This window comes from Opisthocomus hoazin, chromosome 6 (genome assembly GCF_030867145.1).
Source record: "Opisthocomus hoazin isolate bOpiHoa1 chromosome 6, bOpiHoa1.hap1, whole genome shotgun sequence".
In the NCBI taxonomy this organism is placed as follows: Eukaryota; Metazoa; Chordata; class Aves; order Opisthocomiformes; family Opisthocomidae; genus Opisthocomus; species Opisthocomus hoazin.
The window spans coordinates 129,603-273,781 of record NC_134419.1 but is presented as its reverse complement, the minus strand read 5'-3'; the positions used below and the strand labels follow the sequence as shown (position 1 = coordinate 273,781).

Here is a 144,179-nt window from a genome sequence, read left to right as displayed (position 1 = left end):
CCGGGGGCGGGGGGAAGGGCCCGCGGGGCTGCCTCGGCCGCGCTCCGCCGTCGGGGGAGAGGGGCCGGGCCGGGGAGACGCCCGAAAGCCGCTGCCAGGCCAGGCCGGGGGGGGGACATTCAGGGGACAGCGGGGCCCCGCTCTGCCGCCGCGCCACGACCAGGGTCTGGCGACCGCTCTGCCCTGAGCTGCGGAGCAGCCAGAGAAAAACAGCCAAGGCTCCTCGCCCCGCTGCGGCGGCGGCGGTTGGGGACATTTGGACTAAATCCGCGGGGGTTCTATTCGGGGCTGGATCGGGTATAGCGCTGGACAAGCGAGTGACTGGCTGGGGACGTCCCGAATTTACCGGAGCTCGGTACGGCCGCTCGTTCAGCCACCGTCCTGCAGAATCGGGCCCCGAGGTTTAGAACAGCGATTATGGCTTTTAGAGGGAGAAGAACGTGGGGCTTCTCCTTTCGTACAGCTTCCGAAAAGGAGAATTCCTTTTTATCAAACTTATCGTATTTGTAAGCGTACGGGCAGTTCTCTCGGTTTGCTTCACTGAGGCTCTGCAACATGTCTTGCATCTATCATCAGGCGGAGCTGAAACAAAGAGAGGGGGGAAAGATGGAAACGTAACGACAAGTTTAATTAAGAACACCTGGCTAGTTAAGTACGTGCAGAACAGCAGACATCCCCGTTATTTACCTCACCTGCGGCGGACAAGCTGTTGCCTTATTCTCCTGAAATGTCCCGAGAACACCAACAGTATTTGGTTTAAGGGAACTCTACGGGCAAGGTCTGTAACCGTGGAAAAAGCGTAACCTGCGGCCCCCCTCCGCTGAGAGCGATTTTCTGGTTCTCCGCGGAGCTGCGGGCAGCCGGCACCCTCTGTCCGCGCCGCGGCCGAGGGCGGTGGCGTTAATTAGCAACATCCGCGGTCTTTCAAGCTTGGTGTCAGGGCTGGAGTCGCGCTGCGGCCCCCGCGCAGCCCAGATGCTCCTCTTTTAGCTTAATGAGAGAGGTTTTATCGCGGGGTCTCGGGCAGGAGGGGAAGCAGCAAGGCGGGTTTGGGAGCTGTGAGTCTGAGCTACGGGAGCGCGCTGGGGCTGCGGGTGTCAGCAGCGCGGAAAAGCCTTTCCCGTTGGCGCGTGCTCTCGCGCTCCGTCGGGTTTGCCGTCTCGGATGTAACTCGAATCTCTGTTTGGACTGGGGCGGCAGGGGGAAGCTGTGGCAAACGAAGATGACAAATTGGGGGGGATCCTCTGTTTTTTTCGTTGCTGGGTTTTTTGTTGTTATTGTTGCTGCTGGAGGTGTCCCTCCCCCCCCCCCCCCCCCCCCGCACCAAATGCGGCGCGGGCTCGCCGGCGGGATGGCGGCCCCGCCAAGCTCGGAAGGCGGGCTCTGCGCGGGAGGTGAGGCCAGCGAGGCAGGTCTCCGCGCCGCGAGGCCCACCCACTCCAAAACAAAACTTTTCTCCTGCAGGCGCCGAGCGCAGAGACCGAGCGGGGTCCCAGAGCCGCCGCGCCCCGCCGCCGGGCTGGCATGCGGTAGGGCAGGGCCATGTACTGGAAGAGCGACCCGATGTTCGTCTGCAGGCTGGAGGACAAGGACCTGCCCGCGCTCGGCGGCCCCGCGGAGAAGGTGTGCAGGGCGGCGGGAGCGGAGCGGGCGGGGGGCGGCGCGGGGCCGGGGCGGCGGCCGCTCCCCCGGCTCGGCGGCCCCGGGCGCGGCCTCTCCGCTCGGCCCCGCGGAGACCCGCCGGCTCCCGCCGCGACGCTTCCCGGCGGGGCCCCGCAGGTGTCGGCGGGCCGGGCCGGTGCGGGGATACCGGGCGCTGACCGCGCTCTCCCCGCAGGCGAGCCCCGCAGTGGCCGGCGAGGACTCCCGCCCTTCCTCCGCCGCCCCGTCGCCCGCCTCCTCGCCGCGGTCCATGGCCTCGGGCGCCGGCAAGTGCGTGTGCAGCAGCTGCGGGCTGGAGATCGTGGACAAGTACCTGCTGAAGGTAGGAGCCCCCGGCGCGGGGCTGGCGGCGGGACCGGCTCCCGGGCGCGGGGCCCGGCCGGCCCGCACGGCGCCGACATTTGGCTCGATTTCGCGACAGTCACGTCGTCGCCGCCCGCCCCTGTGCGCGGGGGAGAGCGCGGCGGGGGGCCGCGGGCCCGGGGCAGGCTGCCCCCGGGCGCGGCCCGCTCCCCCGCCGCCCGGAACGGCGTGCCCTCGGCGGCGGCGCAGCGGAGCCGCTGCGGAAGCGTTCGGAGGAGGCTGCCTGCGTGCGTGTCCGCGGGATGGGGACTCGGAGCGGAGCCGGACCGCTGCTGGGGCGCCGGGCGACTCAAGGGCTGTGTCTTCTCGACGTGCTGGGGGAGAGAGCGGGGGGTAAAACGGGCGGTTCGGAGCGCGGGTGACCTCCCGGCTGAGCTTTGTGCTCCCGGTTAAGCGGTGGCGCTGGGACTCGTTTGGTATTAACTGAAATAAATCTTCTCGTGCGATCTCATGAATCCCTAAGCAAAAAGCACCTATTGGGAAACGTGGAAATAAGTTATTCCCGTAAAAGCTGGTCCAGTAACGCCTGTGAAGGAAACAGGCTGTGTGATTGCAGAGTAATTTTGCTAGCCTTAGCACTCAGGACGGAGTAAGATCATTTAAAAACAAACCCATATGACTTCAAACGCAAAGTGTTAATGCGTTTGGGAGGCGGGCTGTTTTTCTGCCTTCGGTATTTCAGCCATTAAAATTATCCTGGATCAGAGTTTTGCCCTCTCTTCTTTCAAAAGTGAGATTAGACAATCGTGCTAGAAATCACTTCATTCCATTTGATGCAGCCTTAAATAAAGCCATCGTACATCCTGCAAAGTAAAAGTCGGCGACACCGCTGGAAACATGTCGGTGGTGGTGTTAGACTGTTTGCTTAGCTCCCAGCCGGGTAAGGAGGTCAGGACAGCGTGTGTGCCGCGTTGGTGTTCGCTTGGTGCGGGGTGGGTGCGGTGGCAGCTGCCGTACGCCATTTGTTCGGGTGGATCGCAGCCGCCGTTGCGACAGGCTGGGCTTGCACACTGGCAGCGCAGTAGGACTGGGAGCAGAGCTGACCTGAGCTCTGCTCCAGTACCTGTTGGTGGCTTGCTTACTGATCATTGCTGTTTCCTGTCAGAACGACTGGGATAATGTGGCTTGGAGCAAAAGACCTCTAGCTGATTTAGCCTTCAAGTTAAATTGGCTGCTACTGCTTCCTACAGATGCAGAGGGAGAAAGGAATCTGTGCTGGTAAACTGCTATCTTGCTGATCACCAGCAGTACGTCTTCCAGCTTCAGCCCTGTAAATCAGTAAGTGAGAATGCAGATGGGAGACATCAGATGGGATGCCTGCCCGAGCTGTTGATGTCCTGGTCTGTGGAGGAGCGCTTGCCCCGAAGCTGAGCTCTGCATGGCGGGGATGCCAGCTCTGGCTTTGCAGAGCGGTGTGCCAGCAGCCTGGCTCCTCCGGCCTGCGCCGGGCTCCCAGTGTGGGGCTCGCCTGGGGAGCCTTCGCATGGGGCGACGGCTCAGGAGGCTCCATCCGGCCCGAGCGCTGCTGCCCTGCATGTCTGCCTGCAGCGCGGCTGCTCTGAGAAATGCTTGGGAGGATCAGTTTGGTGACAGCTGTAGTCAACAGTTTCGCATTACATCGTGGTGTAAATTTGTCAGTGTATGGGAAGATGGCTGCCAACAAGGATAATAGTTGGGAGAGTGTTGCGCAACTGCAAACTGTGATGTTATAACCTGAAGAATGACTGAAACGGGCGATTCCAGCAGGAGTGTTGGAGTCAATGCCTCATTTTCTCTGTGGTTTGTCTGGCAATGTTCTGATGAAAGGCACATCCTGGATTATCTCAGATCTGCTGCTTTGCCATAGGCAATATATGGGCTCTTTGGTATGAGATGAGAAATTGGCTCAGAAAATATATGTTAAAAAAAAAAGGAAATTTAAACTTAGTCATTGGTTTACAGAATTCCTCCTGTGCAGCAAGGGATTATCCACAGGGTTATTACTTAATTTTTATGGTCACTGGGAGTCTTGTGTTTTCAGATTCTTTAAGTTATTTAGCTGATGTGTGATGCACAATGTCTGCACAACAAAGAGTTCTCTTTATAGGAATGAAGAAATGAAAATATTTCCTCTCAGTTTATTTGCCCCAAAATTATACATGAGTTTTCAAAACTGGTGATTTCTGCTGCTTTCTATGACTCTGTCTAGTTTCACTATGGATATTACATGTTAAAGAATCATTGAATTTGCTGTTAAAACAACTGCTGTTCTTTTGAAACTCTCATTCACTAGTTTTGCTACAGAAACCTGGCAAAGGAAGATGTGATTCATGGTGTGGTTCTATTTGACAGAGTTGGTTTTTTTTTTCTTCAATACTCGCACTTTAAAATTTCAAATCACTTTGGAAAGTTTGTTCTTTGTTAGGCAGGACTTTTTACAGACAGGGAAATAAAAGTATGTAAGCTAGCTGCCTTCTCAAGGTCATGTGAGGCCAAAACTTGCTATGCTACAAAAACAGAACTGGGCACAAAATATCTGCATGGAACTTGAATCTCTTGCTTCCTTTTCTGGTGCTTGTAATTACAAAACTGTGAAAGCTAATTTTGCAGACCCCCATCAAATGAATTAACCCTTAATATGCATGCAGCTCTATAGGAAAACTGTTCTGCCTTGAAGACCATTTTTCCGTGAATTATGGTACATGTACTTTTTGGCTTCCTTTGGATGGAAAAAATAGTTTTTGTAAATATAAAATGTAATATTGGTAGCGCAGACGTTGAGGGGTATTCTTCTTCTGTGTTTTTGCAGGTAAACGACCTCTGCTGGCATGTGCGCTGTCTCTCATGCAGTGTTTGCAGAACTTCTCTAGGAAGGCATACCAGCTGTTACATCAAAGATAAAGATATCTTCTGCAAACTTGATTATTTCAGGTATATTATACAGGAATACCATTTTATTAGGTAACAAGTTACCCTTGGTTGTTACTTTTCACTTAAGCTGCAATTAAAATGCACATTGAGGCTCTTCGTTTTTTATTCGCTAGGTTTATTTTCAGTAGCTAAACTCTGACATTTCTTGTAGTAAGGGACTTGGGAAACCCCAAGTGTCTCTAATGTAACTGAGTCTCCCCCTCTATTGTTATGCATAACTACAGCATTTACATAATAATTTACTTCTGTATGCACAGGGAAAAAAACCCAAACAAACCTGCGTCGGAGTCCCTGCCACAGAAAGGTTGTAAAGCTGTCGTATGTGCAAAGAATCATCCGTAGGTAATGCCAATGGAGAATACAGGGTAGAGTTGAGATGATACTGAGTTGATATTCTCCAGACTTAGGGTATCGCATGGAACTACAAAAACAACCCAGAATAATTCCCGTGATCTTTAAAACAAGCTTTCAGCAGTTATGCTTTGCTGTGATCATTTGATTTAGAACATGAAGCATTCTTCAAGATTAAGATCCAGTCCTGTAAAGAATAATATTATGTATTCCTGCTGGCATTGAAAGTACTTATGGTACAAAATCTTCGTTCCAGAAAGCAGCGAAAAATTTTGCTGTTAATTTTGGTGTGATCGCTAGTACTTCCCCAGACCAAACGATTTATGGCATTCCCACCTGTGTAGTGAATGGATTATGTCCAGCTAGTCAGTTTTGACACTGAAGGAGAGGGAAGAGGGCAGGCTGAATACTGTGAACTTCTGGAAAACCAAAATTTTGTGGGACTTAAAAAAACCAAGAACTTGTGAGTCTGTGAAGATTTTCAGGACAAATTCTTATCTACATAATCAACACATCTTGGTGGCTTCTTTCCTCTTCAAAGAGAAATACTCTACCGTAGTAAGGTAAATGCAGATATTTGAATTTCTTTTGGAACATAATGTGATGGTGATTAAGGAAATAACTATGAAGATACAGGTTTTCCCCCTTTTTCTGCTGAAGGGGACTGAATGATTAGTGAAGGATGATGTAGCTAAATATAATAGTTCAGACTACCACTAGAGTAATGTGAAATAATTTGAATAATGGGGGGAATTTTGAATGCAAAGTCAGCTGTTTCTATCTCCCACTCATAGCTTTTTGAGGAGTAATTATCTTTGTAAAAGGAAAGATGAAGAGTTGAGAATTCATGTAGCTGTTAAGATGTTTCAATTTTACTCTTTGCCTTATGAAAACATTAACTTCTGTAGTTCAGTAGTGGTCTTGCTTTAAGCTATCTGATGCAAACTTGCTGATTTTGTTTTCAATAAAAACACAAATTATGCTGTCCCTTTGTCCCTTGTGGTCAGCCTACTTGCTGCGGGTCGCAGGCGTGCTGCCCCGTCGCCGTTGCCTCTAACCCTCCCGGAGTCACCCGTTTGTCCAAGACAGCCGGTGTCTGTGCTGTCACCCTCCTGTTGCCTTTGTGTTTGCAGGCGGTACGGCACCCGCTGCTCCCGCTGTGGGAGGCACATTCATTCTACTGACTGGGTCCGAAGGGCTAAAGGAAATGTGTACCACTTGGCATGCTTTGCGTGCTTCTCCTGCAAAAGACAGCTTTCTACCGGAGAGGAGTTTGCGCTGGTTGAGGAGAAAGTCCTTTGTAGAGTACATTACGACTGCATGTTGGACAATCTGAAAAGAGAAGTTGAAAATGGTAACATACTGCTTTTGTTAAGAACTATGTTTGTGGTTTAGTTTTAATTAAATTGTTGGCTTTTACTTCATCTTCCTTATTAAGAGGTAATTACCTAGCTTTACTAAGGCTGGAAGCACAGGTTCTTGAATTAAAATAATGTGCAAATTATTTGATTTTTTTTGAGTTTGTATAACTTGTTTGCTGTCCTAAGGAGAAGAAAGGAAGAACATATCTAGTTACTAAAATATCATGCTGGATCTATTCCTTCCCTCACTTTCAAGGGAGTCATTTGGGGTGTAATGGGTAATAGTGCCAGATCAATTTAACTTTGAATAGAACATGGCTTTTTATAAAGCTGAAATTCAGCTGGCCAACTACTGATGGTTATTGTTGGAAGCCAGTCTGACTTAGGAATAACATTGTTTTGAATGTTTAGCAGACGGTGTTGTTTTCTTTTTAATGCTTCAGGTAATGGGATTAGTGTGGAAGGAGCATTACTAACAGAACAAGATGTTAATCATCCAAAACCAGCAAAAAGAGCTCGGACCAGCTTCACAGCAGATCAACTCCAGGTAGAGGCAGTGCTAAAAACTTGCATAGTTCAGGTTTATGCAGGACATAGGTGCTGAACCGATAGGAAATTGGATGCATGTGGGGGGAAAGAAAAAGCTTGCATGCTTTAAACTGTTTCATAAACTATCAAGACACAGCATGTTTCTGGAATTATTTGTTAGCTTCAGCAGTTTAATATGAAATAGTTACTCTTCAAGCTTTTTATTTCCCTGGGGGCAGCTAGTAATTCTGCAGAGTGGAAACAAAAAGGTTGTTCTGTTTTGATTGCTCGATGAAATCTTTTTAATCAGGCGTTTACATCACTACACATAATAAAGACAAAATATTTTTAGAATTATGTAATGTGAAGAGTTGTACTAAAGATATGGGTACTGTATATAGCTTGAAGACATTAACAGGATGGAAGTTTAAATTTTGTTATAATGCACAATAAGGGCTGCAAAAGATTGTGTTCTCAAAACAGGTAGGTATCACGGGTTCCTGTTTACATTCACATGAACACAGGTTGATTCCCATCAACGACTGTTTCTTGTTTTGCTTTGGCTTATAGAGAAAATGAGGAATAGTTGCATGCTTATTTCTTGATTGCCCTTTTTCCCTCCTACAACGGTTTTCCTCAATACTTGCTTTTTAGAATCATATGTTATAGTCTTGGCTATAATTCTGTACACCAGGAAGAGAGACTATCACCAAGGACTCACCTTTGCTTTCCTTCCTTCTCTTCTTCCCCTTCTCCTAGCCCATCCAAAGTGCTGCATGTGCTGACTTCCTCAAAGTCTCTTTGAGCTTTGCCTGTTAAAAATACGACAAAGTCAGTATAGTCTTGTTGTTGTATTCCAAGGCCTTGCTTCAGTATTTAATGCTGCACATTTAAGGGAAAACCCCCACTTTTTCGTAGAGCTGGGTGGAGTGAAATACAGGGAAGCACATTTGAAGTACTTGGCAATTCTCATACTGCACAATTTGTTCTTGAACATGCATTATTCATAGAATCACAGACTGGTTTGTGTTGGAAAGGACCTTAAGGATCATCCAGTTCCACCCCTCTGCCATGGGCAGGGACCTCTTCCACCAGCCCAGGGTGCTCCAAGCCCTGTCCAACCTGGCCTTGAACCCTGTCAGGGAGGGGGCAGCCACAGCTTCTTTGGGCAGCCTGGGCCAGGGCTTCACTACCCGCAGAGTGAAGAATTCAATAAATACTGAAATATTTCTTTCTCATATCCCTTTATACTAGCTCAGCCACTTGTCATATTCCTTTCCGAGGTCAGGACTAAGGGAAGTGGGGGCTATGAGGTCTGGAGGTACCAAATGGAAACCCCTTCTGTGTAGGGTCAAGCCTGTGCTGAAGTGGGAGGGAGGAGGATTGCTGGCACCTGCTCTTCTTTCAAGGCTTCTTGTCTTGTTGCTACCTTGGCAAGAATTCACTCTGGACTGCCTCAAATATGAGTTATTTCACCCTCCGGATCACCGCTTCACTTAAATTAGCTTGCCAGGGAAAAACACCATGACCAGGGCCAGCTCCCCATGAAAGGGGCAGTGGTGAGACCAGATTTAGAGGTTTCAGCCTGTAGTGGGAAGGAAGCTGCAGCTTTCTACCTAATCCTAGCTGTGCATCCCTACTTTCAGTTTATAATGTGTCTTTGAATTTCTGGCCACACATGGCCACTACACCGTTTGTTTTCTGCTGTCTCAGTCTGAGTTCTGTTTTGTTGGCCTGTCTTCTTGTTCGTGGTGAAAGCAGTTGAGAAAAATTTAAGTTCAGGTGTAGTAACACATGTGAGGCATTTAAGCAGTGCTATACAACATGGCATGTGGCTGTTCAAAGTTTGTGTTTCTATTTCAGACGTGATTCGAGACCAGAGTGTGTTGTTAATACAAAACAAGCATGTTAGCAATGATTTCACAAGGGCACAGGGCAAGGGCTCTGGACATCAAACTTCTGTGAAAGAGAACTTTCTTTTCCAGCAGTAGCTGAACAGGTGATAGGCCCAGACATCAGGGTAGGAACTGTATTCAGGGCTTCTTCCCATTTGTTCTCAGTGAAACTTCCACATTCCCCCCTCTTCTTAATTTAAATAGATTGTAACCTATTTCAGCAGGTGTTTGAGATCTTAGGGCCTGTTGTTTAATGACACTCACTATATGCTCAGTGCATCTGTCTCCGTACCTGTCCTTGATGCTGGGATAAGACTTTACTTCCAGCAAGAGAAGCATCAGAGGCATAAGTGACTGTCAGAATGTAGTAACACACCTCGTGAAGTACTTGTTCGAAAGGATGCCTGCACTTTTTGACGTTTTTATATGAAACAGTAGGAAAGTAAATAGTTTCAACGTTTCTGAATGTGGAGAGAGGTAATCTGAATCTTCAAAGATGAATCCTGGCAAAATTTGCAGATCATCAAGGGGCAAAATCCAGAGATGAGAAACTGTAGTTTACTAAGTTGCTGGAGATACCCTGCAGAAATCCATGAAGCCTTACTTCCTTAAATAAGGTAAACTCTTACAGGCTCTAAAAGTGTTCAGGATGCAGGCCATGTTGACATCCACTTCCTCAAAAAAATGTAATTCATGTCCTAATGACAAGCATTCACTTCAATTTTCTGTAAAAAGATGTGCAACCAAACAATTACATAGTGCAGGTCAGCCAAGGCAAAGCCTCTGTGTTCCTCAGGTCAATTAACGGTAGACAAGGCACAGAGTGCTTCCCAGTTGCCTGCATCCTCCCTGCTGCTGAAAAGAGGGTTAAGTTGCTCCGTATAATACAAGATGCAGATACTGATTGACAAACTCGGAGAGGTGGATCAAAGTTCATTCCTTTCTTATGCTGCGCGCGGTGCTCTGCTGCTATAGATGTTTATCAAGTGTGTTTGAACTGCTTCGCAGTGAATTATCTCCCACTGTCCTTTTAACGCAATCGTAACATAGCACCTCCTCCATTTTTTACTGCTGCCAAGCAGAATTCATTTCTTTCATTTCTGGTAAATGTCTCATCTCAGTTAAGCATAATAAGGGGGTTGTATTTTGGCTTTGGAGGATTTTTTTTTTTTTTTTATTTCCTTAATGTATTGGGGACTCCCTGTGGACAGGTGATTACAAGAGTTTCCTAAAAACAGGAAAGGAGTGGGACCATGGTATGAGAGGAGTCTCTAATGCTGCTCTCAGGGCTGCGCACAAAAAACTGCAAACTCTTGTCTTGCCTTTTCAGGTTATGCAAGCACAGTTTGCTCAGGACAACAATCCAGATGCACAAACACTTCAGAAACTGGCAGAAAGAACAGGCTTGAGCAGGCGTGTTATACAGGTAACTGTGCTTAGTTACTTGACTAACAAAGTCTAGTATTCATCCACTGGAAATGCTTAGTGACAATTTTCTCCATGTAGTTATTCTAAGACATAAAAAGATCTAATCTGGCAGTTATAACTTCAGACAACATCCTTAGTCAGGAATAGATCTAGAACAAAAATGTTAATTTGGAAAATTTGCTATACTCCTCTTGCACTTTGTGTGGAGAATTAACAATCTTCCAGGAAGAAACCTCTCAGCCTAAGTAGCATAGAAATGGCCACTGAGCTCCTCTAAATATAAATTTCTGACTTCAACAGTATGTTTGTAAGACCTGCACTCTTTTTGAAAATGGCTTGTGGTATGACACATTAGGAGTAAGTCAATATCTAGTCATCTGTTTATAGGGCAGAGTTAAAATATATACCCATGCCATCCAAAACCAAGAGAAACACAAACTCAGAATCATTGCTGGAAGATGCTCTCAGCAAACATTATATGCATGCACTTTTTATACATAAATATGACTTTTTATATAACATAAATTATACCTGTATATGCTTATATAAATAAAAATAAGATTGCAGTTCCCTTAGCTCATTCTAGCCTCGAAGACTGACAGATTTTCTATAGAAACAAGGTATTTGGCAGCTGCGATCAAGCCCAAAAGCCGAAGCTTGTGCACTTCTCAATGTGAAAAGGAAAATGGATATGCTGTTAAAAGCCTGCTTCACTGTCAGCAGTATTCAGGCATGGGGACGGCTGTGTCCCACTCATTCCGTGTCCAGGGGCAGCAGTCCAAGCAGCGGTGCGGACGTCTGCCCCTGGAGCTGTGCAGCCCCTTGCAGTGCCTGCCCTTGGGCTGCGGGTCACTGCCGAAGCTTTCCTGACCTGATCACGCCTGTTAGAGGCACCAGGTAGGCTTAGAAGGAACGCTCCTTTTGGACTGTCAGTGTTATGTTAAAGGCCAAATTAACTAATGGCATTCAGATGAAGTTAGAAATCCAAGGTTTTTATTATGCTAATATTGAAACAGAATGCAATCTATCAACATCATGTAAATTTTACCCCCTTTTCAGGTGTGGTTTCAAAATTGCAGAGCACGCCATAAGAAACATGTTAGTCCTAATCATTCATCTACTGCTCCTGTCACAGCAGTTCAGCCCTCCAGGCTGTCTCCACCCATGTTAGAAGAAATGGCATACTCTGCGTACGTACCCCAGGATGGGACTATGCTAACTGCTCTACACAGCTATATGGATGGTAGGTGTAACAACTTTGTATACTCAAGTAAAATCATCATTGACTGTAGCAAGAACAGTTTACCAAGTACCGATTAAAGAAACTTAATGGATTTCTAATTCTAGTATTCTTTATAGACTATCTTAATGTTGTACTTGCTACCTACACCTCATTAAGAATTGTGCCTCTTCATGCAGTAGCCCTTCGCTGTAAGAGCATAGCTGAAGATCTGGGGTATGAAGACCACTTTTTCTGCTTCCTCCAAACTATGAATACTAGTAATAAGAAATCAAACACTTTTTTTAAACGCCCGTGTCATGTTTCTAATAATATGTAATTTTAATGAAAATAGATTACCCACCTGCTTCCTGACTCTTACCCCAAGGATTGTAGGTATGCTCAACCCAGCTGAAGACTTAAGCTTCCCTCCTGCTAACACACAGTGGGGGAAGCTTAGTGGTCAAAACCATTTCACCAGTCATTGCATGTCTTATGACCTTGCAAGTCAACAACTTTGGCTCATATTTGTGATTAGGAGAGACTATGAAGGTTTTGGGAGAGCTAGACTCTGAGCTGCATATGTGGCCTCAGCTTACTCTTCTCCAAAGGAGTGGTGTAAGGTGGGCTGTGGGTGGAGGAGTGCGGATGCTGGGCTAGGGAAATGAGAGCATGCTGCAGTGGTTGGGGCCAGAGAACTGTTACCACCCAATGGGATTTACTAGCTTATAGCCTTTTTCTACCTCTGATGAAGTTGACCAGTAAATATTTCTGTTTTTGTAGCTCATTCACCTACAGCTCTTGGACTCCAGCCTTTGCTACCCCATTCAATGACACAACTGCCAATAAGTCACACCTAATTCCTTTCTGTCAGGGATATAAGCTATTAAGGATGTAACCTTAAGTCAATTATTGTGTATTAAAAAATATCATTGGAAAGATATTAATGTTAACTTTTTATTTAACATCTGAAGCATTTTCAAGATCATTTTTGCTGCCCAGGTATGTAAGTATATTTAGCCTGCCAGACACTTTTATGGATTCTGCATAAATAACAATTACATTGTTTACAAGCCTTATTAAACACTTTTTTGTATTGTCTGGAAGTAGTTCACTCTAGTTATGTGTGTGTTAATTTATTTGTCATCAAAAGAGCACTTTGCCTAAAAGAAAGGACTGACAATTGTGCAAAATGTTTACAATTCTTTGTGAAATTGTAGTTTATCATTAGTTTGTATCTGTAAGTTATTGCTGGAAGTATTACCTGTATTTGAGTTGTATACAGCCTATATGTTAAAGCTTATTTCTGTGAGTTTACAAAAATAAATTTTGGTTGGAAATATTTTCAAAATGAACTGAATAAAGTTTCTGCTGTAGCATGCTAAGCAAAAATGTTGCTGTCTTTGTCTGAACTGTGATCACTTGTGAAGCACTTAACTTGAATCTTCAATTTTAGGAAAAGGTCTGTGGTATACTTAGGTACACTACACCAAACTCAGGAGTGTTCCTATCTGTCTCAATTGATTTTAAAAATCCTTTACTGGGCTTAGCTGGGTCTTGAAATGCCCCAGATAGGTACTTCTGTAAAGTATATACAAAACAGCGCTGCTCCTGAGGGTGAGGGAGATGGGGATATATAGGATAGATTTTTTTAAACTGTGCTTTAAGTCAGCAAGTGGAGAACCTAAATTCACATCTGCTTTACCACTTAGAATTTTTACTACTTCAGCTTCTGGGGTTTTTTTTCAGTGGTTTTATCTTGTAATTTTGCTAAGCAGGATGGTAACTAATATGTGATACTTAAACCTGGTCTGCATTTTTAAAGTAAAATCTAGCTTACTATTTTAACTGACTTGTATCAAACTGCATATGAACAGATATTGGAATTCAGTCAAATGCACTGGAGTCTACGGTGTTTTAAACTGCTAATGTGCTAAGACTCAACTGCAAAGCATGTTTTGATACACTGATTTGATGGACAAAGGCTAGTGCATACTATCAATTCAACTGATTTTTGTCTTCACAGACTAGTTTCTTTCAAGGATTTAAGACGGGTAGATCCCATCTGCACACCTAAAATTTATTTGCATCAGAAGGAAACCATACTTTTGAAGGTGTGTGTGTGTCTATGTCCTTTTTTCTCTCCCAGCTATGAGTTAGTGTCTCTACTTTATGAAATTTCTTAACTGTCCTGGTCAAACCATTTCAATGTGGAAAAGGTAGTATTCTTCCTGCTACCATGGAAAGATGATGGCTTTTGAGAGCATAACTTTAATGGCAAGCTCTGAATTATTGAAGTTCCATACATTAAGTGTTGGCACTGTGTCAAGTGCTACTTAAAAGATGTCTGAGCTAATCTGGGTAGCAAAAGCAATCTGTTTGCGCTGGCAGAGTGATTTGTCTAGGCTAATATTATCCTGCCATGCTTTTTTCACAAAAAACTCTACAGACATGAGGTGTTGTGGAACTTGACTGACTTTACATTTTATTCTAACCTACATAACTTCTTAGTGAAATACTCTGGGTGGAATACTGAACTCAGTAGGTGGTTTTCAGTACCTAAGCTAGCTCCATGTATCTGCATGATATAAAACCACATGCATATCAGTAGACAAACTGGTTTTTGGTCGTTTGTTGAGTCCGATATGCAAGTAGGACAACCTTACTGCTGAAGTTTTACCAGTTAAACACCGAATAATGCTGACTGAGATCTTAACATAACTTGGGAATTTAAAATACTATTCAGTTGTCTTGTTTTAAAATGCAGCTTGACTTACATCAAGTCCCTTTAAGCAAAAGTAATTATTCACTCTAATTTGAAGGACTAAGAAGCTTCAGGTAGCGTAAAACAAAGTAAGTCTAAGCTTACTTATGAAACACCCCCTTCTGTTCAGTTCCAAAGTCAGTGCAGGATTAAAGGAAATGGGAGCAATTTTCCAATTTCCCTATGAAATTAGGAAGCAGGAGAATTCATCTTTTGTTACTGTGAATGCTTGAGCAGCTATTTGTAAGTGCAGCTGGAAAAATGTAGAGTTGAAAATAGAAAGCTCCATCAGAGAAGCTAGACTTCAGAGTCTTCCCTTTGAGAATGTCAGACCTGTGCCACTGGCCAGCTTCAGCTGTCTGCAGCTGGTGGTGGGCTGTGTGGGGCTGACAATGCATATGGAAAACTGAGGACGGTTTTAGCCTGCTGCTCTTGCCTGAAGCTGCTGTGTAGCCTGACTTTCAAGTCTGAATGTTTGTCATCTTCTACTGGTTGTGTACTGGTGCGCATTTGGGACTTTGCTGCTGAGCTTTTCTGACTCTGGAGCCATCCTTGCCGCTTCTTGCTCTTTAAAAGGGTAACTTGGATATTGCCATGCTGAAGAAATTCATGGGATCTCCTTACAGCAAGAGCATGCAGCTCTAGCTACAGCAGGAACATGCAGTATGCTGAACTGATGACGTTTAGACTGCACAGGTTCAATTCAGAACAGAAATGTCTGAAATTAGCATATGAAATAAATTGTTCCTAATATCTTGCATAAAAGTGACCTGTCTTGAATAGAGGACAATACAGAGCTCTGCCTAATGCTTGACTATGTGGATGCTTTTGCAGAGAGCTGTATTTGTGATATAGTCTCTCTATCCTGAAGTGTTTAGCCTACGAGGTAGGATGATCATATGGCACTTGCTAATAGTTTCAATGCAACCTATCTTAAGAAATCCAAAATGGAACTAATGATGCAAAACACGTTTCGCATCTAGAGGTTTTCAAAAGAAGAAATATCACTAAAAAAGTTAGTTGTGTCTCAAAATTACTGTGATAAGACTGGATATCAACTTCCACTCCTTTTGCCCTTCCTTCCCTGACCTGTCTAACCAATGCAAGTTGGGGCTGACTCACACATTATTGTGTGCTGGAACACGTAACTACACTGCAAAACAAAACTTAAAATTTACTATATTCAACCTGCTGTAGGAGGAGGGAGAAATGTAGATGAAAAATATCCTTCTAATGCAAACTTCACAGAATCTCTAAAAGATGTCTGTTTTTTATTAGAAGTTGGTAGTATTTCAGTTTGCAGAGTAAAGAAATAGTCTATTGCTATAGCATCTTCAAGATCTTTCAGAAATATTTCAAGCTCTGCAATTAAATCAAATACTGGAATCTAGATGTTTTGCAATTCCAGTTATTCACCAGAAATACAGGTTTGTGTTCATATAAAGATAAATCTGAAACGTGCTCAGGCATTCTTTAGTCTGCTTTTCACCCCAAGGCACAATGAAATATCTTAGCTACGGGTAGTGGAAATGTTTGGCTAATCTGTTCTTAAATGTCTCCAACAGTAGAAAATTTTACAGACCAACAGAAAATCTGGCACTTTCGAGGGGGAGGGGGGAATTCCAACAAAAGAAAACACCCAGTCTTCTCCCTGCTACACAAATTCAATTCATAGAATTTTTTCATAACAAGTTATATTTTTTAACAGTCTTAATTTTTTCCATGCTGTTTTCTTTGTCCATCTTATTGAAGCATGAAACTCTGTTTCAGCCAGGCCCTTACTGATGCTCAGCAGGGGGATTAGGGCATGTAAGTTGCTCATTGCTGTGTGTTCCAGGATGGTGACTGCTTTTTCTTCTAGTAACACTGCCCTCCACATTCTGTTTGTGACCAGCTGTTATCTTGTCTCCTGTTTACCATTCTCCATAGATTATTGCAACCTAGGTAAGCAGCTTCTATTTTACCATACTGAAATTCACCCTGCTTCTTTCTTACTGTTTCTCAAAGTTTTCAAAATAATTTTGAATTCCTGTTCTGAGCCTCCCCAGTACTGCCTCTTTTGTGTTGTCAAAAATTCACTAAGAATCTCTTTATTCTGTCACCCAGGTAATCAATGAACATACTGACTAGTCCTCCATTTTTCAAACAGGAGAATGCATTATGTGTACTGCTTACGTCTACTTATTTTCCAACTTTTCTATCCTAGGTTATTGCCCTACCTTGCTTATGTCAGACTGTGATGTACAACTTCTTGACTACCCACACAGCCGTCACTTTTGCAAAAAGGAAGTTGAGCTGATTTGACAGTCTCATTGTTTGTATTCTTGTTATTGCTGGTATGGTTAAGATTTTAAAATTTTTGAATAAAATTATCAGACTGAATTATTGGATTCTGTGGCTTTCCTCTGCTCATTTCTTGGGCTCTAGGCACTGCATCAATTCTTCTTTTGGTGTCTCTCAAAAATAAGAGTTAATGGTTTGGAGAGGTTGCTGTCTGGCTTGACTGTCCTAGGACAAAATGCAGCAGGCCCAAGCTACCCAAAAACATTTCGCTTGAAATCATCTAGAGAGCTTGCTCTTGCTGGCCCTGGTACTAACTATACTAGTGACTTGTTCATAGATTTCTTTTTATGTTTGCTTGGGGTTATTTGGTCAAAACTGATACAGGTGAAGGTCTACTTTGGCCTTCTGGTATTCACTGGCTACAGTTTTGACTCTGCATAACAGATCAGTGCTAGCCTTACCCTTGATAAGATTTATTTAAAAATGTACACAATGCTGTTTTCTTTACCTTTGCCTACATTTATTAATGATGCCTGATTTTGAGAGTTGGCTTTTTGGCCAGAAGTTGATGCTGGTTTTTGTATTTGCATTATAGTATCCATAACTACTTTCTGCATCCTTTCTACGATTACATCTGAAGTTGAGGAGCTGCTTGAAGTTTAGGCAAGTTGATCTTATTACACCTCCACCTTTCCTTTATCCATTCATTTTTGTAAGTGTAGATAACTGTTATGAATAGTTTTCATTTATGAAGAAACCGATGATTCTTGTCTTCCCCCCGCCCATGAAATTTTACAGCTCAGCTCTGGATTTGTGGGATGCCTTCTTGAACCCTGTATTTTCATCTTGCAATACACTGCTCCATAGGACATGCAAAGTTAGTGATGTTATAAGGATGGGTAGTCAAATAAATGTAAGAGGAATAGTGTCTTCATAAAAGACGCTGTTTCCAGAAATATTTTGACACACACATCTGTGCTTTTGTCTCCCTTTTCCTAGTCCTTTTATTTTTAAATTAAATTGCACTTAAAATCATTACAGGTTCAAAAGTCACAATATTCTCTGACAGATAAAACTGATTCTGTCCTTAATTCAGAATGACAGATGGTTTATGATGTCAGCATATATTATTAAAGTCACAAGCCGCCTGCTTTTTGTACAACCGCACGTGTAACCTGCTGTAAGAGCTGAGCTGATTATCCCCATTCTCTGGTGTGCTAGTGACACGACTACCAAACTAGAAGTTCAGGGAAAGCCACCACTCTGCTTGCCCTGTGCACGGCTAGGTGGTGGCCTGCTGCCCACAGCCCTGCCAACGCCAGCTAAGGGTTTACTTGATTCCATACTGCTGAGTTCACCCATGGCTTTCATCATTACAGTAACACACACTGAAACTCCAAATATCCAGCTACTCCATACATATGTCCTAGACAACTATCTGGGAAAAGTGTGTGCGCCTGCAGCAGGAAAAATCTTGCAAGTTCAAAAATTGAACTTCTATCAATTTAATTCTGTGTGTTACTGTTGTTGCTAGTTAACTTTAAACTCCTGCTCATTCTACAATTTAAAATTAAGCAACTAGACTTGTCATACAAGTCACTAACAGCATGACAACCAAACTTTTTCAAAAAATGAAAACAATTTATTCTTTAAACTAAATGAAGAGCAGAAAAAGCCCTAAATTGGTTTAGTTAATTTCTGAAAATCCAAGCTGTGTGTGGATGAGTCTCAGAATAGGGACAGAGAAAGACAGTACAAGATTAATAACAAAACACAAACTGCCTCCAAGTTGTTAATAAATAGATATACACTGAAGTATATGTTTGCACATTTTAACTCTCCTATTTCCTTTTAAAATAAAATGAATAGCTACTGACAACACACCAATCTTAATTTTCTTCTACGTGTTCTTTGGTAGAACATGAAAGATCAAGATGCTGTAGTGGGTGTCTGCTGCACTAGTGTGTACTTTTAACTGGCTTTGATACACAGTAGTGGAATGCAATTCTAAAATGAATTTGTGAGACTGACCTTCTGTCATCTTATGTAGCTATCTTGGTTTCAAGCAGAATATTTTTTTCCTTTAAGTTATAAGAGGATGCCTTTTCAGTTATAGGTAAGGTTGTAACTAATGCTCACCCCATCACGAAATGCTGAGTCCAAAACACGTTCTGAGCAGGGTAACGTTCATGCAGCCTGTCTGTTCCTGGAGGTCGAAAGAAATGGGAATACTGCAGGTGTGTGCTTTCATCAACTACTTAAATTTGAAAAAGCAGGTATGTTTGGGATTATGTCACTTAGAACAATAAAATCTCAAAGTCTGGAGGTCTTCATTTGTTGTAAGACCACCACTTTAAAATTGTTTACAGATTTTTCCAGTAAGTCTGGTAGTAATAACTGCAATACAGATGTAACATAGCTATTTTTCTCTCCTGTGGGAAAGAGTATTATTGTAGACTGATATGCTGTATAAACTGAAGTTAAAGACTTACTGAATCATTCTTAGTTCTTCCATATATGCTAAAACAACTCCCTATCAAATGTTTTCTGCATTCTATTTTAAAGAAATTACGCATCACGAGTAGTGTCCAAGAGAAAAATAAATCTTAATTCTTATCTGCAGTCCTGGCATCCATCATTATCCCCAGCTGGTTTATTATCAACACTTCATCATTCTCATTCTCTTTAAGGACGGTGTTTTAATATTCCACACTTGATCCCGATTTAGGCAAACTTAAACTCTCAGAATCAAATGGCTTTAAATTTGATCTTCTATGAAATGGATGCCACGGAAGGGGGGAGGGGGAAGAAAAGGAAAAAAGAACCTCTTAGCAGAGGAGGTTTTTCAATGTGTAAAATTTTCCTGGGGTATACCAAACTCACCTGTTACAACTGCATCCTCTTTCCTCTTCAATGGCGCTCCCTCCTTCACTTTCCCCTTCTCCAGCAACCCTTGAGAGGAGCAAAATGAGTACTCACAAGGAAGCAGCCAAAATAAATATATTTCTTCATCTCTGAAAATCAGCAGTTTCAGCCAACATTTCTATTAACAAAATATAACATGGTTCATCATAGTAGCAAAGGTCTGCAAGAGTTACATGTTTACAATTTTGAACTCTTCCCTTTCTATTTTCCTGGTACTGAGGGCAGCAACTTCTGCACTGGTTGTATTTATCCCAAGTTATACAGAAATTCTATTGAATGCATTTCTGATAATTGACAGACTCCCCAAGACATGTGCCTCTTACGGAGTTGGAGCAACAATAAAAACACAAAACTGAAAATCACCGCACATACGAAAAAGTATTTGTTTAAGTAGTGCTGTTTTCTGTTTTGTTTATTTGAAAACTATCCAAATCTTTGATGATTTAGATCATCTTCTGGTTTGACACAGTATGGCTGTAGTTGGTGAAACCTTGAATAGAATACAAGTTAAGTTATGAACAAAATACATTACATGGTATGTGACAAAGCAAACTCCTTTGACTTCTGTTTTCTGATACAGGACTAGCAGAATTTGATCCCTGCTTATTTCTAGATCTAGAAAGTGGTACAGTGCTTTCTCTCAGTTTCTGGAGGAGTGTCTAGACCCAAACATTTATTTTAAATTTCTGTTTTCAATTAGTTTCAAAACCTGCACTTCACGCAGAAGAGATCCTTCAATGGCAAGCAGAAGAGCTGAACTTGTTTATCACTGTGTCCTCTGACCAACTAGCAGCTGAGGAGCGTGCTTCGATACTTCTAGAGGCAAGAGTCTGTTGATACCATCCGACACGGTTGTTCTGTAACCAATAGTCCAGCAGTAGTCACTCTTCGCTTGACGTGGATGAATGCCAGTAGTAATGCAGAATGACACTCTTTAGCCTCTCAACAGGTCTCTTGCAGAAAGATTCTTCTGTAGTTGATTTAGCTTTTTCAGTATCTTTGTCTAAATGTAACTGTAAATGTTTTCACTATATTCGCTGGTTATGACACACGTGACCTGAATACCTTGCTTCTGGACTGCTAAGAATGTGTTCTCGTGTAATAAGTTGAAGCACCAAGGCTTGCAGTCGCACAGAAAACTTCTCAAGAGATGATGGTTCCGCCTCCTCCCTGAGCAATTCAGCCAGCAGCTGTGGGACACCAACTACCCTGCTGCGATAAGACATCTTGGATAAAGCATGCAGCTCAACATCAGATTCTCCTAAGTAACAGCAAAGCTAAGAGGCAGCTAATTCTGTATTGCATTGCTGTGCTGCAGCATTCAGCCCATTTAGTGTTGGAAAATTATTGTGGTAACCTAGAATATGAGGTGACTATAGACAATACAAATCCCAACTTTTTCAGAGCTAAAAATGTAAACTTTCCTGGATGAAGATGTTGTTGTTGTTCCATAGTTAATGCTTAGTCTATCTAACAGGAAAATAATTCACCTTCTCCTCCACAGACAGAATAAAGTGTAAGGCAAAAAAGCATGATTATGTTGATACGTATTACAGGTACTTTCACATTGTTCTGTTGTTTCTTAGACCAGTTTGAATGCCTGTGTAGTCACCTTTCCTCTTTACCTAGACATGGTTTTTTTCTAAGTCTGTATTTTGCTAGTTCAGTGGGGAGATTAAGAAGGTATGTGGTGTCTTTGCTGTTTCAGAAAAGTGTTGAATATACCCTCCTGACACTTTGCTCAGTTCTCCCATGCTGCTTAAGGGCCTTGTTGCAAAACCACAAAAGTCCAAGATACCAGACAGAGTATTCATGAAAGGAAGTAACTGTCTTTCTGAACTGAGGCTTAGACTCTCAGGGCTCAATTCTTTGTTCTAAGCTGCTTCAATAATGTCCATACAGTTTCTAAGCATTTTACAAATATGGCTCTGTGTGTAAGGACATGATCCAGAAATGCAGTACATGCTCTTCCCCAAAGATGCATAAAGGAGATCACGTATTTGTTAAACTGTCTGGGCGTCCATCCCAGCCATACAGCTCCCGTGGAGTAGTATGGGCGGTAAAGGTCAGGAGGTTTCAAGTGTAAACTTTCCCTAGAACCAAAAATCCATTCTTGTCTATTCAGAACATACTGGATTTGAGGAATAAGATGTCTGGAAGTTATGTTTTTTTCTAGTAGTTTAAGTCTGTGCAGCATATCCTGTATTTTCCAAACATATTCTCCTGAGATGAAAAATATGACAGCGATTTTAGAATCAGTGCTGACTCCTAACCTGCTGACTTGCTGTCATCAAATGAGGTGACACAACATAAGTCTTCTGAGGTCTAACATCTTTATTCTCACCAGGCCGCTGGTGCAACACGATCCCTTCACACAGACTGTTGATCCCTCCCTTCTTGTTAATTTACTACTCACGCAAGAAAGAGAGCAAAAAAACCCCCGCCAAAACTCCATACAAAATCTAATTTAAACACTGCCCTATAAAGACTTACCTTTTCCCGATGCTGTTCAGTTTCTTTCTCATTTTTTAGTAATAGAAATGTGCAGAAGGTTTTGGTGACTTCTGTGCTTGCAAAAAAGCAACTTCTGGGAACATGCTTTTAAAGCATCCAGTACAACAAGGATGTCATGCTACCTGCTCCAGCACAGCTGCACTCCCATGATGATTGCTTTTATGTCAATGTATAATGTTCTTATGTGGGAGCAATTATTAAGATGACAAAAAGCTACCCAAACATGCCACTGCTATAAGAGGGTATTTACATCTTCAGAAGGGACTGCACCAGGATGTCTTGGCAAACACATATTGAACAGGCTAAAATCTATCTGGGAAAAAAAAATAGCTCAGACCAGTTCTTTAGAGTGTGCTCACTTCATATATTACCTATAGCTGTGAAGCCCTTAAGTTAAAGAATAATGAGGCAAGCCTTTGGTTGAAACAGTTGAAGTTTGATGTGTGATGTAAGACACGTCAGCTTTACAGTATTTAATCATTACCACAATTAGCAGCACTGTATTTTACAGGTGGAGTAACCAAAAACAAAGTCAAACGTTTGACTCTCCATCTGTCATTGGTCTCCCAGCGCTCATCTTTTCTCTTCTACTCCCTCTAATTTCTGGTTTTCCCCACACAAGTAAGCATACAGCAAATCAACAGTAGTCCTGGGAAAAGACCTCACAACTTCCTTTCCTGCCTGCACATTGCACATTCCTCTCTTCACACAACTCTCCCTGGACTTCTTCCCCACTCCTCTCACACAGCTTTTCCCTGTTGGGTACGCACATGACTATGTATCAGCTCTCTGTTGGACATTGCTGTCTTGTGGGTTTTTCTGTTGCGGGTTCTTTTTTCTTAAAGCCCTCCCACATCTCAACAGGAACCAATCTCCCCCCCCGCCCCTGAATGATATCTAACAGCTGCCATCACAAACTGCACCGATATTATTTCCCAAGTTGACCTCATGGGAGCAAGCTGTCTCCTGCTCCAAACCTCCTACAAACACAGTTTATTACCAAAATATGGGAAACCTAGAGCAAGTAACAGTACACCAGTATATAAAAAAGTTACACATTTTCTTATTTTAAAATTAAGACATTGCGTTTGAAAGACAGCTACTCCATTAAAAAAAGTCACATAAGGAAATGTTTGAATTTTTTTTATGTGAGTTAGCTGGTCATCTAAGAACGCTCACCACAAAAATATCATTTAAATAGGATATAAACTGTAATTTGCTGAACACAGGAACAACTAACAGCCACCTTTTTTACTATTTTCAGAAATAATCAGAAATACTAGCATTCCTATGACATCAATAGAGGCACTTACCCAAAATACGATTTTAAGACCTCAAAAAATTGTGTGTATGTATGTTACGCATAGTTAAATTCATAGAAATATTAACTTTCAATATCCATTTTAATCTTCAGCATCTCTGCAGGAATTTGTACAGGTGCCTTTGCAGTGGACTGAAATGCTAAGACATACTCCACAGGGTATGTTCAAACATGCAGTTACCAGTTTCTTGTCATGACATCAGTTCAGAAAGAGTTGCCACTGCTGGACACCAAGAGCCACTAATATTAAACTCACAAAGACAATATCTACTTTTTTAAGCTTCAGTGACCCACAACCACTACATCTGAGTATTACAGTATGATTTGTTAAACTGTTTTGGACTTCTGTTAGTATTCTCACAAAATAACCCACTTGTGAGCTTAATCACACCAGTATGATGATACTATTTAAGTACTCAGTATTTCTGTAAGAAACTGGAACTTAAAAAAAAGAAGTAAAATAAAAACAAATTACAAAAAAAAAACCACCCCAAAACTTTTGACATTAGCATTTGGAGCAAATTAAGCATGCAACCTTCTCCTGAGACTACTTCAATTCTTTTCCAACCCTGGGCTCTTTCAGACTGCAAAATTAAAATAGATCACCCGCAGAGCCCAGCCAAACCAACAGAAATGAGAACTTGGGACTTGATGAAATGAAAGTTGATTCAAGACAGGAAATTGAGTTGGTCAGATGTGTTGAAAATTATGGCAACCAGAAACTACGTTACGAAGCTCTATATGAAACAATCCCTTCCTTTCCCTCTCCAAGCCATCCGCAGATACGTGGATTTGCAAAGTGGCATGCCAGTTCTCAGAAGAAAATGCACCAACGGCAATGTTCATCTCCTAAGTCAAACTGCAAAGATGTCACAGGCAGTACACATCAAACACCAGCCAAGACAAAAGCAGAAACATTTTCATCCCATATTTATGACCAGGGTCTGTTTCATTATAACAGGTCAGTTACGCTATCATTTCCTTCTTCAGCAGAAATTTCAGTCAGCCCACACCACTGCTGACTGCACTGCTATTCTGTGCCAGCATAACTGCAGCACAGCGATGACTAACAGTGCCAGTGCGGAAAGCAAGGCAGCCTCTTCGCCCCTTTCCCTGGGCAGCAGGCACCAATGCCGGGGAGGAGAGCCCCCGAGTAGCATTCAGAGAGATAGGTGCTTCCCGCAACAAACCTGTCATCGACTGAAAATGAGTAGCCATGCTGCGTCCCATCAAGCAGTGACACAGGTCACTTGCATGGTACATTGTTCCCCTCGGGTAACCAGAAAGAACAAACCTTGTAAAAGCAGTAGGATCCCTAGAAAAGACTGGAGATCAGACTGCTGGTACATGAGAGAAAACTCAGGCTAGGTTTTGAATTCATCTGGATGTGGATTAAAGTTTATATGGCATGCAGCCAGTGTTAGATTTAAATGTAATATGAATGGCAAGAAAACCATGTGAGACATAAAACACATCAGTCTGAAAACACATTTAAAAGGAGGCAAGAAAGCAATTTTGTTAGTAAGCCTGAAATTTTCTGAAGGAGGACAATATAACTAATAGCTGCAGTCAGTTCCAACAGACCATGTGTGCTAACAGGAGATACTGATATAGTTTTAAAAAAAAATCCAGATTTAGTTAAAATAACTACATACCTATGAGACACATAGTAAAGGTCCTCTATGCTCCAAAATCCCCTTATAATAACTTTTATGTTACAAATGTATCTTCCAGCATCTGGGTACACTATGATAGATTCTGCAAGTAGACCCTGGTCATCATCACCTGAATTTAAACCATGACAGCATGCTTTAACATACATAGTGCTTTACTATTATTGTTATTTATTGCCATGGTCAGAACTGAGCTTTACAGTGATGCTTTACAGAACAAAAAGCATGCAGGCTTTGTCTTCCAAATTTGCATCTGACCAAAAATTTAAAAAGAAAAAGAAAAAACGACTATGTTCTCATGAAGAACACTGCAGAACAGCAGTACCTTTTAGCTCTTCCAAGCAACTGTTCTGTACCAGGCTCGGACCTCTTCCTGTGTGGCATGCCTTCGGTCAGCCCAGCTGCTGAACTGAGCTCAGGGAACACCAGTACCCTTCTGAGGATCACTTTTACAGGTCACCTTTCACTGTTTGGCCTGAAATTGCGCACATCTAAATCTTCCGTGCTGAGCCGTTCCCCTCTCTGAATGTATTTGCATTGTCACAACTTCACTCTTCCAGCAGCTGTCACCCACCTGCCAAGGCACAGACAGCTCACGACTCCTGCTCAGCCCCACTGTGCTGTGCAATCACTGCTGCTCATGGGTGCGATGGCCACCGACCCATGGCACGGCTGGCTGGACAGCACAAACCCACCAACATCCCCACCAAAACCTGCAGCGTACAACCCTGAGAAACAGTATGCTACGGTGTAAGCCTAATACACTGCTCATTTCCCCTCAAATGATACGTGCTGCAACTATGAATTTAAAGCTTCTGTGTACTCTGTGAGGTCAAACATGCCTATTTGCTCTTCAGCCACTCAATCCCGAACACACAGCCATAGTTTCTCCATTGAAGCATTTGCAGCTAAGGCCTTGTCCCACCACCATTGCCTCTCTGCCCAAGATGGCAGCAACGCCCAGCTGGCCACAACTCAGCATCACAGCTTTTTGTGCCAATTCAAAAACTTTGAGGTTTCATTGCAGTGATTGCTGCAGGCCAGAAGCATCCTCACACATGGCTCCTCAGGCAGGGAATGACTCACAGTGCCTACCTTCTCAGCTGTTCACCTCCAGCCCAAATTCCCCCCTTGTCCTGCCTCCAAGTAACTGCTCCAGCGCTGCCTCTGCTGAAATCCATCCTCATCTCTGAAAAGCTTTTGCATTGGTTTTAGTTGTTTTTGGGCTTTGCCCCTGTCAGCCAGAAAGATGAAGTCCCGCAGGCAGAGGTCCTGCCCCATCTCCCCCGCCTGTCGCAGCGGGCCGAACGGGGCCGCTGGCCTGCCGCAGTTCCGTGCCCGGGTTCAACAAGCACAGCACCGCTTCCCGCCAGAGTTGGGGAAGCCACGCCCACCCGCGGTGGGCCGTGAGAGGTTTGCTGACCTCGCAGACAGACAGGGGGACAGCACGACGTCCAGCGTATCTCCTCAAACCAAGGAGAGACTCCCGCTGAACGAAACGGCACGAATCAGCTGGCTTGGAACACATCTTGCCTGGTATCGGATCACAGAGCACGTTCAGCCAAAAAGCCCTTCTGTTACCGTTACGTGGTTCACAAAATTTGAATAAAAAACGTTAACAAGGCCGTAACGCCTTTCCAGTTAACGCTGCCAGCCTGCCTCCACCACGCGCGGCAGCACGCGCCCCTCCTGCCGCAGGACCCGTTCCGCCCTCTACCCGTGCGCCCGCCACCCGCGAGGCCGGCCCGCCGCTGCGCTCGCGGCCCTACCGCCCCCTCCCTGCGACAGCCGCGCGCCCCGCCCCGCCCCGCGCCGCCCGGCGCCGCGCCCCGCCCTCGGCTCCAGACCGGCCGCCGCACGCGCACACACAGACACACACGCACGGAGACACAGACACATAGACGCTGAGAGACACACAGACAGACGCACAGGGTGCGTTTTGTATCGAAACCTTTATTAGAACAATCCCCAAGAGCTGTAAAACAGTGGAGTAACAACCAAGCGCAGCAATAACCTCTCCAGTTACCACAGACACTCGGACAGCACGCGCCTGTTTCTGCACAGCAGAAGCACATAGGTTTTAGAGCTTAGACTGGCATGCCCACGTTAGTTTGGTTTTGGCAAGATAATGGTATCACCTTAATAATGACATAAATGAAACAGCAACCTCCCTTCCATTTCTTAAACCTCAGAGAGCCTTTTTTGTAATTTCACAGCTTGTTATTTGGGACAAATATGTGTGGACTTCTTGTAGCACAGAGTAACAGACAGTTGCACTAGTGTTACTTAACCATGAAGAAACAGTTATCTTTCTAATTTGATTACAGCGCAGTACAAATTACGTATTACCTCAAAAATCATCACCTGTATCAAAAGTTTAAAAATCTAGAATAATTTATAAAACACTTCCAGAATAGCAAATCATCAGTCTTGAAATGGAGAATGAACTTTATGCTTACGAACACACAAACAGATGTGTTACAGTAATATACTACAGATTTGCTAGCTTTTTCCCTTCTGTTTTTTTGCAGCAAAAGCCCGGTTCTCTCCACAGTTACGCAGGTACAGTCTGCATGATCACTGTAACTGAAAGCAGAATAGGCCCTACTCAGAAGTTCTCTATACCGTAAATTAAAGCTATTAAAAAATCTACTACTAAAAATGGAAGAGTCTTGCATTGTTTTTATGCAGTTATTTGCAACACCACAACTGTCGCGTGTCTTCTCCTGGCCCACACAGCCTACTTGCATGACCCGACAACAGCAACATGGAAGTTGCACGCGCTGTATTATGCGGTTCAAACACATCCAACATCTTCTCTGCAATTCATTTTACATCAGTTACTTTGATAGAAAGAGAGCATTGTTTTTCCTATCTAGCCTCTTCTGTTTTGTAGTCTGCATGGTGTGAACAAACTCCAAAACGTAAGCCAGGTAAAACAACAGCCAGTAAGGCACTTTGTAGGAGGACAGAGCTGTCCAGGCAGAGCCATGGGTCGAAGGGAGACCTTCCACGCTGCCGAAAACAGCCAGTCGATTCTTCGCAAGCACTTCTCTGACAACCCATTCGTAGAAGAATACTTACTGACTGTCCCAGAACCAGCTGGACATTGCATCCGCCAAAATCTTTTTCCTGTTCTACAGAAGAACATGCAACAGTAAAGTATTTCATACTTTTAAATACTAATGTTTAAAAGACTATTCAGCACCCTTGGAACACCCAAGACTCAGCTGCTGAATACTACTTGGAAAAAAAAAAAACCTCAGCAGAAGAAATGATCCCATCTTTCCTGTTTCTGCGGTCACTTTTTTCTTTATCTTTTTTTTTTTTTTAAACAAAATTTGAAGGCTTGACATTAAAACTTTGGTATAAAATATGTAAATGAAAGCCAGCCATTAGTCTGTCCTAGGGAGACACAACGAACCCCAGCAGAACCAAACCAAACATGGCTGTGTGGATAGCACAGCAGGTGTTTTCTACTGTTTCTACATTCTGCTTGTCCAAGCTCTTCAAAAGCGTTCTTCCCACTCATGTAACAGTGTCTTCCTGCAGAGCCTGCTTTTCCAAAGCTTCTCCTGGGTAGGAGACGCCCAACCGAAGGCGGGCAGGACCACCCCGCCGAGCCCCAGCCCGAGCCCAAGCCCTTTGCCCGTGGCAGCACAAGGGGCTCCCGCTGGGGTTCAGCCCCAACACCTCCTCCTCCGCCGCACCGCCAGCACAGACCCACAGCCAGCCTCTCGTCACCTCTGCCACGGGGCCAGCCGGTGCCACATGGGATGTGCGGGCATTTTGTCACCAATGCCCGTGGGCTCAGGAGCAAAGCATATATGGCATATTTTACCGTGTTACAGTCACATGTTCCACTCTCTAAAGTGAAGAATGCAATTTAAATTTTATACTAAATCAAGCAACAAAGTAAATGTCCAAATCCGTAAACGTCACTACTAGTACCTCCTCTGTGGTGTAAGTCTGCAGACTCTGTCCCACAGGATTAGTTAGGAACCATTCTAATAAGTTAGTCTTAAAATAAAAATTTTAAGTGATTCTTTCCCAAGTAAATACTTGCATTAATTTCTACTTAATTAATTGATAGCAATTAATTTTTTAAAACCCAATTTTAATACTAAATCATTATTATTTTATTCAATTTCTTGATTACAAAATCTACGTGGTATTGCTTTGTATTTTCACAGTTCTCATAATTATATCATTAAGAAAATGGCTTTTAAATTTTCTTCTCAGAAATGATGATCACTTACATTCTAAACAATTTCACAAAATAGTGAGTGGAACAAATTTATACATATATATTTTTTTACTATATATAAATAATAATACAATTTAAAACTTCCACTTTTAGAAATTCCTTTAGTAAATGCATAGGCTTGTTACAAAAGTCTTCTAATCAAATAACTGTATACTATTTCTGTTATGTTCTATTACTAGTAAACTCTATGGTTACATTCATATGATTAAAAAAAGCACGCTGTATTCAGAAATACACTTTTTCAGTTGAGCTCCCAGTAAGACACTCAAGTGCAGTAGAAATATAGATTACTTAATGAAGTTTCTTTAGCTGCAAACTAATCACACAGTGGTATTAAAAAAAAAAAGCTTAAGCACATGGACTGTGATCAGATCTGCAGCTTTTTTAATCGCAGAACAGTGACACGTACCACAAAAAGTTACTGACTTCACTCTCAGAAGAGATTAGAACAATGGGAGGGTGGGGTGCATATTCAATGCCATGCATATAGTGAGAAAGGAATGATGACAATGATGAAAAACTTCATCAGTCAAGAGTCTGATCTTTTCCAAAGGTACGTCTCTTGGCCCTTCCTGAACGTCAGGTGTACTCGAGGGTATCTCAAGAGGGGTTATTGAAAACTGAAGGTGCCACAATCGGTAGTTCTGTTTGAAACGATACACCTTTATTTCACATTATTTGAGTCCTAAACTGAACCACTCATTTCTGGTCCAGGGGAAAGGGCTGCAGTGCCCACGGGTCACAAAGCACGCACCTGAGCATCCTGTCACCTGCACCTCAGTTCACAGGATTTCAAGGTCCTACCATGCCCGTGACTGCAAGCACGTGCATGGTAACCACTTGTGCATCAATGCGACCCCAGACCTGCTGCATGAGGGACAGCATTTCTGCCTTGGTTGCGATTACAGTCATCAAACTGTGGCCATATGTTAGAGAGCAAAATCACTTTGGGATGTGGATTGTCAGTAGATTTTCCCCAGAAACTTGCATTCAAATTATCTGGAAAAGAATTTGCCTTTCTCCTTGTGACACCAACAGACTCCTGGGGCTAGAAATTATTTCCGGGCGCTGGACTCCTGTAACAGACCTGGCAGAGGTACAGCACACGCCTCTCCTGGAAAGCGAACAGTGATGGAACATCTTATTCACTACAGTGGAATGCATGAAAACTAGGGGCAGGCCGCAGTACAGTTGTGTCCTTGGGCATCCATGACACTAATAAATTAAAACCTTTTCAGCTCACCTCATGGCAGTAACAGACTTGAGAAGCACTCCAGCGTAAGGCTTTTCCCATGAGCAGAGCTGTTACTAACCTCATTGACAGTTCTCCTAACGGAAGAGTCACAAAACTGAACCAAACGTTAATGTGCTTTCTGCCAATAGATTTTGTACTAATGACCATGCAAATTTAATCATCAAAAAGCACACTAAATCTTTTGGAGCATCTTTCAGTAGCTAAATAATTAGTTCTGCATCATGAGAAGACTCAAGTTCAATGTCGTAATACCTCATTGTGTGAGCTACTGAGAGCCTGGAGACTCGAAGAGAGAGCACAGCTGGCCCTCAGCACCCGCACGGTCATTGCGGCGTCTCATTAAGAGGCCCTTATTAAGAGGCAGAGGCAACGGAATTCCCGGTGCATGTATACAGCCAAGACTTTCTTCCAAGGGAAAAAAGACTGCATTTGGGTTTCCTTTCAGTGAAGCTCAACTTCCTCATAACATAGAACACAATCAGAGACTCGTTAGAGACAGGGGGATATGAACACAAGTGCATCTCTCTCAGACATCACCTAAAAATAATACATTCACCATCTTGTACCAGACGAAAACCTCATTTGTGTGAACCACAAGTCACTTCAAGTTCTGTGGGACCTTCTCTCCGTTATGTCATCTTTTAAACACAGCTCACAGAAAACTTCACTTTAAGCAGTATCAACTGTCATCTTCTCTGACTACTTTCTTTGCGACCTGCAGGGTACCATCATTTCTTAAAAGACTGACTCAGTTATGGAAGTGATTAAAATATCACTACTTTTTCAGTATAGGGAATCATTAATGCATGTATAATCACAGTTTAAATAGCTGTGAACCAGCTGGTACAAAAAAATACAATTATAGCACCATATTTACACATTCAGTACCAACTCCTGGTTAATTAGAGAGTCTCGAACTATCTTTTTATGGCTAATTAGGTTATATGTTAGTGCTTTCAAAAAATCGCCTGAATTTCTTTTACAAATATACACTTATAAAAAGAAACATTATCAAAACTGCTGTCATCTAGGGCAGCAACTTGTGTTACAAAAGTTATTAAAACATCATTATAGACTTAAAAAAGCTTCAAATTTACATTTTCCTTCCCATAGGCACTCTATAAACTAAAATGTGGCCTTGTTTTCACAGCTGCTAATTTAAGCATTTAAACTAGTTAAATATTACCAATGTTGCTCATTTTTTTAGATACAAGCAAAAGGAAAAAAGAATCACCCATTAACCAGAAGCATCATTTACAGTTTTTACTTTTGCCTACTTTATACACGTTTTGCTTAAAAGTGACACTGTTTTGCTGTTGAGGTTTTGTGCATGTTATCCCACTGCCTTCTTAGGGCTTAGTTCCTTCTTCCCTAGAATTCGGTGAAGGCTGGCTGACATGAAGTAGGGTTTTGCTGTAGATCCATCATTTCTTTCTAGGTCTTCACCTGAATTTACACAGCAAAAGAAGCCAAAAGAGCAAACAGCAGTACAACCACACAAACACAGAAAATTGAAGAAAGGAGAGAGCAAAAGACCCAACGTTAAAAAAAACTCAATCAAGGCAATTTAGCTGTATTGTTAAGTTGATGAAGGACACTGTAAAACTTCTGTTTTCTCAAAGCTGAAGAGGTTTTACACAAAGCAGAGAACCAAACATCTAGTCATTTTTGAATGACATCAATATATGCTTTTTATTCTCCAGTTCTTTGGTTTGGCAGTATAGGTGCAAATTTTCAGAAACACTCATGCCTCCACTGAAGCCTGGCATTTTGGCTACTTCTTTCTAGAAAATTTGTCCCACAGAGAGCTGTGGATTTAAGCACTTTTCAAAACTGAAATCTTTTTTATTGCCTAAGGTAAAGTTATTTTGAAAACCTGATGCCACAAATGAATAATATTTTATATGATCTCCTACTGTCCATTACTGAATGGAAGCATAGAAGCAAAACAGAATATGAATTTAAAATAACGAGGCAGACGTATCACTTTTTTTCCTACAGAATATCATGACTAACTCACTGGCCTGGGTTCAGCCCCATGTTTATGCCATGCAGTAGTCGCAGACCAGTGAACAATTTCACACTGACGGGCAATCTGGAGGAAGTGTGCAGTGAAGCACAGTCACTACAACTGCAACTCTGCAGAGGCAGACAGCTGTATCTCCAAAGCCAAAAAGAGAGTACTAGTTGTAAGCAATGGCCAAAGAGGTCAGAGGAAGCTAATCTTAGTGTTTCTCCATGGCAGTATATACCGTGTGTGTTTGGAATAAATAAAAAAGAAAATCTGTTAAATTTTGAGTGCACCAACACATTTTCTAAATTTTGTTAGTTTGATCAATTTCCATTTCATTCTAAATAATAGTAACCATTTATTTATTTACAGTTTAGCTTATTTATTGAAGTGTTATTAGCGCTACATCTGCCTGTGACCATGTTTGTTTAGAACCAAAATCCATAACTTGAGATAAATAGGGCACAATTAAATGTCAATTAGACATCAGTTTTCAGCTTTCTGACTGATTTTGTTCCTGTGATTCTTTGGCAACCCAGTATTTCTAGAATCACTGCTGACCTTAGTTCCTATGGAAGCAGGGTTAAGAAGGTGAGTGTTTAAAGGAAAGAATTTATTATAATGTAAGGGGAGAATCAGTATTACCATGTTTATGTTGCCTTAGTGATCCACTGTGCATATGACAGAACAAGCCTATGACTATTTCAGTATTCCCTTACTATTCCAAATCACTCACGAATTGCAAGAACAATCATTGACATGTAACTTCTACTCCGACCTGCCAGAATGACTTTCATTATAGAAAAATTGTATCTTTATTTCTTTAATTCGGTACATCTAGCAAAGAGAATGTATTTTTTAATAAGCACATCATCTTCTTATAATCATGTGCTAATTCGAGACCGATAGATTCCTTTTGTGATTTTAGCATTCTCTGACTGGACACATTGAACAGCAGTCCCTTTCAGAGTGCCCATGATTGCTTGCCATTGGGGGGGTCCAAGAGACAGACAGTTTTAAAAATCATATTTCACACAAATTTGAAGGTAATCCAGCCTAATACTGTGCTCAGGGCTAAGTTGAAAACAAAGGACCACCTATATACCAAAGAATAACTGTTATTAACAAGAGGTTTGAGTGAATTGTTGCTGTACAGGGCTCTTTACAAAGCACTCAGAAGCAAACTGTTATAAAAGTCAGAGAACATCTGAAAAACAAAAGCCAGATATCCCCATGAGTCATATAGCTACCTTCCGTTACCTAAACAAATTAAATTTGAATACTAAAACACTTCTGCACTGAAAAATGCATCAAGGAGTCAGTCTGAAAAGCAGAAGCAGTTCCATTTTTCTCACAGTCTGCTAGCATGTCACCAGAATTCTGTAAGGAATGGATAAGCTGGTTTTCTATTCCTCTTCCCATGACTTGCAGGTATTAGTGAAAGAAAACATAGTACTTACAAAAGCAGAGGAAAAGCGTGTCGACACACATTGCATAGACGCTGAAGAACCCGTGTGCAACTAGGTAGGAGCCAATAATAACTGTCTACAAAAAACAAACCACAACAAAACCCCAAATTTAGTTTGGCATCAATGTGGCAGTGTTAACACAAGTCAGAAGCCTAGTCTGCTAAGCAAATTTGGGATGATTTAATGGCAGCTCTGTAATTCTACCAAAGGTTACTGCTGCTGTGGAAAGGGATCACAGGTTCAAGACACTGTATCCTAACGCGCAGTAACCATTGGAGCCATTTCAACCACCAAAGAGAATATATGCCAAGAATATTCTGAAGTCCTCCAAGATTATTCTAAAGAACCACTCATCCTGGAGATGTTCCAGAGTCTAGAGGGGCTACAAGAGGAGACAGAGACGCTTCACAAGTCCCTTCTACTAGAAGCCACGCTGTCATCGGTGCCTCACCACCAGCCTTTGCTGTCTGGGAAGTCTGAGCAAAGCAGATGTGAAACCTAATTTTTCTGAAGGTGCAGAGTCATTGCAGTGTCACTTCTGCCTGAAGGATGAAGACAACTGGAGTGTAGATCAGTCCTCACTTCAGTGGATAGCATGCCACTTAGAGGACACCAGGAGCTGCTACAAGATCATGCCTGAGTAGTCTGAGCACCTCAAACTGCCCTGCGCGTTCAGGAGATTAGATGGTTGCCTTACCAACAATGGCACCCAGTAGTAATTTAACGTTGGTGCTTCCTGTGCGAAGACTGGTATTCTCTGTGTGAAGAAAAAGAATGCAAGAACACCTGCAAGAAGCACAGAAGATCAGTGATTCCTGTGCTAACTCTGATTTCCTAACACCTAAAGAATGGATGAGACAAAACAAACAGACAAGATCCAAGGTTGGTTTAAATAAGAGTTAGTAAACAATAAGTTCCTCAACACTAATTATCTGCTGGATCTGTATTCTGTCAGAAGAGATATGTAAATGAATCAATTACCATAAAGACATTCCTGGGCCCAGAAAGACTTTAATGAGTTGTTTTGTTTCATCATTCTACTGGATTTAACAGCAAAATTAATAAATAATGTTACACAAGACAATGACATGGGATGACAGAGACCATTGGCTGGACCTTTTCTAAAATAAGAGTGAGCAAAATTCTGCTATTTTATTGCTTGAATAAACACTTAACTATTTCATATTAAAAGGAGAAATGTCAGTGCTAGTGATAAGTACAAGAAGTTTAAAACAGACCAATGCATCTACAACACAAATTGCCCAAAGAATTTATTCTCAGAGGATGAAGACATGCATTATTTTCAGTATTTCATGGCTTACACTTCAGAGAATATGTTTAAAATAAAACTTGTTACTCCTTCCACAGTAATGGCAAAATTTTTTAGATCAGTTCTTGGTACTAATTTTCAACTTTTCACAGAAGTCTAATTCATTAGTAATCTTTAAAAGTATACAGAATACAAAATACAGTTATTTGTAAACTAATGTTTTGAAACTGCTTTGACAATTTAGAAAACCCGTAAGGGAATACTGCCAACTTGAATTTCTGAAATCATGAATAATATATTTTGATATTTACTGGTAACTATGAAAACCATATAAGGGTGTTAGAAATATCCTGTTTCTTTTACTATAGCTTATAGCTATAAAGGGCTTGAACATAGCAGAGCGTCAGGCCCATTTCCTGCAGATCTGCGCCACCTCCTCTTATATGCATGCTGTCTTCTACCAGGTGAATCTCATTTGCAATTTTTTTCAGTATTTATGAAAGGAGAACAATTGTGGCTGACTTATTGGATGTGAGTTGGGTTTGATCCAGCTATGATGCTTTGGCTGCAGAAGTCCTTGTGCCAGCAACACATGCAAGAGCAGTAAAAGCAATTATGGAAAACATGCTGTCAACAAAACACTGGGGGGGGAAGCAAGGCGGGGGGGGGGGGGGAAAGAAAGACTATATTTTAGTTCAATCTTGCAAATCTTAGAAACACAGGAACAGCTTCCCAAATAGTCAGACCAATGAGAACCTCCAGCTGTTACCTAAGCATACACAGATATGGCAGGCATACTTGTAGGTACCAGAAAATAGAACATACCATTTGGAAAAAAATCGATTAGCTTACCTACACCACCAGCAACGAGAATTTTCCCCAGGAATAAAAGAAAGTCTGTAACTTTATCCAGAACTGCAACTCTGTTCAGCAAAGGACAAATGATACATAATCATCACAAACCAGATATTTGCATTATTTCTCCTGAAATCTACAGATAATTGACTAAACATGAGCAAGAAACTGTCTTCTGCTGAAGACCCTGGGAACTACCGACCTGTCAGCCTCACCTCTGTGCCTGGGAAGATCATGGAACAGATCCTCCTAGAAGATATGCTAAGGCACATGGAGGCCAGGGAGGTGATTCGAGACACCCAGCATGGCTTCACCAAGGGCAAGTCCTGCCTCACCAACCTAGTGGCTTTCTATGATGGTGTAACAACAAGGGTGGACAAGGGAAAACCTATGGATATCATCTATCTGGATTTTTGTAAAGCCTTTGACACGGTCCCCCACAACATCCTTCTCTCTAAATTGGAGAGCCATGGATTTGATGGGTGGACCGTTCGGTGGATAAGGAATTGGTTGGATGGTCGCAGCCAAAGGGTAGTGGTCAACGGCTCAATGTCCAGATGGAGACCAGTGACGAATGGAGTCCCTCAGGGGTCCGTACTGGGACCGGTGCTGTTCAATATATTTATCAATGACATGGACAGCGACATCGAGTGTACCCTCAGCAAGTTTGCAGATGACACCAAGCTGAGTGGTACGGTCGAGACACCAGAAGGATGGGATGCCATCCAGAGGGACCTGGACAAGCTGGAGAGGTGGGCCTGTGTGAACCTCATGAGGTTCAACACGGCCAAGTGCAAGGTCATACACCTGGGTCGGGGTAATCTCCACTATCAATACAGGCTGGGGGACGAAAGGATCGAGAGCAGCTCTGCTGAGAGGGACTTGGGGGTACTGATAGACGAAAGGCTGGACATGAGCCGGCAATGTGTGCTGGCAGCCCAGAGGGCCAACCGTGTCCTGGGCTGCATCAGGAGAAGCGCGGCCAGCAGGTCGAGAGAGGTGATTCTGCCCCTCTGCTCTGGTGAGACCTCACCTGGAGTACTGCGTTCAGCTCTGGAGCCCTCAGCACAAGAAGGACATGGAACTGTTGGAGCGGGTCCAAAGGAGGGCTACAAAAATGATTTGAGGGCTGGAGCACCTCTCCTATGAGGACAGGCTGAGAGAGTTGGGCTTGTTCAGCCTGGAGAAGAGAAGGCTGCGGGGAGACCTGATTGCAGCATTTCAGTACTTAAAGGGAGCCTATAGGAAAGATGCGGACAATCTTTTTAGTAGAGACAGCAGTGACAGGACGAGGGGTAATGGTTTTAAACTAAAACAGGGTAGGTTTAGGCTGGATATAAGGAAGAAATTCTTTACAATGAGGGTTGTGAAACACTGGAACGGGTTGCCCAGAGAGGTAGTGGAGGCCCCATCCCTGGAAACATTCAAGACCAGGTCGGACAGGGCTCTGAGCAACCTGATCTAGTTAGTGGTGTCCCTGCTTGCTGTGGGGGGGTTGGAGTAGATGACCTCTAGGGGTCCCTTCCAACCCAAAACTTTCTATGATTCTATGATTCTATGATTCCCCTGGCTGACAATACAAGAACGTAGAAACACAACACTGAGATGGGCTTTGTTACAGCCATGAGGCAAAAAAGCACTGAGCCTCTTGTTGAGTTAGGCCTTAATGCAGCAATACTGCTACAGCACTTGAAGACTGTTTGTTGATCTTGCTAGTTAAAAACAAAACAAAACAAAACAAAACATAAAAATATTTCTATTTCAGCCTTTCTACTACGGTCACAGATAAACCAGCTCAGCAGAGGAAAAGTACACACCAAAACAAAAAGCAATGTTTGTGTAGATTGCTGGTAGGTCGTCTTCTCACTTGGTCCTGGTCTGGCCCCATTTGATGACCCCATAACATGCTGAATCTACTATTTTAAGATCTCATGGTACAACACTGCAGGCAGGAGGCCTCAAAGCAGGGAGACAGTCACAGATGAATGAATGAAGGTGGGCAAAAAAATTGACAGTAAATCTGCAGCCCTCATAGAAAGCAACAGCAGGGAGTTTCTGCTCTAAATCTTGCCAGCCTGTCTTATCAGAAACTGCAGGAAAATAATGGGATGGAAAACAAACTTTGTATCATCAGCCTCTTGACATCGCTGAAGGCTATGGATATGGTAATACACAGCACCGACTACCATGATTAATAAACATTAAGAAACATTAAAGAGAACAAATCATCATTAACCTGTTAGAATTCAGAATTAGCAAAATACACAACGTAAAACAATCTCCATTTGAAACAAAAAAAATTATATGCCTGTCTTTTAGCTATTGCTTTTACTGATTAAGAGCAAAAGCAAAAGGACAGTGAGGTGATGTTCTGAAAGGAAACGAAGGCAGCTTCTCTTTCCAATTGCACAGGCACTACATGGTGTGGACACCACTGTGCCAATATTAACACTTGTTAATGGACTGAATGCACTCCATTCTCCCATCTCCAACTCTTTCCTCTTCTTCCTTAAGCATCATTTCCATTTTCCTGTCTTTCAGCCTCCTGCTCCATTCCTCTCCTCCTCCCAGTGCTTCACGTAATAATTTAAACCACCTAACCAGTTTTACTGTGTCTCTTGCTTGGTAGTTAGATTGTCTGCTATTGTATCAACATGGCCTGCTCCTACAGTATTCTCCCATTATTTTTTGATCTCACAGTAGTACAGGAAGAGCCAGAAGCAATGAAGAAAAGTACCGATGAGAACAGGGAGTTTGACAGGAGTCTTGGTAGTGGGGAAAAGGGCCAGGGGAGTTCCCAGCACCAGGGGAGATCTGGTTACGCTAAAGATACTAGTTTTGTGAGCAAATACTCTCTCTACTGCCACTCTGTGACACCCCCTAAGCTTTCTGGATGAATCTGAAGAGTTAGGTCTTTCTCCTTTCCTTTTCACAGACAGCGAGGGGACCAAAGCTCAAGAAACATGCATAGAGCACATGATAAGCACCCCATTCCTGTAGATCTCCTCTCAGGGGCTCCACTGGTTCCTTGGAGGAACTATTACAGTCTACTGGGTGCTTACCAATTTGAAAGAGCAATCACAACAAAACTGTTTGATTATATCAACTCTGCATAGGTTACTGTGCTTGACAGCCTGCTGCTACACACTGAGTGTTAGAAGTAAGAGTCATGTCTGAGGACAGAAGCAGCTTACAGTAATATTTGGAGCAGATGTGGGAGCGGAAAGAAGTGTGTCTTCAGAGTGCAACAGCAGGAAATCCTGACACTTCCAAGGACTGGGAGATAGCCCCCTTACCTCACCACATTCCGCATGAGCAAAAAGAATGCGTCCTTTGCCGAGGTGCAGAAGTTTTTACCATATATGGCAATCTGCAAAATAATAGTAGCTATTAAGTATTTTAAATGGTTAGGATATCTCCTTATATGCCAGAATCTTACTGCGTGTAATGCACAGTCCTCTCTAATATGTGGCTTTGAAACTCAGGTGAACATACAGAACTTCCCCCCAGTCACCTGCTACCTCTCAATGCTTCCCACCAGGCTGGGACAGAATATTATCCATCTTTCCCCTTCAAATCAGCTGGTGATGAGCATGCCACCCCTGCTGATCTCGCAAGCAGTAGACTCTGTACTTAGGTTGCCAAGTAGAGCAAGTAAGGTACTTGCTGAGGGATTCTTCTCACTTTGCTAGTTACCTACACTAGATTTACAGTCAGTGGAAAGGAACAGGCACTTGTAGAGCAGAAATGAATTGACCTCTGTAGTTATCTCCCTGGACCTGATGCTGCTCTCAGTTAAGAAGAAATCAGTAATATCAGTATCAAAGTCAGTGGATTTACATCAGCACAGCAGTAAAGCTGCTGAAATTATTCAGGAACAAAACCATTTCTTCTTTCTGGAAGTGTCCACAAGGGTAAGATATACTAGAACAGCTCTTAATGCAGTCAGTTTACCAACTGTAAACAAGATAGTAAAAAAGAATACTTCAAGATGGCATTAATTTGAAACATCAATTGCATGAACATGGGTTATAACAGACTCGTTACATCCATGTCCCTTGAGATAACAAGTCCACGACTGTACCATTCCATCACTGAAATTGCTTCAAGTCAGAACATCCTAGCCTGAAATCTGTGTATGTTTATTCAGGTGAAAATCTGGAATTTCTCTTCTGGAAGCTAAGGAGGGTTATTTTAGAGTAATATCACTGCTACTGCTAGTAGAATTTGTGCTTTTAACTTCCAGGGAGGAAATACAGATACCACATGCCTCCTGATCCCCTTATTCAAACACTGCCTCCACACACAAGTGTCATCAACATGCAATGTGGAACAAGGTAATAATTCCTGTTCAAATCAGTATTTCTGTTGCTGAATCAGAGGGGCAGTTAACCAATTATGCCATACCTTCCCACTTACTTTGTGGGGTTAGGGGGATGGACGAGGACAGGCATGAAAAGAGGCTGAGTTTAGAAGAAGAAAAAAAAAGATCTTACTTTTTCATGGTAGGACCACATGCATTTCCTGAAAACTCCCATAAATCCCATTACTTATTCAGCAGATTCTAGCACTGCTGGCTGTTGACCAGCTAGTAGTGGCTAGGGTATTTCAGTGTCCCAGATAGGTGAGACCACATGCGGAGACAGCACATACCATGATGTAGGCATTTCTGTTTATAAATTTTAAGAATTTTTCCAAACACCAGAAACAGCATTTGAGGCAGCAGAGTAGAAATCTAGTGAAGGAGTTCTGTGTACCTGAAATAAAGGAGAGAGTACATCATACATAAAACTTATGAACACTCTTCAGAACATAGCAAGCTATTCAGAAAAAAATCTCAACTGGTGACAAAAGCAGAAACATAATTTCCTTTCTTCTAGGTATGGACCCTCTTTCTCAACCAAATTTAGCTCACTAGCTTTCAGTTAGATCAGATCCACATCCTGCATGAACTTTGCATTAATTTCCCGAAGACACAGACTCAATTGGAGTAAATCAGCACAAATTCACTAGCTTCAAATGGAACTACAATGGTTAAAAAACAATGTGGAATTAATCTCTTTTCGTTGCTGAAAAAGCATCTTGGGAAAGTAAGGAAGTAATTTACCAAAGGAGGTCTTGGTAACCTAGATCAGATTCATAAATCTCACCTTTCAGTTTGTGATCCAAGTACTCCAATATTACTCTAATAAGCTGGACAATTGCAAGAATTAAGGCTCCAAATGCCAGCGAACCCGTATGGTATCTAAAACACAATAAATGACTGTTATGTTGCGCATATATGTATATGTAAAATTATGTATGTATGTGCATGTGTGTTCATATATACATATAAATAAAATTATAACTGAAGGATGGTCCATTAGTGGGGATTACATATACTAATGGCCCTTCCTCCTGATCTGCCAGAGAGAGAACAGTATGAAGCCATTGGTGCTGTTGGTGTTTGTGTGAGTGCTGTGTCTGTCTGTCGATCGGAGAGGCCAGCTGTGTATATAAGTGTTGTATACGTGTGTGCCTACTGGGAATACCTGCTTGGTCTTGTTGGACCTGGGGGCATGGAGTTGCAGCAGCCTTGCCACTACTGGGTTACAGGATTCAGCCTCCCCCTAACAACTACATTTTTCTGACTGTACTGGTTTTGGATGGGCTAAAGTTAATTTTCTTCATAGTAGCTTGTACAGTGCTATGTTTTGGATTTGTGACCAAAACAGTGTTGATAACACACCAATGTCTTAGCTATTGCTGAGCACTGCTTGCACAGCATCAAGGCCTTTTCTGCTCCTCACCCCATCCCACCAGCAAGCAGGCTGGGGGTGCACAAGAAGTTGGGAGGAGACACAGCCGGGACAGCTGACCCCAACTGACCCAAGGGATATCCCACCCCGTATGGTGTCATGCTGAGCAATAACAGCTGGCGGGCAGGAGGAGGAGGAGAAGGGAGGCATACAGAGTTATGGCATTTGTCTTCCCAAGTCACTGTTACGCATGATGGAGCCCTGCTGTCCTGGAGATGGCTGAACACCTGCCCACCAATGGAAAGCAGAGAATTAATTCATTGTTTTGTTTTGATCACACACACAGCTTTGCTTTACTTATTAAATCGTCTTCATTTCAGCCCACACTTTTTCACACTTTCACTCTTCCGATTCTCTCCCCCATCCCAACCCAGGGGGAGTGAGCGAGTGGCTGGGTGGGGCTTGGCTGCCTACCGAGATTAAACTACAACACTGACTACCCATTTTCATTTGATATTCTACATCTGGCTTCCCTAGATGTAAAAAGAACACTTGGACACATGACAAGGCTCACATCAAGCTCCACAGTCTTACCGTATTGCTCGTCCAAATGAAGAGAAGAGCGGCCACAGTGGAATATCAGCTGGTTTTCGAGAGGCCCAGTAATAAGAGGCAAAGGCACCAGCAAGGGTACACTGACCCAGTGCAATTGCAAAGTTCACCAGCCAGAGAAAGACAAAGGCATTGGCTAACTGGAAGATGAAGATGTACTTATGGTACAGGCTTTCTCCACCATAAAAAGCAAAAGTACACTGAGCACCCGGACACAATTTAGTCACATTGGTTGTGTTGAAAGTCTGTACAGAAAGAAAAATAAACAACACAATGATTAGCAATGAATTCTGTGTATACGGGCTCTGAAGTTTAGCAGCTTAATACAAATAATGTAATTCTGCTTGATGTTTCATTAGCTCATTCAACACTGCACTCCAGTACTATGTAAGCTGTTTACATATTTAAGGATTCATATTAATGTCTTATGCAGGTGCTTAACTTCAAACTACGCAGCTAGCAAACAGAGCTGTTCACCACATGCCTGAAACTGACATAAATAGAATTTGATTTCAGATATGTACTTTTAAGATACAAAACTGCTTCAGTTTCATTAAAGAAAATGTGCTCACATTAAAAAAAATGAAATTTGAAAACTAGACACTACATCTGCAGTTCAGGTAAATCACTACAGTTGAACTGAAATCAACCGAGCTATGCCATTTTATACAAGCTGTGGATGCGGTCACAACTTCCCTTACCTATCTCGGAGTATTAAAACAGGAGTAGTCTTTACACTGAATTACTTTTCCCTATTTCTGTTGTTCATTTCATGTATTTTCTCAGTTTGGGCATGAAACAAACCCAGTCAATTTCTAATCGCTTTCTTTGTTTTCAGACATTAGGAGGGTGGGGAATTGTTTGGGATATACATAACCACAGCAGCACACTGAAATTTAAACACCTGAAAAGAACTCCAATACAACATTTGATAAATATTTCTAGTTTTCAAAAAATACTTAAATTCAACCCCACAGTCAAGTCAAAACATTTGACTGAAGACAAACAACAACAAAAAACCCCAGATATTTTTGGAGCTTTGTAAAGTTCATTGCTGTGCCAAAGGAAGCTAAGCCTCTGCGTCAAAACATGGCTAGTCCTTGGGCAAGTTTGAGACACAGCTTTCAAAGTCTTCCATTGCCTTTAGAGGACCACAAAACAGAATCCTCATGAATTCAAGAACACATTTCCAAATAAACCTGTATTTCTGTGTCTTCCTTTCTCACTCTGTAAATTAGAACGGTTAATATTCACCTGCCTCACAGGACAGTTTAGCAGAAAAATTAGAAAAACTTATGTCTAAAATTGCTTTGAATAAAGAAGTCTTATCTGAACACTAAGTACTATTTTCAGCTTTAACATGAGGAATCTTTACTTAAAATACGCACATTTTCTACTAGCATTGCATTTAATAGGAATTAAGAAATGCAATTACTATAGCTCTCACTATAGGTAAATACTTGTTATGCTTACCTCTGGGTCACAAGTCAGGTTTGCATACTTGCACAGTGTTTGATTAGCCATTACTTTATACATGGGTTCTCCTGATGTAGCCAGAAAACTGAATGAAATATTTTAAGGAGGACTCACAGAACTGTAGGCTTTGAGCAACTTCGGATTCTGCAGGGGGTAACCACTAGCTCTAATGAACTTGTGCAGATAAAGAAAAACTGCTCTTGCTATGCAGAGATGTATATGAAGGATTGATAGACAAGACTGAATACTCACATTACTTAAAGAACTAAGGCAAACTCCATCGTGCAGCTGTAATAACCCCTGACCTGAACAGGCAAGGGGAATAACGGTGAAAGTTGACTCAGTCTCTCCTGCACATCTACCTTTGATGAGGCAGATTATGCAGTAGTTCTTTGACAGTTTGTATTTTGGTGGAAGTAGACACAGAGCATAAGGATAAATTAACATTGTCCTGAACAGCAATAACTGACCCTCTTTGTATGTAAAAGAACAATTTGTTTTCAAAAAGCAATTTTCTCCTTTCTGATAACTTGCCAAACCCTTGCTGTTGTGAGAACAAACAGCCAGTGGTTGCTGTTATGTAATTTAGAAAGGACTCAGTGCACTGTATGTTCTCTCACTCCTTTCCTGTATTTCTCTGAACATAACACACCTGGAGCCCACCCCATCCCCAGGTAACTAAGAGACCATTAACATTAGGCCTATAAAGCATGCAGCACATTAAAGGCCATATTCACTCTTTGCTGAGGGCTCTTGTTTACCTCTTAAGGTCAACCTTATGTAGTACACAAGGCCTTGTACGATCCTCCTGCCTTGGCATGAATTTTAGTCCAGTTCTTTTTAACCAATTTAAATTCACTGTCGAGTTTGTACATCATATACAAATGTGCAGTAAGGACGAGTGCATCAGTGCAGCAAGTGCTAAGTAACCCAATAGCCCTCTTCCTGCTGGCTTGGTTAAGGTGAAATAGCAGAGAATTATCTGGTCTTGCAGACCAGAAGACTGTTCCTCCAAAGATGTACACAGACAGAAGGATACACGGCTGTCACAGCCCAGTAAGAAATACAAATTGCAATGAGTATGAAGGTGACAACTGGGTAGAACAATGTAGACATTATATAGCCAATAGCCCTACAAAAGAAACAAAACATATCAGTAAGCTACAACAATTTAAGAACCAAGCTTTCTATTAGTCCTCTTCTAGCATCATCCTTTTTACTTTGAGCTACTTGTTGATAGTGGTAGCATAATCCAGTGCTGGGATCTCAGAATACTGCAGGTTCTTTCTTCAAAAGTCTTCACATCTTCACTGCCATTTCTATCATTCCACTTCCATTGGCAGCACTACAGTCAACTTTACCAATTCGGCATGTTCAAGCCTGTCTTCTACTTTCTCCTTCTCTATTATTGCTTCACAGATCCAGCTCTTTCCAGGTGACAAACCCATTTCAGTCATATCTCATTGCTGAATGCTGCAGACATTACCCTTTTTTTCCTTGTCCCACTTTGCTCAGCTCCTATGCTCTTCCCTCAGATCCTACACATCTGAAATTACCTCTTGCTACTTTGTGTTTGAGGACTCTGTTCCCAGCGCCTTTCCTGCCTGAAGTCCTATTTTGAGGCAGAGACATTCACCTTGCTTTTGTAATGCCAGGACAGGCTAATACCTTCCTGTGACTATGTTACTTGCTTGCATGTGCCATAAATGAGTGGTGTTCACCTTTGGTTGTTGGCAGGCAGAAAGAATAATGGCCTTTCACTGTTGGCAGCTTAGAGGCCTTCTTTTAACATCCAGGCTGATGTTTTATAGGCTGACATTCTACTAATACTTCTTGTGGCTAGAATGTGACTAATGAGCAGGAACTTGAGTATGCCAGTTCCTACTCTGCCACAGATGACTCCTCTGGAAGAGAGTGAGTGGATACAGTCCCTCTGGGCAAACTGGCTGCAGCTATCTCAGAGGCAAACACCTCCAGCTGGGTATCTCACTGGATGTGATTTCAGCGAGCATGTGTTTTGTTCACTGAAGCTTACAGGTTGGTTCTCTTTACACTCCTGTCATCTGCCTCTTGCCGTTACTCTAAATTTTCTTTCCAGTGACCCTGTAAGCTTATCACAAGCCTTTTTTGTGCCTTATTATTTGCTATAGTATTTCTCCTATGACTTGTGGCGCTTCTGATGCTATTTGTTTGTATCTATCTATTTGTTTTTATCTATGATTCTATGATGTTATTTCTTTTACAGGAGGCAGTTTCCAGAATGTAAAAGAAGACAAATTTACTCAGTTCCTGCTGCTAAACTAGTAAATGCTGGGGGGAATGCAAGGCAACTGTCATGTGCAATCAAGAGGTTAAGAGCAACACATCAATTTCTGTTTGAGTCTAGAGCTGTAAAAGTCCATTGAGAGTCACACAGGAGGACACAGCCTTTTGCTGTCTGAGAAACAGTCACTACACATCACCAGTGTTCAGCAGCTCATGGTAGGCCTCTTAGTTACCACTAAGACCACGGACAGTTACGCCAAACTGAGTAACAACTGTTAATTGTTTCTAACTATGGATTTCAAGTCAATTATTGGCATTATAATTGTAATATTTTTGAAAGAGTAGTTAAAAGCTATTGAAAAATGTAATTTGATTTCCAGTCATTAGCAGCTTATTTTTCATCTTCCTGAACACAGGGCATGGTCATTAGGTTTACAGTAACCATGTACAGTGTTTCCCCTCACGTATTATGCATGAGAGCAAAACCATCATCCTCAAGAGACCTTTCCATGCTGCTGAAAAAATACAAAGTGTTATTACTTCTCAGCAGGAAGTTTGTGAACTTTCTGAAATCCTTCTACCTGTCAAGGTTGTGAACAAAAGTGTTGCAGAGTGTAAAAAGTTCCTGGATTTTAATGAACAGAAATTAAAGAGTATAATTTAGTGCTGCCAAAACTAATTGCTATGCTCTAATTACACAGTAGCATAAGAGAGAAAACAGGTACCTGGCTGAATGTAGAACATCAGTATTTCTTAATCCCATTACAAAAATCCAAAATCCTGATTCCTGACAACTACACTGTCAATGAAGATGGCAGAAAACTACAAGCAAGTGCACACAGATAAACTCAGAGCTAATTCTATGTGCTCTAACAACAGAGGTCTACTTCCAAGCCCTGTGAGACCTTAGCCTATCTGCAATGAAATCCAAGGGCCTGACGTTTTAAGTCCATTTGTCCGTTGTTATATTCCCACTAAAAAAAAAACAAAAACAAAAAAACCACCTGAATGTTGGCACTGTGTAAAACAGGAACCACTGTGAACAAATTCTGGGCAGTTTTCAGGAAACACAAAATGAAGAGATCTCCCAGGCCTTCAACTCTCCTAGCCTTCTCTGCTTTCTTCTTTACTCAGAGCTGAAAAGTATCCTGGACTGCACCATATTACAATGTCTGGTCACGGAAAGCTCCTTTTCTCCCTGCAGATTTCTGCATGTCCACACAAAAGTTTGACTGGAGCCAGAAGAATCCAGTCTTTCCTAAATAACGCCACAGCCAAAACAACACCAGTCCTCTACCACTAGTATGTCACTTTGGAGACAATCTAATGACAGAGCAAAGTTGGCAGCTATAGGTCTCAGGCTCCTATTAACAGTGTATCACACTTAGCATTTCTGCTTATACACCTTCTTACACTGCAGATATGTGGTACCACTAACAGCATATGTACTCTTAAGGCAGAGAGCTGAGAGATAAGAAACGTCTCACTGCATAAAAGAAAGCTCTTACTAGCACAACCTCATCAGCAGAGAACTGGCATTCCTTATACTACCTGTTCGGCTCAATAAATCCAGTGTTGTACATCAGCTCCCAACTTTCTCCCTTTGGTAGTGCAAGAGAAGCTCAAGAAGAGTGTACTCCAGAGATCATTTAATAAATTCAAAATATATTAAAATCAGACAAACATACCTACTACCTTCCTTCAACAGTGCAATAGCAATCCGGATCCGATTCCTCAGGAAGATCAGCATCAGTATGATTATGACCTCAACAACACAAAGTATTATCACTACAAACAAACAAACAAAACCCGTTAGATTTATCAAGAATTGAACCAATATGCTGCTTCTGTAAATTGTCTTTTTTTCTTTGTATTTTACACTATTGCCCATGAGCTCCGTAAAATTCTCTGCTAGACCAGTTCTCTCCTTCTCTCACTGCACCTGCCAATCTTCAATCCCATTTCATAGTTTTGTAAGTTCCAGTGTAGGGAAATCTACATGCAGAGAGTTAGTCAGAATGCATAGGACCCTGACATTAGCATTCATAATTTTAGAAGAAAAATGGAACATACAATTCTCAGACAAACATAATAATTTACTTAAATGTGACTGTAGTATTTGGCCTTAGATACAGTTCAGCCTTAACAAATACTAGTTTTCATAAACGAGCATTTAGCGTGTTTATACTCGAATGCTGCTAATTTGTAGTATTTAGATACAATAAAATAAATAAAAGGAGACGAAGAGTCAACTTTTTCATGAAGAGCACCTTTTTCTGATATATATTATTCCAACATTTAGATGTACTCAAATCAATAAGTTCATTTGAGTGTTAACCTGGCATAAGCTCCTTTCACCTCCTTTGAGTAAAAAAAAGAGAAGAGGCTAAGATAGGACAGTTTTGGACAAAATATTTTCACCTTCAAATTGTGCTGCTGGTATCATACAAACTTGCTCTGAGGTCAGACAGCTGAGAGCACCATGTCCCAGAACATTTCCTCTCTTAGTCACAAGTAGTGTTTGGATCATAACCCAGATCTGGCTTAAAGATTCTGCTTCAGTCTGATTTCTATTTGTGTCAGTTCAAAACCTACTTCTGCAGTAGAAAGAAAAAAATTCTCTGGACTTCATCTAGAGAAGACAGAGTCTTTAATGTCTGAAGCACATCTCCTCTGACTCTAAGACATACCCATTAATTCGTGGTGCTTCAGATGGTTACACAACATTTAAACCAGCCCAGCAGTTGTGGATGGTTGCACACAGCAGGACCTGTCTCCTCCAGCTGAAACCAAGCAGTTTTGTGGAGGTAAAGGAAGACAGAAGAGACAGCATCCCTAAGCTGTGGCTTGTCTGGAGGTTTTCAAAGGGACATGGGAATTGGCTTCAGGTCCCATAGCTTAGACATAGTCTCAGAATCCAGACCCAGACAGTCACAGAGGATGTTAAATTGTGATCTCAAGTATGATCAGTACCCCTAGTCATCAGAACTGCAGGTGACAAGTGACCACTGTGGTGCTCAGAGCCACTGACTTTGTTCAGAACAAAGTTTTTGTACAGGCATTTCAGCACGTATTTTTGATAGGGTTCCCCATGAAGGAATACATAAGTTTTCTTTACTGAAAGAGTGGTCAGACATTGGAATAGGCTGTCCAGCGAGGTGGCTGAGTCACCATCCCTGGAGGTGTTCAAAAAATGTACAGATGTGGCACTTTGGGATATGGTTTAGTAGGCATGGTGGTGTTGGGTGGATGGTTGAACTTGAAGATCTTAGAGGTATTTTCCAACCTATGATTCTATGATTCTTTAAAGTTGGTCTCATTCCAGCTCAGCTCTGTTAAGTTAATGTAGCTTGTCCCACACATTGTGAAAAAGGCAAACAATGTCAGTACTTGATGAGTTCTAGGCTAGGATTAAGAGGACCTATATTTTCTTCAAGGGTATTTAACTGGTTTGCTGAGTGACTTTGGAAAAGTAATTTAATTCCTGAGCATCTCAATCTACTCATCTGAAAGTGACACTGACCTCTAGACAAACTACGCACTGGGTGCTAAGAATCAGGCAGCAGAAGAGCTTGGAGAGTTACAAGGAAAAACATGATGAAGTCCTACTATTCATATGTAGAAGATGCCTCATAAGCTCTATGATCCAATACAGAATTAAACAAAGACACAAAGCAGAGAAAGGAGATTTAAGCAGTAAACTACTGATCTGTTAATCTAGCTACCAATAGGGAGCAGCAGTGTTTCTGTTATGTATATTTGACAGGTATTTGTTCTCTCTTCCGCCTCTCATTCCCCGGGTAGGGATGTGTATGCTGCGGGCTGTCTTGTTCCAGTAGGATTTTGTTTTAAACACACTGCCCTTATAAGAGAAGGCAATGAAGCACTTTTGAAAATAAAGCATTTTTGAAAATAAGAGTGATTAAATTTACGATGGTTCATTTCAGAATCTTAGATCAGCCCCTAAGAAAGTTCAGTGACCCGAATGTAAACAGTTCTACAAAGATGTGCAGAGATATTAATCTCATTTCTGGGGCCCTCAAAGAGGGAGAATAAACAGAGTGGGATGAGAAAAATGTCCCTTCTTATGCAATTTCATCAGGACTAACTTAAGTTACTGCCTGCTACTTCCCCATCATGAAGACTGAACACATAGGAAGTGGAATGCTAGCAACACCACTTTTTTCACTTTCATCACTAGTGTGGTTGCATTATGTCCCCTTACAAATATACTAGTCTCCTTACAAAAAACATAGATTTTTGCACAACACAAAGAGAATTCTGCTGACTTGTCTGAGCAACACACGTAGAGGAGGAGATTTAATAAGACAGCAACTGTAGCAAGACAGTGATTGATTCTCCTGAATATCCATTAACAGATACCAAGCTTAAAGGGCACTTACTAAAAGCTAACCATGTTTGCCTCAGTTGCAGGTACACTCTGAAGTCTGTCTGGAATCCAATATCGTAAACAGTGAGGTCAGATCCAGGTATTCCTTTAAGATGATCATACTCCCAGTAACAATGCCAGATGCCTTTTAAAAAAAAATCAGTATAAAATGAATGTTTCTGAACAGTGCAAAGACTAGTTTTTAAAAAAAATGTTTTACGAGCCAAGTGTTTTGTCCTTAGCATGTCAGGTAAGCAAAAACCAAAAATGCGCTACTGTGAGACTAGTCACTTATCACATAGATAGAAAAGAAGTATCAGTACAAGTGAATACAGACTAAGCATACTGTGGGTAGATAATTCAGGTTACTATATCTGGTGCCAAGTATCTGCACAGCTGATTGCGCTGCCATTTAAGCCCTTCTCATTTAACTGTGTCTAAAACTAGGCATTAATTCTCCCAATTGTAGCATTTAATTGATGTAATTACTGCTTTTCCTTGCCCAAACATAAGAAATAAGGAAAAATAGCCTCAGAGGCTAGAAGGTTACACCTACCATAACCTATAATTCCAATCACACCAAAGATGAAAATCCAGAAGAGAACCCCAGCTGTGAACCTCAGTAACACAAGGAAGAGCAGACTCACAATCATTGCAATGAACAGCCCGCTAGAAAGACAAGAAACAGAAACACAGGGAAAATGAGTGTAAGAATCTCCACTTTCTTGCATGCCTGTTACTCCAAAGGAGGGTCACTTCATCTCACATAAGAGAATGATTCGTAAAAATGTGTTTCAAAATATTCCTTATGAAATACATCCTCGTGGCTATTATTTTGCTATTAGAAACAAATAGCTTGTATGTGGTGAGATCTCACAGGGCAGAGCCAGAAGTATACACTCGGTTCTCAGGTTGGCTGAATGGGACTAGTACAATGCCTTTTTGGTCACTTACACCAGCTGAACAACTCACTGCCTTTTTCAGGGCATGGTCTAGTCTATAGTACAGAATTAAATTGGAAGAATACCTGTTTGTGGGGAGGTTGCTGTTCTACATCTTCCATTAAAAATCCTAACTTGCAAAGAAACAATGTTAGTAAAGTAACATTGCAGGAGCTTTCCCAGAAAAAAATAATAAATTTATGAGGAAAACCGGTGACTCTTTCTACCCATCAGAAGATGAAATGATCAGGGCATTGTGATGCATAAAAAGAAACTGTTACGAGCTACCAATGGGGCCCCTAAGAAAGATATCTACAGAGTGTCTTCTCTTTATCAAGTCTGTAGTAAGGAAATATTTGTTTTCATTTCACTCCCAGAAAGCACGTCAGAAAGGAAAAAAGTTACTGCAAAAGGCCTTTTTACTCAGCAAAGTTTTCTAAAGCACTGTGACTAAAGCAACATGAGCAATAATCACATCCAACAAGCACCCAGCTAAGATGCTTCACAGAACATTTCATTTCTCAGAATTTTTGGTAGGTGTTACATCAGAATTTTGTATTATTACAGACTCAAAAAAAATTTAAAACCTATTCTTGCCTGTGTTTATCAACTCTCTTCTGAATGTTACCGGCTTATTTAGCCAGTTACCAAAGATGAAAAACAGATGTTTTGGGCAAACTAAGCCAGAAGGGCAAAGGGACTAGAGAAAGAACATCAGCTTATTTAGTTAAACCTTTCTAAGTTGGTCTTAAGTTCTAGCCCTTCAAAGGCTTCCTAGCATGATGTATTTTCCCTTTCAGAATAGCTTGTTTGAAATTCAGAATGTATTCCTCAAAAAAGGTTTTGGAGCTATGACTCTGTTCTTCAAAGCAGTAAGTCACCTTCATCTAAAGTTATATTTTGATATCACACAAGTCCTAGCAACACCAAAACTGAGTACGTGGTAACCTGTCCTCAGTAGACTGGTTCCCTTAAGCTGAGGCTTGAAAGCAGCATCTCTTTTGGGGTATGCTAAAAAGACTAGAGCAATTCCATATTTAATTTTTAATCCAGCCTCCTTTCACTATCAGGCCTTCATTGTCCTCACCCAAACTCTGGCACTTCAATATTTTTGTCCAGAAATTGTTTGATGTACGCTATCATTTGGTGACAAGTGTGAAGAAAATTCTATCCAACTACTCTAAAAGTAGCAACAATTCCTTACAAAAATATCATATTTGAAATGTGGAAACTGGCTTCACTATTTAGAATTTGTTATAAAAATGGTCATTTCTCTCTCCAGCCTATCTGTTCAGTGATATCTCCTCTGAAAAACTGCACCATAAGCATGATTTCAGCAAGAGATCTAGAGGGAACAGAGCTTGCTGAATACTAGTGAGTTTCTTGCCACTGACTACTGTGAGCACAGTATCAGACTACAAGAAAACTGTCCTCCCACCAGTGACTGATCACCTTTAAAAGCTGACAACTTATGTTTCTGAACTGACTAATTCTCCATATTAAGATCTAAAGTTTATGTACTTATTGTTGCAGATTTGCATTCAGACTTTAATAATGTATGCTTAATATGTGCATGTTATAGGCTCTCACCTGACAAAGACTGCTCCTTTTTAAATTGACCAACACCATGGTCCAACAAAAACAGTATTAATGGGCTAAGAATGCACATATACTTCCATATTTGCTTTAGCAAAGTAGCTACTTCGTTTCAGTGCTGCACTTTTACTAATTGGTGATTAGTGAGTCTTAATTGCAAGATAAAGTTAATACTATTAAAAACTTTTTGTTCTTGATGTTGCTTTGCCTGCTGCATTGTATTTATGGACTTGTATTGGATTCTGCTCTGCTGCGACCCCCCCCACGAGTCCTGTGTCCAGCTCTGGAGCCCTCAGCACAGGACAGATCTGAAGCTGTTAGAGTGGGGCCAGAGGAGGCCCCAGCAATGATGCGAGGGCTGGAACCCCTCTGCTGGGAGGAAAGGCTGCAAGAGTTGGGGCTGTTCAGCCTGGAGAAGAGAAGGCTCCAGGGAGACCTCAAAGCAGCCTGCCAGTACCTGAAGGGTCCTGCGAGAGAGCTGCAGAAAGACTTTTGACAAGGGCATGGAGTGATGGAACAAGGGGTGATGGCTTCAAGCTGAAAGAGGGGAGATTTAGATTAGATATAAGGAAGAAATTCTTCACTCTGTGGGTGGTGAGGCCCTGGCCCAGGTTGCCCAGAGAAGCTGTGGCTGCCCCCTCCCTGGCAGTGCTCAAGGCCAGGCTGGACGGGGCTTGGAGCACCCTGGGCTGGTGGAAGGCGTCCCTGCCCAGTGCAAGGGGTGGGGAATTGGGTGATCTTTACAGGTCACTTCCAAACCAAATCATTCTGTGATTCCATGATTGTAACAGATTAAACTTCAAATTGCTAGTATGAATTTAGAAATGACGTGGGTTTTTTTATATACTAGTGACACTTAACAACTGCAATTGATCTGAAAGTCTCTTAATTAAGATTTTTCAGTTTTGGAATTACCACACAGATGGGTCCTGCAACAGAAGACAGCACCTTCTGTTTTTCTGTCTGGTGGGATGTTAAAAAACTACTCCAGATCAACTGAGGCTCTATGTATGTATGCTGTGCTATCCTTACCTCCTGTACAGAACCATAACAACGTTCTTATCATGTGATAAAAGGAAATTACAGTTGCTCCTAGAGTTTAAAAGTAGGATTGCTAACAAACACAAACATGATCTATTTTTTAATTTCCCGCACACTCCAAAATGAGTTTGGAAAAATTAAAAATACCGATGAAAATCTTACATTAAAATCCAATACCAAGAAATGGCATAGTCTTCAAATATTTTCATTCCAACTGATCTTGCATCCAGGACATTATTGATGCCGCTAAGAAAATACAAACAAAAGACAAGGTTGCTTTTAGGTAGAAAAACAGAATTTATTTAAACAACAAATAGGCTCAGTGAAAGAATTTGAAATGTCTTTGTTAGTGATAAGAGTATATTACTATCCTCCAGTTCCAGTTCTGTAACCAAGCCAACATGAAACACAGTTACTCCAAAGAAAAAAACTGTGTAAAAAGTTTATAAGGTCCTGAAGAAGCTTTATTAAGCAAGTTTTATGAGTACTAACTATAACCAGATGTAATTGCTTTTTATGTCACAAAAAAGTGTATGCTACTAAGATCTGCAATGTACCAAGAGCCAAACAGTTGAGACTCCAGAACTGCTAATACCAAGAAGCAGAAAGTAGCTCAGTGAAGAAAAAGGTTGACTTTATGAAATTGCTTTCCTATCCTGCAAAGTGCTTGCCCATGTTAATGTTTTCCTAAGAAGAAATGAAGGATCGTCTTACAGACAATTTAGTTGTAGATGCCAGAAGATGAAAACTTCATAAGGTGCAGGTGTTATCCGTGTTGGTAAGGTGGTAGAATGTGGTAGCCTTGGATTGAGAGGTAAGAAAATGTACCCTGTGCTCCAGACAGGCTGAGGACTGACAGCAGCTGGAAAAGTGAGGCTATTGCAGCAGATTTCTCTCATCCAAGTTGACGGCCAAGATTAGAGGTATTTGCTGTCCATCTGCAAGGGAGGTGCTGTCATGCATCAGAGCCCAGCACATCACTTTTTGACCTTTAGATGTGTGCTAAAAACAGGAGCACTCTGACAAGGTGAGATGCCCAAAGTACTAGGACAGTCCATGTTAGTGGAAAGGCCATCACAGGAAGAAACAGGCCAGCCAGTAATGGCCTCAGGTGAGTCCTGCAGCATGAGTATTTAATTTTGAACCTCCTTTAGCTTTAATACTAATTTTTGCTAGGAAAAACAAAAAGAATCATTTAAAAACTGACAGTCACTCCGAGACAATCAGACTAAAACTTTTGGCTCCTTGCTCATTTCTGCATACCGCAGTGCTGGTTTTCCTTACTAGAACTTTGCAAGTGCCCAGGCGCAGAGAGACCATTCACTAGGCAGTCTTGCCTGGGTACCCTCAGCCATTTGCTACAACAGATTCTGATTACTTTTTCAATTCCTAAATTATTTCACAATCTCAGAATCCAACAAACGAGCACTTAAAAAGAGTAAAACCTACTTTGCAGCTTCCCTGAGATCAGTTACATTCCTTGTTTTCCCTCTTCCATCTTTGAACGTAGTCTGATTTGCCACAGTTAGCACACCATTCTTTGTGGAGAAGTCTGGGAAGCATCTCTTAAGAACTATTAAAATATCAAAACAAAGCATGCATATTACACTTCAGGTCAAGCTCCACTTTTATTGCTTGCCTTGTGTAACACAATTTCAGATTCATAGTCAATTGTTTTTCAACTGATTATCTAACGATATGTTGCCTTCAACAAATCTTGGAAGAGCCATTATATTCAAGTTTATTATTTTTATGCTCTGGGGCTTTTTATGCTCTGGGCCACCAGGCCAAGGCATGGTGGGATCATAGCTTTCAACTGGAAATTCCAGGTGCTAACAAATAACAACAGTAGTATCTGTAGCATTGTAATAATTGTAGTATCCTGCATTGTAATAAATGCAGAACATGCTCTCCGTCAGTATCTGAGCAGCTTGCAAAAACTGCAGCTTCTCAGATATGTCATTTCATGGTAATAATCAAAGAAGCCCCCAGGGACAGACTCAACATGACTGGTCACAAATGGTGTTAGCACCCGAAACAATACATAACAGCAAGTGTCAGTTCCTCATATGCCAGATAAGCTCCTGTACCAGCCACTATCACTAGATACTCTTGGGAGAGGAAACAATGGAAAAAAAGACAGAAACTATTGGTTAGACAGAAGGAGGAGGAGATCATAAAAGAGACAGAAAAGGAGAGATGTTTACATACTCATTTATGTTGCCCTGCTCTTTGCTGCAAAGTCCTGGTTTTCATTCCAAACGGAAGAGCGGGTCAGTCCTCCTACACAGCTGTATTTATATAACAACTCTGTGCTTCCAATATAAGGTTCCAATAAATACTGATTCCAGGGTTCAATATTCAGTCTAGAATATCTAGCTCACCAATTACTCTGAGGAAATAATTAAATAATATGTCTCTCTTCCTCCTTCTGTAATTTTTGCCCCTTGTTGTAGTCTAAAAGAAGATAAAAGCTTCTTTGTAAATTATTTTCTGTCTTTTGGGTCAGTACACCAGTTTTCATACAAACTCTTAATATTTTTTTTAAATTTAATCATATTTTCTCTTTTTGATAACCTGTCCCTGGTTTATAGGATGCCTGTTTTAAAGCATGGAAAAATAAACTGCAATTTCTTATTTGCATGAGCTTCTGGGTCAGTGATAGATACTCTTGGTATCACACTTCCGCAGCTGAGATGAACTCTGACATCTGTGGTTATCTACTCAGAAATACCTGCTGACCATAGTGACAAAAACACTTCTTGGCACCTTAATTCCTCTATATGTCCTGCATAGCCAGTACTATAACTGAAAAGCAAGCTGTATTGTAATGGGGCTCAAGTATCATCTGAACTTCAACTGCTGGCCATATGATCCTTCCTATATTCATGGCATTTTCTTGATGCCAACGGGGTTGCTTGCTCACATGTTTTGGAAGGCACAATTCGAGCTGTAAAGGGTTTATCTGTCTTGATGAGTCAAGAGCAAGAAAGAGCTTGGCTTGACCCGATCACATGCCGAATGTTCACAGATGGCAGTTAGAGAAAATAATAATAAATCTTTATGCTTTCAAACTGTTTAAAATGGAATGCATGTCACTTTCAGATAACAGACAGCTCCTAGCGTTAAACCATGACACCTTGCCACAAAACACATTTCAGACTGGAGTTGTGCTTTAATGTGAACACTTCTAATCTGCTAAGCTGTATGTAGGAAGTAGAACCACTCACAAGGCCTGCTTGGAATGATCATCGAAGGACAATCTTCATCACGTAGGACTTGAGCAACAGACTAAAAAGGGAAAAAATAGGAACGCTGAATACATAGCAGAATAACTACATGTTTTTTGTTTCTCACCCAGTCTGTGAAAATGCCGCAAACTGGGCTCCTCCCCAAACTTGACTGGTAGAGCTGTAAGATACATTCGTGATGTAAATGAGAATCCAAACTGTCACTGTGATTTGGGAAAAGACTATTCTTCTTTCCTTTCCTAGTGACAAAAAAGAAAAGGCCTGTTTGCTTTGAATCAGCATCTAAGGCAGAAGTGACTGGGCAATTGTTCTTTGCCTTCCCCTTCGCCTTTTGTCTTAAAGAAGAGTAAGAATTTAACACAATTAATATAGCTGAACTGCAAGGTGTTTTGAAGATGGGAGAAATAATGCAGTACATTTGAGTGCACAATCAGTTACATGAAGGATAGATTAATTTTCCTAGCTAAATTACTAAGTAACTATAGATGACGAGGGAGCCTTAAGAACTGGTTTGAGATACTCCGCTCTGCTGCTGTGGAGTACCTAAGTACTAACGGATATTGCTTGCCACAGTGCTGCAACTACATGGGTAGCTGCAGATATTCGTTTAAGTAAATAGTAATCATCTAAAGAGTGGGGGATTTGGTGTGCATACAAGACCTTCACCCCTGATTAAATCACTGTCAAACCATATATATGGGACAACTCCTTATATGTTGAAATCAGAGTAATTCAAAGCTTTGATGTAGCTCAGTAAAAACATGCATATTACATATTGCATGAAGAAAAAATGTGTTCCGTCACCTACTGATACATACACACCTTGCGAGGATTGTTAAAACCAGGTTTGCAGAACTGCCTGAAGTAATTCCACTGATCTGGTTTATATCTGTAGGAAGCCTGAACATCAATGTAGGTTGCAAACCTGTCTGGGCACTTTGAGACACAAAGCTGGAAGAAAAGAAAAATAGAGTAAAGATACACTGGGGGTGCAGAAGGGTAAGGAAAGTCACTACAAGAAAAAAGCAAGAAAAAGGCCACCTATGAAAGTGCAGTGTTTTATGGGATTGCCTTCAGCAATGTTTACTGCAGTATTTAGAAAGGGCCATACGCTTTCCTTTTGATTCCCTAGATGAATACTCCTAAAATCCTTTGATAGAATACACTTTCAAAGTCTCTCCTCATATCTGGCATATGAAGCCACTCTCCGTATCTTCTTCGGTTCTACATGTTCTGGTAGATATCCAGAGCTTTCAGTCTGTTGAAGAAAATGTGGGGGGTTTTTTTTGGTTTTTTTTTTTTTGTTTTGTTTTTTTTTTTTTTTTTTGTTTTGTTTTGTTTTTTTTTTGTTTTTTGAACACTAGGAAAAAATCTGTTGGGTCCTCCTCTACTTCCATCAGCAGCAGTGTATATGAGCAAGGTGGTGCAGTAGCTACTTTCATAGGATACATACAATTTCTTTCTATTACATTTAGAAGGAGAACTTTCTTAAAAAAAAGCCTCATGCAGCTAAAATTGTTCCACACTTCTACACAGTCTCTTCAGTCAAATACATCTCCACAGATACCGTTCAAGTCAAGTTAGGTGTAAACCACTCAAAGGTGACTTTTCACTACTGACTAATGATGAATCTCCCCTATAGTTACAAAGCAAGAAGGGTGTACATGCCACGAATGAAATCCACACCACTCAAGGTACAGCTATTATAAACCGGATTTATGTGAGCAACCAGGTGAGGACCGGGGTTTGATGAATGCATCCTCTCAGAAGTTATGATGTAGATTTACATAATGGAGAAGCCCTAATACACAGACTCTGAAGGCTCTGCTGGTCACTGGAATCATGCAAGTGGACAGCCATTTTGACTCCTCAGTGTTCCAAATACTGTGAGGTAGTTTGAAGTCCATCTTATTAGCAAGTTTCACCCTTTCCTAGAAGGCTGTTCTCTGTTTCCAAAGCTGTGCTACCTAAACACCCTTTGCAAAGCTCTGCTATCCAAGTACCAGAGAGACATCATGCGCAAAACTGTATTTCACCTCAAGAGCAATCTGCCATATATGAAGGCAATGAAATGTGCTGTCTATGGATCCAGTGAACTGTAATAACAGTTTGCAAGTCCACAGTCTTAAGAACTGAAGCTCTTCCCATCCCAGTTCTTGGGTTTTTTCCCTCCTTCTATTTGATATGAATGGGACAGGAATGAAAGACCCTGTCTGCAGGTCAAAAAAGGAATTATCAAACAAACGTTTCTTCAGCATTTTTACAAAAGACCAGAGAATTAACCATCTGCAGTAGCAAACAGCATTCAAAAACAATCTCAGTTTTGGAGATGTACGTTTGAAAATAAAATAACTACTCTGCTCCCCCAAACTCTCCTTCAACAAGTATTTCACCTTACTTGATTCATGACCACTGCCAACTTGACCACAACACTAGTCAAATCCCACACAATGACCTCAGTTTTTCTGAACAGGCTGAATTGTTCCAGTAACAGTCTACAGGGTAACAGTGTCAGTGTCTGCATGGGGACAGATGGGGATTCCTGAAGCAAATCTGATGATGATAGTTTCCATTCTGACAGCAACTGATCAGTGTTAAGAGGGTTCTTGCTCTTCCTTGCTGGAGATTTCCATCTCTTCAGCTGTGTCAAATAGTCCATATGGTCACACTAACTCATAGGCCAGAAACATCTATCAAGGATAGGGATCTGGAGTAAGGGCAAGCTGGAATGGGAAACATTTTTAAATGATAGTCAAATAAATAGACAATTAACATTTGTAATCAGTAAATTCGTTACCATGTAACAACCCTCATCCAAATTAATACTGGACTTCACTGAATGCTGTCACCTGCAGTTTAATTACATAGTACAATTACTTTGGCAGCAAAGTTGGATCAGAGCAGTCCTGCACCTAATTCCTCTGACCTACCTCACACTCTAAGTTGTTGCTTCGTAAGATGAACTGACATAACTGGTTGTGCAATAGTTCAATAAACCAGGTTAGAAAAATGGTCTCACGTAAAAAAGATTAGGAGGACAGTTTTAACCCACACAAGTTCAGTGACTGGGTTAATTTCACAGCTTCACGAGAAATTGCAGCACAGCTAAGGGAGTACAAATTGTGGCACAAGGCAAGAACCAGCTTTCAAGATCTTCACTTTTGAAAGTGCCATAGGCTGTAACCACATCCAGATACTCCTGTCACTGGGGATGTGCACATTTTCTTGAACATGTCTAGTCTGGAAAAACCTAGATGTCAATTGAAATTATTTTCTGCATGCACTGATTACTACTGGATAGCTGCCTGTGATGAATTCATAAGTAACAAACTGCTGTATTCAACTACACAGGCTTTCTTTGTCAACTCTTTTCCAAAATACACAATTTTGTGCATTTCTATCTATTTTTTCTAACCATCACAGGATACAGAGACCATGTGCTATACATCATCTATAAAATAATCATATTATATGTTGAAGGATGTGAACAGCAATTCTTAAATTCAAACAAATGTATGTCTAGTTCTTAAGCACCATGACTAAGAGGCAGGGAAAATATTTTATCTCTGTATTTCACTCACCTGTGTTGTAGGGCACTGTAGGTTTATTAACACTACGGGGCTGGCACATTTCAGAATGTTAAAGTAAAACAAAATGGTCTTGTTCCTATAGAAGCAGATATAAGATAATAATGTTATAAATATTTGTGGTTATGCATCCTATCATTAAAAAATGTATAGCATACAGTGCCATTTAAATTCTATTATTGTGAATGGTCATATTGCAAACACAAGGCAAAAAAACAAATCCCAAGCTGACCCTGAATGTTCCATGCCAAGACATCTCTGAAACCAGAAGTATTTGTTCTGAAGAATGCTAATTTTAAGAAGTTTTTTCCACAGTCAGGTTTTAAGCTGAAACAACTCTAGGCACTGTTACAGGTATCTGTAGTCCTGCCTCTAAGAAGTGAGGTCTGAAAAATACCCCTGCATAAACACTGTGGTCCTTTTGCTTACACTAAACATACTGTGTATGTACTGCACACAAAATTACTATCAGTAAATGCTACACTGTAAAAGCTGCCTATTTTTTGTGGATCAGAAGGTGGCACCAAAATCAATCCAAAGCTTTTTATGGTTGGAAACTGAAAGCAGCTGGCCAGGGAACAGAATGATAACAGCATTTGCTAATAGTGCTGATAAATCTCCTTTGACATAAATAAAGGACAGTCTGAGGTGTTTGCACCCCAGAATCCACATGCTTGACAGCTTCTGGAACTTGTGACTTTGAGGTAGCTGTCCCCTCAGTTTGGATTTGTTGAAAACTGATTACCCCAAGATCTCTGGATTTAAATACCTGGGTTTTGAAGATAGCAAAATACGCTGTTAATCTTTGCTATGTCAGAAAATTATCAGATAGCTCTGGTGAAGATGGTATGGCAGTAGTCCTGCCCTTTTTACAGGAGACTTCAAAGTCAGCCAGCCATGCCAGGGCTATGCACGGTCCCTATAAGAAATAATGGCACATATGCCCCACTGTGGGCTATGATGTGGAAGAGAACACAGCAAGCAGTGTCTGAGCCCCCGCTGAGGCGATGCAGCACAGAGGGAGCTCTGCCTTGGGAGCAGCACTAACAACGAAGTGTGCTTGGGCTAACAAGGCTGCCTCTCTTCTGTCTGTGGACTTGGCGCAAGCCCTGCTCCCACAGCTCTCCATTGTATCCCCCAGTCCAGGACATGCCCTCTGATCTTCCACCAGCACGTGGCTCCCACCAACTGCTGAATATGGCTATGCCTTGAAAGCCATCATATAGCATCATTGCACTTTCAAGCTCCCTTTAAAACTGCGACTAGCTCAACTGCCTGACATTTTACAAGGTCAAATTGCTCTCACTGAGGTATGTTCTACTACGTACTATTTAGCAAAACATACATTCTGGCAAAAACAATTCACTATCATTAGCTGTCATTTCATCAAATCAATAGAATAAAATTTTGGACTGAAATGTCATCTTTCTTCAATAGTTTCTCGACAGTATTTATAATCTGTGAGCTGCTCAAAGCTATTATTTTTTTTTTTCATATGTCTTAGCCCACTTGATATTGTCTAAACTTTCTTTTCTGCTGTCACATACGTAACACAAGGAAACAGCCACTGAGAACTAGGTCTGTATTCTTTATTATGAGATTGTGTTGTATTCCGTGATTACGCTGTGCCTGTAGAAGGCAAAACAAGATTAGAGATTACATGGAGATTAATGGATGGATTACAGGGAGACATAAAGAGGCCTAAGAGAGACTCGTGTGACAACATAAGGTAGAATGAATTTGACTGCATGGAATTTATTGGAGTTCAAACAGGTTTTTGCAATTGCTGTGAGTGTTGGCTTGGATTTTAGCTTCTCTTTTCTAGTCCTCAGTGAGATTGCTGGGAATGCTTGTTCCAAGCACAAGATTCAAAACGCAGATGCTGTGATCACTTTCCAGTGACTAAGTTGCAATTTGGAAAACCACAGTCCTGGGTTACCCTTTCACACTGCTTACTTTCAGGACATATGTAGAATCTGACAATGGTATCAATGAAGGCCTGACAAGCACATCCCACACCTCTGCTTTTAGGGACTACAGCGACTTGTTCAGAGGGGCCTCCTGGCCTACTGCCATAAACACTCTTGCTTTTCCTGCATGTTGTATTATGTGTCTTTTGCCTTATATTTTTAGAAGAACCTCCTCAATGTAGCAAATAAGTGCAAAATTCAAGCTCAGTAGCTGTATTATTCTCCAGAATTCATATGTATGGAGGGACATTTGTGAATACAGACTGGAAACCACATTGTAAGAAACAACTAAAGGGAAGGCTTGAGTAACAAACAGAAAAAGGGAATGGGAGTGGATGATTAGAATCAGAGAAGCATCTGGCTACATGCCACACAGTGCACGGATGCTGTGTGTCTGAGCCTCCCAAACCTATTTGCCCACTGCTTCCTACAGACCAGAGATGGGACATGGACCAAAGGGGGTGGGGGGGGTGCGGAAGGGGAGCAGAGAAGGGGTGCTGTGAGGGGAACACACACAACATTACAACTTTTCCCCTTCAGAATGTTGGATATTCCCTTTGGACAGTGGCTTTCTCATTTTTTACCCAGAAAACTACATGAGAAAAGAAAGAAGCAGGAAAGAGCTGTTATCAAATAATAGCTTCTATTTTGCTTCCTGCATAGCATCCAGGCTCTTGACAGTGACAAGGGCATAAAGGGTGATTAGTACTTACTTTTTAAAAGTGAGAAGGTGAGGGAAAAGACCCCTATTTTTTAAAATTCTGTTTCATAAACCACTTAGATTTTCACAGAAAACATTGATGTGACATCTTTCTTTCCTGAGCAGCTATTTTCACGTAGAAGTACTCTATTGATATCAACTAATTAATTTAACTCTCACAATTCAAAATTTAAAATTGAAACAAGACTGAGACAAGTAAACATCGTCTTGGCTGATATCCCCAGGGAAGGTATAGTTACAGTTGCCTGTCTCCCAGACCACTCAGTCTCCTCTCTACTGACACTGGATAAGCACCAGGAAGAAAAAAAAAAAAAAAAAAAGAGCTTTTTCTTGTGTTCTTCTCTGTTATTTGGTGCATATTCAGAAAAAATGAGAACCGGGCTACAATGCTTTAGGACTAATCCCAAAGCAGACAGAAGAATTACTCAATGGGTTATTAACTATTCAATCTTTGGCAATTAGAAGCTGTGACAGATAACCACTTTCTATGCTATTAGCAAGGCAATCTTTAAGTTATATTGATACTTTATCAAATATATTCTCTGAATGATGAAAACAACTTCATTACAGTAATATTTTGGGTCTAGATTTGCACTAAGCAACTGATCTATTTCTGAATTTTATTTGGAATAAATACAGTAAAAGTGCCACTGTGTCTTCAACTTCCCACAAGAACCCCTAGCAGACAGAGAGATTTGAAACCTCACATCTTATTCATAGTGCATGACTAATAAAGGCATGTGCATGAATTTAGTACTCACTCATTGAGGGTATCTTTCTGACCACAGAACTGCCCATAGCTGTCAGTTGGATAAATCACTTTTCTGGGGTCGCCGTGCACCCAAGCTGCAAATACACACGTATCTTTTAACATTTTAGTTAAGTGTACACTGCTAATAGTTGAAACTAACTCACACTAAAATGTATCACCTCTAACATACCACTTTAATCTTCCTCGACCACCACTGAAGAGTACTGACTTGTAGATTTCCTAATGAAAAACTAAAATATAAACCAAACTAAACTAAACTAAGATACAGACAAATCAGTAAGAAAGCAAACCAATTCACTTTTTACCTTCAGAGCACATATATCTGGGTTGTATCCAAAATATAATGTAATGGACTTAAAAAATAATAGTTATTAAAAGGTGAAAGAAGAGGAGCTAACTATGTAAACAAATACGAGCGTTCACGGACAACAACAACGGCACTGAAATCAATGGGATTACCTGGGTGTGTGACAGAAATACACAGGCTATGACTGACTCCATTTGCACTAAGAATGGACACAAACTTTCACTTTGTAAATGAAAACATTTCCAGACTTCTCACTTAGCAATCGTCCCATTTTTCAGTTATTAGGTCTGCACCTGGCAACTTATGTATTATATGCTACCACAAACCACAGCACAGAATGGAAAGAGAGGTTGATATTGAACTTTTAAACTTCTTTTCTCCACTTTGAAGCAGGATTTCTTCTCCAAGCCATTCTCACCTGCACCATTATTTCCCCTTGAGGATCAAGTACACACCAGCTACCATTATTAGTATCATTATTCCTAAGGTGTAGTGCGCAGACTTCACTAAGCTTCCTTCATGACTAGCCAGTGACTAGCCTTTGAACTCTTCTGACCCTAAATAACGGAAATTTTATTTATTTTTAAGTATAATCTGAAAGTAAGATACAATGCCAGAATATAATTCTGTATCACTACCCTGAGCTGACACCCTAAAATCAGGTTGATAGAAAACTATTAGAAAAGACCATTGGTCTCCTCCCAAACATTTCCTTGTGCTTGTATTATGTGGAAGAGATTACAGGTATTACAAAGATTTTAGCCCCAGCCTTCCCTCTCTTGCACTATATACCGAATGTCAGGAACCCACTTACCATACACTTTAAGCTTTGATCTATGCAAACCACCTTGAAGTTGCTTCTCTGTAATCACCCCATTGTCTCTCAACTTTGTGACATTATATTTAGTCTTTTGTGAAACTGTCATTTTCCTCAAGGTCACTTTGGTGAGAATAACAGCACTGAACAATAATGGTATGTGCAATAGAGATAGAACCTATAGAAGATCTCAGAGCAGCGGACTGCAAATTTATTGAAATGTTCAGGACAGATGCACAACATATCTTCAATGACTTGCAAATAGTTACAAGGAATCTGTAATGCTACCTTTCACCTGGAATGGTTTTAGGTTACCAAAATGAATCTGCTAGATCTTTTTAACCTATGTTTTTTTCCTGTGTTTTGGAGTTCGGAAATTAACCTGCTGCTTGGTATTGAACACTTTCTGAACATTCAGAGTAACTACATTTCAGATTAACTGTGGTGTTTTGATGCTCAGAGACAGCTAAAGTGCTTCACCAGTGTTAAATCCCATTTACTTTTTCATTTGTTAGCACCCACTTACTTATTTCAGTAGCATTACTTAACAGCAACATTTAAGAAGGCATCAGGTCTCTCTTACGAATTCCTATAGTCAGTTGATAACTCATATGTGCACATGACATTAGAAAGCAGACAGCTCTCTGGTGATTGCAATGAGTCTGCAGGTTATGCCATGCACGCTTTCTTCCATCATGACTCTGAGGCAGTTTTTCTTTCTACTTTAATACGATGTTGCTTTTCATACATGTTAATCCTAGTCCCAAATGGACCAAGTTCCTACAAGGACCTGAAAGGCCCTTCAGGCCTTACTTGTATAATGTTAGATGGTTAATACATTGGTGGTTTCCCAGCCCCAAAATTATTTTTTTTTAATTAGTTTGGCATGTTATTAAAGGGCTCATTTTTCACAATTGACTGTATTTTTTCTTTAACACCAGCAAAACAGGAAGCAGTAGAGATAAGCCCCACCATGCCAGATTCAAAGTACTGACAAGAATTTTGTAGGAAGACTTATATCTGCTTCATATAGATAATTTGGAAGTAGTCACTACTGCCAACAATATCCTTTTCCTAAGTAGCGTTTTAAACTTGGAACTTAATCACTCATCTTTTGCACTGTGTTTCTCTATTATTAGTAGAAATTAGTAGACTCTAAACAATGGAACACAGTGGTCACTTCTGAATATAATTTCTGTACCTGCTTTACCGTTATCGAATTGTCTGAAACTACTCCTGCTTGGCAGTAGAAGTCCTGTGCCCCTACGGCTTCAGTCATGTTTTTAATAAAAAAGTATTAAAAAGAATCTGTTTTTAAAAAACAACTTTGTGAAATTCCATCACTGGGATCAGCTGCTGGGTGGGTGGAGGAAGATACCTCTCAGCTAAATTCCAAAGTGAAACAAAAAATACCTGGGTCTGATTTGCAACATACACATTTAGCATTTCATTAACTCTGCAGCAAAAAAAGAAGGTAAATGACTAACACAAGAGAAAATATGTAGCCTCTTTCATTGCCTGTGCCAGGGCTAACCATCAAGATTAATAAACTTAACCCTCTGTCACCTTCTTTGTAAACTTAGAGCAATGACAGTAAAGAATTCATGCAATAAATACATGATTTTTCTGGCCAAGTCAGTGAAGAGTAAGTGCCTAATTCAACAGCTCTCACTGAAAGAAGGTTATTGTAAGAACGAGGCTGACAGAGCAGCACCATGTTTTGCATGTTCTTCCTCACTATTGGTGACTCACTATCAAGCACTAAATGAAAAGGAATCCAGTCACATAAAATTTATATTCCAGCATGCTCTGATGCTCATAAAGCTGCAGTCTGAGCACCGGCACAAACATCTGTGGCAAAAAAGAAAATTAAAGAACAGCTGAACCATATTGCGCAGTTGACTCGGCCCTCAGAACAGCAATGTGACATCCTATGATGTCAGTATAGCATTTCTGGGAGATCTGCAGTTATGTCAGTCCTTTTACTGATGCAGAGCCAACACACATGGACAGTATCAATACTAGCCAATGTGTGTCGCTAAATGTCCAGCAGATGCACTCCTTTTTTTTCTGTGCTCTATGGGCTATGTCAGTTGTTGTAAAGGCGGGAAAGCTCCCAGTCAAGGAGAAAATGTGATTTGAACAATGGCATCCTGTGATACTTAAAAATGAACTGCAAATCTGTTTATACTATCTGTCTCATTCCCTCTGCTGTGTATTTTTGTAAGGGCAGTCTTTCATACAATTATTCTGCTTCCCTTAAAGGTATGTTTTTAATATTTTAATGTATGGAGAAACTGACCTGCCAAATTTACTAATGTATTACAACGGGTAATAGAACACATGATGCAGAATTTGTAAATCCATGTTGATAACACTGGTATTGTATAAGCATCCCTTGGAGCAACACATCAAGAGTTATTACTCTGAATTAACCTGTCCTTGAAGATAACTTATTTGCTGCCTCTTATGTGCACTTTTCTGAATTAAAATAATCTTAAATTAAGAGCCTAAACGTTTGCAAAGTATTGCCCAGATAAGCCCAGTGTCTCTGAAATAAACACGAAAAGTTAAGTCAGTTTGGTAGGAAGGCAAACTACACGGAATGTCAGATCAGCACTATTAGTTTATCTGTAAAGGTAAAAGAATTACAAGAAAGTAAATCATAGAATAACTACTTCTGTTCAGTACAGTCACTTAGCAGCCATCACTGAAGCAGAACTAAGAAATGCTAGTATCAAAAACCATGTGGTTTTATCTTTGAAAGACAATTGATTACCTTTTACTCAGATTACATTTCAGCCCCCTGAAACATAAAAAAATTCTGCCTCACTGTTACACAGACACACATATAGCAGAAGCCTATGTGAGCTATACATACAATACTGGAGGCAAAATTTGACTCAGATTTTCAGTCATAGCACTGGTGTGACGAACCTGCCTTTATTGCTTACTTCTCAAGCCAAATTAAACAGGGATCCAGAGTGGTATTCACACATATTCAAGAAATTGTGGAAATCTACTTTTGTTTTTTTCTTCCCTATAATAAGGCATAATTCATGACTAAGGATTGGTTTATAATGTATTTTCCCTTAGTGGGAACTTCTTTGACTCTCATGTATTTTGTACAGGGCTGGCCCCTGAACTGTACAAAGCTGATCTCATCTTCTACTTAGCAACAAATCAGAGTAAGAATAGTGAAGCACAGTACAAGGAAAGATGAAAAGCAGGGACCATGTGGATCTGGATTTGGAGCTGAACTAAATGTTTCTAGATCAAAAATTGAAATATCCTCTGTAAGAAAGGTAGAAAAAGTCACCAGCTACAAATTTGGTATCTGGTTCCACAAATAGGTTCTAGTTCTAGCCAACATTTCATAAGGTTTGCAAGAGAAGGCTGTTCAGATGCCTTGTGTCCAGCAGGAAACCACTGCATGTGCAGAGCAAGGAATATGACCAGTTCACTGTCTCACATCACAGTAACTATGTTGTCTGAGATCACAGACATGAAAAAGTGAGGAACTGGCCCGTCCTCTTCTGCTGCTATTTACTTCTGCAACATCTAGCATATGGGGTTCTCTGGAAACTGCACATACAAAGTTGACATGAAGTTCTAGCCAAAAAGTCAAGGAGATTTATATAGTGCTGGAAAGAGAGACCAGACCTGACAGCACAAGAATACCGCACAGCTAGAAACTGGCAATGCTCTTCTTTCCCTTTGCCCAGGTAACAGAACTTCAAAATACTGCCTGTCTGCACATGGGCAGGTCATCAGTCACCAGGGCATTTGTATGCTCAAGAAAACAACAAACGTTCCTCTTATCTGAGTCCAGCTTCTTCAGTTCTGGCTTTGCATTTGAACAGCGATGGAAGGAGAGAGCATAACATCAATGAAGAATCAGTCAGTCAGGTAGGAAGAGGAGGACAACAGCACAGACATTACAGGGATGTCCTTCAGACACCGCATACTCCCAGCACAAAGTGGGAGGCACGGCAGGTCTGCAACAGCTGTGCACACTCCAGCAGCTACTGGTGCTTCTTAGCACTAACCAGTGACCTCCTTTTCTTCAGTCTATTCCAGAGCAGGCTTAGTAAGCAGAGATATATATTGCATCTATATTCTGGTAAGTCCCTCTCCAACCTCCTATAACTGGGAGATGTGTCACTATTTCCGCTCCAAAGACTTTCACAAGTCATACGAACATTAGTGTCAATTTGAAATTACACAAAGTGTGAACAATTCAATTAGGCCATGAAGGCAAGAAGATGCTTCATTCTATAGCAAAGGAAAGGGCCCACAGTATCCAAACAGTAGCCAGAACTGTGATGAGAGAACACCTGCATGATTTTGCATGCACAGATTCCAGTAGCGGCTACAAAACAAAGAGATCCTGTACTTGTCTCCACACAGATGACACTGATGTTAACTTAAGCATCACAATCACACACACTGACCTTGTGAAAAAATTGTCAAAGAACAGCATTTGAAGTCTGTCTGAAGATGACTGTACAATCATGCCATGCAGTAGTTAGGGACTCTCTTCCTGGATCCAATCCCAAAGAGAATCCTATAGCTGCTGTAATCTCTAGAAGTATGGCATAAAATCAAGGACAGCTTGAACTGCTTCTGAATTCACTTTTTGCTCTGCCCACTTTTCTTACATTCACAGATCTCAAGTTATCATTCATTTTTTGGAAACAGAGGCTCAAAGAGATTAGGCAAGAAAAAAACCCAAGAGTTTTGAAACGAAATAATTTCTTCCACCTGCAAGAATCATCAGCCATCTGCTACCTTGGTGTTCGCTTCCTAGTGCAGGCTTCGTGCTTCCTTGCACAGGTCCTCCATGTCCCTCACACTTCCTGGTAAATGCCATTTGCTTCCTCACTTCTCCATCTTATAAATGCTTATAAGTATCTGAAGGGTGGGTGTCAGAAGGATGAGGCCAAACTCTTTTCAGTGGTGCCCAGCGACAGCACAAGGGGCAATGGGCACAAACTGAAGCATACGAAGTTCTGACTGAACATGAGGAAGAACAACTTCACTCTGAGGGTGACAGACCACTGGCACAGGCTGCCCAGAGAGGTTGCCCAGAGGGAGTCTCCTTCTCTGGAGATATTCAAGCCCCACCCGGACAAGGTCCTGAGCAGCCTGCTCTAGGTGACCCTGCTTCAGCACGGGGGTTGGACTAGATGACCCACAGAGGTCCCTTCCAACCCCTAACAATCTATGATTCTGTGATCTTCCTGAAGACATGAATGTTCATGACGAGGCAGTAACTGCAGGGGAATACGGGAAACAAAAAATACACACAGAGAATTCCCAGTGCTGGAGAGAACAGACTTCTCAGAATGTGTTCAGTGCTCAGCTACTACAGGCAAGGTGAGAGGGGCTAGCTCAGCATTGTGGCTTGGAGGACATTATGCTACCATACAATTTAGTGGGAGGACAGAGTATTTTCTCAGACAGTTATTGGAACCCTCTAGGCTAAAGCAGTCTTGCTTACAGCCCTCTTCTCATGCTACAGACAGCAGCTTTTCACAGTGTTTGGGGTTGGAAGGGACCTCTGGATGTCATCTTGTTCAAAACTCCTGCTCAGGCAGGGCCACCCAGAACAGGTTGCCCAGGACCACATCCAGACAGCTTTTGAGTATTCCCAAGGATGGATATTGCACAACCTTTTTTCTTTACAAATCAGAAAAATGTATTACAGAATTATGAAGACAACAAATGGCTTTTCTTCTATGTCAGGCAGGGCCAAAACAATCCTTTACAAGCAAATTGAAAGAGCTCAGACAGATATGCAGATACATAGTAAGTATACTCTTACAGCATCATTTGTCCTTTCACACATAGGCATTTATACAATTCTCTCACACAAACAAAATAAAATGGCTATTATTAACAAATATCCTCACGCGCAAACAACTTATCCCACAACAAATGAAGTAATTTCTCTTACTTCTACTTTTAACACTCACATATGTTCCTTCAGTAATATTTTACAGAACAAGAAGCCTCTAAACACCACAGTGTTTATCTCTAACTTTTTCTGCAGGTTAATGAAAAACGAAAGTGAATTTTTCCACCGCTGTTACTTTATGAAAGCAAAATTATCAAACTATGTCATTTTTACTTGAACACAATTAATTTTAACACTTTCATCAACAAACACATGGTTTTGAACATCTCCATAATTACAACAGACACTGAATATTAATTCATTATTTCCTTCTAGGCAAGGCATTGCTTTTTGACTGGAAAGCTTTACTTACATATAAGTAAAAGGGACATCTCAATTAAAAATTCTAACATTCACAAAGTTGCTTCCCCTGCATGTGAGAAAGCACTACTATACCTCCGTTTACTCACCCACAATTCCTAATGCAATGTAACCCAGAATGACGACTATGAAGATCACACAGCAAATAATGTCTGTACAGTGCCTAGGGACAGAAAGAAACACTTTTTAAAAACAAGGTGCCTAATATGACCCTTTGAGAACACCAAGTGTCATAGGGTATCTTAACATCTGAATAAGATGTCTGCATCTGCACTTAGTAGAAGTCTTACTTACAAAATCACGTTTGAGGTGTAAGGCCATCAAATAAATGTGTATGCCATTTGCATTGTAGACAGCAATAAAAGTATACTGAGGAACAGATTTAAATATTCTTAAAACAAATAATACCTTACAACACTGAAGCCATGAGATCACTTATGGTATAAGCTACTACAGAACACCTGCCTTAGCATGTCCCTAAAGCTGGTATCAAATATTGCAAACAATGTGATGAAAGAAAGATGCAGCATAACTTACCTGTATTATAAATAGCTTATAAAGGGAAAAATCACAACGTGAAGTGAAAAAAAAAAAAACAACCTATATGCAACTACCCCTGATCTCTGCACACAGTTCTGACTCAGCCGCTCGCCCTCATTTAATGCAACCAAAATATGCTCTACAGAGAGGACAAAGAAACCCCAACGTATTGTGGAGAGCCATACCTTCTTTTACAGAAAAGCAGTCAAAGAACAGGACTTTCCAACTGAAAACTGAGCCAGTGAGTAAACAGTGAGTATTCAACTAAATTAGCATCTTCTACTTACTGGTCTGCATATTAAGTTCATGCAGGCAGAGGAGTGGAGATGCAGACCACAAGACTAATCTTCCTGCAGTGTCTGACACTGATCAGAGCTGTTCCAGGAGTGTAGTTAACATGAAGTACAACACTCCCAAGCAAGCAGGAGAAGGTCAGTACACACCTGTGGAGACCATCAGCCCTGAGGGCTCCGGCTGGGGCGAGCAGTGCTCTCCTTCACAAGGCAACTTCTCAAGCCCTTCTTTCTAAAGATGCATGGAAGTAAAATAGTTACCGTCTCACAAGCCTTTGCAGGCCTCACTGGTTAATGGTCTCACCAGGATTTAATTAACAAAGGAATGAATTACTTGTAAAAGGGTGTGCTGCCTAGAGCCTCCTTATCTGAAGGACTTCAGGAGCTGTTGTTTTTTACCATGTCCTGTTTATTCGACACAGTTTTGGTGAAGGACAAGTTGTACGACCTAAAGGTGTATGAACTGTAACTGCCCCTTTCGGGCAGGGTTCATGTCTGCAGAGCCTGTCAGTGCTGCTTTGGGCTGTCCCCACAACTGCAGTAACAAACTGCTGCTGCTCTGACCAGATCCAAATCCTGTTCTGCTTTTCCCTCACAGGTGAATGAGCAATAATCACCCCAGGAAAGCTAATGCCTGCTTCAAGTTGACGTAAAGGACTGCCTTCATAACATAAGCAACATTCACCTCTGCTTTCACATCCGTGCAAGGAGCCAAGTGGATGGATCTTAGAATCCAAACTCCAACTGACACACAGTCATTTTTAGCATCTACCATTCTTTTCAGTTTTCCAACCTGTATTTCCTCTTACAGAGAATTGCTATTCTTTAGCATAAAGGAAATAAAGATGGTAGATCTTTTAAACAGTTGGAGAACTTGGGAAGTGTTTCCAGGTGTGGAAAAGGAATGCAAAATCCTGTACACTTCTCTAGAGACGCAGTTCCTCTTCCAGGACAATTCTCATAGGTCTCATTTTATGATACCTAAATGCAATAAAAGGTTACACCCATTTGTGCTAAAGCTTCCGTTTAAAGTTTTGCAGAGCCACCATGAACAAGTACCCATAAACACTTTGTCAGAAGGCAGGATTTTCTGTTCTTTGTAATACACAAAATTCTATACAGTACCTAGTAAAATTTACTGTGGCCAAGTACTGTTGTTATAGAAATATTAAAAAAATATATATAAGTAGTACATAAATCCTTTTTGAGTGGCTTCAGAAAATTTTGAAACAGTTCATACAGACTAATTTTTGTTCATGCAAAATAATTGCTTATTTTACTAGATACTATGAGTGAAACCCTGGCTCCATTTAACATCATTGTTAGCTCAAGTAGCTCACTTACAGTGAGATCATAATATTACCTCATAAACACAAGGCTCCACAGAAGAGGAAGAAAAATGTAAAATGTGTTAAATGAATACATTAAAATAACTCTGTAAAGATACAAGGTTATACTGTACTATAAAGTGGCAGGAACTGGAATGATGGGAATTGCCTCTTCCCAAACAGGAGATACTGGAAGCCCATGCTTATTACTGAAACCTAATCAGAAATTATCCAGCCATGCTTTGACTGAAAACAGATTTGATATGAATTTTTTCAAACTAAAAAGGTAATTTGCTAGGGCAAATCTGCTTCTTCAGTTTGTCTCAGGCTAATGAGACAGAGCAAGATCACTCAGGAGACAACTGTTAAACTGAACCCTAAGGAAGATGGATTAATGGAAATAAGATTAAGAGAATAGAAACTGAGAACATTGCTTACCTTATGGGCTCTATAATATTTTCTTACAGATAGCCCTATCATACTTTTATATAATTATGTTTAAACTTTCAAAGATTAATGAGAAAAGGCACTTTATATTTCTTATAGCACAGATGACAAAAACATTAAAAATGCTTTTGCTAATAGCCAGCCTTGGAAATTTTGATGGTTTCTGGTACTTTCCAGATAATCAAGTTCCATAATCTGAACCAAAGCACAGTAAGTCTATGCATTTGAACCCAAGAGTTTCCATAGAGATAAATTGCTAATAAAACCATCAGTTTAATCATTTTCAGGTGACGTAATAGAAGACCTTAATGTGGTTAAGTGCACAGTTCAGGCTCCCACACCACATTTTACTGCTTAGTGCTGTCATCTAGCTGAATTTATAGAGTCTGATTTGCTTTCCACCTTCTCTCAGAAACATACTGGCTTCTTGGCTTCTCCTGCTGTGTTACATGTGGCAGTGCATGCAAACAATACCTTGTGCATGTGTAATAGCGTTCCAGCAAATAAATGAAGGCAAAGATAGAATCATCCACACAGAGTATTAGTCCATAAAAGCCATTTATTCACTGACGGTTCATGCACTTAATCGTTAATGACTGACTAGGACCCCTTTCTGTTTGGCAGTTTCATGCCCAATCTGCCAGAAATGCAATTTTGCTCAAGACACTGCACTAGCAAGAAACTATGACATTTATTAGACAGCACTAGCAGTATATGAGCACCTACAAATAGTCTTGAGCCCAACACTGTGCAACCACAGAGCAAAACAAGGCTCAAGATGTTCACAGTGTGAGTTTCAGGTTACCACTTTCAATTCGGCAGACACATTAAGGTGACCACTAATGTCCTCACTTCTGAGTTCCTCCTCCCTGCTTGACTAAAAGCTTGTGTTTTGAGACTTCCCTAAATCATGTTGTGTCAAGGTGATGCTATACTATACCATAGAATGCCACGAATAGCTCTGAACAGAACAACTCTGAATTGAGCTGGAGCTGAACTGAGACATAAGAGCTGCTGTACAAATGGGTATTTCTATCAGCACAGAGACATTGATGGCATCATCCTGCACAGCTGAATAAACGTGCGAGGTGCACATAACTGTTTGCAGAGAAAGTTCCTTTCACAATCCTCTACAAATTGCCACTTCTACTGTGGAGGCCAAAATTGCACAGAAAAATATATTTATACAGGTTTTCACCAAAAGCTGTTTTCCATCAACTTAAATTCTGCAATTTCTTAACAAGTACGACTGATCTGCACTAACCTGCATGGATTTACTAAATTGACATGTTTTAGTTATAAGCACTATGCTTAAGGAAGTATTGTTCAGTTCTGGAAAACTTAAATTTCAATATCTACAAATGAGAAAAATCTGTAGACGCTGTATGCCCCAAACCAGAAACATGAAACAAGAACTCAAAGAAAAATGTAGGCTTCCCCACTCATTAGCCAGTGCTTGGCACATTATGTTGATACAGACAACAACATGTAATAAAACATACGTGGAACAATAAAAGACCAGTAGCAAGAAAAATAATTTTGTATTCTACCAACATTTATCTATGGTAGACTCTTAGTGTAGTCTAAGCAACATCTTTAGCAAAGGTTATTCAGTTTAAATGGCACAAAGGACAACTTTAACATCAACATTGTTTATTATTTCAGTGTTGACCGCAGTATCAAGTCACGTGCCATGTAGATATCTCATAGAATGATAGAATGGCATGGGTTGGAATGGACCTTTAAGGGCCATCTAGTCCAATTCCCCTGCAATGACCAGGGACATCTTCAACCAGATCAGGTTTCTCAGAGCCCCATCTAACCTGGCCTTGAATGTTTCCAGGCATGGGGCATCCACCACCTCTCTGGGCAACCTGTGCCAGTGTTTCACCACCCTCATGGTAAAAAATTTCTTCCTTATATCCAGTCTGAATCCTACCCTCCCTTAGTTTAAAACCATTACCCCTTGTCCTATCGCAACAGGTCTTGCTGAAAAGTTTGTCCCCATCTTTCTTATAAGCCCGCTTTAAGTACTGGCAGGCTGCTCTGAGGTCTCCCTGGAGCCTTCTCTTCTCCAGGCTGAACAGCCCCAGCTTTCCCAGCCTTTCCTCCAAGACGACAGGTTCCAGCCCTCGGATCATTGCTGGGACTTCCTTTGGCCCCGCACCAACAGCTCCAGATCTGTCCTGTGCTGAGGGTTCCAGAGCTGGGCGCAGGACTCCCGGGACGGGATCTCAGCAGAGCGGGACAGAGGGACAGAATTCCTGACAGAGGGGGGGCCCCCTCGCTCGGTGCCCACGCTGCTGGGGATGCAGCCCAGGGCATGCTTGGCCTTCTGGGCTGCCAGCACACATGGCCGGGTCACGTCCAGCACATCCACATCCACCAGCACCCCCAAGTCCTTCTCGGCAGGGCTGTCTCCAGCCCTTCATCCCCAGCCTGTATTGATACCGGGGGTTGCCCCGACCCACATGCAGGACCTTGCACTTGGCCTTGTTGAACTTCACGAGGTTCACACAGGCTACCTCTCCAGCTTGTTCAGGTCCCTTGGGATGGCATCCCATTCCTCCCTCAGGCATGTCGACCACACCACTCAGCTTGGTGTCATCTGCAAACTTGCTGAGGGTGCACTCATATCTGACACATTTCTATTTGTGAGAAGGTGTAGTTTGTATTGCCAGTTTAGTTCAGGAATTTTTATTAGTTTTTTTTCAAACTCTTAAAGAAGACAGCTAAATGGTTATGGAAATTTACTGATATTCAATTTTCGTGAGAACCCATGAACTACATTTTCTAATCACAGAGGAAAACGTGATCTTTGTCTTAACAAGAACACTGAATTTCTAGAAAGATGTTGAACAATTAAAGATAGTCCAGGAGGTGTCAGGAGTTTTTAAAATATAACAAGAAAAAAACCTACAATGATGTCGGTGGAAGAAATGCTTTTTTATTCTTAGAGAAGCATTACACATTCTATCTAAATTCCTCATGAATACTTAACTTCACAAGCCTTCCCCACAACATTCCCCGCTTCATCTGGCATCGGCATGAAATACTGAGACCATTCAACAGAGCCTCCCTCTCTATGCCAAATCTGCATGAAGTCCAGTATGAGAGACTATTTCAATGCCAATGGGAGACAGAGAGACAGACACTAGACAAATGTTCATACATGCAGAAACTGAGATGTTCCCAACTTACTCAGTTCCTAGGGGTGAACCTCTGGGAGCAGGGAAAGATGGCTTGGAGGAAATTTCTGCCTTTGAGGAATCAGAGATAGCTTAGACTTAAAATACAATGTGCTAGATTTTGTCTCATATGAATTCAGTAGTCATGATGATGGGATGTGACCTTTTCCAGCTGCTCCTGCACCTTTAAATGCAGATATATACAGCCTATTTCCCTAGAAACCCATCCTCTCCATTTTTCAAAAATGAAGAAGAACTGTTTCCCTGACCAATGAAAACAGACTATGAAATCAAGAGCAGGACAAATTATCTTATCAGCAGAAAGTAAAGCTAGGTGTTTCTCCATGCACACTGTACACAGAGTTACGCCAGTTATGGCAAAGCATACAAACAGCTCTGTCCCCACCCACATATTCACTATCAGCACTCCTCTGTCTGGACAAAAATATATGCTTTCAGCTTCCTACTATCTCTTCTCCTTCAGAAAAGTGAGAAGCCCCGAAGACATAAACAAATTCAGGGAAGATGCCCGTTTTCATCCTGTTGAACGCTCTGGAATACCTTCTGAGAAGGTATTTTTTTCATAGGAACTACACAGTCTTCATTTTCTTGAAAGACTGTGGTTTCTTAATTGTTTAATCTTAGTAATTGGAAAAATTACTTAAAAACAAGTTCATTCATTGTCTTCAAACAAATTTAATGATGATCTTAAACTACTTCAAGATCATGTCTACAGTGTGCTGTACTGATGACCCCAAAAGGTCAGGTGAGTCATTTGGGTATCTTGCAGAAATGGTGGGTTGAATCTAAATCCAAGCGTACCTCATTGCAAAGTATGCTCAACAAGCATCAATGCTGCTATCACTGACTTATGATCTACTGTACAATGAAGTCATATCCTTAATGTTTAGTGAATTGATCTTTTTCTGTATTGTTTCTAACAATATTATCTCACCAAAGCACTATAAAATGCACTGAATATATGTGGTATAGTAGTGTTGCATTGTATTCATTTGGTTGTGTTTTCAAGAAGCCGCTGTGAAAAGTACAATTAGAATAGCATATATATGTACCTGGAATTGCAGAAGCCGTCACAGCAACTACACAAATGTAACAGCAAGGCACAATGCAAAAACAGTTTTTACTAACTGTATCACGCAGTAACACCAAAAACAAGAGAAGTCATCCTGCCATACCATCACCACAGTTTCATCACTCCTCACGCACATGAGGGAAAAGCACACTGCTCAAAAATACCATTAAATTGCAGTATTTTAGGATCCAATTCTGCAGCCCACAGTGCCATAGGTAGTCTCACTCACTTCAGAGACACTCTTCACACATGCAAAAACTGTTCACTCAAGTAAGGGTTTCAGGGCTGAGTAACTCCCGCAGCCAGCCACATCACTGGCAGTATGTTACTGCTGTCACTGTTCAAGCACTACCGATTTTCTGCCAGGGTTTTACCCTGCTGGCCAGCCACAGTACAAACGTAACGGTGCACACCAAGGCCATACTCTGGAGAGAGTTAAATAAATCCAGGAGCAGGAAAACCAGCTGCAAACTGAACAACAGTGTGCCAGGGTTCCAGTCCTGTGCTGTATGGAAACAAAACAGACTGTGTCACATGGCTGTGGCACCCCAGAACATTACAACACCTCAAATGGTCCTACTGATATCACCACAAGGTAACACGGTACTAGACAATCTGAGGCACACAGAATCGGTATTTAAATTGAAAGAACTTAAGAGCACACAGTTAAATATTCCCCAGAAATCACACATCCCAACGGTGGTAAGGATAGTCTTCTGGATTTAAAAGAATTGCAGAATCAAATTCACAAGTTCTGTTAACAAAATCTTTTATCCCCTGTTCACTACAAAAATGTAAACAGAATGAGTTATTTACCTGTTATGAATAGGTCCTCTGAATTTGGGGTCAAATTTCCTTGGTTCACCTGCATTTAAAATAAAACAGTATAAAAATATGTCCTTATTTAAAATAAAATCTACTGAGAGGGGGATGTTAACAGTAGTCTTTGAAGAACATCTTCCACATATTCCTATTTAATCAGTTTTGTTAAAATCATTTCATGCAGGTGGTATCAGTAATTCACTAATACAACTACCTAGTTTTTATAAAGGAGATCAAAGCTTTTTTCTTCTAGCTTAAAAAACTTTTGAGTGCCTCACATTTACCACTCAATAAATCACCTTTAATGTACATCCTATCACTACACCTATGCAGAGTGCTCACAATAGAAAGTTGCTGATACTCGAGAGACAAGGATTATGTCTCACACTCACATGCTAAGTAACATTGGCAGCAAGTGGGTGAACCTCCCTCTCTGGAGCTACAGGCTAAGCCCTTCTGATTTTTCCCTACAAGAACAGTTTGGAGTCATGTCTGTACTTAATGTTATACTTACAGTCTTGTAGAGTTATTCTTACTTCGCACTGCTTTGGTTACAAGACTTTATAGACAAATTGTTGCAGGTTTGCCCTTTTTGCATTGGGCTTATCAGACCACAAATCATGGCTGGAGACTGCAGAAATTCAGTGTTGACCTTGCTCTGCAGGACCCTGCACAGGTAGTGTAACTGCACTAGCTTCCCCTAAGCCGGAGACGATGTATAGTGCCGCAAAGCAGGCAGAAGAGCACGTTTCAAGTATCTGCTCTAACTCTCAAGTGGATGTACCCACTACACACCCCAGTGCAGGAAGCAGAGCAGGTTTTCAAGTTGGTTATGCCTACATCCCTGAACATGGTTGTTGCTTTATATGAATCTCAGAACGACTAGAAGGTCAAGTCAGGTCCCTCCTAGAAACAGGCAGTAATATCTGGCCAGAGTTTATGGATTGAAGGAGTCAAAAGTGATACATTTTTTTCATAGGGCCATCCTGGTTAGTATAGTTCCAGTTGCTTCACTCTACATATAAGCAAACTATATTAATAAACTACCAAATACTAATCTGCCAATCTGTGCTTCAAATGTGGACTTCAATAAGATGAATTACAGTATGATTTCACTTGGGAAGGAGTAACAAAAATTTATGGCAGAATTTAAATTTTCAAGTTTCAAGCTACTGTATAAAGAGGCAGTCCTTCGTTCAACAGACCAGGATTTGGAGTTTCCTTCTGAAACTAGCTATTCAGCTTTATAGGATTTTTAAGCTCAGTAATTATGGAGATTTACTGAACCAAACCTTGTGCCATGAGAAACTACTTCTTCATTCAAATGTCAATGCTACAATTCAAATCACTGTTCCAGAGTGCTTTCTCATTGCCTTCTTAAGGATCTCTTCTTCTGAACATACAAGCTGTTACCAGCCTAAGCTTTCCCCGGCCCACAGAAAAAATACTTTTCTTCAGTTACAGAAGAATTCAGCAACTTCTCAAAGGCAGAATTTACTTATTAACTAGATGCCAGACTTTGTTCTTGGTTTGTATCAGAAAAACCTTATCAGAACACACGCAGACCAGTACAATAAACACAGCAGACAATAAAATCCTCTTTGCCCTTCATCTGAGGTGTTCAGGTCCACCTTACCAAGCTCCCAAAACATATATATTTTAACACAGAAGAGACTGGGAAAGCTAAAACTTTGGAGAAGTGATGTGTGACAGCAATGCTGGGGAGTAGATTTCAGTTCTGCTGTTACACAGGTAATACAAGAACCCACCATGGTCCAGAAAGCAAGTGTACCGTACACAACATCTAATGCTGGGCCAAAAACTGTATTTTGAAGAACCTTTTTGTACAGCAATTTCTACAAATTAAGTATTTCTACAAAATAATTTCACTCCGGAAGAGTTCGTAGTCTGTGACATCCCTCCCTATTGACAAGTTCTGGCCATAAGGCATACTGAAGTGACCCTTTGTTCACTGTTCATACAGGACCCACGTTTCACATGTAAGAACAGCCACACCAGATCACAAGAAAGATCTGCTGAACCCACACACTGCATCTAACAAGGTACCATAGTGAATACCTGAGGAAAAATGCAAAATCAAGGCAAACATAGTGGTATTCCCCTAAAATTGACATTACAGAGATTTGCAACTGCACTTTTCTGAACCAAAGGTAGTGACTTTGTATTTAATAGTTGTGGGTCAATTTCTTTCTTATTCATTTCATAAATCTTTATTTAACTTTCATACATTTTAACAATCTGCAATGCCCTACCTCATGGAGTACTACAAGTTAATGAAACATTGAAGTACTATCTCCTTTCGTCTGTTTTAAGCTTGCCGTCTGTCAGCCCATACCTGTATGGCACCATGGTATGCTACTAATAATTTTACAGGTTACTACATTCCTCTTTACTTGTCTATCTTCAAGAGCCTCTTAGTTTTAGTTGCTTCTCATACATAAGCCATTCCAAGCTTTTGGTCATGCTTATATTCCTTTTCTGCATCTTTTTCAGTGCTACTATATATCGCTGGAAAAGTAAGAGCCAGAACCGCACAGGATATTCACCACAAATATTGGCTGTGATTTATACAATCATACAATGACCTTTTCTATTTGATCTCAGTCCATTCCTAATAATTCTTTCTTACAGTCCACTTGCTTTTGGAGGCAAACACTTTCACCGAATCACCCACTAAGACCCTAAGTTCTCACTCTTGAATGTTAGTAGATAGTCAATGCCACTACCAGAGGAGCCTATTCTCCAAAGCTATTCCATATTTTCCTTAACAATTTGAACAATGAAGTAGAATGAACACTGAAACTGTGCAGGTGACAAGTGTTAAAATACTTCCAGAGACAGAATAAAAAGGATTTTGATAAACAATTTAACAATCCAAAGTGATTTTTGTAAACTGATGAAAGTTATAAAGACAAACTCCATTCCTAAATCCATACAGAATAATGGCTTTCAACAAGACTGACGAGAAGAACCCTAAAGGATTACGGCAGACTACAAAGAGATGATGAGTCAGTAAAGTTATGTCTTGGCAAAAAAAAGCACAGCTCATTCAAGAAGTGTAAGCATGGCTGAGAAGTCACTGTTCCTTGTGACTGGGACATGTAAGGCCTCAGCTTGAAAACTATTCCTAGATCATGGTACTAGAATTTCAGAAGATACAGACAAATTGCACAGAGTAGAAGGACTGATTAAAAAGAAGACACTAAGAGGTTTATGAAAAGCAGTAAATGAATGCAAACTCCAATGACTGTGATTAAGGGAAGGAGCACAAAATAACCATCTTCAAATACAGTATAAAAACAACAGGACCAGTTGTTCTCAGCTTCCTCTATCAGAGAGAGAAGCTAACTTCATTTACAACACAGCTGGTTTAGATTAGGCATTAGAAAACCTTTCAGAACACACAGGCAGTTATACAGTGGAACAGGTTTTCCAAGCGTATTTCTGAATTTTCCTCACCGTAAGCTTTAAAGAATGGATTAGGCAAATACCTGTTTGGAATAGAATAGGAAAATGTACTGTGTCTCAGCACAGAGACAGCCAAGTGGATCTCCTGAAGTCCATCTAGCCCCACATTGCTGTAATTGTCTGGTTATAGTCAGCTAAGACCTAGCATGCCCCAAACATATTTTAATGTGTGTGTTCGTTTTTATCTTTCCTCACACGTTATGCATTGTTTACTTTCCAAACAGAAAGGAGTGATTCCTGATCTCCTTGGTATGGCAACAAGCTAGATTTTCAAAAACACGATAGACATTCAGTAGGAAAGCCACACAGTTATATTTTGCTTATATATCATTCTGTGTTGCACTGAGAAAGCTTGTTGACAGGGTCAATCTCCTGAGTTTCCAGAATGTCTCCATTAAGCAGAACGGTTTTATGATGTAACACGGGGGAAGATGTAACATGTTTCCACAAGTGTCCTCCTTTCCATAATAAGATCATTATTAACACAGTGTTCATCATTGTAAATAGCTCAAGTTTTGTTTTTTATGTCATACATGTGTGCTTCTGAAATGGAGCAAAGAAAATGCATGTCAAAAGACACATGTGTTTATGGAGCATATTCAACAGTAGTAGGTGGGCTCCACAATAATGCTACAGTGAAAACTAATATCAACAGGCAAGAAAAGAAAGACATAGCACCCTAAAAAATGAGCTCAGATTCAAATGGAGATTTTCGTCTCCATCAGGCAAGCAGAGGGATGCTGTGAGGTAGTAACAGTCATTAACAATAGTAAAATTATTGCAGTGCTGCAAACTTCTTCGAAGAACTGTTCCTCGCTACCAGCAATCAGTATGCTCATCGTGGCACGGTGCGGTGCGACACTGCTCAGATTGTCCTCCGTTGTCACTTAGCTTTTTCTATAAATCCATTACAGAATATGGCAGTTTACGTGGGAAAAGGTAACTATAGTGTAAGTTAAAAATACACTAAAATTCACTGATAGAAGTAGTCTGTAGCATCACTGGAATATTCCTTACCAAAACACATGACATAGCAACTGTGATCATAGTTTCATGGAACAACAACAACAACAACAAATGCTGTTTGTTTCATTATCATTTTTCTAAATTAGGTATCAAATTCCCTACTTAATTACTACCATTCTTTCAAAATATGGAAGATTCTTTGGGAGTGAGGTGGGAATTTATGTTGTTAGTATTTACATAGCTCCTGGTAAAAGCAAACCATTTACTTAGCTATAGAAGCCCAAACGTATTCAGAAAGCAAATTCCAAGCGTTAGGAGTTTGGTAGGCATAAGGAAGAAAGCAGTGGTGTGGGATAATGACTGTCATTTTTTTGCTAAGATTAAAAACTGAGATGATATTCACTCTTTACAGATGAGACTGATCTATTTCACAGGCTGCTTTATAATAGGAAACTTTTGTATGTTGAATTATAATATCATTACAAGAAATATTTCACACGATATTTCATTTTCCAATTCTGACTCCAAGCAGCATAAGAATTTAATTGTTGCACTTTATATCACCATAATAATTTTAAAAAGCAAATCTAAATTACTTATCTAAAATAAAAATTGACACTATATATATAAAGTTTACCTTTGATCTGCACTTTAAATAAAGTTACAACTGTTCTGCTGGAAAAAAATTAGGATATTGCAAATAACCGGAGAAGTTACAGAAAACCATTTGAGGCTGGATCCAAGTCCATTAAAGTCAATTGAAATAACACAGTTAAAATAAATGAGATTTTAACTTAAGAATTGTCATAAGAAAGAACATAAATTACCATGTTTTCCATAGTAGTTTTCTTCATCTCCATCCATCTTATTGTACCTGCAAGCTGTCTGTGTGAGATATCAACTGTCGACTCCTATGTTGCTAGCACACTTTCCCTAGCAAGCACAGATACACAAAAATACCATTTAAATAGATTTTAAAATAAAGCCGAGTGTCACAGACTTCTCAAATCAGAATGGAAATTCACAAAGTAGGCAGGCCCTTCTGTGAATAGGACGTTATCACCCAGTGCCTTGCACACCTACTCCAAGCCAGTCTGATAGTATGCATGAAGAGGAATTACTCCTATCAGCTTGTATTAACTTACAATGTATAGGCAGAGAGGGAAATGTCTGCACCTGAATAGCATTTGTAAAATAATCTTATGGAAGTCAATACAAGTGAAAAAATTACTGATTATTTGCTAAGTGAGAATAAGGTATCACATCGTCAGTAATTATTGTGCATTCGTAGTCTGTGCTACTGTGAGAAAAAATAGTCTTTACATGTCACAGCTGGCCAAATCTTTCTTCCTCTATACATATCATTAGCTTCTCCAAAGTACAAGTCATGTAAATAGGAAAACCAAGATTTACTCTGACACATTTAAGTCTAAAATGTAAGCTGTCTGCTGTATATCAGTTTTTCATGCTTGCCAAGTGGAACATTCATCTGTAGAAGTAGTCATAATTTACTAAATTATTTTCTTAGTAAGATGTACATTTCATATTTCTGCATAGCACAGCAGTGCAGAACAGAACAGTTAGTGCTAGAAAGTCTTAGCATTGTTACTTTAGATACTGTAATGCCTTACAGTGAAAGGAAGTACAATGCATTATAGTTAGCATATGAATCTGAAAGCCTGAAGCCATTTAAAAAAACCCCAACAAAACGCTAGCAACCTCTCCTTTTAGCCACAAAGGAACAGAATCCCTGTGTGGTGATCCTGACCAGTATGAAATTTCTTTTTTTTTTTCTTATGATTAAAGCACCAATCGCAGAATTCTGTAATGAGAAACACATGCACGTGTATATGCATTCCTACGGTAATTTTATGAGACAGGGCTGCATTACATGTGGGAACAACAAAAATAACATTTTTAAGTCAGCCCTGTCACTGTGCAGCACACAATGACAAAGAAGAATGATCTTGTATTACAGTTCACAAATGACGCCTGTGATGTGAAGTCACAGCCCATTTTGTTATTACAGAGCTTAACAGCAATGTTCTAATGTTTACCAAATGAGATATCTAGTATAACCAGTAACAGTAAACGAATGTAAAAATAATATGATCAGGACGTAGATTCATCTTTTGCAAAATATTCACCATTGACTGAACTCTCATGCTTAACTGTCTCCCAAGACTTGCTGCTATCCTTAGGCAAACATGAAAAAAAAAAAGCAGAGAAGCCAAGTGACTACGATTCTACTGTACTCCTACTCAAGTTTGCACCTCTGCCAAAGGCTGCTTCAGTAAATCTCATTTATATTACAGTAACAAGAGGGCCTTGAACAGACAGTGCTAAACACAGTTGTACACTAACATGGCATTTGGCCAGCAATATATTACCCAACACTAATAAAATGCTATTTCTACTTTAATAACTACTAGTTTCTTCAGGTTTCTTCCTTGGTGTTTCGTCAACAAATACATGTGTCTGCAGGTAGAATAGGTGAGGCTTTTTAAGTTAATAGTATTTTTATTAGAAAGGTGTTGGGGCTGTATGTGTATGTGCTGCTTCCCTCTACTGGAGTAAATAGGTATGTTCAAGTAATTAAAAGTATTCCTATAATATACCTCAGCAATAGTAATGCCTCCTTTAGAACAAATGTACACAATCTGCTAATTCAATGCTTAAAGATACAAGTGCACAAGCCAACAAATTAGACTGCTAATTAATGCTCGAAGTGTTGTAAGATTGAATGAAATTCATCTCAGCTGATGTTTCTCTAAAAAATTATGTGAAGATTTTTTCTGCCCTTTATTCTGGGTAAGAGTAGGAAAAAACAAAATAACACAACTTCTTGCCAATTATTCTATCCCTTTCAGAAGCAGAAACTTCTTGAATATAAGCGAAAGCCTAATCTTTGCAAGGTTTACAGTCTAATTTTGCAAAGAATCCATACAGAAGTTTGAGATGCACTGCTGTTCAGTAAAAGTCAATTTAATTTTACTTAAAGATTTTTTTTTAGGAAATCTTAAACTACATTGTAAGTCACATGTAATGTTCCCTACACAGAAACAGCCTAATGATCCTAGTAATTTAAAATAATACATTATTACTGTAGGATACAAATGTGTAGAAACAGTCTATTAAGTCAGAAGGTTGACATTAGTATAAAACCAGCTCTTCCAATAAGTTTTGTACCTCGTTTACAGGCATACAGGGATTTTTTCCTCTTTGAAAGATTCAGGTACAACTTATTTGTTACAGGATTATACCCTGATACACATATAAATTTCAATTATAATAAAAGCACACTTCTGACTCCTCCTGTTTAATAAACCACACTAAATGGAAGCTTTCTTTGAAATATCTTTTATCATGACAGTAGAAGTCTTTCTGTTCAAAGCTCCTTCAGCCAGAAAAGTTAATGAGAGGGTGAATATCTCAGTATCGATACAGGCTGGGGGATGAAGGGATGGAGAGTAGCCCTGCCGAGAAGGACTTGGGGGTACTGATGGATGAAAAGCTGGACATGACCCGGCCATGTGCGCTGGCAGCCCAGAAGGCCAAGCGTGAATTCATTCTCTCTCTGGAATTTTCAGAAAGATTAACACACGGCAAAAAAAGTTGTAGTTCAACAGCAGAACAAATAACACTAGCTGAAATGCTCTGTCTTCTACATTCTCTAACCACTCCCACACAATTCTTCCAATTAATTTCCATGTCCACACATTCCTTTCCTCCTGTAGTTCTCCACCAGCTTTCCACTACATTCCCTGCTTTTCTGGAAAGGCAAAAGCCTATGCAATAGGTGTTTTGGAATTACATTGTGATCACTGGCTGACGACTATGCTCAGATTATCTGTCCATGGACAGTCACAGAATCACAGAATGGTAGGGGTTGGAAGGGACCTCTGTGGGTCATCTAGTCCAACCCTCCTGCCAAAGCAGGGTCACCTACAGCAGGCTGCACAGGACCTTGTCCAGGCGGGTCTTGAATATCTCCAGGGAAGGAGACTCCACAGCCTCCCAGGGCAGCCTGGGCCAGTGCTCCGTCACCCTCAGAGGGAAGAAGTTCTTCCTCATGTTCAGACGGAACTTCCTGTGCCTCAGTTTGTGCCCATTGCCCCTTGTCCTGTCACTGGGCACCACTGGAAAGAGCTTGGCCCCATCCTCCTGACACCCAACCTTCAGATATTTATAAGCATTTATTAGGTCCCCTCGCAGCCTTCTCTTCTCCATGCTGAACAAGCCCAGCTCCCTCAGCCTCTCCTCACAGGGGAGATGTTCCAGTCCCCTCACCATCCTTGTAGCCCTCCGCTGGACTCTCTCCAGTAGCTCTTCATCTTTCTTGAACTGGGGAGCCCCGAACTGGACACAGTACTCCAGATGAGGCCTCACCAGGGCAGTGTAGAGGGGAAGGAGAACCTCCCTCGACCTACTGGCCACACTCTTCTTGATGCACCCCAGGATCCCATTAGCCTTCTTGGCAGCCAGGGCACACTGCTGGCTCATGGTTAACCTGTCGTCCACCAGGACACCCAGGTCCCTCTCCGCAGAGCTGCTCTCCAGCAGGTCCACCCCAAGCCTGTACTGATGCATGGGGTTGTTCCTCCCCAGGTGCAGGACCCTGCATTTGCCTTTGTTGAACCTCATCAAGTTCCTCTCTGCCCAACTTTCCACCCTATTAAGATCACGCTGAATGGCAGCACAGCCTTCCGGTGTGTCTACCACACCTCCCAGTTTGGTGTCATCAGCAAACTTGCTGACAGTATATTCTAACTCTTCATCCAGGTCGTTGATGAAGAAGTTAAACAAGACTGGGCCCAGTACTGACCCCTGAGGGACACCACTAGTTACCAGCCTCCAACTAGACTCTGCGCCGCTGACGACAACCCTCTGAGTTCTGCCATTCAGCCAGTTCTCAATCCACTTCATCGACCACTCATCCAGCCTACACTTCCTGAGCTTCCCTAGGAGGATATCATGGGAGACTGTGTCGAAAGCCTTGCTGAAGTTAAGGTAGACAACATCCACGGCTCTCCCTTTGTCTACCCAGCCAGTCATGTCATCATAGAAAGCTATTAGATTGGTCAGGCATGATTTCCCCTTGGTGAATCCATGCTGACTACTCCTGATAACCTTCTTTTCCTCCACTTGCTTGATGATGGCCTCCAGGATAAGCTGCTCCATCACCTTTCCCGGGATGGAGGTGAGGCTGACCGGCCTGTAGTTCCCTGGGTCCTCCTTCTTGCCCTTTTTGAAGATTGGAGTGACATTGGCCTTTCTCCAGTCCTCGGGCACCTCTCCTGTCCTCCAGGACCTCTCAGAGATGATGGAGGGTGGGTCAGCAATGACATCCCCCAGCTCTCTCAGCACTCGTGGGTGCATTCCATCGGGGCCCATGGATTTGTGGACGTCCAGATCACTTAAGTGATCCCTCACACAGTCCTCCTCGACCAAGGGAAAGTCATCCTGCAGGCTTCTTCTCTTACCTCCAGGGCCTGGGATTCCTGAGGGCCAGTCTTAGCACTGAAGACTGAAGCAAAGAAGGCATTCAGTAGCTCTGCCTTCTCTGCATCCTCCGTCACCAGGACACCCGCCTCATTCAGCTGCAGCCCCACATTGTCCCTAGCCTTCCTTTTGCTGCTGATGTAGTTGAAGAAGCCCTTCTTGTTGTTTTTGACATCCCTTGCCAGCTTCAATTCCAGGTGGGCCTTGGTCTTCCTCGTCGCATCCCTGCACGCTCTGACCACATTCCTGTACTCCTCCCAAGTGGCCTGCCCCTCTTTCCACATTCCATGGACCTTTCTCTTCCCCCTGATCTCTGCTAGAAGCTCCTTGTTTAACCATGCAGGTCTCCTGCCTCCTTTTCTTGATTTCTCTCTCAGGGGGATGCACTGCTCCTGAGCATGGAGGAAGTGACATTTAAAGAGCGACCAGCACTCATGGACCCCCCTGCCTTCAAGAGCCCTGGCCCACAGGATGCCTCCCAGTAGCTCCTTGAAGAGGGCAAAGTCAGCCCTCCTGAGGTCCAAGGTTTTGATCCTGCTTATCGGCCTGCTTCCTCCACGCAGGATCCTGAACTCGACCATTTCATGGTCACTGCAGCCGAGTCTACCTCCGACCTTCACATCCTCCACCAGTCCCTCCTTGTTTGTTAACACAAGGTCCAGCAGTGCACCTTTCCTTGTTGGTTCCTCCACCACTTGCATCAGAAAGTTATCATCGATGCTCTGCAGGAACCCCCTGGTGGTGAGTCACCACTCAGAATGTTCAAGCGGCTTACTAAGGGAGGCAATGGTTATGCAGGGCGCGCTCAGGAACTAGGAAAAGTGTTGAAACTCAAATGATATCCGAATCCAGCAGTGACTTTATACTACCGATACTGGCTCATTACTTGCAAAAAAATGAGAGGTGAAGAGGGAAGAGGAGGTGGCAGATGAGACAAACAGGCTACCTCACCACATAAATGTCTTTTCCTTTACACAGTTGTAGGGACACAAATCTTCATATTCAAACCACAGTTTCCCACCCGTCTGAGTTTCAAAAATGACTGCCACTGACTATAGTGGAGCTGAGGGCATTCAGCACTGCTCACAAATCAAGTATCACCTCCACAAGTCTTACTGAAGGACATGATAAATGAAGAGGGGGAAAAACCACAACACAGTGCAAGGCAAGGGTCCTGTCCTTAAGAAGGTTTCAAGAAGACCAAACCACTAGATACTTCTGCACCAGTTTTACCCATCATACAGACTCTTTTGCTTCCCACGCCGGCCAGGCCATAAGCACTACATATGTACATACCACAAAGAGAACTGCCTGGGAATCCTGAGGTCAGTGACAGTCCAATCGATAAGGCTGACCTTTTTTTCCACCATGGTAAGAAAACCAAGCACTAAGTTAGGCTCTAAGAATCCAAAGCTTTAAAATTAATGTTATTGCATTCTCCTAATTAGTCATGTATCTGAAGAAGCATGAAATTCTCCACGTCATAGCCACAAGACAAAGTGAATGACAACACATCATACACCCACCTATCCGTTTGTCTGAGAATTGTGCAATGTTTTCTTCCTGAGGTGGTGCCTGTAAAATTAACACATTGTCCATGTTCACTTAAGATTAGACAAAACATTGTAATCTGTTTGACCAGCATGATATGATCAAATTTCAAAGGTCCACACCTAACATTCTTCTGATATTAGTGCTAACATAGGCTATTAGGCAGATTTTTAAATATAGTGACTGTCAAACTACCACCCAGACAAAGGGGATTGAAAATGTACACACTTCACGTGCTATAACTTAATTGATCACTAAACTGCAATTCTGCCATGCGAGCAAGAACACTGGTAGCTAGTGGAGGTTTTACACTTCTCTAAGCATCAAACTAAGTTTGCCAGTAGTTTCGATCACCTACACAGCTTCATTAAGGCTTCCATTTCAATGTGCTTATTCACTGTTCCCCCAAATTCTTCTTTAGAGGTGAAATAATGCCTGCTCTTTTGTCTCCCAGCTTCCATTTCTTATTCTTGTTCTGGGACAACTGCAGCCTCAAGTTCTGTGAAATTTCCAAGCAAAGACACAGCTACCAAGATGCTTCTGAAATGGAGCAAAGTGTGTGCAAAGAGTACTTCTCGGCAACCTCAACCATTCTGTGATTCTATGAGACATTTTGTCAAAGTGAAATTTGGCCCAGAAGTCTGTGAATCCTAGAAAAAAAGCAAGCTGTTCTCATACAGTCATGGTTGATGCAATTGTTTTTTAAATATCTCCTTTTCCCAACATTTTTACTTATTAATCCAGCTAGGAAGGGTGCTTGGTCTTGAAACATGCTCTCATGCTTTAGAAAAAACAGCATCTAAAATACAGTCTTTGATGATGCTTTAACTGAAAAAAGACACGTTTTGAAACAAGGATCAGATGCTTCCTACTTAGGATCAAAAAATGCCAGAGGTTTCCGTTTCTAGGATGATTTAGTCCAGTTGATCTAGGACGACAGACACTAGCCAATGATTTTTTTCTCCTATCTGAGTCTCTAGCCCAAATGTTTTATACCATTATGTATCATTGCAACCTTTTATAGTTTATCTTACGCTGTAAAATGCTGCATGCAGATACAATACTATCTGAGACCTTTTCTATAAGCATTAAACTAACATTAAAATAACACTTTCGTAACCTCAGAAGGAGGGTATTATCTACCAGCATTTACCATTAATAATTAAACCACTGCACTATTTATACTGGGAAAGGAAGAGCAATTATACAGATTCTTCATATACAAAAACGTCAGGTGGAGGAAATAAAAGCTGGATTATTCTGGACTTTGTGTACATCAACTATTTGCCACTATTTTATTCATGCAAACGCATTCAATAATTTTGCAAGCAAGAGGACAGTCAGACCCACAACCTTCTGAATGTACCAGTGTCTAATTCACAAAAGCCATACTGAAACTTCAGTAATCAGAGCCTTAACAGCAACGCATAGTTTTGAAGATCTGCCCCCCTCTGTATACCAGGCCTTTTCCAATGGCTGCTGATTTGAACTAAGAATGGGCAAGGGTTGCCTGGTTTTGGGTAGCTGAGTTTGTCTGTTGAGCTAACTTTCTCTGTGAAAATTAGACATCAAAAATTCCAATGTAACATGTTGTTAAAATGTCCAACATAAAATGTACATAGTTATCATGTGTCTCATGTTGTTCTATAATTCCAAATGTAACTAATGTTTAATTTTTCAGTCATGATTACTTATACCATTCTCAGAAGACAAAATAGTAAGATAAGGTTCTGTCCTTTCTTCTTTTTTTCCCCCTTTTTCCTCCCCCCAAACATTTTAAAATGCAGCTTGTGTCTTGAAAACAAGATTTCAGAAGTCAAAATTTTTTAGACAGTTGCTTCAGTTTTATCTCCCTTTTTTAGCTCGTCATGTCTTGAAGACTCCCTTCCTGTTGTGTACTACCCTGTTCCTGGCGTAGTAAACGTACTACTCTTCCATTTCAGCAGCCCTCTGGCAACGTGCCTGTTGAGCACGGTCAGCAACCAGTGAGCTCACTTTTACAACAAGGACCCCACTTTTAGGCGGAACTGTATTCCTGCAGGTGAACATAGGAATTTGAAAATAATCTTCTGTTTTTTCGGACAACAACAACAAAAACCTCATCACTATAACTACAAACTAAACAAGCCTGATACTGAAATCAAAGGGAAGGCATAAAATAAGCAAGATAACCTTCAGCTCTAGAACAAGTTGTAATTTATTGTTAGGGGGAAATTAGACTATTAATACTCCTCTACAATACATTTTTAGGACTATCAAAATTTATTCCACTAGATATTTAGCACTCTAGTGGACTCTGACCTTTGATAACGACTGTAATGTTCTGTGAGATGGAAGCTTGGTCCTACGTGCTTAATTACTTCAAAATGCAGACAATTCATAGATTTTCACAGACATTCCCTTTAGAACTAAGATCAAATAGTGATTTAAAATTCGCTCTTATTGCCTATTACTTTTTTATACTAACAAGTATCCCCTAGAAAACAACTATTATAGTCTACACAGTACCTTCAAGTTACAATTTATTTAGCAAAGTCAAAATTGCTTTTAGATGTAAATGGAGTACTGGAAGTAGCATTACAAATTATGTTTTCTCTTCTATTTGAGTAGAAGTAGAATAAGAACTTTGTAGTGTTGGTCAGTTAAAAACCAGACAAATGACATGAGAGTATTCTTTGGTGTAATCTACTGACAGGAATATACACATGAAGTTCCAATTCTTTGAATAACATTAAGAAATTACAATAATTTCTAAAAATTGCAAGCCAGACATCCTGATTCACGCAACAAACTACTGTCTCTCAACCTTATTTTTCAATAGAATATACAAATATTGACCCCCACAGTCCTTTATTCTGTGGGAAAAGGGGATACAAATCTATAAAGTACATTTTTACACAGTAGCACAAAAGCCTCTGGAAAAATTGTCTCTATTACTTTAATGCACAGCTTTTGGAAACTCCAGACTCAGCCCTCCAGTGAGAATCTGGCCTGGAAACCACACCCAGCTATCATTAGCTGCTTACAAGAGAAAACAGAAAACCATCCAGAAAATCTCCCCGTGTAGCTCGGGGAATTAGTAAAACTTTACTCATTCTCCTTAACAAGTCTTTGGATGTCATTATTGCATTAATTACCTTTATTGGCAAGCTGTTGCAACACGTTTTTGTGATTTCTCCCACCCCATCCCCGCATTTCATATCTGAAATAAAACCATTCTTTTTCCTAAAAAGAGACTGAAAAACTGGAAACAGAGCAAGACGTTTTCTGCCCTAACTCAGGTTTATGCCTCAGGCACAGCTTTTTGGACCAGGCATGACTAAGAGCAGTGCAGGTGCCATGGCCCTGCAAGCACACTACACCTCGTTCGGAGGCCTGGCGGCCTGGCCTCGGCATGGCGCAGCTGAGGGCTGCGCTCCATCCGCTGACTCTGGAGGGAAGCTCCGGGGCAGCATTGCCAAGAGGCCTCGGATGGGGCCAATGCCCCTTCCCATGGGAGCCCTGCCTGAGCCACAGCTCCCGCTGCATCGCAGCCATGCCTGCGCCAGGCACCCAGCCCAGACCATAGGCCGCCTGGGCAGTGAGCCACACACTGGCCGCCTGGCTGGCCCCGCATTCCCTGGGCACCACCGGCCTGCCCCAAGACAATGGAGTGGTTTGAACCTGCTCACCCCACCAGAGCTGGCCCTCGCCCTGCCCCGCCGAGCCATGCTACCAGCCTGATGCCAGCCCTGCCTCTTCGCCACAGACTCACCGATGGTCTGGGCTTGCTGCTGGTCCCCAGGCCGTTACTGCCGGCCTTGCCTGGGCACCATGGGACAGGCCCTGGCCTGTGAGGCCCCTGTCCTGCCAGCCAAGTTATGGGGCTCGCTTCACAGCTCCCCAAGGCAAACCGTGCCCTCGCAGCAGGATGGTTACATAAAGGGTGACTAATTTTTCTCAAAGAACAACATACCAGAAATTCAAGCATATTTAACATTAGTAAAACATTTTCTCTTAAAAGGGCGCCCTCCACAATGATTTGAAGGGTTGTATTACCCAAACATTGCTCAAACACCAACAGATCCTGTATGCAGAGCAATATCTGGTAAATTACACTACATTAGTCTGGACAATTTCATATATCACAAGCATGTTAATAGTTCAAAGCATTCCCAAAAGCTAGAAAAAGTTTTATCTTCCCTTTACAAAGGGCGTTTCTTGTCCTCACAGTTTTGTGTGAAAGTCCAGCTGCCCAACTGCATGACCAATTTTTGCACTTGGTTACTACTGTTATTTGAATACAAAAATAGCTGGTTATGTTTTACACTAATTACAATGTTACGTGAACAACAGATCTGCCCAGAAAATTAGTGACTCTCAGATAAGATTAAAAAGCCTTATCATTAGACACTGGCTAATTCACTGGCTATTCTCCATATAGATACACACGCCTTGTAGAGATATTCTTTAAAAAAAAAGAAGAATGCCATAAAGAAAACTTTTCAGATGGAGATTTGGTGACTCATGACTACTGCTGCTTTAACAGAGGTTAAAATCTATGTCTATATAACACTGTACATAAGATGCATTATTTTGAACACCTGCCTTTCTGAAAGCAGTCTATGTACAGCACACTGTCTCGTATAATGAAAAAGCACCAGCTCTCCATTGTTGTTTTTGCACTATTAGATATGCAGTTACAAGTGAAGTCTGTAAGATTATGTTAATTAGATGCAGTATTTTAATAGGCAGCTTCATTTTCATTTATTTTGCCTTCGTTTCTGAGACTACTGCTGTTTACTGTAGGATGTGTTCTGCAGTCTTACTGATGTTAACAATGGCTCTGTGTATCTGGAACAGTGAATCTATTCACAAAATTGTAACACAGGCAGATTTAATTTAAGAATTTATCTGAGCAAATAAGTCCCTTACACTTGGTTAGAAATGGTCAGAAATGACCCCTTGTTCCAAGGTATTTGCGCTTATTAATAAAAAACAGACTTCCACTATATTCTCTATATTATCTTCGTTAAAAATTCCTCTGGAATCAAAAGCTTGAGTTTAAACAAAGCCACATGTGCTCTTGGACAAAAGAAGGGGATTGTGTCTACTGATGTTTTCTGTCTCTATAGACCCCTAAAGGCACAACACACTATGCCAAGTTGGTCTGCATCCATTGAGTCACGTTCTATTCCTAGGTAATAAAACTGTTAATAATTAAGTGATCCAACATAAGTTAAAGTTTTCATTCCTAAAAGGAACTTGTCAGTATTTCCAACATACACAATTAATGAGATATTGTTACACTAATGCAGAAAATAATATCTCCTTACATTTAATTCTTATGTGCTACAATAAAAAAGATCTGAATGGTGATCTGAAAATTGTTTGAATGATTTTGAACATAAGAGGATTAAGTCTGAAAAACTTCACATTAGCTAGATATCTGAAAAAACAGATATATGGTGATTCTTTAACCTGTAACACAAGCTAACTTGCAATGATATTCTGCAGACACGTATCTCCAATCCTCTACACAAAGCACCATGCATTATGAGAAAAGTCTTTCTATGAAACAACCTGTTCCTGCAGAAGCACATGTCAAGTTACTTTTCAAAGCACACAGAACTGGCTCAGAGTCCCCCCTCCATGTCAACAGCAACATACATGATGTGCTCAATGTATAAGACTCAGTTAATTATACCTGGTTTGCAGATTTCCCAGTTTGTGATGCAATTAGGAATATGTTTACTATTGCTATTGGTATATCAATTTAGATAGAAAAATGCTGTCTTGAAGAAAACATTCAGAATCAAAGCATTAGAAAAATTCATTACTTACCAGAACACTGAAACTTAAAATCTTAAAAAACAGTGTATCATTTTCATAGGGATGCAGCTCCATCAACCCAACTAGACAGCTGTTTTGCTTTGGCCAGTTACTAGAAATCTGTGAAGTAAAGATACCTTATTCAAACTCTTCTGCTAGTCCAGTTCCAGATTATATTCCTCAACCAATATTCTAGTCTTTACGTGTCTGATCAATGCCTGCTTTTACAACCCCTGAGACTGATTTTCATTCTGTCTTCTCTCTTCTGAAAATGCATAGCAGTTGTGTTCAGGAATTCTGAAAGTAACCAGAGCAGCACAGAGACTTAATTCTGTTTTAGAAATAAGACTTCTGACCATACAATGGAGAAATAAGGCAAAAACTTCACCCGAGTGGCTGAGTGGCACCTGAAAGAACAGCACCAAAGTCTAGGCACACATAAACCAATTATGCCTGCTGCTGAAATATGCATGAAAGGTGTACCTCTCACAGAGGAAGAGGAAAGTAGATTTCTGCTTGTAAAAGGCAGGGGATGATGACAACTGAAACAGCTGAGGACCAGTCTAAGCCTTTAAAGAGTCTTCAAGATTCAATTAACTTTTAATTTGATGAACTTTTGTTGGTTTTGCAGTAAACCAGTTATTTGTGGGTAGAATAATTCTAAGAACCCGCTTAATTTTGACATAAACTTCCAATCACATGTGAAGGTGACAGAAATGAAACATCTATTGCAATAAATGGTAAATGCCATGCTGCAGGCCATGTAACTTAAATATTTCTTGTTCACATCTGAAACCATGATATTTTGCTGTCTACTACAGTCTGAGGCTACTGAAAAAAAATTGCCTCAGAGCAACTCCAGAATCAGTATCCCAACAAAAAATGCAGTTCTGTGAGCTTCTGAATTCCTCTTCATATTCCAACCTTTGGCCACTCTTTCTACCAACTGTTTATTTCCATTATTACGCATGTTAACACTTTTGTTTCAATTAACACATGACCAAGTTTTTTTCTTCTTTGAGAGAAGTCTGAGAGGACCTTCATACTCAGGGATTTGATTCCATTTCTAATTTTACAGTAGTATCAGCCATATTCTGGTCTAAATAAAATGGTATAAATTCAGAATAACTCACTCACTTCACTTGACTTGATACAGTTCTTAATCTATTAAGCTAAGATCAGATTTGTGTCGTGACTTGCTTTAGTTTGTTCCATGCAGCTCCCACAGGCTTCATTAGGTTTGTGTGATACCACACCAACAAACTGTAAATTCTTTTCTCGAGAGCAACACCAGTCAGACTCACTCAGTTTTTGTGTTTAAAAAGTGTATTGTCTAAAATGGAGGTGGGCACACTGCCCCTTTGTGTGATTAACACAAAACTATTTTTATTGGTATTATACAGACTGTTTGCCAACTCAAGGAAGAGTACAAAGCAAAAAACAGATGTTACAAAAACACAGTAACACATTTTAAAAACTAATGTAAAATCACTGACAGTTATAACTAGTGCTTCAGTAAAATTAGAATGTTACATCAGCTACCGCCCTCTTTGAATAACATTTCTGTTGTCTACTAAGCTACCACACATTACTATACGAAGGTCTCAAAACTGAAATTAAGTTGGAGGTACTAACGCATGAGGCATTCCACAAATGTGGAATTAAAACAGTTCTTGTCTCTAAGAACCTGGTGCAATATTTTGAAAGATTGTGTTTAATTTCCACTAAGGCCTTTTTTTTTTTTTTGGGGGGGGGGGGGAATATGTCCTATAGGATTTTCTTGGAAGAAAAATACCCTATTCATCATTCCTACCATCAAACAAAGGACGTTCACATGAAAACATGCTGCTTCACTTACAGACAAAGCCAAGGCCAGGCAGGTGGTGTCAGGGTGGGAGCTGCCCACGGGCTCCTTCACTGTGATTAGCCAGACAAGGTTATCCTGCAGCCAAAGGGTACGCGTGGCACATCCCAGGAGACTAAGCTACCCATGCTGCATGGCACAGTGCAGTACAGCACAGTGCCTTCTCAGGTTAACTGTTATGTGGATTAACAACTCCTTGATGTACAATGGTCTTCCAGCTAGGATCACTACAGCTGCAAAGACTAAATAATATAAACAAATACATTTTTATACTCAGATACTTACATAATTCCTGTGGTTTCACAGCCAGGATTTTTTAAAAAGAAAAGTCATGGAGTGAACTTAAGGATCAAAAAACTTATGGTTATCCATGTAACAGCAGCAATGGAAACAGCTATAACAAAGACATTCTCTTCCATTGAGGCACTGTGCTACAATCGCAACTTGAGTGCCAGCTACAGGGTTACAGCTTCAAGCTTTAGTCTCTCCGAAACATCAGTTCATCGGCTAACTGGAATTAGCATAGCTCTGAACTTTCAACAGTGAATACTAGCATATACTACCAGAGCATTTGGACTTTAAAAGTATAGACACTAGTCTTCCCATAACTACGGATATATTTAGTAACACATTTTATTAATGCCAACACTGTTTATGTGTGCATTTACTAAGTATTCTACAATAACCTTTGCAAATCTTTTATAACTTGCTCAGTTAAGAGGACAAATTTCTCTGTTGGTTCCACAGGAAAGGGCACATGTTAAATCTTTCCTACAAGTTCAGTGAGACTTGAACTACTCTGAAATAATGCTTCAGAAACTTCATCTCTCTCTACTGTTTCTATCTTCTGTGTTTAAAAAAAAAAAAAGACAGATGGAATTCTTAAAGAGCAACTTAAATGTGTGTTGCAATCACTACACTCAGCAGCAATTCCAAGAAAAGCTACAAACATGTGCACTGAAAGTAGCAAAAGTCTTGAGTTTATCTAATGTTTTAAGCAGCAGACCTTATGCTAGAGAAAAAGATGCCAAAGATCAGCATCAGAAACTTCCTGACCGGCATTTTACTATTTTCTGAAATGTTTTCTCCACTGTAGTAATCCTGTATAGGCTGGCCTAAGGTGAAGGGACAGGTCTATAAACTGAATTAAGGGCCTAACTAAAGAAACTAGGTAGACTTGAGAGATCCTGTTACAAGCAGACCACTACATGAACAGGAATGTAAAAGTTGCGAGATCACAGTCAGTAAGCCAAGGGGAAAATAGGACTGGTAGACAGGCACACTTGATCACCAGGGTAGGCTTGGTTTCAAATCTGTGAGAGTACCGACTTTACATTGAACAGCTCTCAGCCAGGAAATTAAAAAAAAAAAAAAAAAAAAAAAAAGAGAGAGAGAGAAAAGAGAGAAATCATTCTACTGCAGAGACTTGCACCCAGGTCTTTCCTCCCTCCAGTAACTTTCCTACTAGGGTCTTTTTCATGCTCCTGTGAGTTTCTATTGCCATGAACCCCGCTTTGCATTCTGCTCTATGCGCTGCCCCCAGAACAGAGAAACAATTACTATCCAGCCTAGTCTACAATCTAAGAACCCAGGCTCTTGTCTAGACTATGCAGATTGTGCCCTGACCCAAGATGAGGGCATGTTATTCAGGATGTTCGTTGGTCTTCTAGCCAGAACATCCTCACATTGGAACCACCCTGGTGACATTAGTCAGTCTCTAAATAAGATTTAACATTCAATTTACATAATTTTATTAGCAAGTGAGATGTGAGCAAATAGTTTTGACCAGCATAAAACAGTCATTAATTGGGCAAGTATACGTTCCTAAGTTCAGGACTGTTTAAAGTTATGCTAACATGTCTTTCATCACTAGAGGTGTTCATATAAAGCAGTTCCCATAAACTGTCAGGCACTAAACAGCAACAGATAGAAGAAACACAAGTAATCTGAAGGTCAGACTGATCCTATCTTCTCTAGGGTACCCAGTTAACAGTTTACAATTGTTGCAAACATTTGCAGCTTGTCTGTCTGGGTTTATACAACTTGTTTGATGCCTCACCAAACTCCCAAGACCATGAACACTTTTCAGTCTGACCTCACAATTCAGTGAGAGAAATTGCCTCAGTTTAAACATATTAGAAGTGACAGTACAATACATCTACACTACGGTATTCTTACTTCTTTCAAAGGACACACTACCTGTGGCTGCAGCACGCTAATTATATCTGCATTCAAAGCATGTATCCATGGAAATGAGGGGGTGACAGGACAGTCACTGAAACGTTGCATTTTATATCCGAAATGAGAGGTTAAGAGAATCAATGTGAGCTGCAACTCTTACCAGAAATCTTAGTTTAAAAGAATATGTTTGCTCCTCTAGTATTAAAGTAATAAAGCACAACAGACACATGCAAGGCAAACCCTAACTTAAAGGATGATCACCTGTACATTTGAAGACTATTAGTTTACCGATAAGCTAAATTGTACAATCAAAAAAATATTTATTAATCTTTAGAAAGCTAACAAAATCAAAAGCTGTAGCTCAATTTTTCATCACAAGAAGAAGAGTTAGGCAGGTTAAAATTATCTAGATTTATATGCAATTGATAGTTTTCAATTTCTTGGACTCTTCAGCATACCTTTTCTCTTTCAAGATTAATCAAAGCACCTATCTGGTCAGCTTAAGAATAGGCTGAAACTCCAGAGGTTGGCCCTATCCCCTAGCCATCCGCTCCCGTCCTCTCCCTTCTGCGAACAGCAGCACTCTTCCAGGTTCATAGTAAGTAACAGCCAGGTTCCAATGAGACTGGAAACTAACTCCAAGCAGAAACATTTGGCTCACTTTCACTGCAAGGCCTCACAAAGCTGTGCTAGGGCATGAAAGACGACAGGAGCACGTAACCATGAATAATAGCACCACAGCTGAAGTATAGCAGCCATGTAAGCAAGTTTGGAGATCAATGGATAAATTTTATGGCTGATTATGATAGAAATATACAGACATATTGCTACATTCATTGTGTTGCACTGAACAGATGTGCTTCAGCAACCAATATGATCCAAATTTCTCATTGACATTGTCTTACAGGAAACAGACAAGTATCCTGGGCTGAATTCTGCAACCATTTGGTCATGAAAGTAATTCTTTGAAGATAATGGTAATACTGTATTCTTTTATGCTTCCCTAGTCTCTTCTGTTGTCATTGAGGCTACACGTTTGCTGAAAGAGTTTTAGTAGGGCAGTGAACATTGGTTTATAATTTCATCCAGTTTCCAGATGAATTACTGTCCTCAGAATAATATTTTTGGTATTTCTTCGGTTTGTTTTAAAGAAAATCAATACATACTCCCCAAAAACATTTTTCTTTTTTAGTGAGACACCGATATGCCAGAATTTTATTTCTATTTCCAAAATGCACGTGTTCAAACTATTCAAACACTATTTCAGTTAGAACTACAACATATAAACAGAGAGAAACAAAGAGAAAACATCTGCTGTATTTGTTGCTCTTATTAATACTGTGAAGTAGCTAAGAGAGAGCACTTTTTCTGTGGCAACTATAACTCATTGCTCTTATTTGCATATTTTCTTCTCTGTTAATTTATTTTTTCTTTATACACTTTTACATTCGTTCACATTCAACTAATAATCACACATAACATTGAGATTATAGTCAATATTGAGATAATACATTTATTTGAATATATATTAGTTCTTTTACACCAGTATTAAACCTATGCTTTAGCAAAATATCCTGTAAGTTTATATTGACAGTGATCTCTACGTGTCATGAAGTCCCTGGGCACATTCCTCACAGTAACCTTATTGTAAAACACAACTCTCCTAGCAGAAAACCAGTCACTGGAGAATTTACCAAGTTAAAAGTCCGGTTAAATAGTAGTCACTTCCCCAGCCACTTGTTGCTTCAGTTGGATGCCTCAGGTTATAAGAAATGGCAGATTCCAGCAAATCCATCTGGTTGTATCTGGACTGATACTGTTAATACTGATAAAAAAAAAATAATAACAGTTTTTTTGTTCATGTTTATATGTTACATGGGTATACATGCACCCAGGACACAGATCGAGTAAACCACAGGCCGCAACAGCCCCTGAAAATATACACAGTTAATACTCAAATGACAGGATCTCAAAAGTTACTAAATGTTAGCATTTCTGTTACATATTCAAGACTGATCCAAACTCTTCTTTGTGTAAATGAAAGTGAGGATCTTAGTAGTTACACCATGATATTCATATTCCATCTATTGTCATATTTCTTCTATCCTCTATACCTAAAATTGGTTTCAATTCAGCCATTGAAAATAGGGGATTTTCTTCCCTTGTGGGGTGTCAGGAGTCCATTATTGTCAGAGTTCAATAATCTCTGACCAAGTTATTTTAGATAATCCACACTAGGAGAGTTTAATGTTTAATATCAAGTTGACTTCTTTGAAAATAATTGGCATTCCATGGGTTTACCAGAGTGATACATCATGTATAGAAATCACAACTCAAGCACAATATACCATTTAGAATAAACAGTTGGATCACAGTACCAACATGACTCCCATTATCTATCTCTATATGCTCCATCATCTTGATGCTGGGAAAATACGTGTGAGTTAAAGCTAGCTCAAGCCTATGGGCCTCTTTGAAGGTCTTTTTGTTGGTTGTTCCTTTTTTTTTACTTTATGATGGGCTCAGCCATGTATATACTTTCCCTGCCCCATACTAGTCTGGTTAGCTCAGGAAGACATTACTGTCTACTACTCATCTCAGGAAAGGCAGTTTACACAACTATGTTACCCACTCTATATCTAAAACAAAGGTTACCCTGTAGTCCTTTTTGTGTTGAGGTTAAGGTCAGCTTTCTTTACAATAACTGCTGGTCATTCCCTTCATTCTTCCCAGAGCTCATAACTCTTGTCTGTCTCCTCTGCGCCTTCTCCCATTGTGGGGGCATTTGTCAGTCACATGAGATTCTACATAGTCTGAATCAGAATAGCATCATTCACACAGAAGATTAAAATTTGATCAAGAAAGAAACATTCATCTGTTGTTAGACACTGGAAGGTTGGTAGATTCACCAGCCTCTTCAACATCTAGAGTGTTTTCCATTAATAGATGGCAACACTCACAAATTTTCACCTCTGACATATTTGATTTCACAAGCGTTAATGGTAGTCTTTCACTTCAGTCTTTCTTTGAATGTGTTTGTCTTGAACAATGAACACTTCAGGTCTCATTTATAGATGGTCAGACTCAACAACCATACATATGTAACAATATATAACCTGTATCTTAATAGTGAGAACGTGCCACACCCACACTGCTTCCTGGGAATTGATCCCTGGATGATTCACAGCAACAATTTGGCTCAAACACACCGTAGCTTTCCAAGTTAGACAAACAGGCTTTTCCATGGAAGATGGGGAACTGTGAGAAAGGAAAAATTATGTCCTGCACTACATGGATTAAGTCCAGTATCTCCAGGTTGTGTAACAACTGCTAAGTGAATACACAGTAAGTCTGACATTTCCTGGAAACACAGATTTACAACACGTGCTCCAAATGGAATGTGTAGAACATGCAAATTACCCCTGTGCCTCCAAGACTGTCAGCTCTCCTACACCTACATACACACAGCATAGCACTTATGTGACTGTTCTAACAGCTACCAATGCTGGCTTACATTCAGGATTTCTAAAGTGGATCACAGAGAGCAGAAGTATCCAATTACTAGGGACCCACAAATTTTAGACAATATCTGTAGCCCTCAAAGTCCACCCAAGCAGAACTTCTCAGTGCAAAAGAAGCCAAGCCTGAGGCAACTAGACTTGCAGCAGCCTTCATGAAAGGTGTAATTCATGCCACCAGTAGTAAAATTTTATGTTGTGAAACAACTACAAGTGTTTGTCCATTCAGATTCCCCAATCACCTAAACAAGCTCAATGTTATTGCTAAAAAGGTCTGTGGTCTGTGACATAATGTTTCTCTTTCTGTGAGTGCTGCCGCCAGCATGGCAGGGATTTTTTTGTTTGGATGGTTTGTTGGTTGGGGTCTTTTTGCTTGTTTTAAAAATCTTATTGCACTTAAAATAGGACTGATCAGATGTTTTAGAATTCTAATGTTTTCAGCTTTCCAGATTTCCTCCCCTGCCAATGCAACATTTGCCCTCCGGCTTAAAAGACAAAATACCAGATCTCCATCTAAATTGCAATTAACAGAGCTTGATTAATTCTAACAAAAATTACTTTGGAGGGGGGAAAAAATAAAAAAAAAAAGATGGGTGAACGTCAAAGTAAGTGGAAATGGAAACAACCAAGTAGGCAAAGAAGACAGGAATGAGATGATGCAGTAGGATATGTGGAAAACCAAAGTGTAACATAAGTATAGGAGAGTTTACAAGCCTCACTGGGTGTCGCAGAACAACTGCAGACTTATCCGTATGTCCTTCACCAAAAACAAGTCTACCACAAGTTTTACTTAGTAGGCAACCTAAGGGCATTAAATTAAAATTGGACTTCAGTTATCCTGACAGCTGAGAAATGGAATAAACTATTCCAAAAAATCCATTTCTGAATTAAAATTTTGAATCTAAGGCATAGCAATTTTGTAATTAAGAATGGGATTAATTGAAAGGAAAGAAGATCAAATCCAAGCATGTTTTCAAGATACAATTCTTTGCAAGCCATAATATGACTTGATGTTAACCATCAGCCATGATTTCTTTTAATGCACCTAAGCATTTTCTAACCGAGCAGTACATTTCCATCAACTGAATCCAAGTAAGTCAAACTATAACCCTAGTAAACTGTGCATAAATGAGAATGTTATAGTTATAATATGTTACTACTTGGTTTTGACTTCTGGATAATACACTAATGAAACAATTACTGAATGCTTACAAAGAAACACAGTAAGCCCCATATAACTTCTTGACAGAACCATACAGATAATGAGTATGTACTAGCAAAATGCAGTTTAAGATAACACATGTATATCCTGAATGCTTTAGGAAATGCAGTAATGAATTTGCTTGAAGGAAAAAAAAAAAAATTACCTGAACCACAACCATGTATTTTCTTATCACTAACACGCAAAATAAAGGATAACAAATGGTTTTCCCCTTAGAGCACCATCTTTGGGAGATCTCAATCACTAAATGTAATCAAAGCTTCTATGAAAATTTAGAAGATTAATATAGGTTAAATGTGACAAGTTGGGAATACTAGGACACAGAAGACTGACTTTCTAAAATCACATGCCAGAAGGCTGTTACAAATTAGTATTCTATTCTAAGGATGGAAGCCGGTGCTTTTCAATCCCAGGCTCTTTTAGACACACCAATAATTATCCTCAGTCTCCTTCTGCTTCAATATAAACTAAAAAAAGTAAATAACTGCTAGAGTTGTGAATTACTGCACTCAGAAATCTGGAAATATTAAAGTGAAGTCAGTTTGCCAGTGACCTCTACAGCCTTGCAACACATTTTTAGCTAGATGTTTGCTGATTATTTTATGTCAAGACATGGTCCCCGTCTCCCTCACTATGATTTTGATACCTATCCTGCTAAGCCCTAATTTAGTTATTATCCAGCTTGTGCTGGAACACTGAAGCAATTATGTGTTTTCACAATACACACAAAAGCCATCATTCAGACTTAAAGAAAAAAAAAAAAGATGGCATTTTCTTTACCTCCATTCCTGGCTTTCTCCCCCCCTTTAAATACTTCCCACTCACTAGAGAATTCAAGCAAATATCTGTCCCACTGTTCACATTCCATCCTACTCGTATTCCCAGTGTTATTTTGTACAGTGCATCACCAGAAATAAGTACATCAAGCCAAACAGAGTTGTGATCATTAGGTATTTAGACCTATTATTTCTGGGATACTGTGACAGTTCGTCAGAGTTGTATCCACACAGTTACAATTTATTTGAGTGTATTACTTGTTCAAGTAAAGTGACTGGAAAATGGTCCTGAAGCGTGAGCTTCTTTTTACATATTCTACAAGTCTTGAGCAACACATGAGTCACTAAAATCTAACCTATGAAAGCAAGAGGCTTCCTTTACCCATTTATTATTTCCTGATCTTTTCCTAATGTGATGGCTCATGACAACACTTATCATCATACTCACTGCTTTCAAAGGAAGATTTTCCCATAGCCAAGAGGTTTATTTTATTACAGATTCAACATTTTATCTCACCAGAAGACTTGGAAAAGACTTGCAAGTAACTTTCAGCTGTATAGAAAATCTGCTGCAATGTGCTTTCTACCTAGTTCTATGAAAGCTGGAAAACAAATGAACAAAATCACTTCCAACAACTTGCTTATCAAAGTTTATCCCTACTGAGGTTTTTTCAAAAGAAAATGGTAGTTTTCCCTACAGGGAAAATCACACACTACAGAGAATTCACAGCTGGAAGTCAAGTACAAATTCATCCTGATAGAAATCTTGTATTCTAAATATGATTATATTTTGGCCACCAGCAATTACCTTTAAAAAAAAATAGTTCTGAAGGTGAGATACAATGCAAATGTAATACAGAAGAAAGCATCGAATTCCTTGCCTTTCACTTTTATTTTGCTGTAGGTCAGATCTGTAGTGTTGAAATCAATTCAGTGAGAGTGGGGAGGAAAATCCACAAAATTCCTTTAAAACAGAGGAAAACAATGAAGGAGCAGCAGACACTCCAGAAGCAAGGTATGCAGCAGCCACAGATGATGTCAAAATAGATGCCTGTAATGACAACAGCTATGGTATAAGAACTTGCCATCTATACTAATAGTAATACAATAATAATTAGCATGAACTTTCTGTATCTTTGCAGGAATGCAACCTCACAATTACTTAGAAGGATCTACACTAGTAGCATTTGGTGGTGAGATTGTGTCTCAAATGGTAAGGAGCAAGCTGCAAGTAGCCACACTGTAACTTGCCACTGATTTTATAACGCAACTAAAGCAGCAGAGAAAGACAACATCACATGTAGTTGCCATTAAATATAAATGTAGCACACAAAAGTATAAGTACGTAATTTAATCTTCTAATCAAATATTTATCTTTCATCCATCTTTGCAAAACAGAAGGTGAAGACATAGGCGAAAAGCAAATCAATCCCGACTGTAAAAGGAAATTATGTACAACACAGTAATCCTGCAGTGATAGAACGAGGGAAAACAGAGAGACATATGGCTTTGCCCTTTCTGGCACTAGTCATGACTGATAATTAAGTTAAATTGCACTAACATCAGGAAGACATGTTTTAAGATATTACCCAGCTATCCTAAGGGTCTGCATGTGCTCATCAAGTTTGTATGAGAGGATAAGCAGCCAGGGCAGGACTGTGCATTTGAAACATGCTTGAAATGGCCAAAAAAGCACAGCTACACAGACCATGGTCCTGCCCTATCCACCAACGCTCTGGAAAGGCTCAAGGGCTGGCACAGAAAAACAGAAACAGTTCCACTTACCATGCGGGCTAGAAGTAGACTCGTAGCCATAAACAAGAGAAAAACTGACTCTCTTAAAATACATAGTAGCCTATATTAAGGACCAGTGTAATTAAGTTACCCTTATTTAATTGGACAACTGTGACTTAGTCATTATTGTACAGGCCAATCCAATTCTTAACAGCAAATACACTGCAGGATGCCATCTAAAGATGTTAATTATCAAGCTCTGGTACTGACGCGTAACTATGATACATTGCCCTTAAATATTTGAGAGAAAATGGTTAAAGACAACATAGTTTAGAAGAAGTTACAGACTGGTAGGACTAGCCAAATCTAATGGGTTTTCACACTCACCGTGTGTAATACTGTCATTGACTGATACTGCTAACTGAACTGACACAAGAACTTCAGCCAAAAAACAGGTGACAAAACACACATTAACGGACCCTCCACATTCCCATCTTCCACATCCCTATAAACTAGGGCACCACGATGAAGTTAGACAGCAACACATCTTTGAGATATTTTGGTTTCATTTAAAAATTCTGTCTACAAAGTCAAATTCATCACTAGTTTCACTTTCTGTTAAGACAACATCACTGCCAGGTTCTTGTGGATTTTGGTGGATTCCTCCCTATTCCTCCCTTCTTTCCATACCATGGGCCTTGGCCCAAACCCTGCAAATACTCAAGCACTTGACTACTGTGAGCAGTCTTAATCATCATAGAATATCTCAGGTTAGAAGGGACACATAAGGATCATCAAGTCCAACTCCCTCCTCCTTGCAGGACCACCTAAACTAAACCACATGACTAAGGGCATCGTCCAGATGCTCCTTGAACTCTGACAGGCACGGTGCCATGACCACTTCCCTGGGGAGCCTACTCCAATGACAACCGCTCTCTCTCTGAAGAACCTTTTCCTCATGTCCAGTCTGTACTTCCCCTGCTGCAGCTTCATTCCCTTCCCTCGTGTCCCATCGCTGGTTACCAGAAAGCAGAGATGAGCAGCTCCCCCTCCACTGCCCACCTTGAGGAAGGTGTAGACTGTGATGAGGTCACCCCTCAGCCTTCTCTTCTCCAAGCGGAACAAACCAAGTGACCTCAGCCACTCCTCCTACATCTTGCCCTCGAGGCCCTTCACCGTCTTGGTGACCTTCCTCTGGACACACTCCAATAGTTTGATGCCCTCCTTCTCTTGAGGTGTTCAAAACTGCACACAGTACTTGAGGTGGTGCCGCATCAGTGCAGTGTAGAGTGGGACCATCAGAGAATCATAGAATAGTTTGGGTTGAAAAGGACCTTTAAAGGCCATCTAGTCCAACCCGCCTGCAATGAGCAGGGACATCTTCAACCAGATCAGGCTGCTCAGAGTCCTGTCCAACCCGACCTTGAACGGGCCTCCACTACCTCTCTGGGCAGCCTGGTCAAGTGTTTCACCACCCTCACTGTAAAAAAACATTCTTCCTTATATCTAGTCTAAGTCTACCATCTTTTAGTTTAAAACCATTACCCTTTATCTGGGCCTGTTGCGATAGGACAAGAAGTTTGTCCCCATCTTTCTTGTAAGTCCCCTTTAAGAACTGAAAGGCTGCAATAAGGTGTCTCCCGGAGTTCTCTTCTCCAGGCTGAACAAACCCAACTCTCTCAAGCCTCCCTCGATCAACTACCTATGCTGTGCTTGATGCACCTCAGGACATGGTTGGCCCTTTTTGCTGCCAGGGCACACTGTTGACTAACATTAAACTCACCACTAACCCAAACCCCCAGATCTCTTTCCGTGTGGCTGCTCTTCAGCCTCTCGTCCCCTAATTTGTACAGATAACCAGAACTACCCCGTCTCAGGTGGAGAATCCAGTACTTGATTGTGTTAAATTTCATATGATTGGTGATTGCCCAGCCCTCTAGTCTATCCAGATTTCTCTGTCTGGCCTCTCTACCATCAAGGGACTCCACAGCTCCTCCTAATTTAGTACCATCAGCAAACTTACTCAATATACACTCGATTCCTGCATCCAGGTAATTTATGAAAACATCAAAGAGCACTGGCCCTAAAATTGAGCCCTGGGGAATCCAAAGACTGCATTGTCTTTCAAGTGTCTTTCAATAACTCCCAGAATCATAGAATGGTTTGGGCTGGAAGGGAAATTATAGATCACCTCACTCCAACCCCTCTGCCATGGGCAGGGATACCCTCCACCAGACCAGGGTGCTCCAAGCCCCGTCCAACCTGGCCTTGAACACTGCCAGAGAGGGGGCATACACAACTTCTCTGGGCAATCTGTTCCAGCGCCTCACCACCCTCATAGTACAGAATTTCTTTCTTGTATCCAATATAAATTTATCCTCTTTCCGCTTAAAATGTTTCTTGCTTTCCAAATGAAACTGTATTCATGGCTACAATACTTCTGTTACTCATGTTTTATCTAGGTGTGGGTAGGGACCTGGACAGATGCCGGAAAAATGCTAGCAAGGAAATATATATGCACGTACATATTGTGTATATATTTTCCTGAATACATATGTATCTATGTACCTAACCACTTCATTATCTCACAGATACCACTCAAACCTTTAAATTACGTGGGGGGGGTAAATATCACAAGAGTTCAAGAGTACTGGTCACAGGCACATAGCACTTATTATCATCTTCCTGTTTATAGCAGTTGTCTAGATGCTAGCATAGACAATGCATTGTACTGAAACCAACAAAAAGGGGTATTCACAAACACAGCTCATTGCCTTTTGTCAGATAGAGCAAAGCAACACCATAGGAACTGTTTCTCATTCTGCTGGGGGAAAAAAAATCTAAAAATAAATAGTGTATTTTGCTACACTGCTAGTCAGCTGTTTTTTAGCAACCTGATCACGTCCAAGAAATTCTAACTCTTGTAGAAAAATGTGATGAAAAAAACAATTAATTTTACTGTAACATCTAGTACAAATAAACTTAAGTAATAAGTACCAGGGCTATTATTCAGCATATTTATTTATTTCAAAGTACACTGATTATGAAGGATACTAATTCAGCTACCAGATTTCATGACACATCAGCTTGTACAAGTCTAGATGCTCTGCACACAATTGGCCCAGCAGGAATCTGTTAACCTGAAAAAGATACTTACTTTCTTCTATGTATTATCAGCTGTGCAGAAGAGACAATTAAGAAGAATCCTGGCCCACTCATGTTAGAGCTCATCTTTCTGGCAACACATGCTCTTAAGGTAGGAACAGGTTCCCACCCTTACCATGTCAGCAGCACACGCTAAACCGTATATTTTAACAGATTATGTTCTGGTTTAAGAACTAGGTACAAGCATGGGACTTCCTGCTGGAGAAGTAACCCACCAAACATCTTTTGAAAACCTTAGTCATTGGTCCTCTTTCAGGAGAGGATCTCTTTAGGCCAAACTTCCTTGTCTTGGCAGCTGTCAGAGGTCAATCAAAGGCACAGTCTCAGGTTTTAGTACAATAAAAGAGCTCTGACTTCAAAGTGACTGCTCAACAGAGTAAGCTCAAAGAGTACAGTCACTGGCTGCAGCTCTCTTCAGCACAATCTAGGAGGGAAAGGATGATTTCACTTATGTAGATCAAGGTTGGAAATGTGCAAATATTGCTGTGTGGCCTTTCCTTAGTTAGTAGAAACAGTCAGGAGCACTCCATCCCTGCCCACAGAAATTCCCCATAATTGGTATAGGCTTGTGGGCAGCACTGAATTTCTACACCAGCAGCAGGCCGTATGTGAGTGTCCCACAAGCTACAGAGACTTCCTCCTGACTACTTTTATTTATGGGTGCATATAGCAGCCCAGCTGCTGTGATGTGCCACAGCAGACTAATGTGATATGAAAAAAACCCCACAACAAACACTCTGATGTTTCATATGGATTGCAGCTCTATTATTCAGAATGACAAGTATAAAGGTATTTATATCTATAACTGGATAGAGGCAAATTCCAGGGACTGGAATTCCAGGATCATGAAAGCTTGGTACCAACAAATTCAGACTGAAGAATATAGAGGGTAAAAAAAAAAAGCAAAAATATTAAGACAAAGTTTAAGTTGCACAGGTCTTTTGTCCAAAGTTACACTCAGCTGCACAGGTCTTTTGTCCAAAATTATATTCAGTTTCTGTTGGGATCTGTTGCCTCAGAAAAATTAGATATCTAAGACATCCACCTAACTCTAATGGCTGCCAGGCATTTATTTCCTGTCATTCTAGCAAAAGTAAAACATGGGTTTTCAATAACGCTAATTTTTCCCAATAATTACTTATTAGGCTTGCCACTGCTTTCCTACCACCCTCATGGAATTCATGTCCTCTGTATCACACCACCTGAATGAGATCTCATTAGTTCATCTAAGTCAGCATAGTTCAATGACTACTATGAACTAGAGCTCCTTTCCTGGCTACTATTTTCTCAAAGAGGAAATACAAATTCATTCCTTAAGCAATGAATACTGACCCAGGGCCAAACGCTGTATACTGCATCTGAACTTGACCAAAAGCTGCTACAAGCACTGCAAAAAGGTAACACTGATAGAGGCATCCCAAACAAACACTGCTTTTTACTGGGGCTTCTGGCTCTCAAACTTGCTAAGAGTAAACCACATACCAAATAAGTGATCATAGAAAATAAAGTTGGAAGGAACTTTGAAAGGTTACTCTGTTTGTCTTCTTCAGGATTTTTTTGGTTACTTCTCCACTGCCTCCTCAACCTATGCCAAAAGTCCCAAAGGAATCAGCACAAATTCAGGAGGAAAACACTACATGCGAAAATCTCAATGTCCAGGCTTGCCTATATGCTGTACAATGCACAGCCATTAAGCTTTGCTTAGCCTTCACTGTAACAAAACAAGGTCGTTAACAAATTTGGGGATATGTTATCTTCATTATATTAAACAAAGCAGAGTCATATTTCATCAAACACACCTTGTTCCTGCCTCACAAGAAAGCTCTTATGTTTATGCGCTTTAACAGTTCTAAGTCAACTTAACTCATGTTATCCTGCTAGATGTTTCTGTACTATTTTATTAGGCTAACAGTCATTAACAACATGCTGTCTCCTTGACACCATACCAAACAAGTTTATCAGTTTAGCACAGATGTTAAATTCTTTCATTACAGCCCAACTGTAGTATAGAACACCAAACTTTTCTTGATTTCCTATCCCTTCCCTCATCTCTAATGAATCAAATAATTACAAAAGCTGTGTCAGCTTCACTGGTGTACATTCTGAGAAACTCTGACAAATTTGCTACAAAAGACCTGAGATGACACTCTAGCCCAGGAATTTTAAGCATGAAAATAGCTATGTTAATACTATATTTTATTATTTCAGTGACAGATTATGAAAAACAGTACATCAAAGAGAAGCTACATGGGAAAACCAAACAGCACTATAAATGCATCTATCACTTCGGAGGGGCATCTTTAGGAATTTCTCCTAAATGCCAAAGGTCTGCAGAGGTTGGTGAAAAAAAACTTATTTTACTGGTGCAGGTAAGAAATAAGCATTGGGGTACCCCTAAGTCCTTCTCGGCAGGGCTGCTCTCAAACCATTCACCTCCCAGCCTGTACTGATACTGGAGATTACCCCGACCCAGGTGCAGGACCTTACACTTGGCCTTGCTGAACCTCATGAGGTTCACACCGGTCCACTTCTCAAGCCTGTGAAGGCCCCTGTGGATGGCATCCCTTCCCTGCAGTGTATCCACTGCACCACTCAGCTCGGTGTTATCCGCAGACTTGCTGAGGTTGCATTCAATCCCACAATCTACTGTTGTTGATCGAGATATTAAATAGCATTGGTCCAAATACAGACACCACTCATTAGTCATTTCCACCTGGATATTCATTCAGTCATTGACTACCACTCTTGGGACAAGGATGTTGCGGAGGACACTACCACAGAACCAGGCAAAAGATGAAGCAGCATGCTAAGGAAGAAAGTTGTCACTCAAAGAGACCTATCTGCAGTAATAAATAGCAGGAAACATACTGCAAAGTGCTGCTTTTGAAATTTTTTCCTATGTTTTTCTCCCCAGCCCCCTAAATTTATTCCACAGTGAATTTTTTTATCTAAAACTAGGATGTTAGCAAAATCAGACATTGCTGAACCTAGGTTCAGCAGATGTCCTCAAAGAGTAAATGATTTATCCCACCTAAAACATGCACTGCAAAGCCTAGACAAAGTGGACCAAATTTCTGTCAGAGGAAGAAAGGTTTAAATCACCTGAATTTGAGTTTCACCTACTTTTAACACTTCTTAATATATTCAAATGTGAATAAAGTGTCAAATCGAGTTTCAGCTTTAATACGAATGTCGCCTACTGATATGAAATCTGAACATCAGAAGGCAAAATGAATTACATAACATGATGCACAAGGATTTACCAGCAGGAGTTACGGAGGCTCTATCTGCAGCAGTGTCACAGCCAATAGCTTCCACCTCATACGGCACTGCTATGGCTAAATAGCCCTTTTTCCTTAGATTGAGGATGTCCTTCCTGCACGGTACACATACAACTGGATGAAATCAAGAAAGAGAAATGCAGGACAAGCTACAAGAAATCACATATCTTGATAGAAAGTTTCATAGTCCATCAAAAGCTCTTCCAAGCGAAACAGAAGAACCTCTCCTACTCAGGAAAAGAAACAAACAGAATTCTTTTTAGTAAAACAACTGACATGATCACTTCACACCAGCAACTAAGAAACCCAATTATAGACTCAAGCTTTGGTTTCACCCACTACTAGCAAAAGGTATCATAAGAAAGTAGTTGTTCCTAGAGAGGATCTAAATGCGCAGACATAAAAAAGCTAGCTAAATTTGAGTTGAAAGTATTAAAATTTGGCACTTTATATACTTCCGCTCAATAATGTTTCTTAAAATAGTTATAAAAGCTTTCTTTAAAGACAACGTCACCATTCATTTGGACTTCAGTGATTTGTAAGGCAACATCTGAACTACACTACCACAGGAAACTGGTTATGGTACAATCACTGCTAAAAGCCTGATTCTGCAATGAAGTCCAAACAAATTTTACCACTGATTTCAACAGTCACATGACAGGCCGTAATACTGGAGTCACATGAAAGAAAATACTATGGTGGTTGAAAAATACCTCAAAAGTCAGCTATAATGACAAAAGGAAATAATGAGCAACTTGTCTCCTTAGCTTCAGTGGCAACCTTCCTGTTGGGAAAGAACTTTGTTTTCTCATTTGGAAGTCCCCTGCTAGCAAGAGAGAGGCCTTGATAAAGTCAGCGTCATTGCTCTTGACAAATCCTTTGTATGTTACACATTTTAAGGAAACTCTTCATGCAATTCCTGGAGCTAGCTTACAGCTATCCCAGTGAAGACTAAACTTATGGAACCACTAAGCAGCTTGTTTTTGAAGATGAACTTACAATCCTTCTCACACATGCATGCAGACAGACAAGGCAGCTAAAAGTGAGAGAGCTTAAGAGGAACTGGCCTCAAAATGCTTATGGGCTTATCAAAAGCTTTTACAGAGCCATATTCACACTACTAGTCAACCCTTCCGTCTGGTACCTTGGGCTTCCAGCAGTCAGTCTTACTCTAATAAATCAGTCAGCTGACAGTACACTTGTTACCTCAAAGAAAAATCTTAGGTAGTCACAAAACCGTTCATGGAGCCTAACATTAGTTATCAACCACGGGCTTGACTCATCTCTTGTAAAGAAAGAGACCGATGCCACAAAACTTTTGAGAAGAATTTGCCTTTGTCATTTATAAATGCTGAAACTCTGAGGAATCCTTGAGATTCCAAGGAGAGAGTTTCGGACACCTACACCTCTGAAAAATATACATGCGGGCTAATAAATAACCGGTTACTGGCAGAGACAACAAAATTAAGAGAATAACTATTACAGCAACCTAATTTAAAAGGAAAACGATATCGTACATGCTGAATTGGGAAATGCTGCACTTTCCTTTGGTAAGTCTTTAACATCATGCTATCTAACAGGCAAAACAAATATGAACTCAAACCTTGCTTCCCAATACAAGACTTGAGCAATTACTCAAGACTCGTGCAAATGTGGTAACACAATACACACTATTGTATGAAATAAAAGAAAGTAAACAGTGATCAGATGAAACAGCTAAAATAGCAAAAAATTATATCAGAATAATTCTTTTGAACAAGTTGATTACAGATACATCACCCTCCTCCCTCAAGCTGAATAACTAAAGGATCAACCTTTCTTACCTGAGTAAGACACTTTGAAAAATTAAGTTAAATAATGATTGTATTATGACAATGCAACACTCAGTACTTCCTGTCATGACTTTCCTACCAGAGTGTTCTTGCTTACAAACGGCAAGTGAGAGAGCATACATAGCGCTTACTGAACTCCACTGAAAAGGTATTTTCCCTTCTTGAATGCTGTATTCCTGCTCTTCTTTCAGAAGAATACTTCCATGTCTACCTTTCGACCATCACTGCTGAATACCTATGGTCCTAGGCCTAACCCCTCTGGAGTAAGCAGCAAAACCATCTGAATTCCGTACGAGTAAGAACAGGTTCTCTCAGAAGTAACTACAGACTCACCTTTTCAGATCTCACCTTTGAAACACTAATTTTTTTCTGGATCATTTTCCTTCCCTAAAGGCTTTTTTCCCCTTTTCCTTCTTGGGAGGAAGCCAATCTGTGAATTTTCCTTCAGTCAGATCAAGGTTCAGACCACAGAGGTGAATTATAAAAAAGAGTTTTCAGAGCAGTAAGCATCCACACAGCACACGTGTGGTATCCAGGAAAAGGCTGCTTTACCAGGCCATTTCTGCCCACTTGTACACCCCAGCCAATTGCAGGCGGCCTTTGGGGCTCACAGAAAGGCAGCCTTGTTTCCAAGGGGGTTTGCTCATTCTGCGAATTTGTTCTGCCATAGAAATCTCCCGCACGTTGGATGAGGAAATCGGATTTGTAGTGACACCTTCAAACAGGCTAAGAAGCTTTGCAGACCCCGTGTCCTCTGTCGCAACTACATTAGCTTCCACGGAGCAATTGCAGCACAGCTCGAGCCCCCAGCTGCAGTCCTGCCCCTCGTGACCTTCCCCTCGTGGCGGGCTGGCAGGGTCCAGCCAGGGAGCGCAGCACCTCAGGCCGGGCTCCCCCTGCGCCCCGAACACCGGCGCCCCCGAAGCGCCGCCACCAGGGCGGGCTCTCCCCCCACCACGGCCCCGCCGCGGCCCGCGGGTAAGCAGCCCCCAGCCCCGCACACCGCTCCCCCGCGCCCAACGGCCGCCGCGGCCTGGCCCGGCCCGGCCCCGCGCGCCCAACGGCCGGCCCTCCCCACCGCCGCGCACCTGCCGCCCGGCGGCCTTCCCGCCCGCCCGCGGTCCCCGGCTGAGCTCCGCAGCCCGCTCCTCCCGGGGCGCGGACAGAGCGGCCACAACGCACCTGCTCTCGGGGAGGGGAGGGTGGAGGAGGTTCTCGCCCCGGCCGCCCCCATCTCTGCGCCCACCGTCTCCCCTCCCCGACCACGGCCGTGCCGCCTCCTTCGGGCCGTGCCAGCCGCAGCACGAGCGGAGCTGTGCCCACGGCCTGCGGGGGCTGTCCCCTGCGCGGGGGGGGGGGGGGGGGGGCCGGCGCCCACTCCGCCCCCAGCGCCCGCCGAGGGAAGCAAACTCCCGCCGCTGCCGCGCGCTGCCTGGATCCGCAACGCAAACAGACCGGAGGGAGGCACCCGCGCCGGCTGCCCCGGCCCGGCCCGGGCGCTCACCGTAGAGAAGCGCGGAGGCTTCTCCCTTCCTCGCCATCGTCTCCCGGTGCCCTCCGCGCCGGCACAGCCAGCGGCCCGCGCCTCCGTCCGCCGCTCAACGCGCTCTTTGTTGCCGTGACGGCATGAGAGGCGGCGGCGGCCGGACAGCCTCCCGCTCCGCTCGGAACGCCGCCCGCGCCCCGCGCTGACCCTCCCGTCCCGTCGGCTCCGCGGCCGACGCCTGCGCCGAGCCCGCGGGGGCGGTGCCCGAGCCGCGCGGGGGGGGGCGGCGGGCAGAGGGGCGTGCCGAGGGCAGGCGCGGGGGCGGTGGGACCTCCCCCCCCGCCCCCGCCCCAGCCCCCGTCGCGGGCCGCGGCCCGCTAACGTCGCCTGGGCCCGGCTCCCTGCGGCAGCTCCCGCAGCCGGTGGCGGCGGGGCCCGCGGCGCGCAGGTCGCCATCCTCCGCCCCCGCCGGCGGGCGCCGCTTGCGGGGAGCGCGCTGCCGCGGAGCGCGGGCCGGCCCCCGCGGAACGGCACTGCCGGCACCAGGGGTGGCTCCGGCGGGGCCGGCGGCGCCCGCGCGGCTCTCGGGGTGGGAAGGATCGCCCGTGCTCCGAGCCCCGCGCCCCGGGGTGTTGCGGCTGGCGGGAAGCAGACCGCCGGTCCCGGAGCCGCTTAACGCCCGCCCGGGCCCCGCCGCGCCGGGAGCGACCTCGGCGAGCGGCTCCCGCCCGGGCCCGGCGGAGCTGTCCGGGCCGCCCGTGCTGAGCTCCCCGGGCCGGGCCGGGCCCCCCCGCGGGAGCAGCCTCTGGCCCACGCGAGGACAGGCGTGGGTTCGCAGCGGCTGCCGAGCAGGCGAAGCGCTGCGGTGTGCTGCGCGGGGAGCCGGGGCTGCTGTCGCCTCCTGACCGGGGGGAATTTGGACACTCCCGTTGTGGTTCTGGGCGGGGGGGGGGGTTCTCATGATTGAGTCAAAAAACAGGTTCAGTGCTGACAAATGTAGATTGCTGGTCAGAAAGTTTCCTGTAGTTGTCATCCACCTCCCTTTGTTTTATCTGAACGGGACAACGGCCACTTAAAGAGCAATAAATCTGATAGCTGAGATTCTTCTTAAGTCATTGACAGCCCAAATCGTTACTGCAGCAAAAGAACGCTGTATTCAGATGTCACATAGCTATCTACCTGTTAGTCTGTTGTTAGGGAAACAGCACAAAGCCCAACACACAGAACATTTTGTATTGAAAAATTTGTGAAATAACCCTGTGTAATTCTTGACAGAAGTGCACCTGTAGACCATCATTTACATTTTTACACATAAGCGGTTTGAGAAAAAGGTTCTTCCAAGGCTTGCAAATAAAGGTACCCTTTCAAAAATTGGTTTTAGACCCTCAAAGGCATGATTATTTTGTTTATGAGTAAATTAATGTGCAGAGGTCATGGAAGTTGTTATTATGCTTGTACTGAAACATAAACCAATCATATATGTGCCAGAGGCAGTGAGGGTATGTGCCTCCTCCACAGTCAGTGCAACGTCAGGTCCTGGAGAGCAAGCTGTCTTGGCTAGTTTTAAGAAAACTAAATCAGGCATATGTAGCACCCTATCCATCCTCCCAGAGGTCTCAATTCAGGCCAATTGCTCTAATTACTAAATTTCACACATGCAGTTTTTCTCTGGTAGCAGTGGAAGTAATGGGGGAAGTTATTTCCCCCTCTGCATTAAATTGTGGGGATTTTTTTGTCCTTCTGTCACCGAAAATCCGGGAATAAAACCTCGTAACACCAATGTAGTGTTAAAAGGCAGGCATTCTTTATTGCGACGTCGGATGCACGGGGGATAATTCCGCCGAACGTGCATACCCTATACCCTTTCCGTGCAGTTTATATAGATCAAAATATACATATTCATCTGATTACATAAGCCCTTTCTTTCATAGTCAAATCAGTATATTTTCATAACACTCCTCCCACCCGCACTTGCGCAGTGCCTCCTAGTGGTGGTCGTCGGGGGTCCTAAGATGAAGGCTTATCCTCTTCATCACAGTTTCTGCGCAAACTCAGTCCTCTTCTGGCTCTTGTCCCTGCGGCACGGGTCATCTTGACCAGTTCTAGGCACCTGCTGGTTTTAATTAAAACTAACTTCTTTGGGGAGAGATGTATGACTTTTTGCTTCAATTAATTCACACAATAGATAGGTACCACAAATACACCTGCAATCATTTGGTAACGCTATTTCTATTAAAAATCCCCCTTCACCATTATTGTTTAACATTAATGATTACCTAGGGACTAAACCCTCTGTTCCCAGACCTAATGTCCAGATGGGCAGGGCTGTACAAGGGACATAGCAGCATTGTTCGTGCTTTATGATTAACTAATTCCATCACTGTGGTTACACTTCTAACTTTTAAAATGGGTAGTTGCTTCCTCCAGTTACCCCATTTTATCAGAATGCTACCTAGGCAGAGGTTTATGCATTCTGTTCAACACTGGTGCTCTGCAAAGTTAATGAGAACTTTCCTAAACCTAGTCCTCTCTTAAGCCACTTACCTGGTCTAGCTACCCAGGAAGCTGTCTGCGTTCCAGGAAATGGATTCCAAGGGTAAAAACCTGGTGTGGAAAAGGGATGACATACTTTGCTGTCTAAGAAGAAATCCATGTTTAATCACATTGTTGATGACTAGGAGAACAATTCAGACAATCTAACCTACTGAAAGAAGAACTTCTTGTGTCAGAGATTGAGTCAAGCATGAGAAAAGCTGCATAGAACAGTTGTGTAAGAAGCAAGGTGGTGGGTTAATGTCACAGAATCACAGAATCACAGAATGTTAGGGGTTGGAGGGGACCTCTGAGGATCATCTAGTACAACACCCCTGCCAAAGCAGGGTCACCCAGAGCAGGCTGCACAGGATCTTGTCCAGACAGGTCTTGAATATCTCCAGAGAAGGAGACTCCACAGCCCCTCTGGGCAACCTGTTCCAGTGCTCCAACACCCTCAGAGTGAAGAAGTTCTTCCTCATGTTCAGATAGAACTTCCTCTGCTGCAGTTTGTGCCTGTGCCCATTGCTCCTTGTCCTGTCGCTGGGCACCACTGAAAAGAGTCTGGCCCCATCCTCCTGACACCCACCCATAAGATATTTGTAGGCATTTATAAGATGCCCTCTCAGCCTTCTCTTCTTCAGGCTAAACAAGCGCAGCTCCCTCAGCCTTTTCTCATAGGAGAGATCCTCCAGACCCCTCATCATCTTTGTAGCCCTCCGCTGGATTGTCTCCAGTAGCTCCTCATCTTTCTTGAACTGGGGAGACTAGAACTGGACAGAGTACTCCAGATGGGGCCTCGCTAGGGCAGAGTAGAGGGGAAGGAGAACCTCCTTCGACCTACTGGCCACACTCATCTTCATGCACCTAGTTAGAATACACATAGTAAAATCCATGCTGCATCTAAATTTAAACTTTCAAAACATGAGATGAGTATATTTCCTCATATACCATCACAGCAAGGGCTGCTATGATGATAAATCAACTGAGGAATACAGAGATACTATGTATACACAAACAATACAATAATAGACAAATAATATATGAATAGAAAATGGACTGCTCAGTCATTAAACTCCCACACCATATTCAGAAACATGACCTATGGAACAGCACCCTGTATAAAATGGAACACAAAATGCAGACTTCAATGCTGGTCTTTAAAAGCCATACAGTCCAGTGTGTTGTAGAAAAAGTTAGTTGAAACTTGGAGCTAGCAGCTTAAACATTAATAGCTAGAGTAGACAAAGCCTATGGATCATGGTACATGAACAGTAACAATCGTATTGCAGCATGCCGAATAGCTAACCACAGAATTGGCCGAAACTGACCTAAGAGGATGTGCTATTGTGCAAGAAGATGACCACTGAGCAGCCGCTTAGTAATGAAACAGCAAAAAAAACAAACCGACAAAACCCAAGAAGACCCCAGACCTTAATATTACTGTTGGTCCAAACTATGGTGGGAGGGGTGGGGAACTTGGACTGGGAGGGTATAATTGCCCAGGGACTTCTTTGTTTGGGGTGCCCATTCAGATGCACTCAGCTCAAGCTGCAGTGCTATTAATAAAAAGTACTGTCATAAAGGACTCCATCTTCTGGCTTCTGTGGAAACCTAGAGTCAAACCCTGTTACGGTGACTGGCATGTGTAATTTCCACAAGAAGTGGTATGGTGTACTTGAAACTAGATTTAGAACAGGGAGAACATACAAAAATCTTCACAGAGTACTGAAGTAACAGAAAGTTATAAACTGTGCTTATGCCTTTTATTCAACTACCCTTAAAGTACGGGGGGAAAAACCCACTAATACTGGAGTAAAAAATCAGCCTGTGCACTAAGTGAAGGCTGTTTACATGCCTCAATTTGGCAATCATGTGGAGTCATGCCAGTGTAAAGCCTACACAGCATTACAATCAGCTTCTTTTTAATCAGTTGATATGTATGCCAAAAACCAATTCTTACACTGGTAGCCTCCTATTGAAGTGTTTCTTTAGTATTAAGTACAAAATCAATACGCTCACCTGTCAGAAGCAAAACAAGCAACCAAGAACCAAACACACCAAGACAATAATGGTGCTGTAAATATTTGGAACACCTTACTTTGAATTGTTATGCAAAATAAAATGTTAACTAAAATCCAGCTTTCATAAAAGTGCTTTATGTTTCAGTAATTGTTAAAATTTCACACCAAAAAAAGTCATTCATAGATGAAGTAGCTATCTGTCTTGAAAGAGTTATTTTAACAAAATCCTAAATAACACTGCTTGACAACACTGCAGCAATAATATTCAAACGAGTGTATTTTACACACTGCAGATAATTTACAAAACGAACGCTTTTGTTTTAACATACAGCCAGAATTGAGAGCATTTATAAGCATGTTTTATGTAACTATCAACAGAGCACACATCACTGTGATATCTCAAATTAAGAACAGCATGGAAGTTCACGTTTGTATGAAAGTCAGATTGTAAAAGCCTCGCTACGCCAGTAGATTGTGTTCTTTTGTAACTATGAGTCTAGAAGCTCTTGGAAAGGGACCAAGTCCAGGCACACGCTGTGTTTCAGCCGCAGAACAGAGACTCGTGACTGCCAGAAGCGCACCAGAGCTGGGTCGAGCAGGGCCAATGAGCCAGGCCCAGTCACACCCCGGTCCCTGGTGCACCTCGAAAACGTGAGTTTGTGCTTCCCTGAGGGGCAAAAATACAATAAAACAGTCACAGGGACTTCTCTGCAAGCAGGGAGAAGCCGTAGCTAGCTGGCGACAGCCCAGCAGACTTCACATAAGGAGAGCGGATGAGCTAAGCCTCGGGCAGACCCTCCCTCTCTGCAGCGCACGGGCCGCCGTTCTGGGGAAAGGTCAGAGACCCCCGCCCGCCGCGCCCGGGCCCGCCCCGCCCGGGCTCCGCGGAGCCGGCAGCGAAGGAAACAAGCGGACTCCCCTCCGGCTGGGCGGGGGCCGGCAGCCGTGCCCAGACCTGGCCTGCCCGGCCGCCCCCCGCGGACCCCGCCGGAGCCCGCACAGCCCCGGGGCACAGGAGCAGGGCGGCCCTCGCGGGGAGCAGAGCACACCGGCCCGGCCCGGCCTCCCTTCGGCGCCCGGCCTCCCCTCGGCGCCCGGCTGAGCGGACAGCCTGCGCGGCATCGCCCCGGCTTCCCCAGCCACCGCCGCCCAGATGTCCGCGGGGAGGGCCGCTCGTGTGGGCAGCCGGGCGGCGGCGGCGCGGGGCGAGCGCGGGCGGAGCGTGAGTCCCGGGGGCACGGGACGGGACGGGGCGCTGCTGGCGGGCGGAAGCCGAGGGGACGGGACGGGACGGGGCGCTGCTGGCCGGCGGAGGCCGGGGGGACGGGGCGGGACGGGACGGGGCGCTGCTGGCGGGCGGAGGCCGGGCGTGCCGCAGGCCGAGGGAGCGCCGCAGCCGCCCGCGCTCCGCAGCCCGGACAGGACCAAGGGCGAAGCTCCGTCGCCCTGGGGCCGTGAAGCGCGGGCGGCCACCGCGGGGCAAGCCCGGCTCCCGCCGCCATGACCGCTCGCTCCTGGCCGTGGCAGCTGGAATGCCGAGGGGCTGCCCCGGAGGGCGAAGCCGTGCAGGGCTGAAAATCGCTCTCTGTTCTGTTTTTCTTGGCTCCGCGTTGTTATCCGTGAGTTTACGGCCTTCATCTTCATGGTCTGAATGGGTGTTGCCATCTGTTACTCTTCAGCAGAGTTGTTGCACAGCCTCGGGGCTCTTCGTATGCCAAAGGCCAAGCTGCAAAGCCTTTAGAAAAGCCCTGTGTACATCTGGCACCTCCTTCTTCCCACTAACACGGTGGAGAGGGCTTCAGAATAACAGGGCTTATAATTCAGGGTGTTTTATAGAATGCGGTTCCTTAAGCATACTTAGCTGTAATACCTATGCTTATTCTGTTAAATATGTGCGATGTATCATAGTTGTTTTTCTTAAGTACTAGTGTTCTGCTATACTGAACCACCAATAACCTCCTAGCTTCAGCCTAGAAAGTAAAAATTATTCAAAACTCAGGTAGTACCTTGTTTAGCATTTACACAGACCTTTTTTTGGTTTGCCCATTTCCGGAGTCATTTAAGAGTCTGAATTACCTGAGGGCCCTTCATCAGAGCTTCTTGGCAGCGCCGTTATTTTACCCCAAAGTGATGCAGCTTGACCATGTGTTCCTGTGACAGTGTCAGTGAGGGAAGAAGTCTCCATCTGAAGCCATCTGGGAAGGGGAAGAAAATGGGAAGCTGACAGTTAGTGAATGCCTACCATAGGCCATTGGTGTTTCAAGTTCAGCCTCTTGACACGTTACACCAGAAGCAAACTGTCTTGACAACTCTTTTCATTTTTGTCCTGAGTTACGTGAGAGAGAATCAAGGTTAGGGACTTTGGCTGATTGTTATCCTATCCTTTTCTGTGTTCTGTAGCTTTTCAAACAAGTGCTGTAGTTCTTTTGGCATTAAGGTGGTAAAGATTGTGTCGCTTCCATGTCTATCCTTGTCATACCCTTCTCCTGATAGCAGATTATTCCAGTGTTAGTCTTGCCACTTTAATGATCATATTTCTGACTGTGACAGATCTTATGCAATAGAGCAAGGAAATGCAATAGGAGTTGCAATCTGAGTATCACTAGCAGTAGCTTGTCACTGAATCTAACTGTTCCTCAGAGCCAAGCAATAGGAAAGTCAACAGAGCAGACAGGTGGTCAACCAAATTCTTACATGTAGCAAACCGTGATCCTTTGTCACTTCATCATTCATGCAACTTCCAGGTATGAATCTCACCTGTCCAATTCATATTTCTATTTGTGGGGCGAGTGTTGAATTTTTCCAAAGTAACCCTTCACTGTTGACCTTGCATACTACTCTGATACAAAAACCACCATAGACATAAGTTCTCTAGTATAAAATTGACAGGTTCTTTCATGTAGGGTATCATTTTTAGCCTTGGTTTGAATTCAGTACTTTTTCTAGTGTAGACAAAACCTTTTTGGTGGCAAAGCTGTGTATGACTCTCTCGAGGGCTGCTCCTTAAAAAAAAAGAAAGGAAAAAATCATTACAATCATCTGGCTTTTTTTCAACCTGATCTTGTCTTTCTCCAGGTATGATAAGGTATAAAACATTCTGAAGAATTGAGGTATTTCTAAATGGTTGTTGGTATTGTTTGTTTGTTTTGTTTTTCGATATAAGAGTGGTAGCAGTCACAAAACCTAGGAATATAACATTTTGCAATGTCTGTGGCTTATGAAAACTTGAAGTGAATAATATATTGCCTACTGGAAAATGCCTTTACGACTTAACAGTTCAGTATTCAGTTATGTCACAGCCTCCCCCTCCTCTGTGCCTAGCAGTGGTCTTTCTGCATTCCTTCACCTTTCAACTTTATAGATGTTTTCGGTATCCTCTGGGAGTACTTTTTTCACTGTGTTGATATCTATTATTGCCTGTGTTCTTCATACTTCTTGTGGTGTGACTTTGTAACCATCTCTGCATAGTATTTTTATTTTTAAGAGCACAGAGTTATTTTGAAGCTACTTGTTGCCTCCCCAGCTATGTAACTTTCTGTAATATCCTTGTCTTCTAGAGTTTCCAGTAAAATATTTGTGATTTTTTTTCACTATTATGATTGATTCAGTTTTTCTAATGTTGCAAAATAAGTGACTGGTCTGATCACACGCTTTTTTTTTTTTTTTTTCATCTTTCTACATTTGCACATAAGAAAATCAAGAATAAGCCTTCTCTTAGTGTTTAAGTTGATTTGGTTTTGCAAAATATTGATTTGGATCTTTCTAGAAATTTATACAGTAAAATATTTTTCATCTTTTTTCCAAACATTTCAGAGATTCATAATTATTGAAGGATAAGAGAGAGTAAGCCAACCTTTTAATATTGAATTCAGACATGGTTTTGCACAATGTTAAGGCATTCTGAAAATAACTGTAACAATAATATTTGTGGGCACTAAACTTAAAAAAGCAAAGAAAGCACTTAAATTGAAAAGGAATAAATTTATTGTAAGTATTAGGAAGAAAAATAAACTTCAGGTAGTCTGCTGAGTTCTAGCCTATACGGAGTATAACAATCACGAAGTGTCTGTGCAAGCAGATTATTAAAAGAAAGCAGACATGAGTCTGGGACATTGTCAGAATATTCTGATACATATTGGTTAATCACAGAATCACAGAATGGTAGGGGTTGGAAGGGACCTCTGTGGGTCATCTAGTCCAACCCTCCTGCCAAAGCAGGGTCACCTACAGCAGGCTGCACAGGACCTTGTCCAGGCGGGTTTGAATATCTCCAGAGAAGAAGAATCCACAAACTCCCTGGGCAGCCTGTTCCAGTGCTCCGTCACCCTCAGAGGGAAGAAGTTCTTCCTCATGTTCAGACGGAACTTCCTGTGCCTCACTTTGTGCCCATTGCCCCTTGTCCTATCACTGGGCACCACTGAAAAGAGCTTGGCCCCATCCTCCTGACACCCACCCTGAAGATATTTATAAGCATTTATTAGGTCCCCTCGCAGCCTTCTCTTCTTCAGGCTGAACAAGCCCAGCTCCCTCAGCCTCTCCTCACAGGGGAGATGTTCCAGTCCCCTCACCATCCTTGTAGCCCTCCGCTGGACTCTCTCCAGTAGCTCTTCATCTTTCTTGAACTGGGGAGCCGAGAACTGGACACAGTACTCCAGATGAGGCCTCACCAGGGCAGTGTAGAGGGGAAGGAGAACCTCCCTCGTCCTGCTGGCCACACTCTTCTTGATGCACCCCAGGATTCCATTAGCTTTCTTGGCAGCCAGGGCACACTGCCGGCTCATGGTTAACCTGTCGTCCACCAGGACACCCAGGTCCCTCTCCGCAGAGCTGCTCTCCAGCAGGTCAGCCCCGAGCCTGTACTGATGCATGGGGTTGTTCCTCCCCAGGTGCAGGACCCTGCATTTGCCTTTGTTGAACCTCATCAGGTTCCTCTCTGCCCAACTTTGCAGCCTGTCCAGGTCACGCTGAATGGCAGCACAGCCTTCCGGTGTGTCTACCACACCTCCCAGTTTGGTGTCATCAGCAAACTTGCTGAGGGTACATTCTAACTCTTCATCCAGGTCGTTGATGAAGAAGTTAAACAAGACTGGGCCCAGTACTGACCCCTGAGGGACACCACTAGTTACCAGCCTCCAACTAGACTCTGCGCTGCTGATGACAACTCTCTGAGTTCTGCCATTCAGCCAGTTCTTAATCCACTTCACCGACCACTCATCCAGCCCACACTTCCTGAGCTTCCCTAGGAGGATATCATGGGAGACTGTGTCGAAAGCCTTGCTGAAGTTGAGGTAGATAACATCCGCGGCTCTCCCTTTGTCTACCCAGCCAGTCATGTCATCGTAGAAAGCTATTAGATTGGTCAGGCATGATTTCCCCTTGGTGAATCCATGCTGACTACTCCTGATAACCTTCTTTTCTTCCACTTGCTTGATGATGGCCTCCAGGATAAGCTGCTCCATCACCTTTCCCGGGATGGAGGTGAGGCTGACCGGCCTGTAGTTCCCTGGGTCCTCCTTCTTGCCCTTTTTGAAGACTGGAGTGACATTGGCCTTTCTCCAGTCCTCGGGCACCTCTCCTGTCCTCCAGGACGTCTCAAAGATGATGGAGGGTGGGTCAGCAATGACATCTGCCAGCTCCCTCAGCACTCGTGGGTGCATTCCATCGGGGCCCATGGATTTGTGGACGTCCAGATCGCTTAAGCGATCCCTCACACAGTCCTCCTCGACCAAGGGAAAGTCGTCCTCTCTGTAGGCTTCTTCTCTTACCTCCGGATTCCTGAGGGCCAGTCTTAGCACTGAAGACTGAAGCAAAGAAGGCATTCAGTAGCTCTGCCTTCTCTGCATCCTCCGTCACCAGGACACCCGCCTCATTCAGCTGCGGCCCCACATTGTCCCTAGCCTTCCTTTTGCTGCTGATGTAGTTGAAGAAGCCCTTCTTGTTGTTTTTGACATCCCTTGCCAGCTTCAATTCCAGGTGGGCCTTGGCCTTCCTCGTCGCATCCCTGCACGCTCTGACCACATTCCTGTATTCTTCCCAAGTGGCCTGCCCCTCTTTCCACATTCCATGGACCTTTCTCTTCCACCTGATCTCCACTAGAAGCTCCTTGTTTAACCACGCAGGTCTCCTGCCTCCTTTGCTCGATTTCTTTCTCAGGGGGATGCACTGCTCCTGAGCATGGAGGAAGTGACATTTAAAGAGCGACCAGCACTCATGGACCCCCCTGCCTTCGAGAGCCCTGGCCCACGGGATACCTCCCAGTAGCTCCTTGAAGAGGGCAAAGTCAGCCCTCCTGAGGTCCAAGGTTTTGATCCTGCTTATCGGCCTGCTTCCTCCACACAGGATCCTGAACTCGACCATTTCATGGTCACTGCAGCCAAGTCTACCTCCGACCTTCACATCCTCCACCAGTCCCTCCTTGTTTGTTAACACAAGGTCCAGCAGCACGCCTTTCCTTGTTGGTTCCTCCACCCCTTGCATCAGAAAGTTATCATCGATGCTCTGTAGGAACCTCCTGGATTGTGCCTGCCTAGCTGTATGGTCTTCCCAGCTGATGTCAGGGTGGTTGAAGTCCCCCATGAGAACCAGGGTCTGTGACTGTGAGGCTGCTTGCAGCTGCCTGTAGAAGGCCTCATCAATTTCCTCCTCCTGGTCAGGTGGCCTGTAGTACACACCCACCGTAATGTCACCCTTATGAGCCTGTCCCTTAATTCTAACCCACAAGCTCTCAACTCATTCCTCATCTGCCCCCAGGCCAAGCTCAATGCATTCCAGTTGCTCCCTCACATATAGAGCAACTCCACCACCTCTCCTTGTTGGCCTGTCTTTCCTAAAGAGTCTGTAGCCATCCATGACAGCATGCCAGTCATGTGAGTTGTCCCACCACGTTTCTGTGATGGCAACCAAGTCATAGCTGTCCTGCTGTATAATGGCTTCCAGCTCCTTGGTTAATAGGTAGGTTGTTTTTAAAGTCTTGCTAAATCTGCATGTAGGTAAACATTGGATAGATAGAATATTCACTAGTGGACAAGAAAATCAGGTTTGATAAGTGTGTGTATAAATGAGAGATGAAGTGAAGATCTTGCACCTCATGTTCTTTTTCTCTTTAGCAAATGCTTCAGACCATTGCAGGGCATGGATGGAGGTGACATTCTAGTAAATCTGCTCAAAACTTACATATAGGCAAACTTGGAGCTGGCTTTAGCTTTGGTAAGTATTACAGCTTTTGAAAGAAATATAGCAATTAAGGGCAAATTGCAGAGTTAAAAAAATAAAATCCTATATTGCAGTTCAACATGAATGTAAAATGAAGATGTTTATTCTGAATAGATTTAAAAACAATGTTTGAAAACCGAAATTACTTTCTTCCTCATCTCAGGCAAGTCAGTTATCTGTGTAGTGTTTGTAAGATTTTCTTCTTTTTTTTTAATTCATGTCTGCCTTAAGCTTTTTTATTGCCAAAGTGTCTCAGCCTTGAATAACTGTCTTACTTTGCCGTTTACAATGTTAAAGCAACTAAATGTAGTCGTAGTTGAACTTGGTTATAGGGAAATGTCATAAAAAAATTTCATCCTCATCTTGGCATATTATATACATAAAGCAAATTTAGTGGGTCAGCAGCTAGATGTTTGAACTGAATAGTCAGGATCTTTGGATGACATCTGCCTCCTTCTCTTCTTCCCTTCAATTACCACAGCATTCTTCTGGTTTCTTTTGGTAATACATTTTAGTTATGCAGTCTTCTCTACTCAATTTTCAATATTTTGTGGAAAATTTCGTCAGAATTAAGCGCGTGCATTGTAGGTGTTAACGAGAGAACAGTGGAGGTTTTCTCCCAGGAGGAAGAGGAAGCTGAGCTTTTTTGCTTCCTGGAGAGGCCCAGGAAGTGGTGGTTTGGGTTGTCCTAGAAGGACACTCTTGCTTTCTCTTTTCTTATAGTCTGGCAACTGGCAACATTAAAGACAGTAGAAAATGTGACCTCTTTTTTTTATTTTGTTTGGGGTTTTTTTTGTTGTTGTTTTGTTTTTTTTAAATAGAATTTACTGATGAACAGCAAGAGTTTCAAGGTCCTGCTCATAAATTTGCTGTGGAGGAAATTATTCCTGTTGCTGCACAATATGACAAGACTGGAGAGGTAAATCTACCATAGTGTAAGGGAAAAAATAGACTTTTCTCTTAACCTGCATCAAATTTAAAATGTTGATTGTGATGAATCAGGTGATTTTTCCCCTGTCTATTTCAGTATCCTCTTCCACTTATAAAACAGACTTGGGAACTTGGTCTTATGAATTCACATACCAGAAAGCTGTGGTAGGTAAACGTTCTTTTTAATCTGTGAAATGAAACAAAGAAAAGGCATTAGATGAGATTTATATGTGTAATTATGGATTCTGTATAGAATAAACAGTTGCATAGTTGAATAATTACATTTAATCAGTAGGCAGGTTGACACATACAACTGTTACTAGGTGTGGATGTAATCAGGAGACAACTTAGAGAGATTATGATTTAGTAATTTATGACCAGATTTCCTACCATGATTACAACTGCCTAATGTTCCCCCTGGTGCACTGTGTCAGCTGATTAGGCAGAGAAATTAGAAGGTCACATTTTGTTCTAGTCTCTGACACAGGCTGGAGCAATTTAAGAGTTTATTCCAGAAGGACAGTTTTTCAGTTTAGCTTAGATGCAGTACAGCAGTGCTTCGGCAGTATTTATGTACATGAGTAATGATAGAGGGGATTGTAAGAAATGTGAAACTATAACAAAAAGCCTTAATATTTTCTAGTTTTTAGTAGTCTTTAGTACTGTAACTTGTATTTCTGCATGCATAGCGATCTAACAATATAACTGTTACACTAATCCCTGTTTTCTCATTAAGGAATGTAGTGGAAGGACATGGGCACAAGCTATCACGTAGTCGTTAGACAAAATAATTAAGTGAAACAAAAGTGGTCTTGATTCTCAGCAAATAATTGGGATAATTGTGGGATAAAAGAGACTCCTAAATAACTCTAGTCCAGACAGCTCGGCCTTGGGAGGGCAAATGCGCTAAGCTACAGAGATAAGGAGGCACCAAGAGAGCAACAAGACCGGAGCAAAACAACCTGAAGGACATGATATACGTGATGCTAGAACTGAGTTTGTGCAGAAACAAATGTCAATCAGTGAACAGCGTGATGAAGAGGATGGGCCTTCATCTTGGGACCCCCGAAGACCACCCAAAGATACTAACAGACATGCGTGAAAGATATTTACATATGCTAATCAGTTCCTAGAAATATAATGAATAATTACATGTGTGATTGTATTTAACCTGAAGCAACAGGGTGTCTGGCACGCATGTTTGGAGGAGAAATCCCCCGTGTGCCCGGCGCGGCAATAAAGAATACCTGCTTAACAGTATACATTGTACTGTTAGGTTTTTCCTACCGGATCTTCGAATCAGTAACCATGGAAAAAATATTAAATTATTTTCTTGTTTGCATTTATATTACCTGAAAAAGAAGTTAGGGAAGTGTCCACAGCAAACCTTTTTTCTGAAGACTAATCAGAGGGTATGTCTTGTACCAAAATTTAATAAATGATGTTAAGGAACAAAGAGACAAAATGAGCAATTGTGAGCACCAGATTTATTCAGCCACAAATTCTAGAGAAACTAAAGGCTGAAATAGCTGGACTACTGCAGTGCATAATCCATTAGTTATTAAATGAAAAATTACAAGTGGCAGATTGGACACCATTGCTTTAAAAGATCTCCAGGGGAGATCTGGGAAAATACATACTAGTAAGCCTGATACACCATGTAAATTAAGAGCAAGATGAAGTACAGAAATAGTGGACAAAGGCAAATCTGATATGCTAGAGAAGGAGTTTTGTGAAAGGAAGTCATGCCTCATAAAATCATTGGAGTTCTCTGAAGTAGCCAACAAGTGTGTGAACAAGGGATGCCTGGTTGATATAGAATGCTTGAACTTCCAAAATCAGTTTTAAAAATCATCAGGTTTCATAGTGGAAAAATTAGCAGTGCAGCCTTGCTCAGTCTCGTGTGATTTGGAGTATCTATAGATAAACTGGAAAAGGGGGTCAATACTGGGGTGATAGACTTTACTGATAATACTAAGTTATTTAGTGTAGAAAAAATGAGGCTGGTGCAAAGAGCTGCAGGAGGTCATGAAACTGAGTGACTGCTAAAAGGGCAAATGCAATTCAGAAAAGGAAAAGTGATGCACATGTGAAGGGAAAGAAGCAATCTGAATTTCACAGAGAAATGCTGTCTTCTGAACTAGCTACTGCCTCTCAGAAAAGAGATTTGTGGGTTTATAATAGACAGGTCTGTGAACATCAGCATAATGCTCAGAAATGCTCAAAACCATAAAAGTTAAGGTCAGAAGGGACCTTTAAGGGAATCAAGAAAAAAGCAGAAGGCATAATTATGCTGTTGCCTGAATCCAAATTGCACTTGGCTCTAATTGATTGTGTAGTCAGATCCTTCCATCTCAAAAGAGTATTATGGAAATGGTTCCTAAAAGGATGACAAAGATTGTAAAAGATATGTATCTTATGTGTGAGATGTAGCTTCTGTATGAGAAATTACTAAAATGTCAGTGTCATGGAGAGTGTGAAAAGGGATTGATAGTTCAGTGTCCCTTTCAATATAGCTAGAAGGCCTCCAATTAAGTCAGTAGATGACAGGTTCAAAATAAATGAAAGGAGATAGTTCTACATGCAGTGTGTAGTTAATTTGTGAAACTCATTGCCCCTGGATGATACTGATGCTAAAATTTTACATAGATTCAAAATGCGACTGGGCAAATTCACATAAGAATTGTCTGTCAAGGGTTAGCATAACAAAGATACCAAAAAAGAGGTATCTCTTTGGCTGAGGAAGTCACCTGAAGGCTTGGGAAAATATTTTTGAGGAAGTATAGTTGTATTGTTATTGTATTTGTATGTATTTCCCAAAGTGTTGGCTTTTGTCAGAAACAGGTTACTGAGTTGGTTGTCTGACTAATATCGACATTTTTTATTTTTGCCGCTCTGCTGTGGTAGCTCAGGAGCCCTTTCTCTGCTTCCTGAGAACTCTTAATTCTCAAAAGTAAAGTAGTCAACAAGTTTAAGTGGTACATTCTTGGCACTTTGTGCAACTTGCCCCACATTAATCACACAATAACCCTGGAACTGTGACATGTAATTTTCAAATCACCTGTTACTCTTCTGGCAAAACTTTATTTAAAAAGCTTGCATGAGAATGTCTAATCAAACATGGTACATGATCAAATGTATGTAGGGGAGTATGTTGTTGTTAATTAATATGTTACAATTTAAACCCATTTTAATAAATGAAGTATTTCAGCTGTAGGTGGTCTTGGCCTTGGCAGTTTTGAAGCATGCCTTATTACAGAAGAGTTAGCTTATGGATGTACAGGGGTTCAATCTGCCATTGAAGCAAATTCCCTAGGGGTAAGTTCTGTCTTTTCTTACGTCCCTTAAACTAGAATCTGCGCATATTAAAAACATGGATTAATGGTCTAAATATTTTCTTTCAGCAAATGCCAGTAATCATTGCAGAAAATCAGCATCAGCAGAAAAAATACTTCGGAAGAATGACCAAGGAACCAATGATGTGTGTAAGTATAACTGCTACAGTGTAGAATGTTCCTAAACCATACTAATCAGTATTACTCCTTTTCTTTTTCTTTTCTTTTTTTTTTTCCCCCTTTTTTTCTTCCCCTGAAAACTCTGACATGTACTTATAACTTAGACCATTTTGGTTTGTAAATAAACAGCGCCATTTATTGAAAGTCAGGGAATAGCTAAGCAGATACATTCAATAAGCAAATGGAAGATATTACTTGGAAAATCATCCCCATCCTAAGTCACTTACCAAAAATTAATACCTTTTATTTCCCTTCCAAGAGGGTGTGTACGCGTGTGAGAAAAATAAGAGGTTTGTATAAGGAGAAACTCAACTTGGATGAGAATTAAACTCTGTTTGTGATTTTAAATATTGTATAAGCAGTACTTGTTACATAGAAGTAAATATTCACGTACAATGCATTAAAATCTAAACAACTAAGCCTCATAAAATGAAGGACACAGTAAACATAAAATGTTACTCAGTGCTCTTATTTTCAGATTTTGAAGATCCTCAGCTTTCACATCAGAGTCTGTGAAGCCTGAGGAAGGGATGACTTAGGGGTTACAGAACAGTTCTGTTTGATTAAAAGACAATTTTATGTATTATAATGGATTTATAAAGAAAATTAACTCATATACGTTTGCATTCTTGCTCAGGCAGCTGTTGTGGATTTTTTCGGGTTGGATGGTTTTGGTTTTTTTTATTCAACGTTTTGGGTTTTACCATGCAGTTTATTTAAACCTTTTACAGATCAGTTTGATGCACACGGTCTGCAATAATTTGTGGTTGCCTAAAAGTGGAACTCTTACTCATCAAGATTTTGCATCACAACGGTGGGAAAGCAAACTGGTATGTTAACTCTTAACTCATGTTATGTTTTCTGTTGTTATGTTATATAGTGGCTTCCCCCCTCCCTGAAAGCTGAATTCGTTAAAGATCTGTTATAAATCTGAATGTTCATTGTGTTTCAACACACTACACTTTAATTTCTGACCAGTTTGCAGGATAGGGTATAAGAATGCAGTCTCAGTGCTGTGCAAAGCCTAAAAAGGAAAATGAGTGATGACATGACAACTCCTCACTCAAGAAGGCCTCTCAAATCTTGCTGCTATCAAACAAAATTAATGCTGCTTTTTCTTCAGGGCAGGACAACAAACAGTATGATATTTAACTTGCAAAGGACTCAAGAGGCTCATATTACTAGCTACCTTGCTTTGTAGTTGTGGTGATTGAGATCAGTTGCTTCTGATTCTACTAGAAATATCTCTCACTTCTAGTGAAGCTAGAAACACTGTTGGATTGCGGTGTTACATTTTATTTTCTGAAGGGAAAACATTTTCCAGCTGTCAAAGAATCCAGATACTGCTGTGGTGCCTATGGAGCATACTTTACAATATAAACCTTTCTCATCGTGTCTCACATCACACTGATTCACAACACACGAATTATTCTTAATTCAAGTGGAAAATCTTTATGTTTATCCAAAAGCTGAATTTTCTAGTTATTTGTTTCCTTGTTCAAGGCAGATCCATCAAGGACAATCTACCAGATATCTTCTGACATTACTGAACACCATAGATATGATTTACAACTGTTCAATTTCTAAGATAAATACTTATTTACAGCTTATACTTAGAAGAAGAAAATTAAGATCTTTGAAATCAGGTGATAACATAACATTTTGCATGCAAGAATGTGTTTCCTAAGCATTAATTTTTATGCACGTGCTCTGAATAGGTTTCTTTTGTACTATTCATGAAGCTAATAATATCATAAAGACTTACAATACATGGAAGAGGTGGAGAATATTTGCATGTTGAAGTAATTTTATTACATTTTATGAAATGTTGAATCTTTGAAGCTTCTCTCTCACTCCCTCTCAGTTTGGTTTTGGGAGGGGTAAGAAAAAAGGGTTGTTAACTTCGAGATAGAATTTATCATATGGTATAAATGCACATGAAAACATTTAAAATGTTTGCTAAAGAAAGTATTTGGTTGTTAATTGTGAGGATAAACTGCATCCCTCTTCTTTGTTTTACACTAGGTATTTTTTGCTAGCTCGTACCAGTCCAGATCCAAAAGTTCCTGCAAGCAGAGCCTTTACTGGGTTCATTGTGGAAGCAGATAGCGCTGGAATCCAAACTGGAAGAAAGGTGAAGACCGTATCTCTTATCTGACAAGTCAGGAATTATTGTTCAATTCTAAACCAATAATGCACCAAATTACCATTAAAGAAAAAAGACTTGCACAACTGAACATTTTCATCTGGTCATGTACAATGATGTTTTCATTTTCACAACATACAGAAACTATTCATAAGACAATTATAATTTTGTTAATTCTGATAAGGAATTATTCAGAGTGGTCTAAAGTAAGGTGACTTTGAACAGCTGCAAAAGAATCTTTGAGAACTATTTTATTGAGAAGTGGCAATAAATGAAAGGTAGTACGCCTTGAAAGGATAAGAAGCAAGTTGGACAATTTTAACCATAAATATACACAGAGTGAACTTTAATTTTAGCTACTGCTCGTCAAGGAAGGGGCCTTGGAGACACTGGTGCTAGCTCTCTCTCTTTAAAAAAAGGAAAAAAAAAAAAAGGTACTATTTTTAGTAGTAGGCAAAACTGGATGTTGAACTTTAGGAAAGGAATCCAAACACTTGAAAAGCTCATTTATTTATTTATTTACTTCTAGTATACCTGTACTGCCTGCTTATTAGATTCTTTACTTTTTCCACTCCCATCTCAAAGGATATAGTTGAGCTAGAGAAAGACAAGAAGACTAATTACAGCTACAGAACTGTTTCATATAAGGAGAAGGTAAACCACCCAGCTTAGACAAATTAAGGGCATGCTGGTCTGCAAGTGCAAAATTTGTGTTTGTGCTGTATATGGTACTTCTTAGATTGTTTTGAGGAAAAAAGCGGACTTTATGCTTTGAGTAAACTAAAGAATGAAAACATATTGTACCTTTGAATAATCCAATTTAGTTGCACCTCTGTAAATTTCACTTTTCAGGAAATTAATGTGGGTCAACACTGCTCAGCTACAAGAGGTGTTGTCTTTGAAGATGTAATAGGCCCAAAGAAAATGTATTACTAGCTGAGAGAGCTGGCTTTGAAATTGCAATGGGAGCTTTTGATAAGACCAGACCACCCATAAGTATCAGAAATAACTTACGTATAAAATATAGCAGGAATTTCTGATTTTTCATTTTGTCCTGTGTTCAGTTCAGGTACCAGCTGGTGCTGCTGGATTAGCAAAAAGAGGACTTGATGAAGCTACTAGATATGCTTTGGAGAGAAAAACCTTTGGGAAAGCAATTGTTGAAGTAAGTGGGGAGGGGGGAGGAGAGAGAGAGAATATAAATAAAAGCTGTGTTTTCACACCAGATGTACTACGACTGATTTTTCAAGGTTATTCCTTGATTTTTTTAGTCCCTTAATTTTTCTATATCTCTGCCATTTTTTGGTTTCCAAGTATATAGGTCAGCACCATTTGAGTAAACTTAGCTATGTGGTAACTTCAGGAATTTTTCTGTACTTTATCATGACAATAATAAAAGCTGAAAGAAAACTCTGCCCTGGAACTCATGTACTTTCAGGACATAATTAAGTTCTTCAGTGATAATAAACAGGGATTTTCAGGAAAGGAAAAAACTCTGAGCTATGTGAAATAAGACACACAGTATTAATACTAATAGAATACATTGCAAATCACACCACTTACTAGTTTAAACAAATATGAATAAACAGCAAGGTAAATACCAATCTCATAAATTGTAAAGAATTTAATAATTCAGTATTTAATCCCTATGACTAAATGGATTTGAGAATTAAAAACTTAAAGTCTAGTTCAACATACAATTATGAGAGCATGATCCTTATTCTGTAGAACTCCTCTAGTACAATTTACTGAGTTTGTTGAAGAGATCACTGTATTAAGGAGATTATATTTTTCTTGGATGTCACAGAATTTTAAGCAGGCAATGTTAACCTAGTTTATTTCATCGTTCACAGCACCAAGCAGTGTCTTTCTTGCTTGCTGAAATGACAATGAAAGTGGGACTTGCTAGGATGGCTTACCAGAGATGCTGGTCACAGGAATACCTACTATGCTTCCATTGCAATGGCAATTGCTGGTGGCATTGCAAACCAAGTAGCTACAGATGCAGTACAGATTTTTAGAGGAAATGGATTTAATACTGAATGTCCTGTAGAAAAACTAATGAGAGATGCTAAAATCTGCCAGGTAAGTAAAAGGGAGAATGTGATCTTTATAGTAATGCAGGAGGATGGGGTCAAACTCTTTTCAGTGGTGCCCAGCGACAGGACAAGGGGCAATGGGCACAAACTGAAGCATGGGAAGTTCCGTCTGAATATGAGGAAGAACTTCTTCACTCTGAGGGTGACACAGCACTGGAACAGGCTATCCAGGGAGGTTATGTATTCTCCCTCTCTGGAGATATTCAAGCCCCGCCTGGACAAGGTCCTGTGCAACCTGCTGTAGGAGACCTTACTTCGGCAGGGGGGTTGGACCCACAGAGGTCCCTTCCAACCCCTGACATTCTGTGATTGTGAATTTATAGAAACTAAACTAATGGCTACTTATTTCAAATCGTGATGTACACGCATAATAAAAAGTTTTTACAATGAAAGCAACAATCGTTCAATTTAAAGAAAGATACATTCAGATCAGGAAAATTCTTGCATGCAAAAGTCATTGCACTGGACCAACAACTCAACCCACATAAAGGAACGAAATTATGTTTTTTCTTTTTCTCCTCTCTGCCCTCCCCCCCCCACCCCCGTGTGGTAAGTCTTTGAAATTCTTAGACTCTTAATTTTGAAGCTTTTGAACTCTTAGAAGAAAACACTATAAAAACACCTGATCAAAATACCAATGCTTGCTTTGGTATTCTGTAAGTAGAGATGGTTTATGTATAATGCTGTTCTTGAAAACCTTCAGTGATGGAAGTGCTCTGACCTTTCATACGTATCCTGGGCTGGTGCCTGCCTATAGTTCAGCTTTGCTCTCAGCCTGAACACTAAAGCAGCTTCTTCACCTTTTTCCCTTATAAGTTTCTTCGCCTTTTTCCTCACAAGTTATGGGGGTTTTTTTCATTTGTTTGGGTGTCCCCCCCCTTCTGTTTCCAGACTTTTCATCATTTGTTGCTGTGCTCTAAACCTTTTTTTTTGAAACTTTGGTATCATAAGCTGGGTAGAATACTTTGGCTGCAATATCACCAGTATCAAGTATTATGGAATGATTATCTTGCATGTGTTGTATTAACAGAAGTGTGACACAACCTAGAGGGGTTAGCCTTTTTTTTTAAGAACAAAACCCAATCATATTTACTCATGTTTAGCCCTGTCACCCGTAATCCCCAGGTTTTTTCTGCAGTGTTACTGCCAAGAGATTATTCCATGCCATGTCATAGTTTTTCTGTTAGAGTATACTATGCTACAGTTCTTTATTCAGCAGGAATATTTTAATTGTGTTCGGCAAAACCAGTAATATTTTCACCTCTTTATGACATTGTGACTAGGTAAAACATATCAAAATAGATGACATCAAGAAATGCATGTGGACCATGACCTGTAATGTTAGTTAGCTGTAACAGCTGTCATTCTTCAGATTGTAGGGAGTTAATATTTCTCTTAAGCTGACTTTAAAATAAAAACTATTATTCTCACTAGCCAAGAATTTATTTTTCTCTATTTAAGGAAACACAGCCACTGTTTTGGAATCTAAATGTTCTTAGAACTAATTGCACTCCTGTGGGTGAGGAAATGAATGATTACTTGAACTTCATTATGACTGGGCTTTTTTCCTGTCAGGTTGCATACTTTTCTAGAGAAAGATGGTGTGACGGTTAGAACTTGATTTGAAAGCGGAGATTGATTTTAGAGGATCCCAGTTATTTAGATTTTTCCGTTACACTGATCCATCACAAATGCATGGCTAAGCAGACTTTTAAAAAATTGTTAAGATTAATCAGAGTTAGTATTAAATTTCTGGTGTTTTTCTGTTTCACTTCATCCCCAAAGGAATTCAGGAAAGGCTTTTGTCTCTACAATTATTTTGTCCACGTCTGATTATACCTTGGACTTCACTGTGCTTTACTGTATTGCTGCCCAGATTCAGATGGTATATGCTTTTGGCCATATGTTTAATGTACAAAAACTTGGTTGTCCAACTTTTCTTCCATATATTTGATCTTTTTCAGTATTACACAATTCCAATGCTGTGTCTACTGGTAGCATTTTTACATGTCCTTACTGTGCTCTAGGTTTGTTTGCCTACAAATCTAGGCTACTCTGGTAAAAACTCTAACTTGGTTTCCCTTCTCAAATTCAGGAAACTTTCCTTCTTCAATTGTCAGAAATTCTTGAAATTATTTCCGTTGGCTTATAAACCAAAACCTTTCTTGCAAGTATGTAGGAATATTGTGAGTTCTGATGTCTTTATACTTCAGTTCCATGGCTGTCTTCATCAGCAAGTAATTTAGTGTACTGGGAGCAGATTAGTAGTAGGTTGCTGGACTAGCTGCTGAGGCCCCTACAATCTACACTACAAGCAGTTTGGGCAGGCTGAGTTCATAGCAAGCCTGTTTGGTCCCTTGGACTGCATGTCCCCCACATGTAAGTAATTGTAAGGGTCCAGTTGTAGGCTTAGACTATTATGGCTTCATAAAGGATTAGTGAGTATTTGGTATATAGAGAAAGCAGAGCTTCCATTTCAGTTTGCTCCAGAAGGCACCTAGTATTCACAAAACACAATCTGCTTTATGAACTGGATCAACATGGGGTAAGCAGCACCAGTCAGAGAATTCACTTTGGGAATGAACACTTTCTTCTGAACCAAAAAACTAATGTGAACATAGGTTATAGCATCTTTATTTTTAAAAAGCTTTGTAACGTTCTTGGAAGATTATTCCTGTAAGTGAATGAGAAAGTGAATTTGCATGAATTTGAGCAATTTGCCAAACCAAGTTCTGTCAGAACTGGGAGCTTAAATGCTGAAATCCATGAACTATGTTGCTCAGCCTTCGTGTTACATTGCAGTATACCTGTGTAGCATACGGCCTCCTTCAGCATTAGAGCTTCATATATGCTTTGTTGTATATCTTTGACTTTGCTGCCAGCAAAGAAATAGAAAAGAGGGATGATGCAGACTGTTTCTAGAAGAAAATGCAAGAAGACATGAATAAAAAAAAAACCAAAACAAAAACTAAAACAAAACTGTATGGGAGAGAGTACTACTTAACAAGAAGCAACAGAAATAAATGGATCAAAGAGAACATTTGGTATGACCTTGAAAGGCTAGTCAAAGCAAATACCATGCTTTCAGAACAAGTGACCTCCTCCCCTCCACCTATTGTTTTAAATGCTACTTTGTAAAACCTAAATTACGTATTTTGTTCCTCGGATATTTTCCTCATCCTACTTCACTCACCATGTCTGTTTATTTTCATGAGAACCTTACTGAGTTTACATAAGAGCACCTGAGAGAACAAAACTGTCTCTCAATATCTTGCATGTGATTTATGCCATTTAGCCCACTGTACTTACTCTGTCACACTGGAATTTTCTCAGTTTTGTCTGCCTTTCTGCACATCCTAATCCACACTGGATTAGTGCTGTGAAGGTTTAACAGTGTAGATCTGTTTAAAAACCTTTAAAAAAATCATCAGCTACCATTATTGCAATTCTTCATTTCAGATTTATGTGGGAATGGCTCAGATTCAAAGGATGATCATAGCTCATGAACATGTTGGCACATTAAAGGCTTAAAGAAATGTATAAAGTGTATCTGGTGTTGCAGTAGTGTTCTGTGTTCTCATGGATTTTAGTGCATTTCTCAATAGAATTAAAAAGGCACGGAGAAAAAAAATACCTTCCTTAAATCTTTTTATTCTGTATGTTATTAAGCACTACTTCCATGCTCCCTGTCCAGTCCCTCACTTCATTCCTGACTAACAAAGCTGGTACTTTCCAAACATTCTGAATTCCAAAGTGATTGGTTGTTCAAATACAAAATGGGCAAGAAATGAGAACCTCACAATGCAATGTGTTCTCACTATAAAATTAGATGATTGGAATGTTATTTGTGACAGTCATTGCTGCATTCTGAGAAGTTTTTTAAGAGAACTGTAGTTGCTTTTTATTCATTTTGCTTGTCACATCACTTAAATTGTATTTTGTGTAAGTTGTCCAGTGTCTGAAATACCTTAATAGCTGTACTTCAGTTGCTACTATGCTACTGCCCACAGCAGCTGAACAGCCTTTCCAGCTCAGCAGTATAAAGGCCTGCATTGCTGTCGTCTGCATGTGTGTCTGTTCTGAGGATTTAGATGCTATCCAACAGTAATGATATTGGCTTGAGAGAATGTGGCCTTTTGTACTGTTACACTCACTTGAGCAAGTTAAAGTTCAATTAGGATGATTAGCTTCAAGTTGAAAGCATGTAGCTTTTCCTTAAGAATAACTACAAGATCGTGTTTATTTCAAAGCCAGTATATTTAAACTATTGTTCCTTTCTATCAGTATATGTACTTAACTTACATTTGCAGCAAGAACAGCTGAGAAGGAATTGTTCTGAGACTTTTTTTTTTTAACCCTTCTAGGCAGTGCTGGCAGACTGGACACCTGGTGAGGCTGTACCTGTAGTACTGCATCGAGTTCTCAGTACAAGAAAGGTATGGACTTAACTGGAAGAAGACCAGCACAGGGAACCAACAGTGATTAAGGGACTGGAGCATCTGCCACAGGAGGAGAGGCTGAGACTCTCTAGCCTGGATGAGAGAAGGCTCAGGGTGATCTTATGTATGTGCATAAATACCTGATAGGATGCAATGAAGAGGAGGGAGACAGCCTCTTCTCAGTACTGCCTGTTGACAGGACAAGAGGCAATGGGCACAAATTAAAACACATGAAATTCCACTGGAACACAAGAAAACACTTTGGGCAGAGAGGAACCTGATGAGGTTCAACAAAGGCAAATGCAGGGTCCTGCACCTGGGGAGGAACAACCCCATGCATCAGTACTTGGGGTGGACCTGCTGGAGAGCAGCTCTGTGGAGAGGGACCTGGGTGTCCTGGTGGACGACAGGTTAACCATGAGCCAGCAGTGTGCCCTGGCTGCCAAGAAAGCTAATGGGATCCTGGGGTGCATCAAGAAGAGTGTGGCCAGCAGGACGAGGGAGGTTCTCCTTCCCCTCTACACTGCCCTGGTGAGGCCTCATCTGGAGTACTCTGTCCAGTTCGGGGCTCCCCAGTTCAAGAAAGATGAAGAGCTACTGGAGAGAGTCCAGCGGAGGGCTACAAGGATGGTGAGGGGACTGGAACATCTCTCCTACGAGGAGAGGCTGAGGGAGCTGGGCTTGTTCAGCCTGAAGAAGAGAAGGCTGCGAGGGGACCTAATAAATGCTTATAAATATCTGCAGGGTGGGTGTCAGGAGGATGGGGCCAAGCTCTTTTCAGTGGTGCCCAGCGACAGGACAAGGGGCAATGGGCACAAACTGAGGCACAGGAAGTTCCGTCTGAACATGAGGAAGAACTTCTTCCCTCTGAGGGTGACGGAGCACTGGAACAGGCTGCCCAGGGAGGTTGTGGAATCTCCTTCTCTGGAGATATTCCAGACCCGCCTGGACAAGGTCCTGTGCAGCCTGCTGTAGGTGACCCTGCTTCGGCAGGGGGGTTGGACTAGATGACCCACAGAGGTCCCTTCCAACCCCTACCATTCTGTGATTCTGTGATTGCGAGGGATGTTGTACACGGGCAGAGGTTGTGGAGTTTCCCGTCTGT

General features: G+C 41.5%; 3 protein-coding genes across 5 annotated transcripts; 2 read left to right on the top strand and 1 right to left on the bottom strand.

Annotated features, from left to right (window-relative positions):
• The first annotated feature begins 1,480 nt into the window (after positions 1-1,480).
• Positions 1,481-13,005, top strand: LHX8 (LIM homeobox 8). 2 transcript variants are annotated; one of them, XM_075424040.1, is made up of 8 exons: positions 1,481-1,623; positions 1,838-1,984; positions 4,814-4,935; positions 6,420-6,640; positions 7,091-7,194; positions 10,401-10,496; positions 11,558-11,741; positions 12,501-13,005. In XM_075424040.1, exons 1-8 carry the CDS (start codon positions 1,543-1,545, stop codon positions 12,575-12,577), a joined length of 1,032 nt encoding a protein of 343 aa, XP_075280155.1. In that variant the 5' UTR covers positions 1,481-1,542; the 3' UTR covers positions 12,578-13,005. The 2 variants fall into 2 exon arrangements, with proteins under 2 accessions (XP_075280155.1, XP_075280154.1); XM_075424039.1 differs by having other exon boundaries at positions 4,814-4,965.
• An 18,963-nt stretch (positions 13,006-31,968) lies between these two features.
• On the bottom strand, positions 31,969-118,331 carry SLC44A5 (solute carrier family 44 member 5). 2 transcript variants are annotated; one of them, XM_075424199.1, is made up of 22 exons: positions 118,196-118,331; positions 79,794-79,842; positions 72,178-72,251; positions 64,674-64,758; positions 61,216-61,300; positions 58,457-58,585; positions 57,614-57,674; positions 55,833-55,956; positions 54,546-54,629; positions 51,362-51,474; positions 50,819-50,950; positions 48,104-48,203; positions 45,190-45,282; positions 44,148-44,235; positions 42,657-42,919; positions 41,475-41,569; positions 40,978-41,081; positions 39,621-39,694; positions 36,322-36,392; positions 34,897-34,985; positions 34,191-34,275; positions 31,969-32,165 (listed from the first exon to the last, which is right to left on the bottom strand). In XM_075424199.1, exons 1-22 carry the CDS (start codon positions 118,230-118,232, stop codon positions 32,053-32,055), a joined length of 2,148 nt encoding a protein of 715 aa, XP_075280314.1. In that variant the 5' UTR covers positions 118,233-118,331; the 3' UTR covers positions 31,969-32,052. The 2 variants fall into 2 exon arrangements, with proteins under 2 accessions (XP_075280314.1, XP_075280313.1); XM_075424198.1 differs by lacking the exon at positions 118,196-118,331 and adding an exon at positions 117,874-117,979.
• A 10,000-nt stretch (positions 118,332-128,331) lies between these two features.
• ACADM (acyl-CoA dehydrogenase medium chain) lies at positions 128,332-142,166 on the top strand. Its single transcript, XM_075424029.1, is given in 15 exon segments — positions 128,332-128,341; positions 130,767-130,864; positions 130,973-131,019; positions 131,021-131,040; positions 134,093-134,193; positions 134,280-134,360; positions 135,122-135,204; positions 135,206-135,220; positions 136,416-136,524; positions 137,389-137,443; positions 137,446-137,532; positions 137,601-137,701; positions 138,390-138,457; positions 138,459-138,621; positions 142,095-142,166. Coding segments are annotated over 15 exon segments (1,110 nt in total).
• Positions 142,167-144,179: the final 2,013 nt, after the last annotated feature.

Coding starts and splice junctions, on each gene's coding strand:
- LHX8 (XM_075424039.1), top strand. CDS start 1,543: ATGTACTGGAAGAGCGACCCGATGTTCGTCTGCAGGCTGGAGGACAAG. Junction 4,966..6,419: donor CAGGAATACCATTTTATTAG/GTAACAAGTTAC, acceptor TTGTGTTTGCAG/GCGGTACGGCACCCGCTGCT. Junction 11,742..12,500: donor TCTACACAGCTATATGGATG/GTAGGTGTAACA, acceptor CTGTTTTTGTAG/CTCATTCACCTACAGCTCTT.
- SLC44A5 (XM_075424198.1), bottom strand. CDS start 117,925: ATGGGGGCGGCCGGGGCGAGAACCTCCTCCACCCTCCCCTCCCCGAGA. Junction 57,675..58,456: donor GTTTTAACAATCCTCGCAAG/GTGTGTATGTAT, acceptor TTCCCTTTTTAG/TCTGTTGCTCAAGTCCTACG. Junction 42,920..44,147: donor ACCTGACTTGTGACCCAGAG/GTAAGCATAACA, acceptor CTTTCTGTACAG/ACTTTCAACACAACCAATGT.